The sequence below is a fragment of the Hippocampus zosterae genome, chromosome 15 (assembly GCF_025434085.1).
Source record: "Hippocampus zosterae strain Florida chromosome 15, ASM2543408v3, whole genome shotgun sequence".
Lineage (NCBI taxonomy): Eukaryota > Metazoa > Chordata > Actinopteri > Syngnathiformes > Syngnathidae > Hippocampus > Hippocampus zosterae.
The window spans coordinates 15,582,204-15,704,099 of record NC_067465.1 but is presented as its reverse complement, the minus strand read 5'-3'; the positions used below and the strand labels follow the sequence as shown (position 1 = coordinate 15,704,099).

Sequence of the window (121,896 nt, the reverse complement as noted above, 5' to 3'; positions counted from 1 at the left end):
AAGGGGGCGAGGCGGTTGGCCAGGGCTGGGCCAAAGTGTTGAATGTACAGTTTGTTTGAGGGGCTGAGAAAATATGTCACCTCGTGAGTCGTGGTTTTAACTCCGGCGTTCGAGAGCGGAAGCCAATGAGCGGCTGCTACCTGCCTCCTCTGCCTTCCTCCCCGCTTCCCTCCTCGTCCTCCCCTTTTCCATGCCCACAAAGTATCGTCACTCACGAGTGCCGAGCGAGACTTGCAAGCGAGCAAGACTGCCTGACACGTCTGGAGCTAGAAACTTACTTTTATTCGTCCGCGTTTTTCTTTTTTGGGGGGGCTCGTTGTCTCTTTTTCTTTCTTTTCTCTGTTTTTAGGCGGAGATAAGTTGAGACTTCTCTTTCGAGAGGATTGTTATACATTCTGCCACACGTGGAGGACGCGATGACGCCTCGCAAATTGAAGCGTTAAAGTGGTAATTATAGAGAAAAGTGTTGTTGTTTTTAGCAATGGGGAACCAAGCCGGCACCACCGACGGTGACCACCTTGAGTGACACCACATCCAACAGCACCCCCACTCCCTCCACCGACCTGGCACTATTGTTAATTTGACTCTACGTTTCTTTTGGAAGACGTGGCTGGAATAAAGCGTCATGGCTCCAAGTCTGTGGGGGATTTTTTTTCTAAAAACGACCTAAAAATACAGCGTCGGTTTTTCTCTTCTCCCTACAAAGACTCATTTGAACTTCCCACCGCAGAAGGCAGAGCGACATAAATAGTGCTGACATGTGGATGTAATTTCACGAGAAAGAGAGGGAAGGGGGGTTTGAAAGACACACATGCAAAAAAAAAAGTGTGTGTATGGGGTGGGGGTGAATAAAGTGAGCACTGCTGAGCCTATAAGCGTTCAGATGATAGGAAATTAAAAGACCGACTGGATTACAGAGCATAAACAGCATCAGTCGGCAGATGGAGAAAAAAACCCAAACCCAGCACACACTCCACTTTGAAGCGTAGATTAAATAATTCAAATCCAAGCATCATCAGCATCTTTTGGAAGAACCCGGCAAGGACTCCGTGGAAGAAGTGACTGCAGCAGCTCAGTGATGGGCTCCACTGCGCTGCTCCACAATCTGGATTTGCTTCTCATCTCTCTGCTCTGCACTTTCTGCCTGGTAAGAACAAATCCCCCCAACCCCTTATACGCTGACAGGCAATCTACTTGGTCGAATAATGTGATGTTGATGTCGCCTGCCAGGGCTGCTTTCACTTGATGCACATCCCTGACAGATGGAAAACATCTCGGGGTGAGGGACAGCAAGAGTGCAAAATACTAACTGGACACTTAATTAGGGATAGCCTTCATTAGGAGCAAAAGATAAATTTGGTCACATCATGTGGTTGTTTCTCATATTGTAAACCTCTCGCGCCGTTCTACAACCTAAACATTAGTGCAGTTTAAAAAGACTGCAAAACTTGAAACGCAATGGTAAACCGGGAATGCATGGTTGCACGTTTGTGTGCCGTGAGACGAAGAGATCCTCAGGTTTGCTGCGGAGAATCATTCAATTTAAACAACTTAATTGATCCCCAAATATAATCTTCTATCGTTGTTCGTCAATCTTTGGAAGCCGGGACCTGTATAAAAATTATATGCTCTTTCAATTATAGACTGTGGAAGGCAGAATGAATTTGTGTATCCACCTGTTGCCATTCGTACAACACAGTCAGAAACACAAATTGGGTTGCATGGTATACCGGCAGTCGGCCTTGAGCGAGTTGGAACATTTTAATAGCGTCTGATTATTTTTTTCAGTCTTCTTCCCATGTGTTTTTTTTTATACAGATCAATTAATTGATCTGTATTACATTTATCCTTAAATATGTTGGTGTTCTCGGTTGGTTTATGCTAAAATAAAAGCAAATATTATTGAAAAAGAAACACCAAAAATAAAGACAACAATATTCTAGCAAGTTTAGACCACAGGGTCCCCCCCCCCCCCCACCCCTCAATGTTGCGATTTTTTTTCAAGGTCCTTTTTCTCATGCATTTATTATTTTTGTTTTAACAAATATCTTCTTAAGCACCGGTGTATCACTGGGCGTCCCGGAGATAAGAACGCAATTATTTCCGAGAGGTTGTTAGTTAGCTGAATTGTTGTTAATTGTTATTACCGCTGAAAATTTGAAGTTTGCGAGCGCAAGGTTTGCACCTTTACTTTCCATTTTGTCACAGCTTTCCTCCTTCATTGATTCTGACCTGACTGTGTTATTGCTCTCTGTCATCAAGGGTAAAACTGGAAAGGTTAACCAATTTTTACAATTGTAGACCTATCGCCCTGGCCAGCACCAATGTCACAATTGATAAAATCTACTGATAAACATTTTGGCTTGAAGGCAATGATGGGCAAAGATGTGAATTGAGGCACGAAAAGAGATCATTCCAAAATACAAGAGACAAAATTCATTCCTTTTGATGTTTTTCTTAGCATTGGACAGAAAGCTTCTGATGCAACTGAAAGGTGTTCCCAAATACATTGTGTGCTTGATAAACGATATCAGTTTAAGTGGGGGCATTGTGTGTCTGCCCCCTTTAGTATCAGGCTGGGGTTGGAATTCTGTCCCCAATTGCATTCAACCTGTATATGGACTCTCCACAATGCTGAGATCATGAAAACCGTTTGCCCGGCTGGAAATTTGGTCGTGCATCACACACAGTCCTAGCACTAACGACATCAACGGCAGCTTTTTCGCATATGTGCCGGCTACTGTATATGCTAAGCACGATGGCATCAAGTACGACTATGCGACTGAGAGCGTGCTTATCATCTGTAGGAATAAGGAGGAAAAGCACATGAACTCTCCTGATTTCTAATGGTCAAATGCAGTGCTGAATGTGTCATTGATCAAGTGGAATATTTTGGCCATATCATCACTGCCAGCCAGGCAGAAGATGATGGTATTACAGAATGTTGTATGCTCAGGCCAATCCACAGATATACAAGTTTGGTTCATGCACTGCTCATGTGGAGTTGACTCTGTTGAAATCTTCTTGTCCACCTGTGTGGACAGCCTGCCGGTGGGCATCTTTACAAAAGAGCCAGCATGCATTGCCTGCAGGTGCGACTGAGATGTTTATCTATGCGTCAGTGAACACTTTGCAATGGACAGGTTTATGTCTAGGCCAGAAGGGAAAGTCTTAAAATGAAATCTGAATGTCATTCACAGACATTGGATTTATTTAGTGCATTCCCATGCCGTTCAAACACTGCACTGCTATGCATGTCTTTTCAGTGTGCAACTTTTTGATTTTTCTTTGAGTCTGACTTTTTAAAATGGACCCTGAGTCCTTAATCTAAATTGAATTGAATTGAATATAATTGCCATTTGAGGTCATGAAGAGAAATAGATGTACGCTGTAGTGTGGTGGCGAAGAAAAGAAGACGAAAAGGTGTCACTTGCCAAAAATAGGAAGTGAACTGGAAGTCTGCCTTACACAAACCACGCCGTCCTAAACACACTCCTCAACTTTTTAATTCCATGGAGGAATTACAGTATGCCAACAAGCGCCACAGGATGCAGTTTTGTTTTGTAACTTACGTGGAGACAGAGGAGGAGCAGGGAGAAGTTGATGATAGATAGGTAGGGCCTGACTGCTATGGATTTTTTGAGGCCGATGCCGATGGCAGTTTTAAGCAGGAAAAAAAATACTGATTACGAATTAATCAGGGCGGCCCGGTAGACCAGTGGTTAGCACATCAGCTTCACAGTGCAGAGGTTCGATTCCAGCTCTGGCCTCCCTTTGTGGAGTTTGCATGTTCTCCCCCGGGCCTGCGTGGGGTTTCTCCGGGTGCTCCGGTTTCCTCCCACATTCCAAAAACATGCGTGGCAGGCTGATTGAACACTCTAAATTGTTCCTAGGTGTGAGTGTGAGTGCGAATGGTTGTTCGTTTCTGTGTGCCCTGCGATTGGCTGGCAACCGATTCAGGGTGTCCCCCGCCTACTGCCCGAAGACAGCTGGGATAGGCTCCAGCACCCCCCGCGACCCTAGTGAGGATCAAGCGGCTCGGAAGATGAATGAATAATTAATCGTTCTGTCACAAAATAAGGACAATTCGTCATATTAGGCACCGATCAATCGCTCAGGTCCATCCATCCATCCATCCATCCATTTTCCGATCCGCTTTACCCTAACAAGGGTCGCGGGGGGTGCTGGATGCTATCCAAGCCGTCTTTGGGCAGTAGGCGGGGGGGACACCCTGAACCGGTTGCCTCTCAATCGCAGGGCACACAGAGATGAACAACCAACACTCACACCTAGGAACAATTTAGATTGTTCACTCAGCCTGCCATGCATGTTTTTGGAATGTAGGAGGAAACTGGAGTATCCAGAGAAAACCCACGCAGGCTCCACACAAGAAGCCCGGAGCTGGAATTGACCCCTGCACCTCTGTGTTGTGAGGTCGACGCACAAACCACTGGACTACAGGGCCGCCCCAATTAATCGTACGATTAATTTTAAAAAGTACATCGATCGGCTAACGCATAAGGATTTTTGTTTTTTCCCCCAATGCATTTCAATGGGAGTCAATTATATGCGGGTCTTCATTATTTCTGTGCCAGCCTGGTCTACATTCCTGCCGAATAATCGATCCAGCCCCAATGATCGGCAGAGTTGGCATCAGAATGATTTTTGGATTTGGTGGCCTGAGTGGTCTTCCTTCTTCTTCTTCTGTGCTGCGGTGCTTCATGGTGGCCAGTGAGCTGATGAAGTAGTCTTCCTCTTGTTCTCATCGTAGATGAGTGTTGCAGATGCGCGTATCTAGCGGTGCAACTCAGTATGGGTTGCGGCAGAAAGGGGAACTACATTACTGTTGAGTATGATGTGGCGCACATGATAAAAGCAAGGTATTTTATGAACATTTTTGACAGTTATAGACATGAGTCAGCTTTTATTCATTTTTACATATGCTTGTCACTCTGGGACCTCATGTATTGTGAGTTTTGGGATCCATCAAAGTTGATTCCAAACTTTTCTAAATGCTTGTGTGGTTGCTGCAACCCGGTAGAGATGCAAAGATGTGCTCAAGCCCAATGTGAAGGCTCAGAACTGGCCCTCACGTTGTTGAAATGGCAGAAAGCCTGCCGCCACCGCTGCGCCGCAACTGCGCCGAGTACGTGTCTTCTGTGTGTCTTGGCCAAGGCTGTTATGCATTCAGCAGGCAATTTGCCGGCTTTTTAAGATCACCGCCGCTTCCCGGCCATGTGCTCCATCGGTGTCGACGTTGCAGCTGACACAATTAAAGCCAACGTCACTGATGTGTACCTGCGTTTAGCTCGCGCTGTTTGCTCAGGCTTCTTCCCTGAGTTTTTCCTTTTCCTGAGCCGTGACCGACAAAAATGAGAAAAAGAGAGACGTGGACGCATAGGATGCCAAAGCAAAGAGTGGAAAGTCTGCGTCTGTGTTTGTAGAAAGTACACAAAGCTTTCTCAATTTCGACGCGCTGCTTCCCAAATAGTTCGAGCCTCTCCTAATGGTTCTTTTCTCAACGATGCTTTGACATGTCACCATGTCCCTGTTGTCGATTCTAAATGGATGTTGTTCTCCACCCTGAATTATTTTGTCCGCATCTCAAACTTTGCTGACTAAAAGAGCAAAGAAGGCTGACACGTTGACGAAAAAGTCAAAAATCTGGCCGGTTGTTGGATTAGGACCGTATGACGGGGACGACGCATAGTGCTCGTGTTGGAAGCAAGGAGTTGTGATGACATTGAACTTTGCCACCGCTCATGCCACATTAGTAGGACATGATTGCGATGGGATGCAGAGCTTCAAGCATTATTCTAATTGGCATGTTGCTTGACCTGTCCAGTAATGAAGATGAATACGTCAAGACATTACGGCAGGACAATAGATAAAATGCGCTCTGGCAGATGTGCCGAGGTGGCTAAAACAACACTTGGCAAGGTATCTTTTTAATACGTTCAGACTGGTGATACGGTTAATACATGGCATGTGTTGACCGTAAAGTAGAACGGTCGTTTTACGGCAAGAATATAAAGATTTTCAAGTCAAAGAATATATTATTGATTTTTGAAATCATAAAATGATAATATGCTGGCAAACATATTTTATGGGAATAAAAGGGCAAGACCAAGAGGAGGAGGAACATACATTGCAAAAAAAGAGTGATGCGGAAAATATCATAGTTGTATAAGTGTGCCAATTACATAAAAAAGTAATCAAATCAAAATAAGAGTCCATATATATATATATATATATATATATATAGGTATGAAGTTATTTTATCAGAAAAAACACAATTTCAAAGTCGTTTATTTAATGGTAGTTTTATGAGAAACAAACAAAACATTTTTTTTAGAAGGATACAATTTCAATATGTGGCGAAAAAATACGTAATAACTTGAAATTTTGCTGGCCTGTGAAAACATTCCGTAACTTGGAATGGGAACAAAAGTGTCCTTTTAGAAGAACACAGTCTTGTAGTTCTGAGAGTAAAATAGTAGTTACAAATTATTATAATTTGGAAAATTGTAATGTTACTCGGGGCAAACCAATTAACCAAGAAAAATAATTAGTAAGTAAGAAAATCCATAGTTGGAAGACAATTTAGTCGGAATAAAGTGAAAAATTCAACATCATAGAAGTACGAGTGGGATCATCAATCTTTCATCAACAACTGATTGATTATCGAATGAATCCACAACTCTTTTGATAATTTATTCATTTTTTATGAACCCATATCACAAATCCTTGCAATTTCAGTCAATATCACATTTCTGGAGTCCCCAATGAAAGCGGGGTGATTATCTTTGCATTTTGGCATTTTTTGGCAGACTTGTTGAAGAAAGGGATGGACATTTTTTTGATTGATTGATTTTTTTAAAAATCCGATTTGTCGTGTAATTGAAAAAATAAGCTCAACATAATATAATCGATTCATTGAAATATTTGCCAGGAGAAGTGAGAGGTTACTTTTATTATTATTAATAATATTATTATTATTATTACTTTCGCTCACAGTTTTTCCCCCCTAGTATGCAAAGAGACCAGGTGGGCCACAGTAATCAAAGATTCAGTGCACATTTCCATTTTCCTCGTGACCTTGATCTTGAGTCGCTCTTATCACGGCGCCCCTTCAGCAGAACACAACGCCGCCAGCTCCAAATGGAGCCTTTTTTTTTTTTTTTCAAACCGGACTTTCATCGTACCACGCAAATGCCAATTCACTTGACGTATCGACTCCCTTCTGATCCCCGCAAAGAAGCCTGTCAGAATTTGTTGCCTCCATTTAGAGCACATCACATGCATGTCAACTGTGAGATTAGGTGATGGGGAACACACCATGTCGGAAAAGCTTCTGGAGCTGTGAGCAGGGCCCTCATGGTTATTTTACCGCAGGAAACTTGAAGCGGTTCGGCAGTGACGGCATGTATCTGTATCTGTATCTTCTCTTAAGAGTTTTGACTGAAACCGCTGGACTAAAATTTACCCCAAAAAACATATAATTTGCTGTGCCGGACTGTAAAGATGTGGAATTAAAGCCACAGCGTGTAAGGCTGTAAGGGCCTTTTACTCTGTGGACAGTAAACGCTAAACATGGCCAAGTGTGATTCTTACTTTGACAGGAGATGATGTTGTTGGCACATTTGATTGACCCCCCCCTTGGCCAACCAAGTAATCGGCCAGTACAGTAAATATTCCCAACCCCGTAATTCTATGGAAAGGAATATCCTTCACCCGGAATAAAAACCTATGCATTAACATTTTGACTACGATATTACACGTTACCAGAACTTGCGTAAGCGGAAATTCCACTACCCGTAACCCGGATGCAGGTGTAATGCCGCGGGAGCTTAAATACACGCAACGGCCACCCGATGCGACGGAAAAGACAACGCTAAAAAAAGTTTTCACTTCGCGTTTTTCGATCATCAGATTCTAAACGACGACGTGTAAGCGACTTTCTATTGCCGTGCGTTTTACTGTCATTGCGAAAGATTTTAACTTTATTCACTTACGTCGTGTAGATCATCGCATCGAAACGTAGAAGAACCTTAACAACTGGAGCGAGTGAAATGCATCCGTTTGAGCGAGGTTGGACACAAAGTTAAAAAGATCCAGTAGACACTTGGAGTCGGAAAGACGCAAATCTACGAAACTTTAAACAACAAGGCATCGATTCAACTCCTGATGACAAGCCACCATCCAGCAAGGAAGCAATGCAAATGGCAACAGAAATCCTTTAGTATGCACAAGAATGACCAGACATCAGTGATCAACGGGACAGTTGCTTGCGACTAGCAAGAAAATTGTATGACACGCAGGCAAACATTGTCATAAACTAAAGAATGCATCCAACAAAACAATACAAAATACACATTTTTTTCCCAAGACAGAAAAAAATAAACATTAAAATACTATACGTATTTTACTCTTGTGATTTTTTGGGGATACACCTGTATTGCAGTTTTTGTTATATAAACAGTTTTTGGACAGTATTTTTGTATTTTATTGATTCTGCAGCTGCACACCTGTTGGTCATTTGGTAATTAGTTGTATAAAAGGACTCCTGCCCAAACACTCGGTGTCGGGTCATTGTTGCTATTGCTACTGTCGTGCTTTGTTGGTTGCTGTTGCCTCTTGCTACTTTCATGTTTGTTTCAGTCATGTTTAGTTCATTGTTATGTTTTAGCTTCAGTCCTGTTTTGGTCATGTTTTTGTTATTGAGAGTTTTTAGTTTCTGCCATGGTTTTTGTTTGTTATTTTGGACTTTGTTTAGGATTTAGTTTCACTAAAGTAACTATTCAAATACGTAGTGATGGGTCCATGAGGCCTCATGAGGCGTGTCGACACACTGACACACTGTGTTGATACTGTGTCACTGACCACTGCCACCTGTTGGACCTTCAAGATCCCTGCAGCCAACCCACTTAACAGACTGAACTGACTGATATATTTATTTGTATATTGAACATGTAAACATACAATTTGGTAATAAATTGGCAAAAAGTGAAGGTAAGATATAAAAAAAGGAAAAGAAAATAGTCATCATCACAAAAATGTGTTCAAAGGAGTAGAAAGAAGTAAAAAACCTACTCCGAGTCCTACCCCTTCTTATATATGAATTGATCATTTTTCAAAATAGGAAAGAAAGTCTACATATCAACAAATGCTTTTACCCTTATGTATGCTGTACTTATACATTTTTACAACTTTAGGTTTATATATACAGTACAATACTCATTGGAGCACATGTATATGTCGATTTTCTCATATTCATAATGGATGCTACATTTCATTAATATATTAAATCTCATCAATGTATTTCTGATGTATTGCTATATTTCATGAGTGTATCGAATTTATCAGCTTAATTTTGATTTGTGTAGTTGTCTTGTACGACTCTCGAATTCATTTTTAATCTCAGCAAGAGAGTTACTCGTTTTACTGGTCCGTTTCAGAATCATTCCACAGATTTACACCTATTACAGATACACTCCTTTGCGTGATGTTTGCTCGTGTTTTGGATTTTTTTGTATAGGTTAGTACCCCTTAAATTATGACAACTTTCTCGAATTTTAAAAAGCTTCTGGATGTTTTGGCAAAGGAGGTTGTTGTGTGCTTTGTACATTAATTGAAGTCAACCAGGTCATGAGGTTTCATTGTTTAATTTGATAAACAGTGGATTTGTGGGTTCCGTCTATTTGGAGCCAGTGATTGTTCTGATTTGTATTGCTTTGTATTGTAGTTTTAAAACAGTTTTACTGGCATTTCCCCATATTTCCACACAATAGGTCAAATATGGAAGTAATAAAAGTATAATGTGTACAAGGATCTCTTATTCAGCACATCCTTAGTTTTTGGGAGGATCCCTATGGTTTGGGATATTTTTCTTTTATTTATTATGTAGCTGCATCTACAACTGTTCCAAGACATTTTCATAAGGTCATTCATCGATTTGATAATGAAGTGTATACAATATCATTCACATCCATGCATTTATTTTGCAACATTCAATTTGTTCAAATAATGTGAAGATCATTTGAATGAGGATGCTTGTGGGCTTTGACTTCACAATTTTTTATTGAGAAAAATAAGATGCGCCAATGTTTTAAACTTCAGCCTGTTGCGTCTTTTACAAGCAATTTCTCCTGCTGTGGAGAACACACGCTCACAAGGGACGGATGAGGCTGGCGTACAAAGGAACTCCTTTGCGAGGTGGGAGAAGTTTGGGAAAGAAGTGTGTTGGTCCTTCCAGTACAGCTGCTTCCTGGAACCTTGATTGTCAAACATGGAGTGGAGAGTCAACCAATAATAATTACTGATTGTCAATTAATCATCAACATAGCAACCGTGAAAAGATGAGTGAACGTTTGTATACCTGGCGTAATACTGGGTGTATCGCGAACTTCATTCTCATGCTTGGCCCGATAAAGCCTAAGCATGGTGGAGGTGCTTCTGTTGGTGTATGACAATTCGACTTGGCAAATTCGACATTTCACCTGTAATGAAATGTGAATAAGAAGTAACTAAGAGTTACCTTGAAATGTATTCGGATTAGAATGGTACAACACATGTCAATGATCTGAGAGGCACTCGGCGACAGAAGGCGGTTTGAATAAATAAATAAATAATACCTTATTCTCCAGGACATCAAAATGGTCCCACACGCCGGATGATTTGCGTCTCTGCTCCATAATCGGCAAGGAAGGCAAGGCAGGAACACGAAGTCTGCACTGACACGAACTTCGACAAGCGAGAGTGAGTGAGGTCTGGCTTGTTTCGGCAGGTGGCATTGTGTCGCCAAACGCACTTCCTTATAAACACTGTGCGGCGGGCTTTTGCTGCGTCAACGCCCTCTGCACTGAGTCGATGCCCCCTGGACTAAGTGGCGCAGCCTGGACTGTGCCAAGCAGCCGATGCAGTCTAAACTGCACCGGTGCAGTTCACGTGTCAATTAGCAGCGTGGACTGTGACAACGCAGCCGATGTGTCAATTAGCAGCCTGGACTGTGTCAACGCAGCCGGTGTGTCAATTAGAAGCCTGGACTGTGTCAATGCAGCCGATGCAGTTCACGTGTCAATCACGTGACGTAATGAAGCAGCACATGCATCGACACATGGTTTGCTCTGTGAGCCCGGCGCATGTGTCAATGCATCGGTGTCGCTGGACCCATCACTACAAATACGCCCTGCTCCTCTCTCCTGCCTGCTTTTGTGGGGTCCACCATGCAGCGTGATAACTTGCAGGTTCATAAAGGACATGTACCATGCTCATTTCTCAAATGAGGAATTTCTGTTATCAGGACAAATTGGACAGCACAAACACGAGTCCGTACTAGAGAATATTTACTGTATTTAAAATGTAAAATCATCAGATTCCTTCCTTATTTAATTTATTTTGTAACACATTAACAAAATTCAAGCTGCACATGTGTCAACATGCCTTTAAATGTGTCACAAAAACAAAAACCTAAAGATATATGACCTGACCGATTGATTGGCCAGTTGCAGAGGTGCCAAATGTTACGTATTGTCCATATTTTGTTTCAGATACTGTTGATAAATACTGTTGGCTTGACTTGACGAGAACTCACTGACCACAAATTTCTTGCACCCTGAATGCCCATTGTTCAGTATGTTTTAAAAATGATCCTGTGTCGGGCCAGTGCACATTTCAGAAATGGATGTAATGAAATGGAAAAAAAAAAACCCTGCATGCTCACCGACATCACGTCAAAAATCATCGCCCCCATTATGGCGACTAAGCCACACTTTTGAGTAGTATCGTTATCACCAATTGAGGATGGGGAGAAAGACAGGGAAGCCATGCTAATTGCTGAGCTATCATGACGGACTTATGAAACGCCGAAAGAAGTGATTGGTACACTGGAAGCGTGTAATAGCAGAGAGCAAGCAATTTAGAGCAGCAAAAGAAATTCAGTAGTGTCTGGAGACAAAATTATACACAATAAGGGCACACAGCTACAATGACAGAAAATGAATTATTATGTCACAACATACATCAGATGGAAGGACAGGCCTCGAGGGTTAGAAGTATATTCATGTAATAACTATTTTGATATGATCAATTATAAGATAACCTTTATGAGTTAGTTCCCCCAGGAATCTGCGTAGAAAAAGTTTCTGTGGAGGGCAAATCTTAATTACACAGCTTGAAAATAGATTTTCTGCAGCCATTAAAAAATGACCTGAAATTACTTATTGACTTATAAAGTAAATTAATGTACAATGCTTTATCATAACATCCTTCCATCCTTTCATTTTCCAACCCGATTATTATCCTCCCAAGGGTTGCGGGGGTGCTGGAGCCTCTTCCAGCTGTCTTCAGGCACTCGGTAGGGGACACCCTGAACCAGTTGCCAGCCAAACGTAGGGCACACAGAGACGAACAACCATTCGCACTCACTCACACCTCAGGCCAATTTGGAGTGTTCCATTAAGCTGCCATGCATGTTTTTGGAATGTGGGAGGAAACCGGAGTACCCGTGTAAAACCCACGAGGGCACGGGGAAAACACACAAACGCCACACAGTAAGGCCGGAGCCACAATCAATCCCTGCACCTCTGCACTGTGAGGCCGACGTGCTAACCAGTCGAAACCGAGACGCTTCATCTAAACATTATCAGGAATCCATTTTGAAAAGTACCAGTATATATATTTTAAAAAAACATTTAAATGACATAGCTTTTACAAGATGTCTGGTTGACTGAGTGTCGCCGGTTATCTTCAGTCATCAGTCAACATGTTTATGTGATATTCAGCAGGATCAGTGACGATGCGTCTCACAGAGGTGACCTGTTGGCGGAGGGTAAAACCTTTCAACAAAATGTAATTCTGTCAAGTACACACTTGATCTTTGAGGATTTTTCGGCTAATGTCGCTGCCATCACGATAAGCATGATAGCGTGGCCAATTGACTTTCTTGAAACCCGACCACTGCATCGCTTGGATTTCTGAGGCGTTTGTTGAGTTATTAGAGCAGTCTTGAGTTTCACTGGTGTGCAGTGGCTGTGTTTAGCTCAGGAAAGGGGCTTGTTTTCTTGACTTAGTTTGACCCTCTCGCTTGCTCCCCCCAACCTTTTCATCTGAAAACGGCTACTTTGCCGGTTGTACACCTCCTCCAATAGATGTATATCCTTAGCAATGGTGACATCAACCTAAGCGTGCCCATATTACAGGGATGGAGGATTACAGGAATACAGCCCATTGAGTGTTTGCCTTAGGAAGTGTCCTCACACATTTCTTACAATTTAGTGAGTCAAGTACCCTGCCCTCTAAAATGCGTTATTTTTTTTCTTTTGTACCGATTTAAAAATCGGTTAATTGATTCAGTGTAAATGAATATTGAAGCACATCAAGACATTCCTCAAATTCTTGCTAAGTTTGCAGTAGCATCGTTTCATTCATGGTGACATCAGGTCATTGATGTCCCGCATCTTTGGATACGTATGCACATGTTCTGAACAACGAGATGGCCAAACCATTGGCCTGTCGTCTCTTCCAATACATCGCACTGGAAATGTTTGGCTGAAGAATTGGAAAAATGTGATTACGAATTTTGATAACCAAAATCTGATGAACACAAATCGCATTTTTAAACTGTAAACACACTTTGGGAACTCGGTATTTGTCTCCTTTAAAAGTTTTAACCACATGTCACGAAATTCTGAACAGTGTCGTTAATGCTTGCGCTAATGTTAACTAAATACAACGCAGCTACTGTTATCCTCGTGTATAAGAAATAGTTAACCTGCTGGGACCAAGCCGTGCCGCGAATCGCGAACAACAGCAACTAATTGAGTTCAGAACAGTGATGACATCTCAGATTTTTAAACATTTTTGGATTCAGGGAGAACAGGCTTAGTAGGTGTTTTTAATATCGGGTCGCACAGATAAACACTTATCTCTGTTTGTAACTGCTTTCCGACACTTTAACAAAGCACAGCGACGCTTCTATCTTCTCAGGAAGGTGAGGAATTTTTCAAGTCATTTAAAGGATTTTCAATGTCCATTCTCAGCTTCAAAGTCACATCCTGATACGACTTCCTGACTAGCAAAGGGAAAGCAAAACGTGCGCATCACAGAGCAAACTGGCTGAATAATTGTTCTTAATTCCAGCTGTAATCACACCCCACAAGACTTGACGAGTTGCAAATGAACCCTTTCAGGGACAGCGGTTACTACAGTGGACAGCTTATTATGTTATCAGGTTACAGGGTGCATGAAATGGTTATGTAACCTGATCTTTTCCTGCTGCTCCTTTTTTCTATCAATGAGTGTCTGTCTGTCGATCAGCCCTCAAAAACGTGAGTTTAGGGCCTACTTAATTTTTTAAAAAACAAGCAAAGCAGACAAACTTCTTGTCGGAAATGTTATTATAATATGTACTGTACTGTGTGTACCATTGATGGTTTGGACTGTCGCGTTAAAGCTGACCCGTTTGACTGGGTGTCAAGTTGGTATATGTGGCATACTGTCCACTGTACTCGGGCCTTGCATTATTACAGATGCGGGCGCAGTGACTGATTGCCTCTCCTGTTTGGTTTATTTATATGAGACCTTGTGTCAATGTTGTGCTGCGGCCCTCCGGGTGGGCGGCGATATGCTTGGAATCCCAGAGTAGGCTCCTTCCAGTCCACATGAAAATTGTCAGATGTGCCAGTGCGATTGTGCGTATCCGCCGGGCCCGACCACCGCTGTTTCTCCAGGAATAGAGTTTCAAATCGACAGAATTCTTCAGGGCCCTTCCCCATTCTTTACTATCATCACCATCATCAGCAACTCAAAAGACATTCTGATTGCATTCGGGTTAATTACAAGCTGCAGTTGATTGCAGTTGATCTCAAAGCTTATCGCAGGTAAGCCAGCAGCACGTCGCGTGCTGCTGGCGAGCACGCGACGTGACAGTACCCCCCCCTCAATGGACGCCTCCCGGCGGACTACCCGGTTTGGACGGATGAATTTAAATCTGTTGTGCATGCTCTCGTACATATACGTTCTGTTGTGTATCTGTGTTGGCTGTCTCCCTGAAAAGCACCGGTATCAAGGGCCCTGGGCCAAGGGGCCAGATTTGGCCTACCGTGGCATTTTATATGGACGTCAAAAGCAAATCATATGTGTCAACTGCTCTACCAAAATGTCAAATTGTCATATGAAATTTTGCTGTAATTTTGTTATAATGTTGTACTCTTACTTGAACAATAATTGAACAAAAAATGGTTGACTTGAGTGATTTCAAAAGTAATCATCTATTATTTTGTCGTGTACAAGTAATAGTACGAGAAGATCATTAAACATTCATTCATTTTCACTGTCCTAACGGCCCTCCAAGGGAAGACGTAACTCCAAAGTGGCCTGCGACACAAATGAGTTTAACACCTGCTGGAAGGCCATAGCCTAATGCAGGGGTCTCAAACTCAGGCCCTAGAGGGCTGCTGTCCTGCATGTTTTCGAAGTCTCCCTGTTGCAACACACCTGATTCAAATGAACAGGTTCAATGTCAGGCTTCCGCAGAGCTTGCTGATGATCTGATCATTTGAATCAGGTGTGTTGCAACAGGGAGACGTGGAAAACATGCAGGGCAGCGGCCCTCCAGGACTGGAGTTTGAGACCTCTGGCCTAATGTGTGACATCAAAAGCGAGATTTAGTTTGCATGTGAGGGACTGGGTGTGAGTTGTGGCTGACAGCAGCTCCTTGCATATGTTTAACCTAACTGGTAGTTAATGCTTGCACACGGGTGCATCCCAATAAAATTGCGGGATCCATGGTGGCCGGAGAATTCTGTCACGTTGAGCCCGAGGCGATGAGAAATCGCCTCGTGCACAACAGAAAAAAACGAGGTGGATCCCCGGAGAAGCAGACAACGAAAAGATCTTGTGAGAACAAAGGGGTTTTAATAAAGAACAAAAGGAGCCCGAACAGGGCGAGGAACTACCGCGATAACAATTTGATCACAATATGAAGTACGCGAAGATTGAGGCCGTAAGGCAATAGGGCAGCGAGAAATTGTCAAACGACGAGAATAGCAAATAGAGAGCAATGGCACGGTGAGGAATTCTCCGGCAGTGAGATGACTGCCGGAGTCGCCTAATAAAGGCACGTAATCAGCCCGAAATAACGGGCAGGTGTGCCGAACAGGCGGCGGGAGAACCCGCCACCTGCTGGCGAGCACGCGACGTGACAGTACCCCCCCCTCAATGGACGCCTCCCGGCGGACTACCCGGTTTGGACGGATGAGCAGTGTGGAAGTCGCGCAGAAGGGACGGGTCAAGGATCCAGGAGCGAGGCACCCATTGCCGCTCCTCCGGCCCGTAGCCCTCCCAATCGACCAGGTACTGGAAGCCCTTGCCCCTGCGCCGAGAGTCCAGGATGGCACGAACCGTGTACACCGGGTCCCCGTCGACCACCCGCGGGGGCGGCGGCGGAGCGGGAGGGGGCGCCAAGGCGCTGGAAGACACAGGCTTGAGCAGGGAGACGTGGAACACGGGGTGGACCTTCATGGAGGCCGGCAGCCGGAGCCTGACCGCGACGGGGCTGATGACGGCCTCGACCTCGAACGGGCCAGCGAACCGGGGCCCCAGTTTGGCAGACGAGCCGGCCAGGCGAAGATCCCTTGCAGCCAGCCACACCTTCTCTCCCACCGCATATGAGGGCGCCGGGCGCCGACGACGATCAGCGATCCGCCGGTTCCGGGACGCAGTGCGGGACAACGCAGCCCGGGCCTCCCTCCACACGTGATGGGCCCGCTTAAGGTGGTGCTGCACGGAGGGGACCTCCACCTGCCCCTCCTGGGACGGGAACAGCGGTGGCTGGTAACCGTAGGCTGTCATGAACGGCGATCTGCCTGTAGCGGAGGAAACGAGAGTGTTGTGGGCATATTCCACCCAGGGCAGGTGGTCGGCCCAGGATGCCGGACGGTGGAGACAAACACAGCGGAGGGCTGCCCCCAGATCCTGGTTGGCGCGCTCAGCCTGTCCATTGGACTGAGGGTGGTACCCCGAGGTCAGGCTGGCCGTAGCTCCGAGGGACCGGCAGAACCGCTTCCAGACGCGGGACACAAACTGGGGCCCCCGATCTGACACGATGTCCGCCGGAATGCCGTGGAGACGGAAGACGTGCTGGATGAGGAGGTTGGCGGTCTCCAGCGCCGACGGCAACCTGGACAAGGGCACAAAGTGAGCGGCCTTGGAGAAGCGGTCCACGATCGTGAGCACGACCGTCCGGCCCCGGGAAGGCGGTAGGCCCGTGACGAAGTCCACAGCGATGTGAGACCATGGGCGAGGAGGAATGGGCAGCGGCTGGAGCAGTCCCGCCGGAGGTTGATGCGACGACTTGCCGCAGGCGCAGGAGGTGCAGGCCTTGACGAACTCCGTCGCGTCGCGGCGGAGCTCCGGCCACCAGAAACGCTGGGCGACGAGCTGCACAGTCCGGTTCACCCCGGGATGACACGCCACCTTGGATGCGTGTCCCCACTGCAGGACCTCCGAACGGAGGGCAGGAGGCACGAACAGCCTCCCTGCTGGGCACCCCGCCGGCACCTGCACCCCCACCAGGGCGGACAGGATCCGCTGCTCAATCTCCCACTGGACGGCCCCCACTATGCACTGGGTCGGGAGGACGGTCTCCGGGGAACGGTCCCTCCCCGCAGGTTCGTGGAGCCGGGAAAAGGCGTCAGGCTTAGTGTTCTTAGATCCGGGGGAGTAGGTGAGAACGAAGTCGAACCTGGTGAGGAAGAGTTAAGTCTCTTCGCGGAGCGGAGATAGGCGAGGTTCTTATGGTCCGTGTACACGGTAAAAGGTTCCTTAGCCCCCTCGAGCCAGTGCCGCCACTCCTGTAAGGCGGTGACCACAGCCAACAGTTCCCGGTTGCCCACGTCGTAGTTCGACTCGGCGGCACTGAGTCGACGGGAGAAGAAGGCGCAGGGGTGCAGCTTCTGGTCGACTGGGGAGCGTTGGGACAGCACCGCACCCACCCCTGAATCCGAGGCGTCCACCTCTACGATGAAAGGGCGGTCAGGGTCAGGATGTTGCAGAACCGGGGGACTAGTGAACGCCGCCTTAAGACGAGCGAACGCCGCATCCGCGGCAGGGTCCCACTTAAAAGGGATCTTGGTCGAAGTAAGGCGGGTTAGGGGAAGCGCCATCTGGCTGTAACCACGGATGAAACGCCTATAGAAGTTGGCGAACCCCAAGAAGCGCTGCAGTTCCTTACGGTTGGACGGGACCGGCCATTCAGTGACCGCACGCGTCTTAATGGGGTCCGCCCGTAGCTTGCCCTGTTCTATAATGAACCCCAGGAAGGAGATGGCGGGAACATGGAACTCACACTTTTCTGCCTTGACGAAGAGCCGGTTCTCGAGCAAACGTTGTAGCACCAGCCGAACATGTTGCCGGTGCTCATGCAGAGAACGAGAAAAAATTAAAATGTCGTCAAGATAAACGAAACAGAAGATGTTGATCATGTCCCGGAGCACGTCATTAATGAGGTTCTGGAAGACGGCAGGTGCGTTTGTGAGGCCAAAAGGCATGACGAGATATTCGAAATGGCCCAGGGGGGTCTTAAACGCGGTTTTCCACTCGTCGCCCTCTCGGATGCGAACCAAGTGGTAAGCGCTGCGTAAGTCTAATTTTGAGAATATTGTGGCTGATTGTAATGGAGCGAAGGCGGAGTCCAACAAGGGTAGCGGGTATCGATTTTTAATTGTAATTTCATTTAATCCACGATAGTCTACGCAGGGTCGTAGGGACTTATCCTTCCTAACGGTGAGCGTGATGGTCTGATGAGACCTGCAGCGAGCGAGCTGTTGATATACTCCGTTAACGCCTCACGCTCGGGATGGGATACCTGATACAGACGCGAGGTTGGCAACGGAGCGCCCGCCTGCAGGTCTATCGCGCAATCGTAGGGGCGGTGTGGGGGCAAGGAGCGCGCGCGATCCTCGCTAAAGACCTCCCTAAGGTCCCGATAGCACTCCGGCACTCCGTCAAGGCAGATCTCCTCGGGGGGCGTGACGCGTTCGTGCCTACCGACGGCTGACTGCAGGCAGTGCTGGTAACAATAAGGGCTCCAGCTATCGATAGCGGGGCGCGCCCATGAGATCACCGGGTTATGCGTCTGAAGCCAGGGTAAACCGAGGATGATCGGGGCGTTCCGGGACCGCATAACATAAAAACGGCGATGCTCAATATGATTACCGGATAACGAAAGCTTTAACGGCTCCGTTCGATGCGTTACCACCGCCAGGAGGCGCCCATCCAGATCACGCACCCGCTTCGCCACCACCAACTCCTCTAAAAAGCACCCTAGTTCGGACGCGAGATTAGTGTCCATTAAACAGTCATCTGCTCCCGAATCCACCAGGGCCCGAACCCGTCTTGACCGGGAACCGCCGAATACCTCCGCCTCGAGCTCGAGTCTATTGGGGTGTCCTGGTCGCTTGTCTACTCGCCTAGGCTCGGGGGGCGACGCGCGGGGCCGTGACTCACAGTACTCGGGAGGAGCGTGGAAAGACGATCCCGGATAGCTGGTTGCGGCGCGGGGGGATGGTTGGGCGCCGTTTGTTGTAGCATGGTCGCGATGACGGCGCCTTCCTTCCTCCGCACCACCGTCCTTGCCGCCCAGCTGCATCGGCTCGTCCGTGGTTGCTGTCTCCCGGCCCCGGGAGTGATCACCGAACCCACGATGTTCCTCACGGTACGTGGTGCGGCGGGACGGATACCGATCACCTCCACGCTCCCGGCCTCGCTCCCTCAGGCGATTGTCCATAAGGAGGGCGAGGTCGATCAGCTCCTCCAAATCGGTGCTGTGGTCGCGGGTCGCCATCTCGTCCTTGAGTAATGAGTTCAGGCCACGGCGAAACAGTCCACACAGGGCCCGATCGGCGTACCCGCTCTGCGCGGCCAGGATCCGGAACTCGATGGAGTAGTCAGCGACCGACCGCCCTCCCTGCTGCAGGGCGAGCAGCCGACCCTCCGCCTCTCTGCCCCGCACGGGATGGTGGAACACTCGACGGAAGGCTGCCACGAAGTCAGGATAGGAGGTGCGGAGATTCGGTTTAGCGTCACTGGTCGCGATAGCCCACGACGCCGCCGGACCTGTTAAAAGACTCATGACATAAGCCACCTTGGCGGCGTCAGTAGCGTAGGCGGACGGCTGTTGGTCAAATATTAGCGAGCAATTGTGTAGGAAGTGTCCACACTGCCCGTGCTCACCCCCGTAACGAGGGGGATGTGGAAGCGAGGGCTCCCTCGACATAGTAGGGTACGAGGAGGGAGCCTCCGGGGTGGTAGGACGAAGCCCGGAAGGTGGTCTTCGTTCCTCCACCCGAATAAGGCGAGGTTCGAGATCATCGAACCGATGAGCCAGCATGGAGACCGCGCCGTTGAGTTCCGTAAGGGCTTGGCTGTGCTGACTCATTTGCCGCTCTTGTCGAGCAAGAGCGGACAAGATCTTTTCGGCGTCTGCGGGATCCATGGTGGCCGGAGAATTCTGTCACGTTGAGCCCGAGGCGATGAGAAATCGCCTCGTGCACAACAGAAAAAAACGAGGTGGATCCCCGGAGAAGCAGACAACGAAAAGATCTTGTGAGAACAAAGGGGTTTTAATAAAGAACAAAAGGAGCCCGAACAGGGAAAACGGTAACAGAAAGCGCTGGTCAAATAAGGACCAGGAAAAAATAGGGAAGACAACCGAAAACGCTCGCGAAACGATAAAGGGCGAGGAACTACCGAGATAACAATTTGATCACAATATGAAGTACGCGAAGATTGAGGCCGTAAGGCGAGAAATTGTCAAACGACGAGAATAGCAAATAGAGAGCAATGGCACGGTGAGGAATTCTCCGGCAGTGAGATGACTGCCGGAGTCGCCTAATAAAGGCACGTAATCAGCCCGAAATAACGGGCAGGTGTGCCGAACAGGCGGCGGGAGAACCCGCCACCTGCTGGCGAGCACGCGACGTGACAAAAATACACTAGCATACAAAAGGTATTGGTGCAAGGTACAAGTGGATCTCATATACACACACAGAGTTTTTTTTTAACAATAATGTTGATTTTTATAGCTTGCAGTGACCACACTCTCTTAATGAATTAGAACCAATCAAATCATTTTTATGATTGAGTCGGAGTTTGCCTTCTGAAAAGTATTTTCCCATGTGCTCAGTGTGTCATGTTTGTTTCACTGTTTGAATTGAACTTGTGACATAAACTTTGAACGATGGACTGAGATGCACCTGTATAATTGTCCGTCCATGTGTATTTGTCTTGTATAATGGCGCCACTTCATTTCACATTTAATTTCTGTTCATTAGCACATAAATGAAAATTGTGGGTACACTTCTGTTAAAAGAATGCTCACTGAAATGTCACTTGAAACTGTTTAAAGTAATTAGCTTGTCAAAATCAGGCCTTCACCAACCTGGCCTGGAAAAAATAATAATAGAGCCTCAATTAATTTTTCCGTTTGTTGCGGTGTTTGTTATGTTTATTTTTGAGGGTGCGCTTTTTTGGCTTCCGTTCCTTTCGGGGGTTCATTGTGAAAGACGGAATTCTTTTTTTTTGGGTGGGGGGAGGGCTGTGAACCAGCTTTTGGATCCTTCCATCGCACTGTCATCAGCAAAAATTCAAGACATGCTGCGCCGATTGCGGCAAAGCAGCCGCAGAACATAACCAAGCATCCTCCATGTCTCACATGAGCTACACAGTTTTTGTTGTTTTTTTTCTGTATGATAAAAACATATAGCTGGTGGGACTTGCTCGAAAACTCGAGCTTTGCCTCATTTGCCAGAAGGAGCTGTGTCGCTCGTCATTCTGCATTTTGGCAAGTTCAAGTAACTTTCATGACCGTTCTGGCCTTTTCTTTCTTTGACAGAATGATACCAACAATTTTGCCGACATGTATGCATAGTATAGAATAGTATCTCATCATCTCTCCTTGTGAGACTATTGAAGGCATATTCTATTCTATTCTGACACAGCTCAATTTAAGCGGAAGGCACATGGTTAACAGAGTAAACCAAAGACAAGATGGCTCCATTACACCCAGAAAAGAGCATCTTAGAATTGATCCATAGCCAGGCAACCAAAAAGAAAGAAAAGATGCATGTCATGCAGCACAATTAAACAGCGGAAACAGCACGGAAATCCGATATATCGGAATCAGGGCTCTTCCACGTGTGACTAAAAAAATCTGACATGCATCGGATGTCTGCTAATGCGAGTGCATTGTTAGTCGAGCAAATTATTGGCAGGCGGCACCCGGTGGAGTTAGCCGCAAGTTAGCTTCCATTTAAATCAGAATCTGCCTGGCCAACTCAATGTGTGCGCACTTAATATTTGCATTCTCAATCCATCCATTTGTTATACCGCTTATCCTGACAAGGGTGATGGGAGCTGGATCCTAATCCAGTTGATTGACACAGCCTTATTAGAGATACCCTGGGTCACTTGAAATGTACATGAAAATGTCCCGTATATCCCGTATATAAATCCGAATTGACCACTTCGACCTGCAGTGTAAACCCAGCCTTTCAATCTTCCCTTCGATTGATCCAAATGACCCACATGCTTGGGTTAGGGTTACGCGGGACCCAGGTGAGTCTTGCATTTATTTCCTTGGTAAAGGTTAAATTCAGCAACCTCTTCCGATGTGTTAGGGTGGAAGAAGCGTTTTCATGATGAGAGATCAATTTGAAAGAGACGACTGACTTCACGTTGAATAGAAATATAACCTGGAGAGGTGACAAGAGATCCAAATTAAGAATGGTTATGGAATGGTTGTGGCCTATACTCTATGTACTGTAGTTGTTGTACCTTCTTTGGATCACGATTACATAGATTACAGCGCGTGCATGTAGTTCAGGATACAAACTCTCACAACTAACACAACAGCTGATGTCATACCTGCGGGATATTAGACGGAGTTGCTCCGCTAGCACCAACGTACAAGTGTTTACAGTTTCGTGGAGCTGAGCGTCCAAAACATAACCTTGGGTGGTTGGGGTGATCTACTTAAGAAAAGATAAGATAAGAAAAACCTTTTAGTCTCACAATGGAGAAATTCCCAATTCACAGCAGCAAAGTTATGAAAGTAAGAAGTAGAACAACAAAATATAGGAGCTGCTGGAAAGGCAGCCACTCTCGCGGCGCCATTTTGAAGTCAAAATAACAAAAATAACACAAGACAACACATAGGAGACAGACAGTCGTTCAATCTTCACCAATTTTCTGCATACACTTCGTTGTCTGAAGCAGTTCTAGATGAAAGAGGAGAGGATCAAAGTGTCCTTTCTCCAGTGGATCAGAGACGTCATGCTGAAAATGTGCACACGTCTGCTACAAGCTAAGTTTTGAAAGCAAACACAAAGCTGTAGCATCCATTGACGAAAAGAGATTAGTTCACTTCTCCTGTCCCACGTAATCCGCTTCAAACTCCAAGCCGCGACTCGCAGCTCCAAATCCGCTTCGGCACTCCGCGCCAACGCTCCTTTCTTCTCATCGTTGGCTCCTCAAGACCTCCATCCATCCAGCCGCAGACCGTTCAACAGCACCGATCTCTCGGCTGAACAAAGCGGGGCTGTGAAAAATGCTGCCCATTACAGGCGCAAGACACTAGCGCCCCGGGACTGTCCAGCAACGACAGTCAAATGGCGCTGACATTCCTCCCAGTCATGGTATACCCATGCTGCCGAGAAGGCGCAACCACCAAGCACAGAGTCTCCTCCTTGATGAATGTCGTGGCCAAAAAATGCTGAAAAAGGTCCACATCAAGTCCACACGACGTAACAACAAACACAAAGTGACAAAAGAAACACAAGAACAACAAAAAAAGCAAGGCTCTTGAGAGCACTTGCTGACGGCTGCCTACTCGGGCGCCATCTTGACTTCTTGCTGCTTCACCAAGATTTTAAGACATTGTCTGATCATGTTGAAGAGTTGAAGATGAAGATTCAGACAGGGATGGAAGCATAAATTCGAGAAGCATGTAGCACTTGTTTACTTGCTGCTCAGTCAGTCTCTCGCATGAGTATTTAATCCCCTGAATGTACATGTGCTAATCCTCTACATGTCACATTTTACATAATCATCTTGACAATCACAACAGATCACAAGCACACAAAGAAGACTAATTGAGATGTTCTCTTTGAATGTACCGTGTTTGCAACGCCTCCCTCTTCCGTTCCTCAAGAAGTTATTTGTGATCTTTGCCATTTAATTTGCCCTTTGATCCCTGCAAGACATCATGGGAATTATTGTACATGCTATGTGTGTTAGCCAGCTACCCCACCCCCCTTCCTCACCATTCCCGGCCCCAACCCGAGCACGAGCACGCTCCACAATACTGCTTGGGGGCCGAAAGATGCCACATAACATTACGCACAAATGAATGCCATGTTGAAGGTTGGGGAGGGGGGGGGGGGTATAAGGAGAAAGTTATGTTTTCATTGAATATAAAACTATTAATCACGATTTATATATTAGCCTTGCTACCAGCTATTCTGATGACCACGTACCTAATTAGCAACATTTTCCACACACGCTAAGTTGGTTGATTTTGACATTCCCCCACCCCTTCATTGCTCTTGTTCGTCACCAGATTTAATTATTGGTTCCCCCGAGAGCACTTCAATCAATGTGATTGCTACTTGACTTTTGGCGGATTCTTTTTCATTAAGCAAAATCGAAGGCAGGAGTATTGTACCATTGTCCATAATTAGCCCACTGTTAATTGTACCGAACGATTTTTTGTTGTTGTTGTGCTGATTGCACTCACCTTGAAGTAGAGCTAAGATCGGTCCTGAAAAATCGAGCCTGACCCGACCCGGCCCGACCCCGATCACTTAGCTTGATTTGCAAGCCTGAGCCCGAAGCAAACCCGACATTTCATATTTTATTTGTGAGGAGGAGGAGGGGTGATTTCTGATAACAAAGCCTGTCTTTTGGAACAAAATCTAAGTTAAACAAGACTGTATAAACATTTACATCTTTTATATTTCTGTTTCTGAAGAGGTTACATTAACCGACAATTTTCTATCATTGACGGATTTTTTTTAAGAGTGGACAGGGAAAATTTTAAGGTCGTCCATCATTTTGACGGGTTGAAAATTGGGCCGTAAACCACCGCAGCTGTACTTCCTTAAGAATCTAGCGCGGCACTAAAAGAGAGAGAAGGTTTTGCGAACCACGGTCTCTCGTGGCCAAAACCATTGACGGCCTCGAAAAAAAAAAAAGCCAGCGAGAGAGAAGCCCGACCTGACCCCAACCCGAAGCAATGATTGACATTTTAAGGCCCGACCAGGTCGGGCCCGGGCGACCTGATCTTACCTCTACCTTGTAGACTCACACTGTCAGTATTTGACCGGAAGAAAAATTAATAATGAACAAGATATTTTACCCACAACCTAAAAGGAGTTCCTCAATGTCTTCAAAAAACGGGACTAGCTTACTTCAAAAAACATGTCACATCCGTGCTTCCAACAACACCGCAGCTCTGCTTAGCGTGGGTGTAGAAATTCTGCTCCCGTGACCTCAAGGGAGGGAGCGATGTTTTTTTTTTTTTTTTTTTTTTTAGTCCTTGAGACTGAGTTTTAAAAATCAAGTGCTAACTGTGAAGTGCACACAAGTAAAAGACAGTAAAAGCATGGATAATAATAATTGTATTTTCACTCATTCAGGCAGTACTTCAACTTACTCTTGCGGACGTGTGTATTGTCACTGAACATTTATGTCGATCATGTGAATGTGCTTCTCTGTTGCTAATGCTTGTGTGTACTTCCAACACTGAAACTCTGCTTAACGTGTGTCTTTGACACGGGAAGGTTTCCGTATAGTTCATCTGCCACTTCAAAACAGCAGATCTTCACCCAGCCTGGTCGCTAATTCACAGGCAGAGAAACTTTGAGGCTAAGAAAGTTATTCCCTTTGGTTTTGACCACCTGTTGGGTCACGGTTAGGCACAATTTAGAATGGCTCAATTACAAACATTTTCTGACATGGTCGACTCATAAAATATGTACTTGATTGATTGTATGATTTGCAACTTGAAGGGTGGAAAGATACTCCAGAATCCAAAGTCTGTGTAAATAAGCAACGAAAGAGTCAGTCTATTCTTAAAATGTATCCGTTGTAAAAAGACCCATATGTTAATGCGTAATATTCCAGTGTGTTAAAGCAGATGTCGGTGCTTATGATGCTCCACTATGGCATCCTTCTGAGTTTAACACAGTGATATCTGAATGAGAAGGATCCAACCTGTCCCAGCACCTCCAATCTCCTGCAGGCACCTCATTACGATGTTGATACTGAGATCAAGAGCTGGTTCTGCAAATGAAGACTCTTTTATTTTATTTTATTTTTTATCTCTTCCCTTGTTTTAGCCCCACACGGAAACATGGAAAAGCTGAGCATATTATCCAGCAAGTCCAATTTATCATTCGACAGACCTTTTTTTTTTTTAATACCCACGGAGAGCTTTCAGGTATCTTCAAGCGACCAGTTTTTCCATGCAGCTGTGTGTATTTTACTGAAAGTCTCATTGAAAAATGCATGAGTGCATTTGGAAAATTCCTGCCGTCCACCTTAGTAATCATTGTGACGCCCCACATTCTCGGACCTCACTCGTCTGGCAACTAAGTCAAAGCAGTTTAATAGGACTTAGGTTGATCGGCCCATTTGAGGTTGATATTCAAATGAAAACATTGAGGGAAAAAAATAGTTTATTCAGAAAACGGGCAGGTAGAGGCAGCTTGGCGGGATTTTAATGAGATTTTTGTCAAGGTGAGGTGTTAAACAGATCTTGAAATTAACGCGACACTAAATCTATTGCATTAAATATGGTTTCTGATGGAATTCCATTCTTATGGTGGTGGCAACCCTAATTTGTACAAAGTGTAAATTCCAGCATGCCGTAGCTCATCCCTAAACTGTGCTATAGCAGAAGTAAAGTCGCAGTTATCGTACATTTGTACGAAAAAACACTTTTCTGACATAAATCTCAAACAGTGACAGTGTGAAGATTGACAGGGCAGAGCATGCCTTCTTCACAGCAATCAAATATTGCAATGCCTGCCTCAGTGGATGTGTTCTAACTGCTTTTAAAAATGGTTCCGGGTCTGCAATTTGGTCTTACAGACTGCAAGGCTACTGTAGTTTTGAGTTTTGTGTGACCTAAATATCGAAATTGGTGGAAAGAGCAGAACTGGGTTACCATTTGAATGAATTAATGTGGTGTGAGTGCAAATGGTTGTGCGTCTCTGTGTCCCTTGTGACTGCATCTTTTCCCCTGGTCAAGGGAGTTATAATCCAGTTTGGTCTGAGAAAATAAATCAAATGTAAACTGATGTCGCATTATAGTAGATTTCAATTTAAATTGCAACAACAACAAAAAACTATTGGGACATAAAAGCAGTAATAATCTGCTAAAATGGAAATCCCAAAGCAGGAGCTAACTGGAGTTTTAAGTTTTAATTTGACCAATCACCACTAGATAGAAGACCTCCACTCATGCTGGCTCTTATAATGCCTTGTACTACCCCATGAGTCGACCTAATATTGTTTTGCGGATTTGGAATCACATGCATGACAAACATAGTACTGTACCTCAGTCATCATAAAATTTCGAAGGAGTTGATTTTGGTGGTAAAGGTATACAAAATGAGCTCTTGCAGTTAATGTTAATGTCTGGTCCAGCAGTTTTGTGCTATCCTTGAATGGCCATTTTGAAACAGAAGAGGCCTTTCTGCTGGAAAGCAAAATCATTCCCCTCACTCCTGACCATCAACAGAATAAACTGGATGGATGTTTTAATAACTGGACAACAATTATGTATTTTTTTTAGGATTTCCTACTAGTCTCACAAAACCAAATTGTAACACATAACAATGAGAATGAAACCCCCACGATGGCCGGAAGCGGTAGTACTTCCCTCAAGTTCAATTCTCTCTCTCTTATGAGTCAGTACAGTACATGCAGGTGAAGAGCTCCACATCTAAATTGCGAGTGACACATCGCACCCCCACTTTCTGTTGCACTCAGCTGGATCCTCCCAGCACATCCTTAATAACTCTTCTAGGGCAAATTGCTTCAATGAAGCGCGATGGAGCCGCGTGCCAGCTTTTGGGGGAGACTATTTGCATATACAGTATATAATATATATATATCAAACAGAACAGGATCTCTTGTTGGATAGTAGTGCACACTGTATAGAACGGTACATCCCAAAACGCAGCTGGTCGACATCCTGATCCGGATCCAATGAAGCCTGGCAAATAAAAAGCCTGCCAGGAAAAGTGTTTAAGGGAAGGAGAAACATTTTTATTTATCCGTTTTTGGCGATCTCCAACTTTTGATTCGTCCCCCGTTGCCCAATCTGTCAGCAAGGATGTGCGATTTTTAAGGTAAATAGCTGCATGTAGCCTGCCTTTCCTGGCCAGCTCTCCAAATTGCACTTTGTCACATGCAAGGTACATATGTCTATAAAAACATCAATAAAATATTTACTTAGGTCCCTGTAAAGCACCTCTATTACGGGAATACAGTCAAATGTTTGTTTTATGTGCTTGTTTTGGTCATTTGCCATTCTTTACACCATAGGCTAACAGCGACTTCCTTGTTGTTGGCATGAATTCAACACGGGGTCTCAGCCGGGGGGAGGGGGTGGATTTTTAATTTTGTGGTACCTCCACAAAATAAGCGGAAACATGCTATCTAGGTCCAATCTTGTTTTTAATGGCCAGTTGATGATCTTGGCGGGAGAGGGGGGGATGGGGGCGCACACGGGGAATATGTTACTCGGACGCATGGCACCGCTTGAACTGTTTCCGGGATATTATGAAGCGTGCGAGTCAGTGCCACTCCTCTACAACGCTGCAATTTACATTTGAGGATAAAAACCACAAGCTGCAAAAAAAGACTGGTTGTCCTTTGGAAACGCTCGCAGACCGCATTCTGACTTAAAGCGCCGTTTAGCTCCTAATTATACCCTCCGCCGCTCGCCAGACTACAGCCCAATCCCAGATGGAAACAATGTGTGCGCACCAGGCCGCTGCAGCTGGAGTACTTTGTCAGATGAAAAAGAAGGAAGGACAATTCCGATGTTATATAAGTGACTTAAAACAGCAATGTATGGGTCAAGCGTTGGGAATTGAAACGCCACTAATGGTTATGCAACAGTCATGTTATCCTGATGGACCCGCTCACAGTCGGGCCACGCACGAGGTCACAGTTAACAGTCACGTAAATTTAGTTGTGCATGAGTGATTATGCACATATATGTGGATTACGAAAATCTTCGCCTTTAAATATCCGACATTTAAAACTCACGTAACAAACACTGTGGTTGTGTTAACTGTAAATGATGCTGATAAGGATCCTCCAAACTAAAAATAATACCTGTACATGCAAGACATGTTGATGTAAGTGCCAAAAATGTCAATTTTGAACATATTTTCAGTTTTGTTTTGTTTTTTAATGACGATAAAAGGACACATGAGAAATAATGCAGTATTTACGCTTTGAGCCATTTCCCTGGGTGCCCAAAAAAAGATTACGATAAACTGATCAGGCACCCATCTTTGTTTGCACTCAACTATCCTTACAAGGCTGGCAGGTGACCTGGACTTTTGGTGAGAGGCAGGGCACATCCTGGACTGGTCGCCATCCAATAACAGGGCATTTATAGTTCATCCATCCTGCTCATGTTGACTTCTATGAATAATAATAATATGATAATAATATGAATAATCTTAAGTCGGTGGGTATGCTGTAACTTCCCATTTTCTTTCCACCAAGTCTTGACGATCTGTTCTTTTGTTCTTCTATTTCGCGATGTGCTAAGGTGGGAGCAATGTGAGTTGCTCTTTTTTCTCCCCATCTCTCATTACATGTTTTTTCCCCCCTTCTTATTGAAGAAATCAGGCAGCTGTCTGGCGACCCATCAGTTCCCATTCCTGCTCCCACACTCCCACTCCGTTTTAGGTTTCTTTTTCTTGTTTATCTTGGACGAGTTCAAATTGTGAAATGAATTTTATTCATTCTAAACATGCACTTCCATTCATTCAATTAATGAATCCAACGTTCATGTTTTTGGAATTTTTGAGGGAGCAAGTAATCACGGAAAACCCTCACAAACATGTGGGGAGCATAGAGTGGAGTGGTTAGCGCGCCACAGCCTCACGGTGCAGTGTTTGATTTCGGGACCTGGCCTTCCTGTGTGGAGTTTGCATGTTCTCTCCGTGCCTGTGTGGGTTTTCGCCGGGTACTCGGATTTCCTTCCACATTGCAAAAACAGGCATGGCAGGTTGATTGGGCACTCAAAATTGTCCCTCGGTGTGACTGTGAGGGTGGATCGTTGTTCATCTATTTGTGCCCTGCGATCGGCTGGTAACAAGTTCAGGGTGTCCCCAGCCTACTGCCCCAAGACAGCTGGGTTAGGTTCCAGCATGCTATGCGACCCTTGTGAGGATAAGCGGATCAGAAAATGGATGGATGGATGGAATCCTGAACCTCGGAAGGTGGACATGCTAATAACTCAGCCACCATGCTGCCGGTGTTTATTTTTCCCTTCTTTTTTTTTTTTAAAACGTTTCCAAATGATTGGCCTGAATTATTTTTCTGACTCATGACGCAAGACTGGACTTATTTCATTGTGATTTATCGCCTATTCTTGTTTCATTTTGATCCTTTTGGATGTTTTGTTTCATGTTCAGTTATGAAAATGGAGGGCACAAGGCGCCAGCTTTCGCCTCTCGTATTCACGGTGGGGAAGTTCAGGAAATGACTTTGGTCAACCGCAAGTTGCTCGAGGAGGACGCATATGTATTAAAAATGCGCAGCCGTCTCCAATCAGGACTCTCAAGCGTCCTAGCATTCCCCTCTTGAACAGAAGATTTTCTTACTTTGCGTTCAAATAAAATCTTATTAGTGGCACTAGGTTTATTTTTGAAAATAATTTCTGTGTTCCGTTACCAAACGTTCCAACTGCAGTGCCCCCTGTCCAGGATGGCGTGTCTAGTATACAGTAGTAATACTCAGAGATCCTAAATACACTTCTCTCAATATTGGTCTTACAGAGCGCGGAAATTTAAGTCATCAAGCCACAGTTTGCGCACGCGGAGAAATAGCAACTTGCGGTTTGCTCAAGTGGAGTTTGTATTCTTGCGAGCGGTTGATGAAAAAACATGTATTGACACGGCGCATTTTCATTTTGGCTTGCTCTGAAATACAGAGAAAGAATGCTGTGTTTTGAAATGAAATACGGTAAATAAGAATGTGGATGTTTCTCCGCTCCCCCCGCGCCAATGACCGTGTTGACTCTGGCGCTATGGACGCTCGCCAGCAGCAAGAAGACTGAGCAGAAAATAATCAGGGGCCGCACTTATTACCCAGCATCCTCTTCTCCAACGGCTACATGATATGCGGTTCAAAGCAGTTTTAACTCAAAACTCAGAGTTCACAGCGTATGCCTGTGACACAGTCATTTTTGTGCTCAGGGCATTGAATCGATCACAACTGGACTCTTTGAAAATGTTCATTTGTCATCCGAGCGGGCTTCATCATTTCATTGCACCAGACCGGCGCAGGGCTTAGCTAAGCCTTGTTGTATGAATTGATGAAGCCCGCTCAGATGAGAGGTGAAACAACTTCAAAGACAACCACAACCACCCCCGGGTGCGATCGATCCCATGCCCTGAGAATGCACGGTATCCAGCAGTTTAGAAAACTCTTCCAGATGTCCATCCATCCACTTTCCATTTTATACACTGAAAATGTAAAGCACATTGTGACTTTTGGTAGCCCTTAATGTGGCACCCTGAGTTGAAATTAATGACACGCCGCTTGCAAGCACCCCAAGTGTAACACGTGTCTCTTTGTGACAGTTAAAAAAATGGGCGCCGCTAAAAAATTGCAGAGGTTCCCTTAGCATGCTTGGCCGATCCCATGCAATTTATCAAGTCCAGTGTGCAATTACATCCGGCCCACAGAAACAATTGATAAATAGTGTGGAACTGACCTGGGAAGCGAGTGTAAAAAATAGGTTGTCTTTGCTCTTGTCAAGGAGAACTACCGTATTGGCCCGAATATAAAACGGTGTTTTTTGCATTGATATAAGACAAAAAAGTGTGGGTCGTCTTGTATTTGGGGTCTAGACATTATACCCATTCACGACGCTAGATGGCACCATATATAATTGAAGCGAATTCTGAACTTGACTCCCCAGGCCAAAGTGAATCCCTGTCACGAAGAATAAAAATGAAAATAGCGGTAGCACAAAGAAGAAAAATAAAAAATAGCGGTAAGAAAGAAAGAAGAAAATAATAGAAGAGATAACAGAAAATGGAGATACGTAGTGACAATCTGGAGAAAAGTGGGTCGAAGATCGGCCAGGTTAACCGGCAGCTGAGAAGTTATGATGTGATTTACATTTCAAAAACCAGAAGCCATTCATTTATGAATGTGATTGCACTTTAGTTCACATATTTAAATGTTCAGATATTAAGATTTGAATCAGGCAAAATAACATGCTTTTTTCTCAAATATATTGTTACAATCATTTGTTTCAGATGTGCTGGAATTATTTTCCATATAAAAAATCATTTGGTGTTCAAAAAGTCTTTTTTCAAACTTGAATCTTGAAAAAGAGGGGGTCGTCTTATAATCAGGGCCGTCTTAGATTCGGACCACATGGTACTTCTTTAGCACAATTGTCCAATTAATCTAAAAATTAAATGAGCTGGCATTGTTTTCAAATTCGCTACCAGCAAAAAGTAGCACGTATTTAACTGGATTTGACCCAAAAAGAAGAAGAAAGAAACCACTCAAACAATTACACATCCGTACAAACAACAGTAAAGCATGGTGGGGAAACGTTTCCTCATCAGATTTCCTAACACGCTGCAATGTCTTTTTTTTTCTGGCCTGGAGTAAAGCACTGACAAAACCCAAACTCCAAATCCAACATTGCGGCACAACAGCTGCTGGTTCCCAGCAATCAGTCTACCGCTTCTTCTGCACGCGGCTCCAATGCTGAGAAACTTTGCTTGCACATCTGTGTTAGCAGCTGTTTGCTGTGATGAGAATGAACAAAACATCCCAAATAAGTCATCTGACTGACGAAAATCTGCAGTCGGTGCTGAGAATCTGGAACCAGTTGCCAATAAAAGATGCCAAGTCCTGACCTCTGACAATCAGTGCGAAGTTGGATGATTAATTTCACACTCCCTATTTTTTTTTATATTTTAAGTTACGAAACTTCTCAACAGGAAAATATTGCCTCTTGTTACAAAAGAAATTTCAAGATACGAAAGGTAAAAATACAAGGGGGCTTGCTACTCGCAGCTCAGAGTTTCCTGAACGCAACATAGTTAGAGCTGCTCTGCCATTGGCTATTACCGAGCATCATCCTGGCATCCCTTTGGCTAAGAGGGACCTCTACCATATGTGTCGATGTGTGTTGATAAATGGATAGCTCTGTGTCTATGCAACATCCTTGTCATTCCCCCCTCGGGCTATGAGGTGCTTCGATAGTTTTACGTAAATACGAATCACCCAGAAAAAATGTTGACCAGTCAGGCGATAGCTCACTCTGCCTTTCTGACATTTCTGAAGGACTGTTAAAAGACAACAAAAGCAGGCGTCCTTTCCTCAGTTCTTGACAAAATGCCAGGCAAAAACCACTTCTGAGGGAGAACATGAACTAAAGAGGGCAAATAACGATAAGGACGCAGTTGAAAGTTGAGTCTCATTTTTATTCTTTACTGTCTTTCTTTATTTGTTACATTATGCACAACTCTCATTTATTGTGCAATAATCTAATTGTAACATGTATTGATTATTATAACATATTTCGATGCATTTTTAATCTTGGGGCTTGGGACATAAGAGGGCATTTACATGGAAAATGTGTCACTACTTACAACATTTTCTAGTTAAATTTCTTCCAGAACCAATTAATTTCATAAGTAGAAGTGCCACTGCAACTGTTATAAATTGACAGCGCACCTGTGGCATACCGCTGTTGCTGGTTGATTCTATTTATTTATTTATTTTTGACTGGCACAGATGGCCAAGACTTTTCTCTGCCCATTCCGAGTAATAGAAACAAAAAAGACAAAAACAATGCAGCATTTCACGTCAATGACGCTCCAAAAGTTAACATGCCTGAGTAGGTCCTGCTGTTTTGCTTCGTAAGTGAGCTAAACAGTGTTAAAATCTTTCAGAACCGTCACTGTTCGTGAACTGAGGTCAAGCACCTTCCTTTATGGATGATGCAGAGAAGCAGAATCCGATCTCTTCTGCTGCAGTTTCGTGAAATTAGTGAAGCGCAGTGGCAAATTACACACCCGCAGAGCTGTTTCGATGTAAATGTGAAGTGAGACAAGAGGAAATCCATACCGATGATGCTTGCGCACGCATCCAGAAACGCAAGAGCTCATTTGTTTCCATTCAAAATGTCAGAAAGTCATCAATGCAGTGATGAACTGTTAAATCTGCACACTTTGCCTTTGGCCCTCCACTGAAGCACGCCGACCTTTGCCATGGGTGAAAATAGAGAGAGCATGTCTCGAGGGCTCTCCGGTGGAATATTCGACTTGTATATTGACTCGCCTGAGCACAGTCAACAGGTAGTATCTATCCTTGTTCGACTGCGGTTGAATGTTATTCCGCATGTGGTTATTTACAGTGGGAAGCCATGAGCATCTCCATTCTGCGTTGGGTATTCAGCAGCGGTAGCAGACTGGATAGCTTTATTTCCAGGCTGAAAATAGCAAAGCTGGCGGTTCGCACTGACGTATTGTGGGTTTTCTGTGCGCCGCAGGAGTCTACGGCAGGCCTCACAAAATTAGGCGGCGGCTTTTACGTGCATTCAGGTGCACAACGGGAATCAAGACATGCACAATTCCCAAGTAATAATCCTCCAATGAGCCAAAGTAATGAACTCAAGTACAAACATAGTACAAGGACCGTGTTGCTAAGGCAAAAGTAAACAATCCTAACTTTGACCTGCGTGAAACGGAACAGTCTTTCCGCAAATAGTGGCAGAGTTGTGTTCTGACTCAACTGTAAATGGTGAATAAGACTTTTTGGAATCATATTCTATTCGATTATGATCCGTCGACATTCCCATTACAAAGACATAGCTTACAAATTATTTTATTTAGAGGGAAAAAAATGGCGCTCTGTCTGGATTCAAAAATACAATTTTACTCTCAATGTCAAAATGTGTGTGTTTCCATTTGTGTATTTACAGTATACTTTATGTACTGTATGTGCATTGTATTTGTAACTTTAAATAGTTTTCTGAGTTAAACAAATAAAAGAGTGAATGAAATGTCGCTACGGTGGGCCAGTGGTTGACTGGTTAATGCGGCGGCCTCACAGTGCACAGGTGCAGGGTTCAATTGCGGCTCCGGCCGCCGCATGTCCTGTGTGGGTTTTCTACGGGTACTCCAGTTTATTCCCACATTCCAAAAACATGCGTGACAGGTTAATGGAACACTTAAAATTAGGGGTGCCCGACCTTTTTTGACCCAAGATCGACTTTTCAAGCAGCTGACCTCCCACGATCGACCCGCTACGACACGTGTACAAATACACACACGCATGCCATGATGAGCAACAGTCATAACGGCCCAGAACATGAATGAAACAGAAAAATCAAGTCGATACAAGAGCGTGTGCGTCGGTAAAAAGGAATCAGTGCCTACCTTCGTCGAGACCTGACGCAGTCGTTTACGACACACTTAGGTAGCGTCTTCAGTGCAACAATATCGAAGTTCATGTTTATCGTTTTAAAATTTTCTCCTGGCACTTCAGATTCCCATTCTTTGTAAGTGCCATTGGTCAACTGTACATGAAACAAGCTTTGAATAATGAAAATAAAAAAGATATTTGGCAACAACTCTAATCGCTAGCTGCAATTTTGCAAACTGTTGACCGCAAACAACTTCCGGTGATGTCGGTCACGCGCCGCCGTCGGTTAAAGGTGACCTGCTTTTTTATGTTCTTTTTAAAATACTTTTGGGGTGAAAGTGAGAGGATGCTTCGTGTGCAGTGTGCATTAACACAAAGATATACTGTAGAATATTATTAACACGCACACAGACAATGTTTTATTGATTAAAAAAAAAAATCTATTTTCTCCTAAACCCCCCTGTGATTGAATTGGGACCAGTTCGCAGGCTCCCGGTCGATTGCGATCGACTGTTTGGGCATCCCTGCTCTAAATTGTCCCGAGTTGTGAGTGTGAGCGGGAATGGTTGTTCATCTTTGTGTGCCCTGCAATTGGCTGGCAACCAGTTCAGGGTGTCCCCCGCCTACTGCCCGAAGACGGCAGGGATAGACTCCAGCACATGCCATGACCCTTGTGAGGATAAGCGGATCAGAAAATGGATGGATGGATGGATGAATCAAATGTCCCCAACCACAGGTGTACTTCATATTTCGGTTACTTCATATGACATCAACATGGGAGTGCTTACTGACGGTGCGTTCTTAATTTTTGAACCGATTCTGTATGTTTGTGTGCACTTTGTTACCTGCTGTTTGGTTTGTTTTTCTTCAATCAACTCGGGGGCAAAACTCATTTCTCATTACAATGTAAATATGTACACTGCAGAAGCGCCGAGCAATGAAATTGATTTTTCGTCACAAGAACTCACGGAGTCAAAGAAAATTGATTCCTGAAGTAAGTGCATTTGTCCGACGGTACGAGTATTCTCCGTCATTCAAACTGAACGAGAAAAAAAAAATCATAATTTGAAGAGACACTATTGGCAAATGTACAAGGCTCTGATTCATTCTCCACAGGACCTGGTTGTGATTGTTGAGCTTATTTAATGATTTGTGCTGCAACATCCCAAGTGGCGCTAAAGTCACCTTAGAAGTATGCTGGAAGAGATGAAGCGTCATCAAAAGCAATTCAGTGTCACGCAGTCCAATGCTTTGTCGCGTAAATCTTTATTCTTCCCATGGAGCGCATTGTTGTTGTTAAGGACTCGGATAAACCGAGTTTGGGAGGGGGATCCAAAAAACGTAGACAGAAACAAGGTCTCCGACGTGAAGACAATTTAATGTATTAATCGCACCGAAAATAAGTCGAGAACATAAAGCGCTGGTCCACAATGAGGACCAGGAGATAAATCCAAACGAATAACAAAAGGTGCTTGCACAAAAGAGCAAGAAAGGAAAGTAAAGCCCGCAAACAATGAACGAAAAACAATGTAACACTTAGTACACGCACAAAAGCCAGACCATCAAAATAAAACAGTACTTACACAAACCTTGGTACCGAGAACTATACGCGAAATCACGACGAGGTCAAAAGCCACTAAGTCAAGGAACAGTGAAGATAGCAATGCCAATAAACAACACTCCCACAACAGGTGTAGGACGTTGGTGTCCTTAAATAGTGCCTCTATTGATTAACGATTGCCAGCAGGTGTGCTAGGAAGACCGCTCATGCCACCTGCTGGCCAGACCGCAAAACCGAAACGTGACAGTTGTAGCCTCTGTTTTTGTATGTTGCTGCTCTGTGTGCGTCGAAGTAACGGTTGTTTGAAGCTTGATAATTATTGTAACCTCTGTGTTAATTTCCTGGAGCCTGTTCAAGGTGTTTTGTTGGACGCAATTATATGTTTTAGTTGAACATGCCTGTGTTTTGATCCGCATTGTTAAAGTCTCTTGTCAGTTTTTCAGTAAGGTCAAATTCCGAGCGACAAACTGCTTGTCCTCAAATTTGGAGAACAGTGTGAGCGGGAGCTTCTTTTCGTTTCCCGAAGTGATGTTTTACACTCCTTTCCCCTTTTCTGCTAGTGAGAGAGTAAGAATAGGTACAATGGAGTTCTTAAAATGTGTCTTTTCATAATTTGAAACCGTTTGGGATGGGTAGAACTAATCCATCCATCGATCCAGTTTCTAATTCGCTCATTATCCTCGCGGGGCATGCTGAAGCCTATCCCAGCTGACTTCGGGCAGTAGGCAGGGGACATCCTGAACCGCTTGCCAGCCAATCACAGGGCACACATAGACGAACAACCATTTGCACTCACAATCACACCTCGGGACAATTTTGAGTGTTCAATCAGCCTGTCATGCATGATTTTGGAATGTGGGAGGAAATTGTAGTACGGTACCCAAAGAAAATCCATGCAGTCACGGGCAGAACATGCAAACTGCACACAGGAACCCCGGAGGCCGGAATAGAACCCTGCACCTCTGCACCCATGAGGGGGACGAGCAAACAAGTCGACCACTGGGCCGCATGGGTAGAACTATTTCATTTTTGTACTTATGATTATTTTTTATATTGGTCTTTCACATGTATTTCCCATCTTCTGTCATGGGTGGATCTGCAACGTATGCCCACGCAATAAACTGAGATGATTATATTAAATCTGCTCATTCATGCGACACACTCTCTTTGGCAGATATTCAATACATGTCCAATTTGTATGCACATCTTCACGAGGTCTCATTCTAATGGAATTTTTTTCAATTGCAAGCATTTGTGTGTGTGTGTGTGTGTGTGTGTACCGTCATGATGCATATCCAAACAGTACAGATTTTGTCACTTGATATGTCAACGTGTAGAGTTCATTTCAATGTTTTCCATGTACATTGTTCTTATCGCACTGCGTTAAAATTGACTACCGGTAGTTGCTTTTATGTGGTGTTGGCCTGAAAACAGATCTCATGGGCAAACGGAGAGTTTGTCTACAGACCCATTAAAGATGACATGTTTCCTCTGATAAAAAAAAAGGAAAAAAAATCACTTAGAGCGAGTGTGTCATCCTCAAACCTCACAGACATAAAATCGAGTTTTTGTCCCTTGTCATATGTGATTATAGGTCACGTCCATCCATGGATATGACCGCAAGACTGAAAGCCGAGTCTTTCATATTTTTTTCTCCTCGGATTAAAAAAATAAAATTTAAAAAATAAAGCTTTGATGTATGTGGTCAAACGTGAATTGAATCTTTTATCCAGGCCACACGCTACAATCCACTCTGCTATATAAATTCATGTGAGAAACATCCTGTTAGATTCTTTCACAACTCTTTGGTGATATAACTCTTAAGAGTGCACATTTTGCATCCAGTCGATGGTGCGCTGATGGAAAAAAAAAGACAAAACCAGTTGTTTCATCTTACAGTGAATTAACAGAAATGTTTCTATATACTGTATATAAAATCATTCCAGTAACGTGTTCACACTGTTATTTTCTGCATTGCGTATGTCTGCTCCAACTTGCCATGGAAACAGCATAGTATGTGTGTGTGTGAATTCTCCCAAGCAACAAGAAATGAGGGTTCACTGTACGTGACTGTGTGTGTGTGTGTGTGTGTGTGTGTGTGTGTGTGTGTGTGTGTGTGTGTGTGTGTGTGTGTGTGTGTGTGTGTGTGTGTGTGTGATGCTACTTGTTGCTTGGGAGAATTCACACACACACACACACACACACACACACACACACACACACACGCACACACACACACACACACACACACACAAAATCAGTAAAAATGGTGACTTGTGGGTTTTTGCTAAAAACTTCACAGGCACATTCAGGGCAGCCCTCTGATGCTTTTTATACATTATTCTTATGGGGACCTGCTTTTTTGTCCCCATAAGAAAAATGGTCCCCAAGACGTGACTGTGTTTCCAATTTTATGTCCCCTCAAAACATGGAAACGAGTGCACACACACACACACACACACACACACACACACACACACACACACACACACACACAATGCTGTAAATGGGAATTTCTCCATTGTGAGACAAATAAAGATTTTCTTATCTTAAATACCAGCAAGAAATTGACGGGCTGTTCGGTCACTATACCACCGATGTCAGAGTTTGGTTCGCATTGCCGGCAGTAAGTCGGAATCGTTTCCAGTGGGAGTAGGACTCCGCCAAGGCTGCCCTTTGTCGCCGATTCTGTTCATAACCTTTATGGACAGAATTTCTAGGCACAGCCAAAGCGTTGAGGGGGTCCGTTTTGGGGGCCTCAGTATTGCATCCCTGCTTTTTGCAGATGATGTGGTGCTGCTGGCTCCTTCAAGCAGGGCTCTCCAACTCTCACTGGAGCATTTCGCAGCCGAGTGTGAAGCAGTTGGGATGAGGATCAGCACCTACAAATCTGAAACCATGGTCCTCAGTCGGAAAAGGGTGGAGTGCCCTCTCCGGGTCGGGGAGTAGATCTTGCCCCAAGTGGAGTTCAAGTATCTTGGGGTCTTGTTCACGAGTGGGGGCAGGAGGGATCGGGAGATCGACATGCGGATCGGTGCAGCGTCTGCTGTGATGCGGATGTTGTATCGGTCTGTCGTGGTGAAGAAGGAGCTGAGCCAAAGGGCGAAGCTCACAATTTACCGGTCAATCTACGTCCCAACCCTCATCTATGGTCATGAGCTATGGGTCGTGACGGAAAGAACGAGATCCCGGATACAAGCGGCCGAAATGAGTTTTCTCCGCAGGGTGTCCGGGCTCTCCCTTAGAGATAAGGTGAGAAGCTCAGTCATCCGGGAGGGGCTCAGAGCCCTTCCGCTTCTCCTCCACATCGAGAGGAGCCAGATAAGGTGGCTTGGGCATCTGATTCGGATGCCTCCTGAGCGCCTCCCTGGTGAGGTGTTCCGGGCATGTCCCACCGGGAGGAGACCCTGAGGAAGACCCAGGACACGCTGGAGAGACTGTCACCCAGCTGGCCTGGGAACGTCTCGGGATCCCCGGGGAGAGCTGGAAGAAGTAGCTCGGGAGAGGGAAGTCTGGGCTTCCCTGCTAAAGCTGCTGCCCCCGCGACCCGGCCCCGGATAAGCGGTAGATGATGGATGGATGGACCACCAAGAAATCATATCCATGCAAATCTGTCAAGTTGCTCCTGTTCGCCAGCTTTTGTCATCGTCCCTTTGCCACTACGTTAGAATTAAAATGAACTTTCGCCATAAGCAGGGAAGGGCGTGGCATATTCTTGCAAGAAGGCACAACAACCATACGGCAAAAGCATCCGACCGTGGTGTCTTCTTATTCTCATAACTATGCTACGTGACAAGCATTGTTTTCTCTAATCCCAATTTGATGGTTTTGTCTGTCTGTGTCAGATTGTCTCAATCAAATAGGAGCTACGCATCGCCCCAGCCAAAAACTCAACAATTTAATCAGTCGCTAATCAGTATTGCCATTCACTGCCAGCCTTTTTTTGTAAGTGCCATTGGAGAGCATTTTCACTTTTCAAGACACGCAGACAATTTGTGTTGTATGACAAAAGAGCAGACTTTTCTTTTTCTACCTTTTTTTTCCTGTTCTTTTGTAATTAGCCAGAGAACAAATTTCAGAGGCAATTTTTTTTTCGATTGATGCCAGTGCATCGAATCAAATCACATCTTTCCGCTTTAAAATAGTATACCCAGATACATATTCAATCAACTTTTATTGGATAACAACATCTTAGAAGAAAATGATACATACACGGAACTGACAGGTTAATTAAAATGTATATAAATTGACACTTCAAAAAAAATCACTTCGAGTGTGACCAAAGTTTGGTTTCAAAAAAGGAATTTTTTTTTCCGAAGAAAAAGCAGCGTAAATGAGCTTTTTGCGAAAAGCAAAACATAGTTTTGCTTTGGTAATGCCTCAAACAATAAATTTTTTTAAAATGGCTCAAGTTGAACGTCAGTGGCTGTTTTACATGGCATTGCTCATTCACTCCATAACTGCGACTACTCAACCTTTCTGACTTCCAGCATTTCGCTCCCTAATTTGTTACATGACAAGCAGAGGGATGTTAACCAAATGTTTTATTGCCCCGTCGTATTATCACATACACACAACATATTGGATTACCTCGTTTTGAAATGAAAAGTCTAGGATAATAGTTCAACTTTTATCTGTAACTGTTATTAGTTACTGCAACAAGGACAACAAAAATTCTCACAAAATGTCAACGTTATTTATGACACATGGCACAGAAATGTTAGCAAGCATCATGGAAGTTGACACACACGGTTTACTTTAGCAGGCCATATAAAAGGGTGTAGCGAGCCGGAACTGGCCCCCAGGCCTTGAGTTTAACACCTGTTATCTGAATCTTCTTTCCAGAGCAATCTACAGGGATCTGATAGTCATTCGTTGTGGTTGAGAAATTTCATAGGCAAGCTGAGTGACACCATCTTCCACACGCTACTTGTGGAAGTAAAAAGTTGGATTGATGACTTGATTTAGCCTTTGTGGAGTCCCATGACCGGGATGACTTAGAAGCTATACACCCATGAAGAAAACACACAATTTTAAAAGCAATTGGTGTTATTTTTATTGGTATTCTGAAGCAGGTATCTTCAAGTATGCTATTAGGCTCTACGCTATATGTGAGCTCTAAGACTGTACACCGATTGTCTGTGCATATGTTTTTCATCCCACTGTCTGCAAACAATGGCTCCTATGCCTATGATGTGTTGTTCTTGAAGTGAGTGTTTCCCAACCTTTAGTGCGTCAAGACACACATTTCACATTTAAAAAAAAGGTTATGGCATGCCACTCTGCAAAATGATGAACAAAATGTCGATACGAATACACCTTTAAAGTTAGGAGGGGCCCAAAGGGCCCTCCGTCATCTGTCAAAACAAATCACTGATGCACGTCGTCATGTGTGAACATGTTCTGCATCTTTTAAAAGCTGAGTTTCTGGAGATTTGAATGGTACCCTACATGTTACAACTGTCAAATTTGAACTGAAGCTTGGGGAGACTTAAGCTTTGATCCTGTCGTGTTTTCAAGTCTAAATCAACATTCTAAATCCATTTTCAAGGCGGATATTGGGAAAAGAAATGAGACGGACATAAGATTCGCCTTTTTCTTCTGTTTTCAAACATCCATAGTTCAGTGACGGGAGGACTTTCACAAATTCTTACTCTAATATTCATAATGTGACATTTTGAATATTTCAAAAAGTGACCAAAACTATGCTGAAACTACAAATGGTTCAAGAATATCTAAAAATTGACTTTGTGTGCACCTTTCCACATGCATTTTCGACAAAGTTGCCCTCGGTTTAAGGGGTTCATTATGTACTTTCTGTATTCTAGTGGAAGAGCAGTTGATAGTTCTGCCTTTTAGGATGCGTAGTTGGCATAGATTAATATACTGTCTGTGTGTGTGTGTGAAATATATGTATTTTGTAAATAAATGATAAGGGTGGACCAAAAACACAATTTGTGTCGGAATTTTTTTTTTTTTTTTATTGATGCCAGTGCATCGAATCAAATCAAATCTTTCTGCTTTAAAATAGTATACCCAGATACATATTCAATCAACTTTTATTGGATAACAATATCTTAATATCTTAGAAGGAAATGATACAGACACGGAACTGACAGGTTAATTACGGTAAAATGTATAAAAAATTGACAATTAAAAATAGTCATTGCGTCATATCCCTCTCCAACTGAGCCGCACCATATTGAATTGAATCAAATCAAATAGAATCCTTTCACTTTGACGTCAAACCGTCCTTCAATTATTTTCCACTACACATATCAAAAAGCGAATAAAATTGTCTTTTGTGGAGAGAATTGACAGATTATTTCCTGCGGCACACCTAATCATCTTTCACGGCACACTAATGTGCCACGGGACACTGGTTGGTAATCACTGCTTTAAATTAATACATATATTTTTTCCCTTACAGGCCCATGCAGATGATGTACTCACCAAAGAGGAGCAGATAGCGCTGCTGTTCAAAGCCAAGCGCAAGTGCGAAGGCCTCGTCAAATCGAGGCAAGGCAAGCTTCCTGGTGAGTAGCAAAGCCGCTCTCGCGCACGCTGGCAAGTTTACATTCAAGCAGCCAAGTCCTAAATTTCAAAGTATCACTTTATCAGGTGAACAGTACATAAATGGAAGGTGATGTTGATGTGTCGCTTTGTTCACCAAAAAATGAACGATAAATGGAATTGGCTGGAGTGATTGTCATGATCTGCAGCCTGCTTTCTGCCTCCCCGCCCGCTTCCTCGTCCGTATCACCTGCTCCCTGATTGCTTCACCCTCACCTGTTTCTCATTCCTAATCAAGCCCTCTATATATTCCCCTCATCTGACTTGTTTCATTACCAGTTTATTAATTCCCTTCAGGTCATGTTCCAGCATTTTCTTTTGTAGTCATTGTGTGACTGAACCTTTTTTCTTCTTGTTCGCCCTTGACCCTATTTTCTGCCTCATGACTGTTGTACCTCTGCCTCATCATTTTGTCTCTCACGTGTACCGACCGTCGCCTGGATTAAACGTTTTTTTGCCTTGAGCACGTCTGAGTTGTGCATTCCAAACCACCTGTACCGTGTATTCTTGACGGTACGAACAGGCCATGACGGACTCAGCCGACTCTGACGCGGTTGGCCAAGCCCTCCAGGCTCATGGACATCGGTTAGTGAAACAACACGGGCAAATTGCTACTCTGGGTGCTGATCCTGGAGAACTGGCTGTTTGCCAGGTCTCTGATGACATCTTTGGGCTCAGAGCTTCGTGAACTAGCCGTGGCTAGCATAAATGTGATGCCACCAAGATTTCAATTAATCTTGATTTGAATGTGATTAAGGTGCTTATTATGTTAACTCGCAAGCGATAAATGTTCTTGCAATTTCTTTTTCTTTTTAGAAAAGTGCAACATCTATAGTTTCTTGATTTTAGAAAATGAAGAAAGAAAAGTGCAACAGAATATAAACTTTTGTGCTCTGAAAATACCAGTGGCATTTCTTTGTTTATGCTGCATTAACATTCACATTTGTGTGTCCTGGTTCCAATGGGCGTGACATAGTACCGACAAGCATATCACTCGCGATGACGTCCGCTAGCCAGAGGCTGAGCAGCTCTGTGGTTGTTTGCAGAGTTGATGTGCCGAGTGCGAGCGGGAGATATACTTCCTGTCCGTGATCAAATATGGTCCATTTTAGAATGTTTTTTTACCCTTTTGCTGGATGTTCCAGGATGCACTCGCATATCTGATGCTCTCCAATATAATCCAGTCATGTAGTGGAGAAATTACACGGCTTTTCAAAGGATAATAATAATGATAAGGATAGCGACTTTCAAAGAACCCAAAGCTGCCTACCTGGGTCAATCAAATCAACAAAAATCTTCTGACCGGGAAGATCAGGAATAAATTGGAGAAGCCATCCATCATGTCTCTATCAGTCTATTTATCTGTGCGGATATAATACGTGCCAAACATATTTTATTAGATGTCCTGCCACATGCAAACTCTTTGAATTTCAGGCCATTATTATGTTTGCAATCAATTCAACTATGTTCCTGTTTCCATGAGAGTGATTTCCTGTGGCCCCATTGACTCAGAAAATGTTCTGTCACAATCTCCTGCCATGCTGAACGAAATGTGTTAATGTTTTTTTTTGGGAGGGGATGTTGCAGCTAAATGGTTTTATTGGTCTAACTGAACTTGGCCATGGCGGGTGCTTCCAGCTGAACGGAGGCTAAAAGGGCTGCAAGGGTGAAAACATGTGACATGTCCAAAGTGTGCTGTCGGCTTTTTTGGCTGCAGAAGGCAATAAGGCAGACTGGGGGACTTTGGGAGCCAAAGGCAGCAGTCAGGGGACGACTGCCGGCTGCTTCAAATCAATAGCGTATTAATCCAAAGAAGCCATGTTAAAATATTTTGTATGTGCAAAATGTAAATTTCGCGCTTCGCTGTTTCATTAAGAGCCAAACAACTACCAACAATGAGACAACACTGTAATGTTTAATAGCTATGTCATTTGATTTGTTTTGTTTTGTTGTTCTGTCCTGGGATCCCTCCTCTTCATTATCTACCTCAGGGGTGCCCAAACTTTTTGGACCTCAGATCGACTTTTCGATCAACCAAGCTCCCAGGTTCGCCCCTTACCGTGCACTCGCATGCATGCCATGATGCGAAACAGCCTGACAGGGAGGCATGCGATGCACCTTTGCAGCCTGTTAACTATCTAGCTAACCGAGCGCTAACAACTTCCGGTGACGTGGATCACGCGCCACCGTAGGTTAATGATTTACCTGCTTTATTTTATTTATAAATTTATTTTTTGTGTGAAAATGACACTCATAGGATGATTAGGGTGCAGTGTACATTAACCCCAAAAATATATTACTAACATGTACAAAGACACACAAATGATTGTTTTGTTTTGTTTTTTTCTCCTCTACACCCCTCAGACACACTTGGGACCTGTCCTAGATCTACCGGTTGATCAGGATCGCCGCAATGGGCACCCCTGATCAACCTCCTCCCCATTGGCAATATTTTCCATAAATTTGGTATACATTTTGACTGCTTCGCAGATGACACCCAGCTTTACCTCTCCAACAAACCCGACGCCTCCCTCCCACCCTCCTCCTTTTTCTTCTTCAGCCCGGATCATCACTAGAACCCCCTCCTTTCATCACATCACCCTCATCCTCCAACAGCTCCACTGGCACCCTGTCAAACTGAGAATCAACTTCAAAATACTCCTCTATACATTTAAAGCCATCCATAACATTGCCCCCCACCCCCACCCACCTGTCTGACCTTCTTCACATTTCCATTCCCTCTCATTCCCTCAGGTCCTCACCGTCTCTTCACCTCTGTGTACCCTCTGCTTGTCTCAGAACGATGGGGTGCAGAGCTTTCAGCCGCTCTGCCCCCAAACTCTGGAACTCACTCCCACCCAACATCCGAAATATTGATTCTCTTCCCACATATCGCATACTCAATTTATATTAATCTCTTCTTTGATTATTTTTAAGTTGATGTGGTTTTATTGTTTTTGTTTTGATTGTAAGGTGTCCTTGAGTGTTTTGAAAGGCGCTTATAAATAAAATGTATTATTATTGTTAATTCGGCTAGCGCTAGCTTTTTTACATGTGTGTTATTTTTCCAGATGATGTGATTTTTTAATGGTTTTTGCTCTCATGCTACACTACTTAGAGTTTACGATGTTTGACCTGACAATGCGCCAGTCAATGTAGGCCCCTCCCCCTCCATAAAACGCTGACTAACAGGATTTACCCTTGTTTGTAATTGTTATAATGACGATAATAAGACTAATAATTGTGATACCTCCTCAATGGCTGTTTGGCATCTGAAAAGATTGGCGGCCTCGGTCATGTTTGTAACGCATTTTATTGCGTTCTTCTGAGTTACTAAGTACTCGGTTCATTGGACCAAATAACTTAAAATGCTGAAATGACAGCAATACGGCTGTTTTTAGCATCTCATCATTTATTTCTGTGGCTACTGCCTTTGGTGGCTTGGAGTTCCATCAATCTCAGGCTTTCCTTTCTTTGGGGGTAAAGTACTTTCCTAATTTTTGTTCTAACATTTAGTTATTGTTTAATTTCTGTAAGGCATGCATTGTTCTTCAATACCCTTGTGCTCACACTATGCGGTTCGGTTATCGCGGCTTCATTCTATCACAAGCTCTTCATTTGCAACTGGAACTTCATTTATTGTGGATTATCTTATTTTTCTTCCTTTCTGAGTCTGACTCGTTTAAAAAAAAATGTAGATTTTTTTTTTGTTTTGGGGGGGGTTGTTTTACAAAAACCAAGACCATGAAGATGATGGCTCATTACTGCCAAAATCTCCCTTCTCTCATAATATAAGATATCCTTTATTTGTCCCACACTGGGGAAATTTACAGCCTCCAGCAGCAAGAATGTGGGTAGAAAGAAGAAAGAAGAAAAAACAAACACCGTTCAGTGCAATATAAATACAAAATGGATAAATTGCAGTGCTATTTACAATTGTTTTTCACATCACACACATCACATCATTTAATTATTATGTAGTTTATATCGACTGTAATTCCACTGTTGACCATAGGATAGGCAGAATTTTTGTACAGCATCTATCGCCAACTTCCTCACAATATTATGATAATTATGGTATTGTGAGGTTCATAACATGATGATATTGTATCTTGACATATTATATTGTGACATATAGGATATTGGTACATCCTGATAAACAGTGGAAGCATTCATCTTCCGAACCGCTTCATACTCACTCGGGTCGCGGCGAGCGCTGGAGCCCATCCCAGCAGCCTTCGGGCAGTAGGCGGGGGACACCCCGAATCGGTTGCCAGCCAATCACAGGGCACACATAGACGAACAACCATTCGCGCTCACAATCACACCTCTGGACAATTTCGAGCGTTCAATCAGCCTGTCATGCATGATTTTGGAATGTGGGAGGAAACCGGAGGACCCGGAGAAAACTCACACAGGCCCAGGGAGAACATGCAAACATAGGGAGGCGGGATTATTTGTATGTTTAGCGATGTCTGAGAAACATTGAAATCCAGCAGAAACGCAACCGCATTGTGCTTTTCTGTCCACTTGATTGTTTGGAAGGATATTTGGGATTATCACAGCCAAACCGATATTATGAGCCTGCTTCATTCCAAGTGAATTGCGGTCATAGTGATTGAAGCCATGTAAATCAAACATACCATTAAAAGTGTTTGCTTCCAGGATATGGACACAAAAGGTTTTGTTCCCCTCGCTGTGGTGTTTGTGTGGTAGGTTTGAGCAATATCCAAGAATCTCCAATGAGAAAATGTGAAAATATAAATGCAGGCGCCAAACAGCTCTCATTATGATAATAACATGTTTGTTCTCCAAGTGTATTTAAGAGCCACTGCAATGAGAGAGAGAGAGAGAGAGAGAGTGTGTGTGTGTGTGTTGCTTATCCGAACATCAGCCTGCTTAATCCGTCGTGACAGGTCAGTTTGACTGCGAGGCTTAGTGTCACACTTCAGCAGCACATTTGGACTGTTTCCGCATTTATTTAAACAAAACCAGCAGGCTTTTTTTTCTTGAAGTATTATTTCACTGCATCACATCAATGATTCTACTCATTTACTGTGTTTGCTTTGCTGTGACCAGACAACACAGATGCTGGGGAAGAAAAAATACACTCAACTCTGCTCCACAGCAGGTTGCAGGTTTGCGGTCCCCCTATTTCGCAGATAACTCTATTTTGGTCTGTGGTTTATGTCGACTGTAATTTCACTGTTGACCATGGGATGGCGGTGCAATTTTTGAATTTGAAAGAAAAATAATGAAACCAAGTTTTTTTAGCCTATTCTAACTTTTCTTGGAAATGCTTGAATATCTTCCATTGTAATCTGCTTTGTACGCCTCCAGAAGTGACGGATGCCGGTACAGTTTAAAATCTTTGGGCATGATTACTGAGGTATATTGTGTGGGAAAAAAAATATTAATTTAGATGAATTGGGAATGCTTAATTTTTTTATTTTTTTTAAACTGCAAACACGACGAGGTTTGGATACACTGTTGCATTACTTGTACAATATTTTATCCATTGCTCTTGTTCTTCCTTTGTATATCACATATGTGTTTGCATTCCCAAAAGTCCAATAAATGCCATAAGTAAATGCCGGTACTTAAATAGTATATTTATGTATTGTGGATTTCACTTATTGTGTCTGGAACGTTACCCTCCCTGGTCAGTTGTGGGGTCGGGGTTTTTCGGGGAGGAGGGGGGGCTAATGTGCATGAGAAATTGTAAGTTAGTCGTAAATATTGCGCAGCCTACTCCTAGTGGTCACATTGATTGAATGAGTGGAACATTGCTGGAGTTGCCTTCCATTGGGATACTCACATGCCGATCCACGGGTCGCTGTTCACTGACCTCTTTTGCTTATTCAGTCTTAACAGTGAACGAAGCCGTGATTAATATTTTACCTGATTAATGAAACATACGTACCTTATGCAGTTGTCTTTATGTGGATGGGTAAGCACGCAGTGCATGTTCCCATTTCTGCTTGATTACAGGCAGCTCCCTGTCATGGCCCCATTACGGAGCTCCACTGTTGCGCTTCTAACAGGCAAATCCCGTTGCTGGTTTACAAAGTCGCATCAGCAAACACTTTCTGGCTGAGTTTTTTTTTTTTTTTTTAATGTCATGTGAATGGGGCATTTAAAATAAGATAGTATGGAGATATGCAGCAAAACTGCAAGAGCCAATACATCACAAGGTCACCTTTTATGCGCCGGATTTAGCATTTATGCGAAATCCAGCGCATTTACACTGTTTATTCCTGCGTTGATTAATGTGCACTGTCCCAATGAGATCAATAAATAAATAAATTTACATTTTGACCTGTGTAAGAAACTCATTGAGAGTACACGCTTTAATTCACCTGAGAGACTTGTTACATGTTTAGCTCGGTGGTGCTGTCTTGGTTATTTGAGTTCAAAGGGGCTCAGCAGTTGATTTACGATTATTATTATTATTATTTTTTTTTTTGGTCAGACGGGGAAAAGGGACTGTTTGATGGAAACATTGGCTCAGTCGTAATCTCAGAATGTTATGAAAATCAAGCCCCCGATGGCAGTTTCACTGAGCACCAATGAAATTCAGTAGACCCGAGAAGACCCGCTAAAAAGTCTCATGAAGCCATGCTTAAAAACACGCAGACATTTTGGAATTTCAAGTTCTGGGAGCCATGTAAAGGTCATTTGTACCAAGATATACTGTACATACGTTGTATATTGAGATATATTAGAGTGGATTTTTTTCAGTTTGTGGATTGTTATTTGCTTTGACTTAGTGAAAATAATAAAAGGACTGTGACAACAAAGTTTTTTTCAAAGTCTCAGCTGTCCTATTTCGTCATTTACACACAGACATGACGGTAGTACTTGGTGTTGCCAACTTGATTACCTGATAAGTGACTTTGCCAACCATCTAACCAATATGTGGTTGTTTTTTTTGTAGTCTGTCTCTTTTTTTCCTTTGTAACCATACAATGTGAAGTGCGTGAAGAAGTCCAATGAAAACTTCTCGATGATCCGTGTCAGTGTTTACAGTGAAGTGGTGGCAAAGTGTCAGACATTTTGGAGTGCTTTTAGTAACTCTGACCAAAGTTATGTGGTGTTTTGTTGCTATGTGGTGTGCCCTTGAATGTGCACAACGCCCAGAGGATCATGGATGGCGAGTGTGCAGTTTCTCTGCCCCGCCTCCCCTACACTTTTTTTGGATGGGGAACTTTTTCTGTATTTTTCCTACCTGAACCACCCGCCGCGGCGCTTTCAATGTCTAGACAGCTATTTTGAGGAACAAAAGATTTTGGGACTCAAGTGGCCATCACACACGTAATCCCCCTCCCAAGATTAGTTTATATTCTAATGCATTAGCTACATGATAGGTTCTCTACGTGAGCAAACCACACTCATACACCCCGAAATGGGAACAAAATTCCACGACATTGCTGGAACAGAATTGAACAGTCAATAACAGAAATGAAATTAAATCACAGATTGCCCACACAAATTAATTTACCTAGCAGATGCGAGTATAAAGAGCATGCAGAATATATTATACAGTTATTCTCCCATGGCTTCATTCCACAATCCCCAAAAAACAAACAAACAAACAAAAACTCAACAACAACAAAAAATGCAAATGAGTGTTAATGGGTATTTGTCATAATGAGCCATAATTTGGCTGGTGATCACTCCAGTGTACCTGCAAGTCGAAAAGGGACAAGCATGACAGAAAATGAGTGGTTAGACAAAAGTTACACTTAAATAAAGGAGAAGTGATATTGTAACATAGCTTTTTTCACCACATTACCATCTACATCAGGGATAGAGAACTCTGGTTCCTCGAGAGCCATATCCTGCTTGTTTTAGATTCCTCCCTACTCCAATACACTTGATTCAAACAATCAGCTTATCAGGAAGCTCTATAGAAGCCTTAAACTATCATGATTAATTGAATCAGGTGTGTTGGAGTAGGGAGTGCTCTAAAGGAGGCAGGAAATCCTGACCCCTGATCTACATGAACTGTCGGCATTTGTTACTCCATTTTCTGGAGCGTTTGTTAGGGTTGCGGGTCTTTGAACAGTGAGGCAAATGTTTCAACTACTGCTGCACAAAAGTTCCATCAGACTGCTTTAATGCCATTACAGATTTGGTAAGGGAAGGGAAAAAAATCCATTCCACATTATATAAACTTTCTTTCTTGCTCTCTGTGTTCATTTGTACTTAAAATACACGAAATTGCCAGACAAGCTTCTCATTGAGGGGAAGCACTGAGGCTGGCACTGGGAGAAGTGGGGGAGGACAGTGTGGAGGGATGTGGGACTGATGGCCCAGACCTCACTTTGGGTAAAAAATAGCTGGAGCTTGTGGTCTGTGCATAGAATAACATCATTGGGAAAAACGTGGAGCAGCTGTTTTGACATCTCCGGGGTCCAAATTAAAATCACGCCGTGGGTGTTGGATCCATTTGCATCACTAATACCAGACTTCCCCTATAGTCTCGTCTTTGTTTGCGTTGTGGTCATGTCTCTCTCTCTCTCTCTCTATTTCTCTCTTTCTGTCTCTCTCTCTCTCTTTATATATATGTATGTATACATATATTTTTTCGGGGGGGGGGGCATCGGGGTCTATAGTTGTGTAGGTGGTCCTATAATGAGAGTGCAGGATGTGTGGTCAGGGGGTGGATTCTCATCATAAATCTGGGCTTTCATTTTGTAACAAGGGGGGAAGAAATACCACGTCGTCCACGCCCCCCCACCCCCCTCTTCTTTTGATTGCAGGAACTTAATGGATGGACTGCAGGGAAAGCATAGTTTTGGTTTTATCCTAAGCTAGTTATTAGTGGTCAAAGTCAAACAGATGTTTTCAATAATGACACAACGTATATGCCAAACTGTACCCCAGAAATTTGGGGTGGGGTGGACGGTGCTGGGAGAACGTTGTTGTCAGAGGCTTGTGGTCCGCCAGGCTGCTGACAGTCAACTTATGGGCCTGTGGCACTAGACATGTATTCAGTTTCTTTTTCTTTCTTTTTCTTGTTTTTTTTTTTTTCAACCAGAGCAGCAACACCCCCGCGGTGTTCTGTTCATCGTAATACATTTTGAAAAATGGGTTGGGTTTTATGACTTATGACTTGTATTTCGTTTTTTTATTTGTAAACAGGCGTCATGAATTATTTTCAATGCATAACTAAAGACAAATTTAAAGACGTTTGGAATCATGGTGGATACAATACGCAGTACTTAAATTTAACATTAGTGTTATTACAATAATTCTTATTATTATTATTATTATTATTATTGTGTTATCAAAAACTTTAAGCTTAAAATCTTGCATTTAATAATTGGAGTATTTTATTTTCTTCATCGGTCTGAATGCATTTTACAAATTAAAAATTTTAATTGTTAAAAAATGTCATAAATAAATTCTCTCTCTCTCTCTCTAATATACAGTATATATATGTATATGTCCCCCGCCTACTGCCCAAAGACGGCTAGGATAGGCTCCAGCAACCCCCGCGACCCTAGTGAGGATCAAGCGGTTCGGAAGATGAATGAATGAATATATATTATATATATATATATATATATATATATAATTATTACTTTTTTTTAAATAGTTTTTTTTAAATAGTTGTTACAAATTAATTTTACAAATCTAAATTTTTAATGTTGGAAAAATAACTACATGCATTTTAATGTTTAAGTCATTTTTTCATGACTCAGACTGTCATTCATTTTAAACATAAAAAAATACAAATCATATCTTCCATTTTTAATAATCAAATAAATATATGGATTCACAGAATTTTTGGTCAATATTTTTGTCATATTTTTAGATTTGATGTAAATAATTTTTTGGGCGGGATGGAGACATTTCTTAAAAGTTATTTTTCAATTTGCAAGACTGCGACTGTCTGCTGTAATCATACAGCCCCATACAGCTTGTGTTCCCACAATTGTCGTGAAAAGTTTGAAGAAGAAAAAAAATCATTCCAATTTGGGGGTGGAGGGGGTGGGGTGTACCACACTGTCCTTAACCTCATTTGGGTTAGGTTTGGCCGTTGACTTTGGGCAAGAGTCACGTCGCGGCTAATGTATGCCACCCTATTTACAATGAAGATCTGTCTGTTGGGACCACTCAGCCTGCTTGGAATGCCATGATTGTATAAGTCTTAATTGCATTACAATGGATGGAAGATGGACAACAATGTGTGCTCTCTGCGTGACCCATGGTGCCATAAATGGTTGCTTATTTACACACTAAAGTACATTCATGTGCCCCACTTTTTTTTTCTTTTATAAAAGGCAATTTTTCACATGAATTCACAAGCTATCGAAAACGTGATGCTATATTACTCTGCTGCTGTCTCCATAGATGGTTACTGCTCACCAGAATGGGATGGAATTGTGTGTTGGCCTGAAGGGGCTTCAGGAAAGCTTGTGTCCACCTCATGTCCGGATTACATCTACGACTTCAACCACAGAGGTAAATGTGACCCTGCAAGCCATTTGCAGCCTCGAGTCGATTTTGCTCAACATGCCTCAGATGTTTTCAAAATAATGTAATGTAATGTAGGCCACTATTGTTCAGATTGAAAAGCTTTCATATTAATGACAGTAAGCCCTAACTGTTTTCCAAGCTGACCGCAGCGTGGGGGAGAAAAAATCTTAACACACGCCCACCGTACAGGACGATCCTTCGATAAAATCCTTTGCTGACTTTGATTGCAGGGGGGGGGGGGTGCTCAAATGATCAAATTAGACTCATCAAGGCTTTAGTCAGACCTTGTTTACACCCACCCTTGTGTTTTGTCGTGTTGATTACAGAAGATATTTCCCACAACAGTGTAAAAAAGAACAACAAGTTAATTAAGGCTTTTGTGCATGCTCTACAGGACGAACCTACCGCAGATGCAGCAGTAATGGGACGTGGGAGATCTCCGCGGCCAATAACAAGACGTGGGCCAATTACAGCGAATGTGCAAAATTCCTCTATCATTACAACCAGAACCAGGAGAAGGTAAGGCTTACACTGGACCGTGCCCTTTGACAATTGTTCTGGGCCGGGCTTTCGGGAATCCCTACATCATGGGTGTCAAACTCAGGTCCTGGAGGGCCGCTGCCCTGGATGTTTTCCAAGTCTCCCTGTTGCAACACGCCTGATTCAAATGAACAGGTTCAATGTCAGGCTTTCGCAGAGCTTGCTGATGATCTGATCATTTGAACCAGGTGTGTTGCAACAGGGAGACTTGGAAAACATGCAGGGCAGCAGCCCTCCAGGACCTGAGTTTGACACCTATGCCCTACATATACTCAATATATGCCCTATATCATGGGTTTGCCATTTTATAGTGCTGTTCCAATGTGTAGGACAAGTTCTGCCACGTATTGATGCCCCACCTCTGCACCTGCTTAGCTTTGCCCGCCGTACTGCCATGAACATTTTGTCAAGCAGTACAAAGGGGGGATGTGCTGCTGAATAAATTGTTGTTGTGTCTTTGTTTTTGTTGTTTAATTAAAAAAAAATTAACAGTCACTATTCTTAAACGTCATTGTTCAAAATGCACTTACAATGAAGTGGCATAACCGGGTGCCTTATTTATGTTCTGCGGGGGTTGTCGGTGTCTGCCAAATGTAACGATTATGATGACCTTTAATCTAACGGAGATACTTTAAAAATCAAGTAATAGTGAAGTAACTAAGTCACACTTTCAAGCAAGTCATCAGTCACCAATAAAGTACAGTGGTACCTCTATTTACAAAATTAATTGGTTCTGGAAGAAATTTCTTCGTAAGAAAATTTTGTAAGTAGAGACGCGCTTTTCATTTGAATGCCCTCATCCGTTCCAAGCCCCCCAAAATTCAGACATAAATGTTTTATGATGCATAAAAATGTTTCCAAATATGAAACAAATACAAGTCAAGTCAACAGTATTTATAGAGCACTTTCAAACAGCTGCATACAAAGTGCTGTACATGGAGCGATTTAACATGCACAATAAACAGTAAGACAAATCGGTAATAAAGGCGGTAGAAAGCACCAAACAGTAAAATCAAGAACAAATCTAAGTCATGCTGAGTCGAACGCCAAAGAATACAAGTGAGTTTTAAGGAGGGCTTTGAAGATGGGCAGCGAGGAGGAATACATGTTACAATTACATTCTTGCACAATAAATGAGAGTTGTGCACAATATAAAAAACAGAATAAAGAATAAAAACGACGCTCACTTAACTTTTAACTGAGTCCATCGTTTGTTTGCCCTCTTTAGTTCATGTTCTCTCTCAGAAGTAGTTTTTGCCTGGCGTTTTGTGAAGAACTGATCCAAGGATGTTTGCTTTTGTCGGCTTTTAACAATCTTTCGAAAATGTCCAACTCAAACATCAGCATAAAACTCATTTTCTAGGTGATTCACATTTACGTAAAATTATCGGAACACTTCATGGCCTAAGGGGCGAATGACGAGGATGCTGCATAGACACACATCTATCCATCCACACATTTAGAAACATACGGTAGAAGTCCCTCTTAGCCAATGGGATGCCAGGATGATCAGAAATAGCCAATGGCAGAGCAGCTATAAGTAGGTTGCATTCAGGAAACTCGGGGCTGCGATCAGCAGACCATACCGTATTTTTACCTTTCGTATCTTGAAATTTCTTTCTGAACAAGAGGCAATATTTTCCTGTTGAGGCGTTTCGGAACTTGAAACTTTCGTATGAAGAGACAATTGTAAATAGAGGTACCACTGTAACTAGGTAAGTTAGTTGTTCAAAGTAACTGTGGCGGCAGGGATGAGAACAGAGCTGCTAGTCAAGAGAGCTAGAGTTTGAGCTAGAAAATATCATCTGACACTAAACCATAACAAAATATTCATTCAGATTATGTACAATGTTTGCATACTTGCTGATGACGGCAGGGAGCTCAGAAGTTCAATGTGTCACTGAATTGATATGCTGACAAAATGGAAAAATAATCAGAACCATTTCCAGAAACATGTAATGAACCGTGTGTCCATTTCCTGAATGGTTGCTGACATGGTGTGATTATGAGGAAATCACGACTCTCATGGCAATTAGTGGCATGTTGCAAACGCTAGTCAAGAGACACAATGGTCATGACTAAAATGAGGAGACCTGAGTGCTCAGTGTTTGATGTTTGTCTAACCATCCGCAGCAGAGTGCCTTTTGAGGTGCAGTTGGCGCAGTGTATTTGGCGTTCAACCCCTTTTTATTTGAGTGTTTCTTTCATCCCAGCGATGTAGCGCCGTTCAGGCAACTGATTGAGATTAGATGTATATAATGAGATTTACAACACCGACTCGCGGTTGACGTTCCGTTTCATGTTGCTCCTGCTTGTGTGACAGGCTACAATTTGGACTTTCACTTTCATGCTTATCCAAAAGCCTTTTTATGAACCTTTTTTTTTCTACTTCCGTTCCAATGTAAGATCTGCAAAGGCGGTGAGGGGTCTCATCTCACAAATTCATTTTGCTTGCCAAGCTTCAAGCAGATTTGATTGATTATGGAGGCTTGAGAATATAACTCAATCTGTCAGCAAAGTTGGACAAGATAGAGGTGGCAGGGGACTGGCTTGGTGTTTTGTTTCTTTTTTTCATATTCTTCTTCCTTGTAAATGACCGCGAGATCAGAGTGAAAATATCACTGGTGTTATCAGAAGCAGAAAACTTTCAATTTTCTCCTGACAGGCAGAGCAGCTCCTCATTGATTGATGAGAATGTTATTCTTGTGTTAATGTTCAACTGTTAACAGCGCCAGTGATGTTGGTCATTTACCAGTCACTCAGCTCCAGGTACCTGAACCTTGCCCCATATTCCGAAAACATGCTTTTTGGGTTAATTGAAGACCCTCATTGCCCATGAATGAAAATCGCTATTTGACTTCAAGTGCCCCATGATTGGCTTGCGACCAGTACCGGATGTTCCCCAACTCTCGTCCAAACTCAGCTCGGACCAGCTCCAGTCCAACTGTGACTGTAATGAGGACGGAAGTGCTAAATAAAATGAATGGATGTTCAAATGTTTTCTTAGATGTTTTTCTCAGACAATGAACGTCAACTCTTCAGATGCAAAGTCTTTGAATCCAACACACTCCACATTATTATCCAAGGTTGTCCTTGAACTTGATATTCTTATTCTTGGAGCAAGAGAAGGAGAAGGTGTTTGGTCAGCCTTTGACAGGGTCGAGTTGAGCGATGAAGAATTTTGTGTTTTATGACATATGCCATAAAACTTTAAAGCTGCAATTAAATTGCCTGCCTGACTCCTTCTGCATGGCAAAAACTCAAATGTCTTTAAAGTCAACCATCTGTCTAGTACACTGGTTGCAGATCTAAGAGTTTTGCAAGACACGTGTGGTCAGTCAGACAATTATTTACCTTGACTTGCCAGCACAAACACGCGATACAAGCACTATATGGTAGCAAGTGACTGAAGTCACTTCACAACATGCAGCAGATAACATGAGCAAATTCTGCATTTTTCCAAAAAAAATAGTTTCTGTACTCTTTTTGCCATTCTCAGCCAAAAGTACCTCATCAAACAAAGACCCATTGTTTTTAAAAAATTAGATTGCCATTCCTATCTTAACACTAGCATACAACTGAAAACACCATAGGCTTACGGGTTAACCATTAGCATCTGTGTAATGCTGCTGTCACACAAAAAGTGTATCATGCAGACAGTAAAACAATACTGTTTTCACATGCATACACATTATCGTTATCCTCTGCAAAGAGCAACTATTGTTACTGCTGTGCGAAGAAGCTGAAGGAGGGACTGATTCTCGAGAACACAGGGTTTTTCTTGGCTCAAATTGTACCACCCTGACCATGCATGTATTCTGTAAATAAAACAGACTCACTTTCTTTTTCAGGAAGAAGAAGATCCACCACATTTTATGTGGCATTAACATTAGCCATAAATAGGGCAGATAACTGAAAAACTGAGCTCGGATAATATCAGACAATCAAAAGCAATACGTCAAAATTAATCCAGTGAGTTTTTGGATGACGAAATATTTTCAAAGCGGAAGCATCTTCACAATCGGCCTCACTTTGCTGCTGCGTCAACGTACTCAAGGTGTCTTTGTACCTGCAATTAAAATGAAGTGTCTGATAATACTTGCCCGTGGTTGTCCAAAAGGCACCATTCAAAATGGGATCGGCAGTGCTACGCGAATATGTGGAGAAAAAAAAGGGCTGTCTGCAGGTTATTAACTGGCCTGCCCATGCATTTCATGTGCCCCCTTTATGGCTGGACTCTGGTGACAGGTCTGGCTCTGCTGTTAGCCTCTCTCCCATGGCGTCATGCACGGATGCTTTTTTTTTTTTTTTTTCCTGGCTGCGGTGGGGGTGGACTAGTGAAATGCAATGACGGAAGCACTTTAAAAGCACAAGGGCGGAACGAGGACACTGGTTGATTATTATATGAATAAGGACGGAGGGATGATGGCCAAAGGGTATCCAGGTCACGGACAGGGGATGGAAGACAGACCAGCAAAATAGGGTAAAGTGCCCATCTCTGCTTGGATGGGAAAAAAAGCAATATTGACCTGTTTGTACCATTTGCCAGGGAAAGTCAAGACATCGATAGCACCAACTAGCAGGGAAAAAAAAGACGATTTGATCTGTTTCTTCTTCGGTAGTTGCTTCAGGTCTTTCCAGTGCACTGCTGTTGATATAGCGCGGACATCGATGTTTGGCTGCAGGCGGCACAAAATTAGCTGGAAGCACCTGCCACTCAATTTTAAACGCAGGACAACCCCTGATACAGTATATTGGTACGTCTATCTTACTTTACCGGAGGTAGCCAAAACAGAATGGAGCAGCAATTGCAGGAGATCGCGTGGAAAAAATTGTTTAATTATATTGTCTTTAATTTAATAATTTTTTTAATCAATGTTTTACAATTCATTTACATTTCAATGTGGAAAGATGATTTGTATTACGAGAAGTTGCAGTGGATTAAACTATTTCCTCAAGGCACCACTGGACATGGACACACGTGCCATCATGAAGGTCTCTCGCCTGTGCATAATTCAGCCCAATCACATCATTCCTGTTTGAATACTTCCACAAATGTCATCGACATCGTCCGTGTGTGAGAATCCACCGTGAAGTTCAGTGTTAAATGAACAATCACCGTAACCTATTTTGAACTCATCTTCAAGCCAGATGTGACCAAAAGACACTCATTTGTGTTTGCATTGGTGTTAACTGTGGTCTCATGCGGTGTTGCTATTGTTCTAACCAATGGAATTCTTCCAACAGGATGTCTTTCACCGTCTGTACCTCATCTACACCGTGGGCTACTCCGTCTCGCTGGGATCGCTCATAGTGGCTGTGCTCATCTTGGGATATTTCCGGTGGGTCCCTGCTGTCTGTCGCTGTCTCTTTCATCAGCTTCATCCCTTGGAGACTTTTTTTCTTGTGAGACAGTGGAAGCAACTAGAGGTGAAACAAAAACAAGAAGTCCGAATGTCACAACACGGGTTGATGTGATGAGTTTTTAATAATAGAAAACTGCAGGACAATATACATGACAGCTTGATCATAAAATCAGATATTTTCCACATTACACTGGTACCTCTACTTACGAACGTCTCTTCATCCGAAATTTTCAAGTTACGAAACGCCTCAACAGGAAAATATTGCCTCTTGTTACGAAAGAAATCTCAAGATGTGAAAAGTAAAAATACAGTATGGGCTGTTAGTCATATCTTCGAGCTTCCTGAACGCAACATAATTATAGCTGCTCTGTCATTGGCTATTGTTGCGCATCCTCCTGGCATTCCATTGGCTAAGAGTTACATCTACTGGATGTGTCTATTTGTCGAGATAGATAAATAGATAGATATGTTTCTATGCAGTGTCCTCGTCATTCGCCCCTCGGGCCATGAGGCGCTCCGAGAGTTTTACATCAACGTGAATAACCCAGAAAAAGTGTTCAGCGGTCGGGCGATCGCTCACTATGCTGTTTGCCTTGGACAATCACGTAGGATTGTTAAAAGCCGACAAAACCAAACGTCGTTGGATCAGTTCTTTACAAAGCTCCAGGCAAAAACCTCTTAAGAGAGAGAACATGAAGTGAAGAGGGCAAACAAAATGATGACGACCCAGTTAAAAGTTAAATGAGTGTCATTTTAATTTTTTATTCTTTGTTTTTTACATTATGAACAACTCTCATTTATTTTGCAATCATCTAATTGTAACATGTATTTGTTACATATTTTGATGCATTTTTATGCTAGAAATAATTTTTGTCAGAATTTTGGGGGACTTGGAACAGATTCGGTCATTGACATGGAAAATGCGTCTCCACTTACAAAATGTTCTCGTTAAGAAATTTCTTCCAGAACCAATTGACTTCATATGTAGGGGTACCACTGTACAAGCAGAGGTGGCAAAAGACCATCACGGCTTACCCGTTTTCGGGGTTTGGCCATGTGACGTTCGCATGCTGACCCCTTCGCCACTGTAATGTCCTTTTCAGTTCATGACAATACAAGGCACGATGACCGTCCACTGAGATCGATAAAAGCAAGTGAATTTTTCTACTGAAATCATGTTCCAGAAATACTATTATTAACCAGAATACCCTGTTTGGACTAAGAACAGAAGTAAAGAACTTTTTGACTTGACTTCCCCCATTATGTAAAAGTATAGATAGAGTACGTGTACAAAGTATACACCTAAGGTCAAGACTGAAATGAATTGAAATTACATGGAAGCATGTGAGGTGGCACCGTGTTTGAGTGGTTAGCGCGTCGACCTGACAGTGCAGAGGTATGGGGTTCGATTCCAGCTCCAGCCTTCCTGTGTGGAGTTTGCAGTGTTCCCCCAGTGCAGCGTTTGCTCTGGGTGCTTCGGTTTCCTCCCACATTCCAAAAAAATGCATGGCAGGCTGATTGAACACTCAAGATTGTCCATCGGTGTGATTGTTAACACGGATGGTTGTTCGTCTCTGTGTGCCCTGCGATACCCCGCCTTCTGCCCAAAGACAGCTGGGATCGGCTCCAGCACGCCCCGCGACCCCTTTGAGGATGAAGTGGATCAGAGGATGGATGGTTGGATGGATGGATGGATGGATGGATGGAGGGAAGCATGTGGTTCATTAAAAAAAATCTTTTGAGGACATGGAGAGGGATGTATTCTTCTGAATCTGTTGCCAGCATCATTAAAGCTCCTCGGTTCACATTCCTCTATCTCACAGCTAGTGTTTATTTTTCTTTTTACAAAAAAAATGTCGCAAAATCAATTTTCCTGGAAAATGTTGTTCCACAAACCGCAACACATCAAAAATTATTGCTAAATTTTAAAAAACAGAATGCATTACTAATATTTACAAAAAGGACAAAGAGGGGAATCGGGGTTAAGGATTTTTGTGTTCATTTAAAGACAAGAAAGTGGTCAACACGTTTTCAATGAGCTTGGCTTCAATTGTTTGACTCCGTACATTTGTGTCACCTGTGCACTTGGCGTAGCATTGCCATTCACACTTCAAGACCAAGTATTTTCATGTGGAATTCTTAATGAATCCATCAAATGTAGTCGGGGAAACCTGCAGTAAAAACACATTTTCTTTACTACAGCTTCAGAGTAAAATAAACGCACAGATGATGACGATAAGAAACTCTTGCATGGTCTCATTCAACCTACCGATGTTTTTCATGGCCTGTCCGCGCAGTTTTTGGGGTGAGGTGGGCAACAGGAAGTGTCAGGAATCGACACTCTATTTACTAATGTTTCCACACAAGCCGTCAGAAGGCTTCAGAATCGCTCCCCATTGGCACAAGGCAATATGTTCGGGGCCAAATGAGTTTAATAAGTTATCCCAAGGGCCCTTCTGACATTCTGGCTACGCTGTTCCAAAAGCAGTCCAGCCACGTCTCACCTCAAACACGTCAGCTCGGAGACACCGGCGCTCCCCGAATGTTTTCCCAAGCAGGAACAGGAGTTATTTCATATTAATGTGTGGGTTTATCACCAGGGAAATGTGGGATAGATTAGTTGTCGTCCACTGCTTCCGATCAATAGGAAGCTTTGTCAAATCTTTAGCGCCTTAAAGGTCAACTGTGAAGCAATTTTAAAACGTCCCAAATCAAAGGTTTTTTATGTCAAAAGTGAAGTAATTAAACAAAATACATTAAATAAAGCATGGACAAAAACGACAAAAATTAAACTTAAATTTGACAAAGTAATAGTTTTCCCGAAGTAATATCCTGACGAGTGACAAACCCGGAAGTGTAAGATAACAATAGACTGTCTCTCTATGGAAAGTCTACAGACAGTCAGAAATCACTTTGAAAAGGGACATTTTAAATTTATCCAGGTGTTGGAAGAGTTGGAGGAAGAGCAGGGTTTTAGCAAGACGTATATTGAACCATACATGTACGAGCGAGATGCTCATGATGTGGAGAATGTTGTGCCGGACACGGAGTGGAAATGAGACCCATACGGATTGGAAGAACGGTAAACTAGATAGGCTGTGGTTATGAGCCTAATGTTATTGTTTGCAATTCGATGATGTGCCGTGCTGTAATTTATACATGGGATTACGTACTTGGTCCATGCATTCCCGCGAGCACTGAGAGCACACGTGATAGTGGGTTGATGTCCTACATTGTCATTGCTACGGTAGTTCTGTTGCGTGTTGGCTAATCCGCACATTATATTGGCGTTATTGTTAGTTGCAAACCATAACAGAAGATTCCATCCGTGTACTCGTATAGTTTGATATTACATCCACGTACATGCATAATACTTGGAATCAAATGTTTTCATAAACAACAGCCAGAGTTTTTAATTTTGCCAATCCCGAAAGCAGAGATCTTCGAAATGCATGTAAGAGCTGCAGGTGTAAAATGTTAAAGAAAACAACAGAAAAACTAAAAATTTGGTTGACCAAGTTTACTTCACTCTTGATCTTTAGATGGGAAAAGAATATTTGATTGTATTGGGATTAGCAATACAGTATTGACACTGGTTGGCACAGAGTTCGACTTGTTCGCATGTCGCTTCACGGTTCGCGGTTTGCATGTTCTACCCATGCCTGCGTGGATTTTCTACTCGCGCTATGGCTTCCCACATTCCAAAAACATGTGTGGTGGCACTCTATATTGTCCCTGGTTGCGATTGTGTGCGCGAATGGTTGTTCGTCTGTGTGGCCTGCGATTGCCCAAAGACAACTGGGATAGGCTCCAGTATGCCCGCGACCCTTAAGAGGATGAGTGGATCAAATAAGGGATATGTGAATGGATATTGACACCGTAGTTTATCTGGGCGCATAGTTACAATGATGTACAACCTCTCCACACTGGCAATGTGTTTGTGGGCAAATTCAATTAATCTTACTTGCAATTGTGTTGTTATTGCCCCGAAATGTAACATTGTGTTTGATTTCAATCAAAGAAATTAAGATTTGATGAAACTCAAAAAGCCTATTTAAGCCTGGACAACCCAAGAACCTTTTTCTTCTTTGGAAAATGATGAATTGTACATTAAATGACTGCTATATGTTCACTGAACACCAAAATATATGTTTTTTGAAATATTCAATGCTTTAATCGTAATTTAGGATTAGGGCCAAATCTGACCCTTTGGGGTGGATTTAAGGGTAGCATTTGAGTAGCAAAATTTATAGGGGTCAAATTTGACTCTGTGGGTTCTCCAGGGTTAAATATATTTTCAAGTCAAAATTGAACTGGTCTTATATTTACACTCGCATCATATTCTCGTGTGGGCAGCGCCCCTGCGTTTCCATGTAATCATGTTTGAACTCAGAATAGCACTGAGATTAGCCAACATTCCCTGAAAGGAATTCTTCAGTAAAACCTCGTGTGTAATGTCTGACCATCGGATAGCAGATGTACAGTGTGTATATATATATATACTGTATATTTTTAATCAACCCTGGTTTGAAGCCTTATTGTCAGGAATTTGCTCAGTTTATCACTAAGAACGATCACCCCCTAACAGCCACCATTTTGTTTGTTGTCAGACGTCTGCACTGCACCAGAAACTACATCCACATGCATCTCTTCGTGTCCTACATGCTGCGAGCTGTGAGCATCTTCGTCAAGGACGTTGTGCTCTACTCAGGATCTGCCCTGGAAGATGTGCAACGTGTCACGGTGGAGGAACTCAAGTCGATCACAGAGGCTCCCCCATCCAACAAAGCACATTTTGTAAGTGCAAAGCGAATGCGGTCTCGTCAGAATTATTGGCGGGAAAAAAATGCTTCACTAAATATAAATGTCCCGGTTCTTTGACCTTATCGTGACCAAGACTGCTGACCCAATTTGAACTCCATTGCTAAGCAAAACAGCAGCACCTACAAAGGCATGCAAATTGGCATCCCCTATATGGCAGAAGGGCTCGAGGCTTACATGTTTTTGTTGTTGTTTTGAGTCGCTATTCATCAGCACTGTACAGTACACGTGTTTCAAGAGAGCTGCGAAGCATTGAGCCTCTGTAGGAGGAAGTGGTGTGAGTCTCTTTTTGCAGTGTCCCACCTTGGCTTTTCCAGGGTCGGAGCAAATAAATAGTGATTTTTATTTATTTATTTATTTTTGGGCCGAAGGCCAAGCATTTACTCGAGGCTGGCACTGCTTGACTCCCCCCGGCTCCCCTCCACCCCACTCCTCTTGCCCTCATCTCCCCTCCTCCCTCCTGTCCAAAGCTACACTTTAAACTGTGTGCTTTTCATGCATGCGTGAATATGCAAGCTAATAATCTGCCTAATGCCTTCAGTAGATTTGCTCCTTCACAAAAAAGGTATTCAGCCTGAAACTTGTATGAGTGTCTTTAAACCCTCGTTATTTTTCGTACATCAAAAAGAATATGTTGTGTCAGAGTGACTCGAGAGCCTCACAGCAGAGTTGAAACCAAGATAAGGAATAGAAGTCGTGATAGCTTTGAATGCAAGAATAACAGTCGTTTGAGCATTAATATGACAATGCTCAAGCAATATACTCTCCGACAATACAACAATAGCTGTTGCTTTCTTTGTCATTTGTAGAAGTTAAGTTCATCAGTTATGATTCTTCTCAAAGCTTAGAGTGAACCCTTGCATATTCTCAGTTGGGTATTTGCAAATTTCAACTGGTCGCAGAGTTTCGGAGGAGCCGATCTTCCACTATTTGCTGAAAAACTTCCTCGATTGCCTTTTACAAGCATAGGCCAAAGCTTGACAAAGACACATCTTGTGCCATCTTGGAGTCAACGAAGTTGAACTGAGCATCTGGAGCTTCATTTAGACGGAAGTAGTTCTTGGCTGCAAAATTGTGGCATCTATAGCCAACCATAAACAGTGTTAAAGTCCATTCAATAAAGTGGAAAATGACCGACAGATTCACTGTGTGAAATATATTGTGATCCTCCCCCCCCCCCCGAATCTTCCCCTCATACAGTTTCAATAATTATAGCTAAAAGCGAATGAAAACCCCAAATACACCATCTGCAGAAATTACATTAGCCCATAAGATGATTTTTACTACAGACATTGAAGAGCAATTGCCATTGTGAAATTAGTGTCTGATGTTGTGGTATCTTAAGGAGAGTAGAACGCACAGAATTATTTGTGTTCTTCAGATTGGAATCAGGCCTCTACCAAATGTGGATAAAAATATGAAGTGTCTTACACTTCATTTGTCGACATATACCGATTGGGGAAGAAATAAATCAAATGTGGGCATGACATAAATTGGCATTGAACACTTGCAGTGTAAATGTAACGTGGTTTTCATATTCTTCTGTACACAGGTATCCCCAGTACAGTTTTTCACACATGACATAATCAATACGGTAGCCTCTAACATGATGCCAGACACAAAAAAAAAAGAGAGAGAGAGCCATCAGTAATCAGCGCCGAGTGGCCTCGAACAACACGCCGTGGTGACAACAAGCTGCGAGGGGAAGGTCAACTGGAGCAGAATCAATGGCTGACCAAGTCAGCTCTCCTGAGGCCTTCGCTCATTCTGTCGTTACAACTGCACATCATGTGAAATCAGTGGATCACACTTTTCAAATCATGTCCGAGCAAACACAATGGCATTTGTGATCTCGCTGTTCGGCTATGTGGTTGAATCTAGGTGTGTTTCTGCACTCTCACAAAGACTAGGATACTTGCTCATATTCGGCCGTCTGCAAATTCGAGCCACAATTTAATAACATTGTATTATTCCTCTCAAAAATGCATCTCATTATTCTCTCTGTAAAGTTGGATTGTCAGATTGTGTGCGGTCCATTTGTGTCCCCGTGCATGTTTTTCTATGTCAGGGTGTGTATCTGCCCTCATTCAAGGAGGTTCAGGTCACACCTTTGCACAAAAACACCTTCGCTAAAGTCACTGGGAAAGATCTGGGTATCTATGGCCCGATCGTGTTACCTGGCTCTTTCGGTAATGCAAAAGAAAGGGTCCCATTTCATCCGGGCCTTGGTATCTTCAGGGAATGACGGCTTTAATCCTATCCAGCCTCACCACCTCAACGGCTTACCTGTTGTGAGTGCAAGCACGTTTGTTTGACTGCCGGTCAGTATGTTAATTCGTAGCGTACTTCCTGCTTCGTGGAGTATGCCACAAGACCTTTCAATATGACCTTTTAATGTAGTCTACTGTGAACTGCTGAAGCTGGTCAAGAAAGAGAAAGAACAAACACAAGGGCCATCACTCAGTAGGGGTCATCTTGCATCATGTCAACGCAAGGCCTCACACAGCAGCCCAAATGGTGCAGACCAGTGGTCACCAACATGGTGCCCGCGGGCACCAGGTAGCCCGTGAAGACCACTTGAGTAGCCCGCCAGTGCCTGGACATTGTGATTTGCTAGTAGAAATTATGATTTAAAAATGCAAACATTGGCAGTACTGTGAGACATTTCGAAACACGATCAAAGTCTGACAATTTAAATCATCAAGTATTAAAAATAACACATCCTCATATTATTGAAGGTATTTTGGACAAATATGTTATTTCAGACGTGTATCAATTTGGTAGCCCTTCACACAATCGGTACACATGAAGTTGCTCTCACCCTCAAAAATGTTGGTGACACCTGGTGCAGACCATCAACGAGCTGGACATGGAACTACTGCCTCATCCCCCCTTCCAGCCCAGAATTTGCCCCCTTCAGACTTTCACCTGTTTGGTCCCTTAGAAGCGCTCACGATAGGCTGCAAGTTTGAAAGTGACAAAGTCAAAAGTGTTGTGAGCAAGTGGCTGAGACATCAGTCCAAAGATTTTTACTTTGAGGGAAAGGGGAAGCTTGTGCACAGATGGGAAAAGTGTGTGACAGTGCTGGGAGAGACTACATTGAAAAAATAAAAATAAAAAAGTAAGCTGCGATCTGTATTAGTTCTTTTACTGAAAAATGCACCTTATTTATTGAATGACCCTCTTATATGTGTGCAGTATGTATACTGAATACGGTATAGGTTTATCCATATTGACTGTACATATGTTTATTTGTGTATATGTTTATCGACATCTACATACATTCAAGTTTACTCACCCTTGATTTAGTCGCACGTTCGTGTGAAAAGGAACTGATGCCATCTACTTGGATTCCTGTTTCTCAATGTGCAGATTGGCTGCAAGGCGGCCGTGACCCTCTTCATGTACTTTCTGGCAACCAATTACTTCTGGATCCTGGTAGAGGGTCTGTACCTCCACAGTCTTATCTTCATGACCTTCTTCTCGGACCGGAAATATCTTTGGGGCTTCACGATGATTGGATGGGGTGAGTTGAAGTGATTAACCAAAGTGTCATGATTCGATCTGGGAATGTCGCAGAAAGTAATTTGGGCTGCCTTCGATACGGGCTTCATAGCACCTGCATTGTACACACTGTGCATAGTACTGGCATAAGCACAGCGCATACAATGTGGATGCCGCGTTCGCCCATCTTCGTCGAGGACGACAAATGGTCGGGTCTCCAGATGGAGGGCTTGTCATTCCTAATGTGAATATTTGATTTTGCAGGTGTGCCAGCCATGTTTGTGAGCGTTTGGGCGACAGTGAGGGCTACATTTGCGGACACAGAGTGAGTGCAGATTGCTTTTTCGGATTACATTATTTATGTAGCTACTTTGACCGACGAGGACCGCCGTTCAGTTTGTCAGAGCTGCCTTCACCTCACTGAAATGAAAAAAAATGGAACAGTTAAATGTGAGCCTCCAAATGAAACCTCAGTTTACGCACAAATTGGTTTCGGAACAATTTTTGGGGGAAAATATTGCCTGTGTTCACAAACTATCTGACAGGCATGAGATCGAGGTGACAACAAACAATTTGGATTCAATATGGTCAGATGCGGCGGTCCGGTGATCAAGTCGTTAGCGCATCCGCCTCACAGTGCAGAGGTCGTGGGTTCAATCCCAACTCCCGGTTTCCTCCCACATTCCAAAAACATGCGTGACAGGGTAATAGAACACTCTAAATTGTCCCCAAGTGTGAGTGTGACTGTGGTTGGTTGTTCATCTCTGTGTGCCCTGCGATTGGTTAGCAACCAGTTCAGTCTCCCACCGACTGTCCAAAGACAGCTGGGATAGGCTGCAGCACCCCCGCAGCCCTTGTGAGGATTTAGCGGTTCAGAAAATGGATGGATGGATCGATGTTAAAATGACTTTAGTGCCCGTTTTCTTTTCTCAAGACAGAATCTTTTTCATAATCCGAACCCTCTCACCATTACCCCGAACCTAACCCTAACCCTAATCCATATCCAAACCCTAACCTGAAACAAAACCCAAACTTGAACTCTTCCACAAATGCTAACCCAAATGCTAACCCCAGCCCTTACCTTTACTGTAACCCCCCCAAACCCTAAACCTAACCCCTAGCTTTGTTTTTGTTTTTTGTTTTCTCATGATAACCCTTACGAAAAGCTAGTAGTACTTTGTACTTGAGTTTAAGTATATAAAATGTCCTTTTCATACATAATTAGAACACATGAGGTTTATAAAGTATACTATCTCAGCTCAACACAACGCAGCTCTGTTTATAGAGCCCTTTTAAAACAAGTGCCGCTGACAAGTAAACTGAAATGAACTTGTTTTAATGGTGTGTTTTCAGAGATGGAGAAGATCCACTTGGAGGCAGTGGAATGTCACTTGTCTTGGATCACGTTGTTTAGCGAAGACTAATCCCAGTTTTGTTGTTTATCTTGCGGCAGGTGCTGGGACTTAAGTGCGGGCAATTTGAAATGGATTTATCAAGTGCCTATACTTGCGGCTGTCGTGGTGAGTTTACACTTTCTAATGGATGTGGCCTCCCCCCCAACCTGCTGTGAAGAAAATGATGGCACCGGCTCCTGGGGAATCAGAGCCGTCATTACAGCCCTCTCGTTATGTGTTTACCTTCTTTGGCAGGTCAATTTTGTCTTATTTTTAAACATCATCAGAGTCCTAGCAACCAAACTGCGTGAGACCAATGCTGGAAGGTGTGACACGAGGCAGCAGTACAGGTACGTGATGATTTTATCTATTTTTAAACCTTCCGGATAAGTAGCTGCACTTGATTGCAGCCCTGCTCGGATATCTTTGAACAATTTGTGACATGTACAGCATTCTTTAAGAAAAAATTAAGTGATCAGCAAGGTTGTCACGGCTCACGAAAAATAGCAAAATCAGTTTTGCTTACAATTTCGATCCATTTTCTGATCCTCACAAGGGTAGCGGGGCATGCTGGAGCAAAATAAAAAAAATAAAAAATTTAAAAAAAGAGAAAATTGACAAAATACCTGTCTCTGCCCCCACAAAAAACAACAACAAATGTCAGGGGAAAAAAACCAACAGACTCCCTTTTATGGAGTGTGATGGTGGCTGGACGTTTGCTGCCACTGTCTAGTAGCGCTTTTTTGTTGTTATTATTGTTTGTCAAATAAATCCAGTCTCAAGAAACAGTAAACCAATCCCTTTAATTGTCTTATTCACAAGCCACATTTCAGACATGCATGTACATACACTGGGCCTCTCATCTCCATGGCAACATGCTCCAAAAAGACAACAGCAAGACATGTTTTACACTTCCACAAACCTTTGACTGCATATACTTGTTGGCTGTCAAACACAATCATTTGAATTCATACAATCAGAGCAGTGGACTATATTATATTAATTCTATTCATATTGATTCATATTCATATTCTTTCTACCTACATTCTTGCTGCTGGAGGTTGTAAATTTCCCCAGTGTGGGACAAATAAAGGATATCTTATCTTATCTTTGATCACAATAAAGTGCTCAAATACCATCCATTTCTCGAGATGTCTATTTTTCCTTTTTTAATTAGTAAAAGTCAATAGCTTTGGTATTTTAAAGAAAGATTTCGAGACAATTGATTTCACCTCTGACAAAGTCAAAAGCAGATTGCGTCTGAACAACAACAGTTGCTCATGCTGAATATGAAGAGGATTAAGATGGCTTTGTAATGTGTGGAAAATGGAAGACATTGTAGCTTAAAGAAGAAAAAGAAGAAATAAAAAAGGGAACGACCTGGCGTTCTCATTAAACTGTAGTCGGAAATCGTATTTTAAAAAATCACTTCAAAACATTGACTTGGACTACTTTTCATCTCCATCCATCCATCCATTATCCGATCCGCTTATCCTCACAAGTACAATACAATACAATACAATACATGCTGATTTATATAGCGCTTTCACAACAGCGGCAGCTGTAACAAAGCGCTTTACAGAACAGTTAACATAAAGTAAAATAATAAACACAACACATCACATAAAACACGGACAGTCATGCAGTTCTAACCACTTTTCCATCACACGCTTTGTTGTTTGAAGCAGTTTGAGATGAAAGAGGAGAGAATCAAAGTGTCCTTTAACCAGTGGATCAGAGACGTCATGCTCAAAATGTGCACACGTCGGCTACAAGCTAAGTTTCAAAGTCAACAAGAAGCTGTAGCATCCATTGACGAAAAAAGAGATTGGTTCACTTCTCCTGTCCCATGGAAATCCATTTCAATTCCAAGCGGCAACTCACGGTTCCAAATACGCATCGGCGCTCTTCGCCAACGCTCCTCTCTCCTCATCCTCAACTTCAGCGGCCATCCATCCAGCCGCACCAACGCCGACTGTCCAACAGCGCTGACATAGCCACTGAACAAATCGGGGTTGTGAAAAATGCTGCCCATTACTGGCGCAAAAAACACAAGCGCCCCAGGTCTGTCCAGCACCGACAGTCAATGGCGCCGACATTCCTCCCAATCAAAATCTGTGCTGGTACAGGCGTGCTGCCGAGAAGGCGCAACCACCAAGCACAGATACTGCTCCTTTGACGAATGTTGTGGCCAAAAAGCGCTGAAAACAGTCCATATCAGGTCCACACAATGAAACAACAAACAACATGTGACAAAACAAAAGACAAAAACAGCAAAAAAGAACAAAAAAGCAAGGCTCTTGAAGAGCACTTGCCGAGGGCTGCCTACTCGGGCGCCATCTTGGAAAAAAAAAAAAAGTGTTGGGGAGGGGGCGCTGGAGCCTATCCAAGGCGTCTTTGGGCAGTAGGCAGGGGGATACCCTGAACTGGTTGCCAGCCAATCGCAGGGCACACAGAGACGAACAACCATCCACACTCACAACCACACACACCTAGGGACAATTTAGAACAGGGGTGGGCAATTATTTTCCGGGGGGGGGGGGCGTGAGAAGCAGAAAATATTGTGGAGGGCCGGGACAAAAGTTAGAAATAGAAAATAAAGAAGATAGCACAATGTTTTTGTATGCCAGAAATAATGGAACATTCTCCTCCACCATCACACTCAGCACCGGTTCTCTTCAAGGATGTGTACTGAGCCCCCTGTTGTTCACGCTCTACATATTTGACTGCTCTCCGCCTCTTATTAGCGGTCCAGTTTGCGGAAAGTTTTTAACATGATAAAAATCAAACCATTCTAGGAAATGTTCATTTACTCGAGCCACAAGCAATTCAGTCTAAGCATGGAAATCGCCTGAATCGGACTGAGTAAGAATCGCTTCCTTGTTTTTCAAAGTCTCGTAGATTTGAGTCTTTCCGACTCCAGGTGTCTCCTGAATGTTTCGTACTTTATCCGCTTCGTTTAGTCAGATACATATGACCTTCCCTTCCATGGCCATTACTCTCTCCCTCTTTCTTCGTCTTCCCCTCCCTCCCTGTGCTCTGCAACTTGAATTAACTGCGCCACCTGGTGTTGACATACCTGTCATTACAAGTCCAAACGAAATGAATGCAATCAAACCTTAATTGTGCACTAATCTTCGGCGGGACGGATTAAAAAGACCAAGGGCCGTAGTTTGCCCACCACTGATTTAGAACATTCAATCAGCCTGCAATGCATGTTTTTTGGAATGTGGGAGGAAACCGGAGTACCTCGAGTGTCTGGAACCTGGATGCAATCCTCTATAAACAAGTAAAAACAAAATGGCGATGTTATTTACAATGCTTCATTGTTCTTGTTTTCCAACATTTGTTGTATCATTGCAGAAAGCTGCTGAAGTCCACGCTGGTGCTGATGCCGCTGTTTGGCGTTCACTACATCATATTCAACGCCATGCCCTATACGGAAGTGTCGGGCATCCCCTGGCAGATCCAGATGCACTATGAGATGCTCTTCAACTCCTTCCAGGTTCAATGCTCTCCACAAACGCTACCACTAAATGAAGCGCCGTGTAGCCAAAGCAAATGTGGTGATGTCAGAGCTCTTCTATATTCTTTCTGTTGCAGGGCTTCCTTGTCGCAATCATATACTGCTTTTGCAATGGGGAGGTGAGTCCTCCATCCAAACGTGAGAATATCGCCATGCCAAATCACCCTGAATGCCTCCAAATGCACCACATTGTGTTCAAAGGTGCAAGCAGAGATCAAGAAATCGTGGAGCCGTCGGACCCTGGCACTGGATTTCAAGCGAAAGGCGCGCAGCGGCAGCAACACGTACAGCTACGGCCCGATGGTGTCGCACACCAGCGTCACCAATGTGACCGCCCGGGCGCCGCACGGCCTCCACCTCACAACCCGGCTGGGACCGACGCCGGTCAACGGGCACCGCAACCTGCCGGGCTACATCAAGAACGGCTCCGTGTCCGAGTGCTCGGCACCGTCCTCGGGCCAGGAGATTCACGCCGAACCCGAGGAGCTTTGCGCCGCGCCGGCGGAGCAGCCACCGCCGCCGCAGCCGTGCGAGGAGGCCGAGGAAGAGAAGCCCTCGCCCGTGTTCGTGGTGGAGGAAGAGCGTGAGACGGTCATGTGACCCGCTCCGTAAAAAGGGGTGTCCCCAAATTTTGTGGCCGAGACACTTTGAGCTGCCACGCTGAATGTGCAACAGTCTTAAAACAGGCTGTCTTTTAAAATGGATTTTATTTCTTTGCATCCACTGCCATCTTTTCAAGTTTTTTTTTCTTTTTACATTATATGCTTTTTTTTTCTTTTGGTCACATACATCAGACTGAAGTTGCCAGGAAAAGCCTTAATCAATCTCATGGCCAGGTTTGGAGATGGAGAAAGAAGTTGCGTTGAAAAAAAAAAAATCTGTGTTAACAGGAAGCCACTCAGGTAATTCATGTACACTTTTGATTTTTCAACTTTTTTTCAGGCATTTAACAACTCTATCTACAAAATGAACCGTTTCCCACATTCCACGCAGTTTAAATGAATGTATCCAGTGTTTGTGGATGTTTTGTTTGTATTTGGCATCACTGGAGACTGCGTTGTTCATATGTGTTGCAAATAGACATTTCGATCAAGCTGATCCTGTGCTATATATGCTGCTTTCATGATGTACATACAAGTCAAAATGTTTACAAATGCCATTCAAATTGTGAGCTAATGTCGTTATTGCAAAGAAGTGTTTTGTGTGTGTGTGTGTGTGTATGTGTGTATATGTAGTTTCTGTTGTAGTTTGTAATATTTGACATATGTGCAGTATATAGTACAAACCTAAACGGCAGCATTTTTAAATTCCTCAATTCATACTTAAACCAGGGTGATGTTTTTTTTTAGAGATCTATTTTTTTTTTACATTACGTTGTTCTGGTGGTTAGCAAGTCTGCCTCACAGTATTGTCTTAGAACTCCAGCCTTCCTGCGTGGAGTTTGCAGCTTATATCCAACACACATGTTAGCTTGAGTGAGGACTTAAAATTGTTCATAGATAAAAGTTTTTGTTTGATTATATCACTGGTGTCCAACTCACGGCCCGGGTGCCAGACTTGGCCCACCACATCATTTTACGTGGCCCGTGAAAGCAAATCAAACATGTCAACTTCCATGAGTCTTGCTAAAATCTGGACCAAAATTTCAACTTCTCACTTCTAATAAATAAGAGAGGTATTATAAGCGTTTTCTTGTCACCAAACCACTCATTGCCTAACTGATACAGTAGTCGAATAAACTGTTCTTCCTGACTTCCTTATATAGTTTCAGTGATACCGGCCATCCAAGGGAAATGGTAACTTAAATGTGGACCGCGACAAAAAATAGTTTGACACCTCTGGTCTATATGTGTACCCCACCTCTCAATGCAAGTCATTTGCAATAAGCTCCAGCTCACCCATGGCCTCATGTGGACCAGCACTGCCGAAAATTGATTGGTGGGTTTACAGTCACCAAAACATTTCGTTTTTAACAGCAAAACAAGCTCACAAGCGAACGCTCCGTCTTTCCTGGCAGTTTTCGTCCTCACAGTTTTTGTACAGTCCAGACGACGCTTGAGCTTTTTGCCTCAGAAGAGCATTTCTGAGCAGCATGTCTTCACCTTCAGGGGAGTTAAAATAAGATGCAAATGCAACGTGAGCATTAGTGAACATCAGGAGGTAAACATTCGGCTCTCAACAGAATTTAGTGGCATTTGGTGCATTCATTAAAAAAAGGAATGGGATGCAATTATAATGGAACTTCTAACTTGGAGCACAAACCAAAAGATGACCACCCATTTGGTCATGTTTGATAATTTGCTTTAAACTTCACAAAGTCCAAAGATATCAAACCAATAACTTTCAAGCCATATTTTCACCTAAAGTTTTGGCTGCACACTGAAATGTACCAGGAGGTGTGTTCCACACTTAAGGCGTATATCTTAGGAAAAGTTCAACTTGATTTATACAACGGTGTTTGGCATTTCCCATCCATTTTTCCCCCTCATATTTTGGTTGAATTCAGAAACGAGGCATATTTTTCACATGTTGGTTGAATACCAAAATGTAGGACTTAAATACATTTTGGTTGGGCTTCAAATTGTAAAACCTCAGTCAGGGTGTAATGTTTGTGAAAATGTTGGTTGCACACTGAAATGTTCCAATTTGAAAGAGTGTCTTTCACTGTGATTTTTTTTTTTTTTTTTGGTAACTCCAGAGAGACACTCAATTGTAGTGGCTTATTTTGCAGTAAAGTTTGGTTGAACTCAAGAGACTAAGCTCATGAAAAAACATGTTGTACACAATGTACGACTTGAGGGGTGTATTTTTGTCACATATTTGCATTGAACTCTGAAATGTCTCAAAACACTTTCAGGACGTAGGACTTTAAACGTTTCGCTGTTATTTATAACTGATATGATTTGGTATTAAATGGCTCGAAATAAATCATTTTCATGGAGATGAAAAGTGGCAAGCCCAGTGATCCAGTGGCTAGCGCATTGACCTCACAGTGCAGAGGTACCGGTTTAATTCCGGCTCTGGCCTCCCCGTTTGGAGTTTGCATGTTCTCCCCGTGCCTGTGTGGGTTTTCTCCGGGTACTCCACTTTCCTCCCACATTCCAAAAACATGCGTGGCAGGCTGATAGAACAGTCTAAATTATCCCGCGGTGTGAATGTGAACACGGATAGTTGTTCGTCTGTGTTGTGCCCTGCGATTGGGAGGCAACCGGTTCAGGGTGTCCCCCGCTTAATGCCTGAAGATGGCTCGGATGGGTTCCCGCCACCCCCCCCTCCCCCGCCACCCTTGTAAAGATAAGCGGATCGGAAAATGGATGGATGGAAATGAAAAGTAGTCCAAGTCAATGTTTTGAAGTGATTTTGTTTAAATACAATTTCCGACTACAGTTTTATGAGAACGTCACGTCGTTCCCTTCTTTTTCTTCTTCTTTAAGCTACAATGTCTTCCATTTTCCACACATTACAAAGCCATCTTAATCCTCTTCATATTCAGCATGAGCTACTGTTGTTGTTGTTCAGACGCAATCTGCTTTTCACTTTGTCAGCGGTGAAATCAATTGCCTAGAAATCTTTCTTTAAAATACCACAGCTATGGACTAATTAAAAAATTAAAATAGACATCTATAGAATAGGATGGTATTTGAGCACTTTATTGCTATCGATATTAATAGAAATAAAACAATACAGTCCTCTGCTCTGATTGTATCATGTCAAATGATTATATTTGGCGGCCAACAAGTATATGGAGTCAAAAGGTTATGGAAGTGTAAAACATGTCTTGTTGTTGTCATTTTGGAGCCTGTTGCCATGGAGATGAGAGGCCCAGTGTATATACTGTACATGCATGTCTTAAATGTGGCTTGTGATTAAGACAATAAAAGGTATTGGTGTACTGTTTCTTGAGACTGGATTTACAGTATTTGACAAACAAAAACAACAACAAAAAGCGCAACTAGACAGTGGCAGCAAATGTCCAGCCACCATCACACTCCATAAAAGGGAGTCTGTTGGTTTTTTCCCCTGACATTTGTTGTTTGTTTTTTGGGGGGGCGGGTGGTAACTTTGGGTCCTAATAAAGTAAGTGAAGTGAAAAATTCGAACAAGTTGAAATCTGAGAAAATGTCAGAGTTATACCTGGACGAGTGTAAACATAAGAACTCGACTCAGGGAAGATTGTTGGTGCAGCCGACGGTAGCTGATTTCCCAGAGGGAACGACGGCAGTTGCTCCGCAATCACACTTGGAAGTTCCTCGTGCTCCTCATCTGACTTTTATCATTTACATATGCAAAATACAAGAAAAACACTGCCCCCGATATTTGCATACCACGCCTCCAGTCCGGCCCCTCAATCGGAGATGTCATTAACTTTTGTCAAGCTTTGAACCACAGTCACTTTAACACCTTAATATCTGGTCTCCCAGGAATAACCAAGTCGTAGACTTCGTGGATGATAAATGTTCGCCTGGGCCGCGACCAGTTCCCAGACCGTCTTTTGATGTTCTCAAACACTTCATGCCTCACAAGCTGAGTCTAGCCTCCTTCTATGTGTTTGCACTCTTGTTGTAAACCGATCAACTGTGGATTTCAAAAAACCTTCCACCTGACACCTTTGCGCAAAGACAATTGGGGGCGCTAAATACACAAACCGTCGTGACAGACCCAAATTAAATGGAACTTTAAACATGATATCATTCTGTTCCTCTAACAGTAAATCATCAGCAAGATGGGTACATAGACTTCGCACTGCAGTGCAAGCATAATATGCTACGACACTGTTCGAAAATAAAGGCCCTGTTGAGGTCCATTTTTTTTTCTCCATGGTGCTATTTTTTTGTGATGTACCTAATGAGGACTGTTTTTCATCTCTCCCTTCTCAAACACGCCTGATTCAAATGATCAGCTCATCAGTTAGCTCTGCAGAAGCCTGATGACAATCCTGATCATCACCAACTGAGGAAGATGAAGGTGAGGAAGGCAGCAGGTCCGGACAAGATCAGTTCCTGCCTCCTCAGGACCTTCTCTGACCAGCTGTGTGACATTGTCCTGCACATGTTCATCCTGAGCCTGAAGCCGGGCAGAGTTCCACAATTGTGGAAACCTTCGTGCCTGGTCCCAGTGCCCAAGACCCCCCACCCGAAGAAGCTCAATAGCTACAGGTGGCGCTGACATCTCCCCTGATGAAGATGCTGAAGAGACTCGTCCTCGCCGACCTGCAACCGCTGGTGAGCTCGTCACTGTACCCGCTGCAGTTTGCCTACCAGCCCGGAATCAGCATGGAGAACACCATCATCTACCTCATCCACTCGGCGCTGTTACACCTAGAGAAGGCTGGGAGCACTGTGAGGATCATGTTCTTTGGTTTCGCCAGTGGCTTCAACACCATCCAGCCTAACCTACTGAGGGACAAACTGCAGCACGTTGGAGTGGATCACCACCTCATATCACGGATTACAGATTACCTCACAAATTGGCCACAGTACGTGAGGGCACAGAGCTGTGAGTCGGACAGGCTTCTCTGCAGCACCGGGGCACCGCAGGGGACTGTTCTGGCTCCATTCCTGTTCATTCTCTACACCTCGGACTTCAGACACATCACTCCAACCTTCCACCAGAAGTTCACCAATGACTCTGCAATTGTCGGCGTCATAACAGAGGGAGGCGATCAGGAGTACAAGGGACTGACGAAGGATTTTGTGGACTGGTGCCAGCAGAATCACCTCCAGATTAACCCCGGGAAAACCAAGGAGTCGGTTGTGGATTTCCGCAGGAAACAGTCCTCACCTGCGCCGATGAACATCCAGGGTACGGATATAGAGTGGGTGACCTCTGACAAGTACCTGGGTGTTCTCAACAATAAACTAGACTGGTCTACAAACACGGACGCTCTGATCAGGAAGGGACAGAGCTTTTCATACTCAGAAAAGTGAGGTATTTTGGGGTTCTCCTTAAGACCATCTACGACTCTGTAGTGGCTTCAGCCATTCATTAAGGCATAGTCTGCTGGTCAGGGAGCATCTCAGCCCGGGACAGAGTGGACCGACTGGTCAGGAGGGCCAACTCTGTCCTGGGCCAATCCCTGGACACTCTGGAGGAGGTGGGCAACACGAGGATGCTAGCAGCAATGATGGACAGACCCTCCCACTCCCTCCAGGCCACCCTGACAGCACTGGGCAGAGACTTTAGCCAGAGACTGATACACCTACGCTGCAAGAAGGAGAGGTCGCTTGTTCCTGCTGACTGCTGTCAGGCTATTGAATAGAGTAGACGCACCTGAAATCCTGGACTCACTCCTACTCACCCATTTTAAATATCACAGCCACCTTATGCTGATATCTTTTATATCTTATATTTATTATATTCTGTACTGTGTACAGTTCATTTTTTACAATTATTTTGTCCATGCAAATATTTCATGTTTTTCTCCTTTCTTCCCTCCAAATTTTGCCGCTGTAAATTGAGAATTTCTCCATTGTGAGACAAATAAAAGTTGTATTTTCTTATCTTAATTCGGCTGTGTTGGAAGGGGAAAACATCTAAAAACATGCTGGATAGTGGTTGCTTCAACATTCGTAGAATCCTGCGATCAAAATCCCGTGGGAAACGCGAGGCCAAACGTTGTTTCCGAGCATGACGCTAAGAACTGCGTTGACGTGATACGATCACGTCACGAGAAAAGTTCAACTCGCGTTCAGTTTGACCATCGTATTGTGCACATAAAGTCACTTGTGAGCTTTCTTGACACCTCCTTTATCTCCTCTGTCTCCCTTCTCCGTCGTTTTCCTCCCTTTTCCTTCGCCGCCTCCTTCCTTGCCGGGCGCCGCCGCCTTCTTCTGCGTCTTCTCGTCGCCTTTGGCACCCTTGGCTCCTTCCCTCCTCCCCTCCTTGCTCTTCCTTTCACCTCGATTGGCGTCCACTTTCCCCGAGACGGTGGCCACAGCCTCCGCATCTTCCTCCCGCTTTTCCTCTGCTTTGGCAGCTGTGTGGCGAGACAGGGACACAATAAAGATGCAGATACTTGTTTTGTGGGCTGAAATGAAGTCTGCTCAAGTAGGAAGCACGTGATGAAGTCCCATCTGTATCCTGTGTGTTTGAATGAGCTCCCTTTTTGTTTTTTGCGACCCAATGTGATCCTTTATAAGTGGAGGACAAAATGTCATTACGATACAAATAGCTATGTGACTAGGACAAGATCAGCCGAGTTAATGTTTTTGATGTTGCAATTCGGATAAAATAGTAAAAGTGTACCCAAAAAAAAAAGAAATAAACATAAGGAACCGGTCATTTTATTTGAAATCTGAGATGGACAACTTTGACGGTTTGACATGAGAGGTGTATTTTTCTTGCAATTTTTAAAATAAAATGGACAGCTGTCTGTCTGTCTGTCTGTCTGTCTATATATCTGTCACAAAATGTTTCAATAATATGGACATTTCCAAGCATATTCAACTAAATGTTTTTTTAAAAAAACAAAGAGCTTAGCTTTTGTTACTGTGGTACTGTTCTAGTTTTTAAGTGGCGGAGCTGGTGGAGCTCCCAAGTATATGACAGTAAGGAGGGTGCATCTTGTCCCTGCGTGTTCTCATGAGCACACTCCTTTTACTCCTGTGATTGGATCCTTTGAAGTGGAACATAAAAACTAACAGTCATTATTTCACAAGGTCACTTGAGATTATGTCAATGCGGTACTCATACAGATACCAACTGTGGGGAGGAAGACAAATCTGTTCAAGCACAAAAAATGTCAAAGTCCACAGAATCATTTTGTACATAATACCGGTAATAATAATTTTTCATTTAATAGATTTCAGTGACAATGCAGGGAAAATATAAAGACACACAGAGAGAGATAGAGATAGAGAGAGAGACAGATGGGAGAGAGAAAGAGTCCACAGTGGTCTGTTTTGTTCAGGATAAAGATGTAAATGTTTTGGAAGTAAACAGTTTACTGCAAATGTATCAAAAAGTCCCATTGACCTTTTTAAATATTAAATAAGAGCTCACTGGCAGTGGGGATCTGAAAGGAAATTTCAAGATCTTCTTTTGAATAATTCATCAGTCGCTATTTCTGTTTTTGGACACATTTCCTCCAAGCGAAGACTCCGATGAAGGCCCAGTGGATCGTTTTTTTTCTGTGGTCGCAATGTAAACATGACGGATGGAGCAGCTACACAAATAAACAAAAGGCTGACAAGCCCAAGGACAAATACTAAACAAATGTCAAAAGCTACCAGAAGGAATAAAAAGCTGACATCGGGGGCGGCATGGCTCAGTGGTAGAGTGTTTGTTTCTCAACCCTGAGGTTGGTGGCTTGATCCCCGGCAATTGCGGCCATGTCAAAGTGTCCTTGAGCAAAATACTGAACCCCCAGTTGCTCCTGATGCTGCATCATCACTAAGTTACTAAGGTAACAGTGTAAAGTGCTTTGAGTACCCGAGGGAGAAAAGCGCTATATAACTTTTAGTTTACTGTTACTTTAGTGCCATTCCAAATTCGAGTGTCATGAATGGTGCTGATTTTCATTTTATTCTGTGTCTCACCCCCCATCGGAAGAATCTAATGAGAAAATGAAAGTGGTGAAGTACAAGTGGAGAAGACATGTCAGTCCTGATTTGTCATATTGTCATGCTCTGCTTTTAACCTTGCACTCAACAGAGTCAAGAGACACCCTTTGCTAAAAAAAAAAAACATTTGGAAAAGGGCAGTATTGATCATATTGAGCAGACCAATAAGAGGAGAGTGTGAAGAACTGGTTTTATTTTTAAGTGCAGCAACACTCGATGACAGCATGCATCGCCAAGTTATCATGTTTCACTTTGCTCTCACATTCTCTTCGTGACGCTAACACTAGCTAAACGTGTGCATCTACTCACGTATAATTACAATAATTGCATCTCGCAAATGCCAGTACTAAATAATACATCAAACTAACCCTTGCTGCCGTCATGTTCATCATTTGGCAAGGACAGTGCTTTGACATTGTCTACATTGGACAATGATGACTGACACAAAGGGGGGCTCACTATTTGGCACGCCTTCATGAATTACAGACGAAAAGCAACTTGATTTGGTCACTTGAACTTGAACTACAATCAATGCCACCATAGAGCAGTTAGAGCCACGTGATTGCTTCCAGTCTGTAACTGTGGCCATGAGTCGGATAATATTGAAAGTATGTGATGCTCTTTAAAATATTGACTATGATGGTTAAAGTAGTATTATGAATGTAAAACACAAAAAAACAAATCTTATTTATGTGTTTATTCAGGAATCGATAATTGAGCTTTTGTTCCCATGACGAGCAGGGTACTCCGGTTTAACTCCCACATTCCAAAAACATGCATGATAGGCTGATTGGTCACTCTAAATTGTCCCTAGGTGTGGGTGTGGGCGTGCATGGTTGTTCGTCTCTGTGTGCCCTGCGATTGGCTGGCAACCAATTCGGGGTGCCCCCTGCCTACTGAATGAATGAGTTCCCTTAATGACAAGCATTGGATTCTATTTTCTCTCATCGAGCCAGCACTCCACTAAGTTGTCCAATTGTTGCTGTCAATTGATGTAATTTTGGACGGGACGAGGTAAAATTCTGAGCACCTCGCTCACAGATACATTCATGAAAATAGGCAGCCAACAAAAGACTTAGGAGGTGGTCTAACTATTTGTACGCAAACCATTACAATTTTCCATTATATGCCCCCTTAAGGTCTTTATAATCTATTCATCAACACTTCATTGGGTACACTTACTGTAACGTACTAGAATGAGTCAAATACATTAGGCTAACTTACTGGCAAAAGTAGTACATATAAATGTTGCAATTTAACACGGCTAATCACGTAGAACAAAAGCTAATTGCTTCCCACACACGGCCACAGAGGTGAGGACAAATTGAGATGGAAAAGAATTAAGAAGAAGAAGATGATGATCAGGCCGTCACCGGCAAAGAAAGCGAGGCCGGCTGCTCCTCAGAAAGGCCAACCAGGGAGCGCTGACTGTCAGTATGACTTTCGCTTTGGACTTGCTCAGAGAGTGTCTGGACGGTGGATGTCTCAGCAACCGCTGGAAACAACAGTCAACAGAATGGAGGGGGACACCAGTAGAAGGATCAAAGGAAAGGAATGGGAGGGCGACAGAAGTAAGAGAAGGGGGAAACTTACATCCTGGCACCTCTGTCAGCTCGTTAAGAGGCGGCACCGTCTCCAACGTGTTGGCATATTTCTTGGCGGCCTGTCGCTGGGCATGACGTGCTTCGATTTCCTTTTTGGTCCTTGGGATGCGACATTTAAAAATACAACACAGTGTGATCACTAGAGAGAGGAGGGGAATAAAAAAGATGAGTTTTGGGGTCAGTTGTCTGAGATTTGTTTCTTAATTGATTTAATGACCTTGAAAACAATTGCTGAAAATGTGAATGGACTGGGAACTAGACAGTATTGAAATGTGAAGCTATAGCATTCAGCGTGCAGTAGGCTAACTAGCTCGTCCTCGTCCTCGAAAACACAACTCTCCTGGATGCCACAGTTTACACAAGAACTCTTGTATCCTTATTTTAATTCCGAAGTCAGGACTTGACGTTGCAGACTAACCCACTGCCTCTCTGCCAGCACAGATTTGCCCCATAAGCCTGTTATCTTGCAAGCTAGCTACTGGCTAGCATCACTTGTCGAAGCCCCGCGGCGACTCGGTATTTTGTTTCCACTCACCAGTGGCGTGAAGCACTGTTTGGGACTCATCGCTTTAAAGTATAATTGAGGCAATCTTACAAGGATTACTGATTAAGGATTTTTGTTTCACTATTTAATATGGTGAGCATAAAAAAAGATCAGTCAAACAAACACATTTTATACATTCAATTAAAAAAAATAGCTGCTCGAAAAGGGTTTTGGCTAAAGCACCGCTTAACTTTGTCGCTCTACAAGCATATCTGAGAGGATTGCGGATGTCAATACATACTCACAACACACAACACTATGGTCGGAATGACAAGGTAGTAATTATTTCTTGAAAGAAGGTGAAGTCTGTATTCTGCTCATATTTAGTCATGCTGTATAACCTTCCCATGCCCACAGCGTAGCTTTGGCGTCCTTGTAACAATCATCTCCTAGAAATGGAATACTCTTGTATTATTCCTCTCTTCTTAGTTAGGTTTGATAGTTAAGGTGTTATTCCTCTCTGTTAGTTGTGTTTGTTCAGACACTTGAAAGAAACAATGTAGAATGCTGTTGAAGGTAATTCCTGCTCACTGGGTTTACAATCACCTTTAGTGCCCCTCAACCCCCACCACTTTTAGGGCCCCCCTCCACAGGACATGTTTAACATCAAAAGAGGAACTGTTATCTCAAGTATCTGTGTTCCTGCCATCATACCGAATGGTGGGTAGTGGTGGTCTGGTCTCACCTCACCACTCCCAACTTCTTCCCGCCACACCGGGTCAGATGACATGTCACTTTGTTTGTGGGATTTGCATGAGAGGGGTACCTCCCTGCCTCTCATTATCATATTGTCTCTATATAATCTCATGAATGTGTTTCTTTTACGCTTCCTGATTCAAATCTGGACCCCTCAGAAGCCCGAATCGATTCCTAAACCGCAGGAATTCATAAACCCCTTCGAAGGAACTGTTCATCGCCTCCAGCCTGTATTTGGAGTACCAACATTCTCCTCGTCCAAAATTCAATGAACACGCGGGGAAGAGGAGGCCACTCTTCCCCCAACAATGGCTAATGGCAGCAATAACACAATCTTTCCTTGAGGTCGCGTTCTGGCTGCAAAGGGAATCAAGAGCAGAATATGAAACACAGCTACACAACAACTAAATCGTAAGTTTTCCTCTAAAAACAGGTTATGCTATTCTTAGAATTCGAGTGGTGCAAATGTGTCATTTTGGGTCCAATTAGAACATTTTGTGCAGCAGGAGAGTGGCAAAATCATTAACACCTACAGTACGTATGACTTGTTTTAATAAATGGTCAGCACTGTTTGAGCTTGTGTTGGATCCAGGAGCGGCCTTGGAGCGTCATCACCTGGCTGGCACATGGTGTAAAAGAACCTCATGATGCCAACGCACTGCAAACGAATGTGTGAAAAACAACTTTCTGAAACTTACACTAAAAACATCATGAAATTGCAGGTTAAGCAATTCAATGGTTTTGCCACATTTTTCTGCTTTAGTTCCAGAGACATTGTGCTGCTCCTTCTGGTGTGCCTGCCTTGGCCACCCGGGGCCAGCATATTGGTCATGCCGTTACATGGAGACATCTCAGCTTCTCAGTAAACCAGCAGTAGCTGCAATGTTCTTTGCAGAAGATAAAGAATAGATGCCTGTCATTAGGTATTTTACCATTTGTTGCTGTATTCACATCCAGACACTCACAGACAAATCTTGGAATCTCTGGAATTTGGAAAACTATCCCAAATTCATAAAACTCAACTGCAGGCTTGCCACTCGTTACAATACAATAATAGAATACAGAATTGGATAAAATATATAAAAATACCCCGCAAGCCTCGTGAGGATTAGTGGATCAGAATGGATGCATGTAAAATTACGAGAGATGATTCTTTTCAACTGCAGTAAAATCTGCAGCTGTGTTACATGGAATGTTGCAAGGTATTAAATGATCCAAACTCTGAAGGTGTCTGTGAGTTCCAATTGGACAACTGAGTCCAGAGGTGAGTGAGTGGAAAGCTGGAGAAGATTGCGAGCAAGTGTTTGGTGAAGGAAGAAAAACTGCGCAGGTGGTCGTCCATTTTGGTCTGAAGCTGAATTTTTGGGCAAATTGCAGGAATCCTTCTCTGACAAATTGAGCCCCAACCAGAAGCAAGTATGCCGTCGTGGTGCAAGGGCACATTCATCACAGCTTGCAGATTATCAGTGTATGAGGGGCAGGGGACATGCTACTTACCGATAGCTAAAACAAACACAGCAAAGATGCCAATGACTTGCCATAAGCGCAGCCCCCAAAACACGACAGTCTCTGATGTGACGGGGTCTGGCTTTTTGGGGGGCTCTGTGGGTAAAAGCTGAGGCGGTGGGGAAAAGAAAAAACAAAATCCAAACATTATTAATAACCCACCCATCAAAGAAACTTTTTTGACACAAATATGTACTTATATGAGAATTGGGATTTCATTTGTGAGGTGGTGCGGTGATCCAGTGGTAAGCACGTCAACCTCACAGTGCAGAAGTCGTGGGTTTCGATTCCGACTTCGGCCTCCCTGTGTGGAGTTTGCATGTTCTCTCTGTGCCTATGTGGGTTTTCTCCGGGTGTCTCCGGTTTCCCTCCACATTCCAAAAACATGCATGGCAGGTTAATGGAACAATCTAAATTGTCCCTATCGGTATGCGTGGGAGCGTGGATCGAGCGTGGCTGTTCGATTGTGTGTCCCCTGCAAATGATGGCAACCCCGCGACCCTTGTGAGGATAAAGCGGAGTGGGAAAATGGATTTCATTTGTGTCACCGTTTTCTACCTTCGGAACTCCATCCATCCATCCATCCATCCAATTTCTGAACCGCTTTATCCACACACGGGTCGTATGTATATCAATACATATATACCGATACCATCCGTACCTTTGATATATAATAATAATAATAATACATTATAGAATTTTTATTCAACACAGTGCAGAAAGATTGTGAAGAAAGATGATTCCCGGACTGACACAAATAATGATTCATCTTACTGATGCTCAGCGGTGGCACAGTGAGTGAGATCCAAGGCCACTGGCAACCGTAGCACCCTAATTATCTTCAGATGTCCTTTTTTTTACTTTCCAGACTTACCATATGTAACAGTGGTGAATATAAAAAGCATTATTTGATGTTTTTTAATCAGTCGATGAAGTTTAGGTACAAATTGATGGATAGCGCAGCATAGCATCGATTACCCAATTAGATGTCAGGAGGCTGCTGTGGAAACTCTATACTTTAAGTTGCCAATAGATCAGAAAAGGATCACTTATTGCATTTGCTGCTGTCAATGATACATTTCTGCTCTTAGGTGGTGTGCTAGAAAACAGTAAACAACAAATATTACAGGTAGCAACAATTATTACATTATGAGACCATCAGATGTTGTAACTGCCATTACAAAACAGACTCACCTATATTTAGGTTATGTAATTCAGACATAATCCAAATTACAGTACACGGTACTGTACATATTACTTGACATGTTAAAATATAGATTAAGATTATGACATCTGACTATTATACATGAAGGATTTTCTGTCTCCAACCATTTCTTACACTCACGAACAATCACATAGCATAAAACCACGTTTTTTTCAATACAAAAACACCAAAATATTGCAATAAATAAAGTTATATTATTTGTATATAAATATATTTTTGTATTGTGTCATTCATTTTTTTTACATATTTAGTTTTCATTATATGTCTACCCTAATTGTATATATATATTCATTCATCTTCATCTTCCGTACCGCTTGATCCTCACTAGGGTCGCGGGGGGTGCTGGAGCCCATCCCAGCCTTCTCCGGGCAGAAGGCGGGGGACACCCTGAATCGGTTGCCAGCCAATCGCAGGGCACACATAGACGAACAACCATCCACGCTCACACTCACACCTAGGGACAATTTAGAGTGTTCAATCAGCCTGCCACGCATGTTTTTGGAATGTGGGAGGAAACCGGAGCACCCGGAGAAAACCCACGCAGGCCCGGGGAGAACATGCAAACTCCACACAGGGAGGCCGGAGCTGGAATCGAACCCGGTACCTCTGCACTGTGAAGCCGACGTGCTAACCACTGGACTACCGGGCCGCCTATATATATATATATATATATATATATATATATTTGGGGGAAAAAATATACCGGTATATCTATATACCTGTATATATGCTGTATATATATACTAGCTGGTTCGCCGCCCTCTGGGCGGCTCATCAACTAGTTCCTGCGGAAGGCTGGTAAGGTGGGCCTTTGGCCCACAAAAGTGTTGTTGCTTGGTTCAACTTTTTGTTCATCTTCATTGCTTATCGCGAAAATAAAGAGATGATTAGCTCTACTAAATAACTAACAATTTTATTGCAATGCTTGTGGGTAGACAACATTTTTTCGCTAAGATGCCCGCGCGATCGTAGTGAGCCACTGCCTGAGCGGCGCAGTGGCGGCGCAGTGGCGGCGCGCAGCGGCGCGGTGAAGTAGGTACGTTTTGAAAAGGGACAGACGGAAGGACATACCGCGTGCGGGACGACGCGCAATATATATATATATACGGGTGGCCCGGTGGTTCACAACAGAGGGTACGGCCTTCCTGTGCGGAGTTTGCATGTTCTCCCCGTGCCTGCGTGGGTTTTCTCCAGGTACTCCGGTTTCCTCCCACCTTCCAAAAATATGCATGGCAGGTTAATGGAACATTCTAAATGGTCCCTCGGTGTAATTGTGGGTACGAATGGTTCTTCGTCTATGTGTGCCCTGTGAGTGGCTGGCACCCAGTTCAGGATGTTCTCCGCCTACTGCCCGAAGACAGCTGTGTTAGGCTCCAGGCTAGGCTAGGCTCTGGCCGAGATTTCTGGTTCCATAAACTAGCCAAAGTTTCATTTCATTCGGACAAAACACTAAGAAACGGGGCCTAATTACAGTTGGGGCCTGTTTTTTTTTTTGGGTCACCCTGTATTTGTTGTGAACTTGAAAAGGTGTCGGGCCGCCTTCCCTCTTTGAGCGGCTCCATGCCTACACACATTCCTGCCTGATGCCTCAGGACAGGAGCAGCTCTTGCAGGTACCAAAATCCAAGTGCAAACTGAGAGGGAATGGAGCTTTTTTGGGTCATTTGTCCCAAACTATGGAATGAATTGTGTGGTCCACATTAGAGTTCTTCATTGTCCAGTTTTTGTCCAGTTAAAAACTTTTTTATTCCTTGTTGGTCAACACAACACAAAACTTGAGCCTTTATTTCAGTGTCTTGCTTGGTGGTATTGTTTATAATGGTGTTACTGTTTCATGATTTAGATTTCCATTTGATTGGTAAAATGAAGTGAAATGTCACTGTAATGTTTCTCTGATAAACAAATTGTACAAGCAACAGTCAATAAAAACTAGTGAGCAGATAGTACCTATGTAATGTTCTTAATAATATATTTTTTTAAAGTCCAGTAAAAGAATCAAATGTGTTGCATCAAAACTACTTTGACCTGCACAGTTTATCCCAAAATTTACTTCAGTTGATTAATTGCAGCTCATAACCAGCCACCACTGCTTAAAAGTGGCTGTCAAGTTTCACGGTGGGCAGAGTTCGACCTTGAAATGAACTCTTCAAATTAACTCCTGTGGTCAAAACAAATTCTATCACCGTCCCAGATGGCATCGCTGCAACAATGTAGAAGGAAGCATGTGAATGTAAAACTTGTGACTTTCTCTCACATTTTATTACACATCAATACCGATTTGAGGATGAGCCCTCAGTCAACAATGGATCTGGCAAGCAACTGAGTAAACACATTGACAGCAATAATCACAAGACTGCCGCAACAACATGTTTTTTTGGAGGAGGGTGATGATGAAGATGATAATGGTCATCTTACCTCAGGGTCCGGGATCTGTGACAGCACGCAGGACACGGAGTAGGACAGCAGCAGGAGGACCAGCACATCCCCGACCATCCTCGTCCCCTCCTTGCGTCCACTGCCCTCCTACTACCCTTGTCTCCCTCTCCCCCCCATCCTCTCCGGATGACTGCTCTGGAGTCAGAATACACCAGAACCGACCACACCGGCACCGCACGTCCCCTCTCCACCCCGCCACAGCCAACACCCACACACCCACCCAGGTGATTAATGGTCTCCCACCCTGGAACAGGAGTCTACTGCCTTTTTGTCTGCTCTGCCGCAGTGGTCCACATGAGGAAGCAAAGGCAGCCACTGTTGAGGCACATTAATTAATTAAGAGAGCTGGTGTGCTTTACAGCCAGCTCGTCCTGCAAGGGACACTGCACACACACACACACACACACACACACACACACACACGCACACACACACACACACGCACACACACGCACACACACACACACACACACACATATGTGTGTGTTGGGGGATGGGCAATACAGCCACAATGAGATGGAAAGTCAATGGCAGCAAGCATCCTGGTATTTATGATCTCGCAGGTCTGCAGAGGAATAAGCTAAACACGGCCTTTCTAATCGCAGTTAATGGATCATGTTTGAAAAAATATATATTTTCAAAAAAATCTGGCATTACTCATGTTTCATAAAGAGTAATATGATTCTGTTCGTTAATAATAAATTTGATGTTCTCTGGGGAAAAAAAAACAAGGGCAGAATATGAAACAGTGCAAAAAAACTATTCAGAATAGTTTACTTGCAACTCCGATTTAAAAATGTGACTACATTTGCTGATCACACAGTGGGTGGACGGGCACCTGTGGTCTCGATGATCACACCTACGGTGATCAGACCAGACCTCTTTCTGAGCAGGAAATCAACCGCATGGCAGACATCCCCTGAGACGGCGACTGGTGAGGTGGCTTTTGACCTGTGCCTGCCCTGCAGTGGCTTCAACGTTGGTGGAGGTGCCTGGGAAGCATGGGAAGACCCCACCCTCCACCTATTTTGATGATATTGGAGTCCCTAGAGGCATCCCAGATGATTATAAAACCCGCCATCAAATTACCGCAGAGTCTTTTCTTATGGGTGACCACAAATAAAAATGTTGATTTCATCAAATACCGTCATGACCAAATTCAAAGACTGGTGACTTTCAACTCCCATTTGGCAGTGGGTGTCCATGAGCAATTGTCAGCTACCTCTCTTATGGAGTTCCAAAATAGGCTCGTCCTCGATAGTATGTTAGCAGAAGAAGGTGGTGCCTGCTCTCGTATCAAAGGCCGCTGTTGCACGATCATCAGATGGAAAGATCACCAAAGCCATGGAAGGCTCGCGAGCCCATACATTCATCCATTTTCCGATCCGAGAAGATCAAAAGAGGATTAATGGGTTATGGAAAGACTGTTTAAGCGCAGATAATTAAAATTGTGTCATTTAATTCATGGTTTGGTTTATGCTTATACAAGAAAGATGAAGAGTGTCCAGTTTTGTGTGTAAAAAAAACGTACATTCACACTTGCTCAGCAAGTGTGTATGTACGTGTCAGGGGAGGAGGGGGGGGGGGGGAGTGTGAAAGGCAGGTAATGCCTGTTGAGAAGTTGCTGTGAATGAAGTGAATCAGCGACCGTAGGACCGGCTTGAGCTCGTCTAGTAATCATTCAAGGCTAATATTGACTTCGACGATGACCCAGAGCTCTGCTGGAGGCATTAGAATCCTCTGACAAGTGGAAAGAAATTGGTGAAGTTACTTTGTCGTTGATTAAGTCCTCCTTGCATAAAAAAAAGCATTAAAGAACCAGTAATTCTTAAACAGGGACATTTTATTCAGGTTGCATCAACATATAATAAAACATCATCAAACTTTAGTTCTATTCAAAGCGTGGATCAGACTGGCAACACTTTGTATTAATTCGTCCGCACGGAGTAGCTCTCACTTCCAACAAAATTGATGACCCTTGACCGATGGTAAAACGGCTTTCTTCTCAGTCCTGCCAAAGCTGGATTGAGCCAAAGATTGAGCATGTGCAGGTGATGTGAATTCATAAAGCAGTCGTCATGACTTGTGGCGGTCATATCCAAATATTAGCATTCATGCAGCATGCGTCCTGCAGCTTGGAAGACGTCCAGAGACACAAAGCACCTGAGGTGTCTGTGGCTCAGCTGGCATAAGACCTCAGCCAATTATTGTTGTCTATGTCTGTGTGTGAGAACTCCGCCTCACTCACGCACGCACGCACGCACAAGGAGCAACATGTGATGTGCAGCTGCTGTCGTGATATCATCTTCGTCATCATCATCATCACTGAGTCAGGCACACACAAAATACAGCACGGATTTCTGCACTGCTGCTATCACAGCCAATGAGTCAAACTTCCACGCATGGCATGCCCATTCACATCAATGCACACCATGCGAGGCGATCGTTTCAAATCGCACACAGTGTTTCAGTTCAAACTCAACGAGTGGAAGACAAGTGAATGATTGAAAGCACGTGACTTAGCGCAATGTCACCCGTTGAACTTGGGAGCTTCCGCAGCTCCTTTAAGCAAACATTGGGGAAAATGTCCGGACTTCTATGCTTTCGAACTTATTACATAGGTTCCCTCATCTTTTGGATTTATGGTTTGAACACAACAAACTTGAGCAGGACGTTACAAAGAAACTATTGGATCGGGGACTTCTCTACCAGCCCATCACTTCGCCGGATTTGCCAATTGCTTTACAACTGGAGAGGTGGTGTCGGAAGTGAGGGTGAGTACATGAAAGCAGGGAGAGCACAAAAGACAGGCTAAGCTATCCGCTAACCCAGATAGACCCGCAGTATCAACCTTTGTTTGCTCATCCAATGTTTGCTCACTGGACGAAATAAAAGGCAGTTGACAACTTCTGAGATCCGTGCAGCATAACAGAATCAAGGTTACCTAAGAAAATCCGGGAATCTGCAATCCAGCTAGCAGGGCAATCACACGATCAGACAGATGGCGTCTCAACTCGTGGCTAAGGGAGTGTACGGGTACTTCAGTGATGACTGCTGCTGGAGTGCAGCAGTTGTGTACAAACAGTGTCCTCCGCAAGTGGAGGTTATCGTTAAGTGCCAACCTTTCTACCTTTGCTGGCCTTTTACATCAATTCTGCTGATTGCAGGTTACACCCTAATTGCTAAAAGGAGCAGAGGAAGCGCTCTTTCAGCCGACACACCCGAGACGATTTTCACATCACAGCTGATGACTTCCAACCAGGTAGATCTAAAGGACTCAGAACCGTGAGGCAGATGTGATTAGCACTCTCTCACCAAGTCATTTCTTTTTATTTCTATGCTGGTGTGTCAAAACTTGCCCTTAAATAAAATCAGTTCTTGGCACAAAAAAAAAGGTTGTGGAGCGCTGCACTCTCGTGCTTCTCCTGGCACTTTTTTGTCCAATTACTGGAGGATTCTCATTAGAAGGAACCATGTATTGACTTTGCATTCAATGTAAATGATAGATGAATGGCGAGTAAAGTTCACAGACGCCTTTATACACCCACGGCTAACTTTAAACCTCGCATGGCCACGCTGTTTGCTTTAGCTTTCTGGACGCAGTCAGTCAGTCAATGGTCAGCAGGAAGCGTGGGTGCAGAACGAGGGAATACCTCAGAGAGGAGACGGCCGCAGAAAGGAGTCATTCAAAGCTGGAACGACAAATAGGTGAGGCTGTTTACGCACGCTGTGTTGATTTAACTGGGCTGTTTGGCTTGGTGGCTCCTTGGGCATCTTGGAATAAATCTGCAGCATGCCTGCGTAATCGGGCTTCATAAAACAATATCAAAACTGTTTTTGCTGGTTGGAGGTGAATGTCTTTTACTGGAATGTGATGAGATACGTTAGCGGCTCAGGTCACGGGCGCAAATTGAGATGCTCAGACAAATTTTTTATTTGGGCAAAATCGCTTCGATAACTTATCGCCACCGTGTACTGCACTCCAGTCGGACTTCTAACCAAAGTGTCCGGGAAAAATTTGTCTCTAAAACAGCGTGAAGCTTCAAATAGCCAACTGCTGTTGTATGTGACGTCACTCACAAAATGTACCGGTAGCTGAAATGACATTTGAGGAATCTGAGGTACACTGGAAAATCCAAATCTTTTCGTGCAACGACCCGCAAAGGAGGATGACGACCCATCCAGAGCCAGAGCAGTTTCAGACAGGGAGTTTCACAATTCATACTAGCTCGCTTGAGTTCACGGTTGTAGATATCCAATTTTACCCTTACCTGCACACCCGTGACCCTCTTGAAAAATGAGCGGTTCGGAAAATGGACGAATGGATGGCTAGGGTATAAATTTAATCCTTTCATGCACCCTGTAACCTGATAACATAATAAATTGTCCACTGTCCTAAACGCTGTCCCTGAAAGGGTTCAAATAGCTTCCCATCGCCTCCAACGATAGTCATATTGTATGTGGCCAAAAGTTCTAAAAATTGAATGGTCTTCAAATGTCACAGTCAGTGTTTATTGGAACAAGCATGAGAACACAAATGTCATGGTTCTCTTTGTGGCCAAAAGATGGCACTGTAGGTGCACACCGGTCACTCCACCCTGTGCCTCCCTGCCACCATCATGCAAAGCGTGACAGAATGACCGGACCAAACTGGACGCTGCAGGACCAGAGGCCTGGTCCCACAGCCACCCATTCCTGTTCCCGGCGAGGCAAGTGTTGGCGTCGCCCTCCGTTCCTGTTCCCCGGCGAGGCGAGGGTTGCCGTCGCCTTCCGTTGCCCGGCAAAGCAAGATTATGGATTACTTTGGGACGTCTGGGATCTGTCCCTTGAGGGAGGGGTACTGTTATGGTTGTTTGTGGCCAACAGGTGGCACTGTAGTAGCTGTTGCTGTGTGCACGTGTCATATTTTGTTTTCTGTCTTAGGCATTTGCTACTTTGATTTTTTGTGAGTTTGTTGGACTTTATTTGAGTGAGATTTTGAGTTAGTTTCTCCAGTGTATTCCTGTTTACATTTTGTTAAATACATCTTGGTCACTCCACCCTGCTCCTCCCTGCCTTTTTGCTTTTTGGGGTCCTCTGCACTACCATCATGCAAAACATGACAACAAATTGTTAAAATGGACGAAAATAGTGACCAAAAAGCAATCCTGCACAACATGGGATAAGCTGGGCTACTAGAAGAACATGCATGAACTCCACAAACAAAGGATGGGCGGATCAGAGGTTTGACCCTGGAACCTTAGAACAATCAGGCCAGCAACTGGACCAAAGATTTGTTTCTGTCCTGCCTGCTCAGTACAATCCACCCAACAGGAGCACCTGAGCCAAAATTTGAACTGTGGACCAACTAACTGTTTGACAGACGTGCCAACAGTCCTATTGGCAAAACGCTTTACCCATAAAGGTTCCAGTGTGAAACCTTGACAATACTTTGTAATAGCTGACCAGTGACTGATTTGTGGCACGTTGATTTATTTGACAGCATACGCCATCCTCCCAACAAAAACAAGTATTTAGTTAAACATTTTCCCTGGACCATGTCAACTATTTGCTCCATCAACATCTTTTCTGACGCACATTGCTACTCTCGATACATATTTGGCAAGGCACGCCAGCAGGACGCTCGCCGGTAAAGAAACATCGCGCTATCTCCGCTGGCAACAGTGAGTGATAACCTGCAGCCGAGCAAAGCGGGTTATGCACCGGGGGACGCTCGGCTTTCGACGCACAAACACAGGCCTCGTTTGTCACGCACAAGGGCCGGATTCATGGGGCGCCTTGACATTTTTGTCTTGCGGCCTCGTGAGGATAAGCGGGGAAGAGAACGGATGGATGGGCCTTTTCTCTCTCTCTCGCCACGTTCCGAAGCCGAACTGCCAATCTCCCACCGAGCCCTGGAAGAACCAGTGCGGTATTTTGAAGACGTGCACTAAATTGACCGTGCATGAGGGTGAAGAGGGGGGCGGTGGTTGCTGTTGAAATCCTTTTGGCAAGGTTGGAAGCAACCAACTTTGAATGTAGGGGGCACTGAGGCCAAGATGTAGATGCTCAACAGCAGGGGTGTTCAAACTGCGGCCCATCTGCAGCAAACTAAAAATAGTAGCGATGCTCCGATCTAGATACTGGTAGTCGGCACTCATAAAAGTGATACTACACACCATACATTTTCTGGAGAGAAATGAGCCGTGTGAAGATAGTTAACTGCAAATTATGCTCCGGCAAATGTATGATTAATACCGTCACCAGGTCGCAATGCAGGCACTGAATTTCAAGACTTCGCCTGCAAAACTGTAGTGCTGCCGACAAGGCTGAGACGGCACGGCGACCCTACGGGTTGTTTTCTGTGTTGCTTTTAACCATTTCATGCACACTGTAACCTGGTAACATGATAAGCTGTCCACCGTGGTAACCTCTGTCCCTGAAAGTGTTAATGTCACACTTTGGAGACGGAAACAAAACACTTTTTCCATGTTGAACTAATCTGCAGTTGTTTGGGTTGTGCGATGATCCAGGTAGCCGCATACATCACGGTTTTGGTTTGATGGCAGAAGGGCAGTGAAGTATGGCGGTAAGACATGACTTGACTTGAGATGGTTGCAACAGCCGCGACCTCTTTGTGGCAACTACAAATAATTTTATCATCTGAAATAGTGAAATAGTCCTTTCTGTCAGATTAAAATATTAAAACGTTAACCATGGGAGGAACATTTCTAGTGGGACACATGAGCCATCTCACGTTTTATAGAAAGCTGTGATAGAAGAGCTTTTCAAAAGCATACTGCACATACACACAAAAAAAAACCCCACAACAGTATCAGTAGTAGCTTGGTTTTACGGTGCTTAATAGATCAAAGATGAAGGTCAAGCAGTGCTTGCAACCTGTTTTTTTTTCTTTATGTGCCGACCAGAGAATGAAAGTTGGACACTCTCGCTTCACCTGAGCATGAGTGCCTAGCTTTGGAAGGAGCCTGGGAGTCTGAATCTGTGTTTTCTTGAATACACATTTGGGCTGCCGTTTGTAAAGGTTAGCCTCGCGACATTCAACGTGGCCTTTTGGGTTTAGAGGCAGCAAAGAGCAGACACAACGGCCAAACACTCTGATGGGTCATCACTCTTAGAGATACATAGTTCCTGAATTCTACTTTATTTTTTCAATGTATTTATTTACAACATTCTGGCAACCTTCACTTAAAATAACAAGGGTCCACAAAGTCATGTAAGGAATCATGACCTTCACAGATACAGCTCCTACATCTGCATGAATGTTTCCACAAGGCATTATTCAATGACAATTCAAAGCAAAATTACATATTTAAAAAAATACATTTCCTTACAGCGGGACTCAAAGTGTTGGTCAGACACTTTTATTTAGATTCCATGGTCTCTCCGTAACAATAAAAACTTGCGCATGATTTGTGTTTTGGAACTTTGGCGGTCAAATTCAGACTGCAATGAATTCTGGTTTGGATGATGCATGTCAGGTCATGTGTTTTCGCAGAGGGCACCCAAGGAAAGAACCATCACAGTCGACCTTCGTAGGGCTTCAAAACGGCATAAGAAGGGCACGGTCGAGTGGTGGAAGTAAAAGGAGTAAAAGACGAAGAGAAAGGGAGGGAGGGAGAGGAGCCTGTTACCGCCGGCTGCAGTTCGTCACATGTGGCATGAGAAGGTAAGAACGCGACCAGGAGCAGCAAGGCCAAGTTGCGCCAAGTCACAGAGCCTACAGGAAGCCGCGCTCGACTTGTCACATCACGTCAGTGTTAAAGCTGAGAGGTCACTGCCACCAAGCGATGCCCTCGGCGGTTCCCTTTTCCTCCAGCTCGACGACCAGCCGCCATCTCCAAAGCGACATTAGCATCTTCAGCACGCCCTTACTACGAATAGCTGAATAAGCACGACCCCCACTTACTCGTACCTGATACGTCAGGGCCTCGGTCGTGAAGAAGGATGTCAAGGTGGAAGGGGAAACAGGGAGTAAAACGCCACATCTCCATCTTACCACGCTCCAGCAATCCAATTACTCTCCTCGAACACCACTGTCACGCTGCTGCCCATGTTCTGCAAGCGAATACCTATTCGGGTTCCGCAAAATTTCACCCACGGACGAGTCCATAGAATGTCATTATAAGCGGTGGGACTCTTCATCTCAGTTGCTGTGGTTGGTCCACTGTTGTTCATAGCTGTTGCTCACGGAGGTTCTTCTGATGATGAAAATGTCTACAAATACCATGGCCCGTTGACAGCAAAGGCAGAACTGAGGAGAAAGACAAGAGGAGTTTAAGCCACCTCATTAGGTACACCTGAGTATAAAGGAGTACAAAGAACTAAAAGAACACACGCACTACAAGATAAACCCTTTCAGGCACCCTGTGACCTGATAACATGGTAAGATGCCCCCTGTAGTGACCGCTGTCCCTGAAAGGGTTTAAGCAAAAAGTTTTGACTTTTTCGAGATTCAAGTGATAGTATTCCAAGAAAAATTATGAAGTCATCTTTTAGGGAGAAAAAAAATTGCCAGCCTTCATTGAATTGCCTATTATTTTCAATTACAGTCAGAAAATTATGTATGTATATTTTTGACAAAGCAGTGTCATCATTTACATTAATAAGGCTGAATATGTGTTTAAAGGTGCACATTTTATGAGACTGATGTCAGAGTTTCAAGAGGAACCATATGTTGAAGAAAAACATTGAAGTAGAAGTCAAGAAGTTATTTGTTATTTGAGAATTTAGTCCGATTTTTGAAGGGAAAAACTCCAATATTTACAAGATTGGAGCTGTAGTAGAGAATATGTTTTCAACTTTAAATTGTTCATTTCCAAAATTTAAGTCATTAAAATATGTGGCTGAAATTATAGTATATGAAGATGCCCGATAATGCTAAACGTGCATTGTAGTTTTTAGATAAATTTGTTTCAAATAATAGCATGGAATAAAAGACAAGACACAAAAAAGCCTCACTAAAGAAATGATGCATGGAAACAAGATGCACCTGAGCTAGATTTATATCTCATAGCAAAAGGGCTGAAAATTATGCCCATGTGATAGTCATGTTTTTATTTGATTTAAAAACATATTTTAAAAAAACATAAAATTCCTGCAAATAGATAAATAAAAATTAGGGGTCCACCAATCAATTGGCTGGGATCTGGACTGCTACCGATTTTCTTAGTTTTTGGGGATCGGTGATCAGCCGATCCCAATAAAACTGATCTTGTCCGATTTCATCCCTTTCTTTTTTTTTTGGAAAAAAGTCTGTCAGTCTTCTTCTGCCATGAGACTACTTATAGGCTTTTCATTATTTTTGAGAGAAATACTTGATGTGAAGTTAAACCAACCTGTTTGCATTGTTTCAAAGATATTGTTCAATGAACAATAAAACACGTTTGGTTATGAAACTAAATTCGGGATTGTCGAAAATCAGGATCAGAAGGAAACTTGTGATTGGCGCACCACTGATTAAAATACATTCTATTCAATTTCCTTTATTTCACCAGATGTTTAAAAAATATTGAGGTAAAAAAATCAATGTTCTTACAGTGACTTGAGCAAAAGGGCCAAAATGATTACTTTTTCATTGTAGGGGCTATAAAAAACAAATTGCATATTTCTATTCCAAAGTAAGGAATACATTTAAAAGGGGGAAAAAAAAGATCTTGAAGCCATTTTAGAAGAGTGCTTGAAAAAGTTGCATTGCAGGGTACGTACCGTGGAGATGTTTTGTTGTCTGTAACGCCCTCTTCAGGAGAAAGTTTACTGATGTTGATGCTGGCCTGAGTTTGTACATCCTGTAAAAGTTGCAAACAGTGAACACCTCGGTCTCGATATTTTTTCTCATCTGGCTTGATATTTTTTGTCACCTTGAGTGAGAACTGCTGTATTTTTTCCTCTAACTCCTTGATGGTGTCCTCTTTGTCGGCGACCACTTGGTACAAGTTCTGGATGAGTGTGGTCTGCATGAAGAGTTCGCTGCTCAGCGGCGGGGCCGGGTTCGGCTGGGCCGGCGCGTTCTGCACCTCCAGTTGTTTGCTGAGCTGATTCAGCATCTCCTGCATCTGAGCCTTCTCCTTCTGCGGTGGAAAACAGACACATCACACTGAAGCAGTGTGATTATTCAAAAACTAGTGAAGCAATTACCTGCGCTGTACCGTTGAGACAGCTTTCACTTGGACATCATTTTATTTTATAACTTAGTTTTGATTTTATTTTAAAATGTAAAAACTCAGATACAACTTTTTTTAAACATAAGGAAAATGAACCATTTCAGGAACTGCGGTTACTACAGTGGACACATTATCATCTTATCAGGTTACAGGGTGCATGAAAGGGTTAAAAACCCAATCCCTTCCCCAAAAGGTTAAAGATACAAATAAATTTGGAGGGGGTAGGGGATGAGTTGATGTTAATTTAAGATTACAACTACATCACAACCTTTTAGTATAGGAACACATTACTATCCAACTAAAAGCATGTATCTTACTGGCAACCAGTTGAGGGTGCACCCTGCCTGCTGCCCGAAGACGACCGTCGTGAGGATAAGCACTTCAGATAAGGGAAGGGTGGATACATTACAAATCTTAATATTCAGTTTAATTTTGTTGTTGTTGGGATATCTTATATCCTTTATAAGATATCCTTTATTTCTTATCTTATCTTAATTCAATTCATTTTTAGATGTTGTTGTTGTTGTTGGACAGCACTTAAATGATGAACTATTCTGAGCATTATCCTTACAAATCAGCATGTATTGTATTGTATTTCTTTTTTAATACGCTCTGGGGCTTTCTTTTTCGAATTGCATGAGAGGCCGTACCAAAGGCTTTTGCGGGGCCTCTTAGTGCCCACGAGCCCCAAGCATGCCACCCCCGTGTTAATGCCTTACCAGCAGAGCTTCCACCAGCTCGTCGTCGTGTTTACTTTTAACCAATGCAGCGGATATCTGAGCAGCCTTTTCCTCAGACAGACATTTGATCCTAGCCCTGGAGGCTTCCAGTTTCTTTTTCATGTCTTCGTGTTCTTTCTGAAGAGCTTCATAGCTTGCAGATATTCTCTTGAGAAAATTTAAAAATATCAGGGCAGGGGTTTCACAAAGCAATAACACACTTGTATTGTTAACATACCTCAAATGCTTCCTTCTTCTCCTTCTCCATTGTGCGGATGAAGCTGATGTTTCTGCCCTGAGTTGAAGTTTTAGAAGGTTCCTCTTGCACGCTATGAGCGTTGGACCCTTGCGTCATCGCCTTCTTCAGCTGCTGCTCAAGGTCACGCACCTGTCACACACACACACACACACACACACACACACACACACACACACACACACACACACACACACACACTACACGGTTCAGATCGCCTTTGCCTCACCTGACTTCACACATTTTGTCTGTAGTCTTGGAATCATTTGTGTCATTTCTCTATCTAAAGAGTGGTACTGTGTAACTTGAGCATTTTCCCCGTTGAGACATGGGTCTGACAATGGTAAATATCGTACTTGTTCAATGGCAAATTCTGATGTGTGTGGTCAACACAGAGTTTGGCTAAGTCACAGACATCAGTGTAGGACTTTGTTAGTGGAGTCCAGACCAACAGAAAATCGGGACAAATTGGAGCATGCAGTATTTACTCTCTTAAAATCAATGGTCTGATTATCAGTTGTGTATAAAAATTATCCTGAGGGATTATCCTATAGTGTTTGGTGGGAATTTTCCATCTTCCCACTTTTCTGGAATGTAGCCCAAGGTACTGGACGAGCTAACAGTTAGCCTAGCTTCTTCCATTTTTTTTTCCTTCTGTGTATTGTTCAGCAGTCTTGATGCCCTGTGGGACAATGCTGCCTCTCACAGGTCAGTCTTAATACTGCGGCATAAAATGTTACGATTGTGTGTTGTGTTGTAAGGACATGCAAATCAAGTGTGGGTTTTCTCATATTTGATCATCAATCCATCCTTCCATCCTTCCATCCATCCATTTTGTAATCCGCTTATCCTCAAGAGGGCCACAGGGTGTGCTGGAGCCTATCCCGGCTGTCTTCAGGCAGTAGCCAGGGTATACCCTGAACTGGTTGCCAACCAGTCGCAGGCCACAAATCGACAAACAACCATTTGCGCATCATTTAAGATGTTTAAAATCATTTTGTATGTTCCACGCTTTACCCTTGATTGAAGAGCCAGTATCTGCTGCGCACGTCCTCGAAAGCTTCCCGCACAGCTTAGTAATTGCTGAATGTTGGCGTCTTCCCCAACCTCACTCACGAGAACCTGGAACAAAGTGATTAATGCCACATTAGGATGTTTGGCGATCACAATAGGTGAAATGTTTTGTACCTTCTGAGCCAATTTCAATTCTTGCTTCAGAAACTGAATTTGATTGCGATGCTCGATGACTTTGAGCTGGGCGGAAGATAATTTGTCCTTCAGAGACTTCATCGCCGGATTGTCCTGGTTTCACGGACAAAGCAATCAATCGGTCTAGTTAGGATGATATGATTACACAAAAAAAAAACAACAACAACAAGGTAGATTAGAATTGCTAGGTGTGTGTGTGTGTGTGTGTGTGTGTGTGTGTGTGTGTGTGTGTGTGTGTGTGTGTGTGCGTGCGTGTGTGTGTGTGTGTGTGTGTGTACGAATAATACATTATTCTTAGGAAATTCTTGGAAAAACATTTTCCCATTGAAAATATTAGAAAGACAAAATGGGTTTTATTTTTAAAAAAACAACGTATTGTGTAAAAAAAAATAAATCAGCTATAAAATTGTAAATAACATGCATTCATAAATACATATTAAAAAAGGTAAATAGAATACTTAAAATTACAAATACAAATTCTATTTTATATATGTTTACTGAAGTTCACATATGCACATGCGCACACACACACACACACACACACACACACACACATCTCTCTCTCTCTCTCTATATATATATCCATCCATCCATTTTCCGAACCGCTTGATCCTCACTAGGGTCGCGGGGGGTGCTGGAGCCTATCCCAGCCGTCTTCGGGCAGTAGGCGGGGGACACGCTGAATCGGTTGCCAGCCAATCAACGGGCACACAGAGACGAACAACCATCCACGCTCACACTCACACCTAAGGACAATTTTGAGTGTTCAATCAGCCTGCCACGCATGTTTTTGGAATGTGGGAGGATACCGGACCACCCGGAGAAAACCCACGCAGGCCTGGGGAGAACATGCAAACTCCACACAGAGAGGCCGGAGCTGGAGTCGAACCCGGTACCTCTGCACTGTGAAGCCGACGTGCTAACCACTGGACTACCGGGCTGCTGTAAAAATTAGTGTTACTGTAAAAATGCAAAAAGGACATTTAAAAAGACATGACAGTGGCATCATGGAAAAGTGACTGCGCGTTCAAAAGTGTTCAGGGTCAGAAAATGGATGGATGGATGGATATTATGACCTCAAGGGCATATACTCCAGAGTTCTCATTGTATATCAAGTCAAGTCAAGTCAACAGTATTTATAGAGCACTTTCAAACAGCCATCGCTGCATACAAAGTGCTGTACATGGAGCGATTTAACATACACAATAAACAGTAAGACGAAATGGTAATAAAGGCGGTAGAAAGCACCAAGCAGTAAAATCATGCTGAGTCGAACGCCAAAGAATACAAGTGTGTTTTGAGGAGGGCTTTAAAGATGGGCAGCGAGGAGGCTTGCCGAATGTTCAGTGGGAGGTCATTCCAGAGAGAGGGACCAGCAACAGAAAAGGTTCAATCCCCTCTGAGCCTCAATTTAGTTCTTGGTACTTCTAACAAAGACTGATCCAGAGACCTGAGGCGCCGGGCAGGTGTGTAGGGGCGGATGAGCTCAGAGAGGTAAGGTGGCGCGAGATTATTTAGAGATTTGAAAACAAAGAGGAGGATCTTGAAAATAACTCTAAAATGAATGGGGAGCCAATGAAGGGATGCCAGAGTAGGAGTTATATGCTCCCTCTTACGAGTACCAGTCAAGAGGAGAGCAGCTGCATTCTGGACCAGCTGAAGGCGCTTAATGGAGGACTGGCTGACTCCAAAGTACAGGGCATTACAGTAATCGAGCCGGGATGTGACAAAGGCATGGATTACTGTCTCAAAGTGTTCATGTGAGAGGAAAAGTTTTATTTTGGCCAGCTGTCTAAGGTGAAAGAAGCTGGATTTAACAACGGCACCAATTTGCCGATTGAGTTTGAAATCACTGTTCAGTTTAAGGCCCGAGTTTGAGACCGTTGATTTCAAATAAGGAGACAGGTTATGTATGGTTAGCACCCAAAGAAACTTACCCCATAGTCTTTCAATGAGTTTTGCCTCTGCATTGTGGCATCAGTCTTTTGTCCTGATAGCGAGAGCAGAGCAGCTTGCAGCTGGAGTAAGAAGTAGAGCAAAAATAAAATCAGAGTATTGACATAAATCCATTAAATGACATCAAGCCCAACCTGTTTATCAAGCTCCTTGATTCTATTGCTATTTTGTTTGGATTTAGACCTCTCTCGCTCTACTTCAGATGTCAACTCTCGGTTCTTCTTGGACAACGCCACAATCTTGACGGCGGCCACATCGCCTGCTATGCCCGTCGCACCTAAAATAACACATTTTGTTTTCAATTCAGATACAACATACTTAATTCAGAACAAACATACCTGCCAAGGCCAGCACTCGCTCATCATCCAGTTTCTTCTTCATGAGTTTGATTTCAATGTCCTTTTCAGTGAGCAGTTTTATCAGACAGTCGTTTTCATCCCTCATCTCTCTCAGTTGGTTCAACCAGCTCTCCTGCTGCTGTCTTATAGAAACACAATCATTGACAATGAAAAATGAACAGATTGAAATCACTGCTGTTGTTTTGTTTTGTTTTTCTCAGCATTATTGTGGATACTGTGACTGTGAATATGTAAATAAACATTTGTGTGGCCTGGCTCATCAATAAATTTTGGTATTTGTGACATTTAGAAAGAAAACATTAATCATCCATTAATTTTCTGATGTGCTTATCTTCACAAGGGTCTCAGGGCATGCTGTAGCCTATCCCAGCTGTCTTCAGGCCATAGGTGGGGGAGACCCTGAACCGGTTGCCAGCCAATCCCAGGGTACACATTGATAAACAACCATCTGCAGTAACACGGTCGGAGCCGGAATTGAACATTGCAGCTCTGCATCATGTGGCCGACGCGCTAACCAGTCGACCACGAGGCCGTCAATCAATCAATATAAGTTAATAATTGTGTTGAAAAATGTGTCAAATTTATGTTGAAGTTCTTGTAACTTTCCTGTGTGAAATTTGCATGTTCTCACATGCGGGTTAAATGAATTGATCACTCTAAATCAGGGGTGTCCAAACTTTTTGCCAAGGGGGCCAGATTTTATGTGGTAAAATGTCGGGGGGCCGACCGTGGCTGACATTCTTTACATTGAACAACAATATTGTTCAACAAATTTTAGTAAGCCAGTCTGTTTCACATTTCCATTTTTATTTTAATTTCAACAATCTTAAGAATTTCTTTTGGTTCATTTGAAACAGGAATTTGAAATATGACATATCAGTCAATATAAACACGGAGTGATGTCTTGTTAACTCGTGAGTGATGCCCTCTAGTGTCTAAATGCTATTACCTGTACTCATTTAGTGAATGCTATTACTCATTTAGCCACTAGAGGGAAGCAGTACTCTATGTAACATCACTCACCAGTCTACGAGACCTCAGTCAATGCAACACGTGTTCCATTACGCCCAACCTGCGGGCCAGACGGCACTGATTTTATGACGGGGGCCGAGGGCCGGATGAAATTCGACCGCGGGCCGGATCTGGCCCGCGGGCCGGACTTTGGACATGCCTGCTCTAAATTGTCCCAAAGTGTGATTGTGAGTGTGAATGGTAGTTGCTTGTCTATATGTGCCCTGCGATTGGCTGGCAACAATCATGCCCGCGACCCTTCTGAGAGTAGGGCGGTCGGGAAATGGATGGATGGGTGTTCTAATCTAAATTCTTGCTGTCTCCTGCAGATAATTGTAGTTATTGTCATTGTGAGAAAAAGCGAAATATATCGATAGCTTGATCATTCACTTATTAAATGTGTAAAAAGTTGTTCTGAAGTAAGTGTTTTTCCCCCTTCATAACATTAACTCTAAAAACTTTCCGTAGCTGGCAAATTAGCTGTTTTAACGCTAACACCGACAGACGAGATGAATGTAGTGTTATTTACGTTTGGAAAAAAAATAATTTTATTGGAAAAGTCATGTTAAACTCACTTTTCGTTCTCCCAGTAGGAAGTAGGATTTTGCATTGTGTCTTGCAGGAAAGTGTCCCAAATCGCTGTCCGTTTGTTATTTATAATTAAATTGTTTCCGGGGGAAAAGCGCCCAGTTGGATAGAGCAAGTGTTCATGGCCACTCCTAGTTCGCTTTCGTTGCGCGAAAAGGCATTACCGCTTACTCGCAGAAATGTCAGCCTTTGTTGCGCAAAAGCATTAGTATCACTGTCAGGAATGTTGCCCTTTGTTGCGTATTTGCGAAGGCCGGATGCCCTTTCTTGCGTAATTAGCAAAAGCTAAAAACCATGTGGCTACGTCATATATTTGGTCTAAACAAGTCCCTCCAGTCAGGTATTTTCAAGGAGCTTGAACGCCACAACCTTGCGCAAGAAACGAGCATTTCGCTCAGCTGTGTGCGTGTGTTATTACACATCCACTTACCTGCCAGCCGTCACATGTGCGCGTGTGGGTCAGCCATATTGGAGCGGTACAAATAGTCAGAGATATGAATAAACAGACCATTAAAAAACAGTTTCGCGTTCAACTGGCAAGAGTCAAGGTGAGGATAAATGTACATTTTCTACTTGATTTGAACATGCTATGAATGTACTGAAGCAAGGTGCATATTTTGCATTACAATAATCGCCGGTTACACTACGAAACAAAAATGTCATAAAAAGTATTGTTCATATTATGAATAGCAATGGAAGGGCACTTAATTGTTCTGCCTGTCATACTACGCCGCTGGCATAGATAGATGAACAAAGACGTTAATATATTTGAGCCATAGAAAGTGAAATTGGATGACTTTCCACACCACACTCATGTGCCATGGCAAAGTGGTTGGGAACCACTGCTCACTGTTTTATTTTCAATTTGCATTCTCAACTACCAAAACGCATACAGTACAGTATTGTCAGTAGTCTGTATTTTTTAAGTAATTAGAAGGGAAAAAATCAGCTTCTTGACACATGATAAAGCATTGTTTTACATCATTGTTTAAAGTTATTCATATTAACATATAGAAATGCAGTCCTACATTAGCATCTCATTTTACGTCGTTTAGAATATTTTTGAAAAGTTTACAATCGAGTATAACAATGGGATTCTTTTGAAATCACCTTTTTCTTAATCACTATTTTGACAGATCATCCGATTTGATTTGTCAGCAGTTGTCACTGACTGGAAAGCTGCTTAATTTTATCCTCTAATTGTTTAATGGTGTCTTCTTTGTCAGCGACCACTTGGTACAAGTTCTGGATGAGCATCTTCTGCGTGGAGAGCTCGCTGCTGAGCGATGATCTCGAGCTGGATTGGCTCGGTGTACTCTGCCTGGTGAGGTGGTTCAGCAGTTCCAGCAAGCGACTCTTCTCCTTCTACCACGGAAAGATCGAGACGACTAACATCTCAGCTCAACTCAACATGTTTATTTTCTTCTTACCAATATAGCGTCCACAAGCTCGTCGTCGTGTTTGCTCTTCAGCAGCATAGATGAAATCTGAGCTTTCAGGGTTTTTATGTCAGCAGACAGACATTTGTTCCTTGCTTTGGAAGCATCCAGCTCTTTCCTCACCTGGTCGCGGTCTCGCTGCAAGGATTCATAGCTGTCCGAGAGCCTCTGGAGAAGGATGGACATGTCAGTATATTTCCATTAAAATGTAATCACGACTTACCCACCTGAAAGGCCTCTCTCTTTTCCTTCTCAGCGTTGCGGCTGTAGCCGATGTAACGGCCCCGGCTTTTAAGAAAAATGCCCGATAGTCGTTCTTCGTCCATGTTCAACATGCTCAATGGAGGTGATCTCAGCTGCTGCTCCAGGTCCCGCACCTTGCGTGTCCGGGAAAGGGAACCCAAGGTCCACTTACTCATCATACGGGGTTTAATTTGTCCTAGTCTTGATTCCAGTTAAGTGACCATGCATGACCATGCAAAGTTTCCAATTTTGACATTGTAATTCACGTGAATTTTATTCAACAGTGCAAAATGATTTTTGTTAAAAACTGTTAAACTCATCAAAGAGGTCTGTGAACCAGAATGCTATGGAGGACTATAGGACTAGCTGATACATTAACAAAACAAAGATTTGTTGTTTCAATGTGTTTTCGAGTCAACTCTCACATATAATGTGAAACCATATTTCCTTCTTACCCTTGACTGAAGAGCCAGTATCTGCTGTGCACGTCCTCTAAAGCTTCCTGCACAACTCAGTAGCTGTGAAACGTTGACGTCTTCCCCGACCTCATTTATCAGAACCTGCAACAGATGACATGACAACAAATTAGGTTGTGTGCAAAATGTGTTTGGTAATCACATAAGATGGGGACGCTTTGCACCTTGTGAGCCATTTTTAGCTCCTGCTTAAGAAACTGAACTTGGTTGCGATGCTCTGTGACTTTGAGCTGGGCAGCAGATAATTTATCCTTCAGGGACTTCACCACTGGGTCGTCCTGTTTTGCGGACAAACGATCCGTTATTCTCATTCGGGTGACATGATTAACTTTCAGGAAATTACACGAATGTGCAGTAGAAGCTCTAAGGTGGAACACAACATATTTTCCTTTGGAAAGAAATGAAAAATTAAAATCCACTCTAGCCGACTCATGATGTGCAGGCAATGTTTTAAATAACATTTTGACATTCTTGAATGTTGCACTCTATTTAACATCATTTGAGTGAACTGAACCTCAGTGTCTTGAGATGAGCTTTGCTTCTGGCAATTGGCGTCAGTCTCTTGTCCTGGAGCTGAGCACACAGCAGCCTGTAGCTGTAGTAAGAAAAACGGAAATGAATGACTATTCAGACGCTGCGACGACATGAAACCATACAGAAGACTCACATCCTTCTCGAGCACTTTGATTCTATTGCTGTTTTGTTTGCATTTTGTCCTCTCTCGTTCCACTTCAGCAGTCAGTTCTCGGTTCTTTTTGGACAACTCCACAATCTTGACGGCAGCTGCATCACCTGTCATGCCGGACACACCTAAAAGGCCACAAGCGCCCAACCTTAATCGTGATCAATATGTTGAAGCCGAAATGATAAGGATGCACTGACTGTAATGATTGGGACTCATCTGTACTATTAAGCAGGCTCCAATACTGTGACCGCGATACTACTTTACCACCCTGGAGATAATAATAATAGAGATAATATTGAAGCTAAACACAGATGACAATACTTTGTTGACCAACAGCAAATTATGTTCCGTTAAGAAGTGGATGAAGTTCCGACGAAGGGCTATCCGGCAGGTACCAATGTTCTCAAGCCCTGTCGCCTGTTCCGCTCAACTCGGCTCTTGTCGAGCCAGCCACACTCACGTCATGAAGCCGTGGTAAAGAGAAGTAAAGGACATGGTGTGATGAAGTATCACTTCAGTTGTCCTGTCAGTTTGATTTTACAATTGAGGGTATTTTCAAGAAGCAGCTTTTTTTACTCTTTTAGTTAACACAGAGTTAACATGGCATCCATATTCCTACTTTTTTATTTATTTTATTGATTCTACGCTCTTCCTTTCATTTATGTACTCCTCGAACAGTGTCCTTCACTGTTCAGACTGAGACACCACAACACTGAAATCATTTGTCTAACAGGCTACATTTAAGTAAAACGTATGGCTACACTTCAAAAAACATGCAGTTGGGTGTTAAAACAACACTAATGATAAAGTGTGACAGTGTGGGACGAATAAAGGATATCTTATCTTAAAAAGTTACATATGAGTGGAACTGACGCCATGTTCAAGAAAAGTTTTTTTTTGAACATTTGATTGAAATAAAACATTTTCAGCACAATTGCAAGATCGAATAGCATTACCAAGCATCTGGTCTTTAGGAATCAATGAGTACTGTACTCAAATTTAAGTATTCGGCCCGAAAAAAAAACACATGAGGTAAATCGGTGGATCCTTATAACATTTTATTATCCACGTACCAGCCATGAGAAAGACCTTCTCTTTTTCCCATTTCTTCTTCATGTGTTTGTACTCAAATTCTTTTTCACTCAGCAATTTGAAGAGGCGACCATTGACATCCGTCAGCTCCCTCAGCTGGTCCAACAAACGCTGACGTTCATCCCGTTCAAGTCTACCGGAAGTTGAAAAAACAAAAAGCGAATTAATGCAAGGTAGCGACTGTTATCCTTTTAGACGTTCTCACCTGTCTAGAATGGTGTCTCCTGAAATGTTTTGGCTCACTAAGTCCATATGCTCATTGAGAAATGTATCCTTGGCTTTCATCTTGTCCACTTGCTCTTTTACATTTTCCTGAGGCTCAAGATTGTTCACTCCATTGCTATAGTCCATCTGTGATGCTTCTGTTAAAAGGGCACACAATACTGAATTGCGATATCACACAAACGTAGGGGGGATACATTATTTTTCCTATTTGCTGTGAAAAATATGTTGTGGACACTTGAATTAAATACTGCATGCAGGCTTTTCCTTATTTGAGAGAAACTTAATGTCTCTGTCATGTTGTTTACGATAAATCCTCAACTTAAGGCTCCCATATTGACAGTCATGTTGGCTTCCATGAAAATATCTATCCAACCCATTTTTATACCACTTTTCCTCATGAGCTGGTGCAAATATCAGCAGACTTTTGGCAAATGCCGGATTCACCGAAGGCTGGCCACATCTCAGTCACATAGAAACAACCACTCACATCTTTTGACAATGTCAAGTTTTAATGAACCTAACCTGCATCTTTTTTTTAAATGTATGGGAACAAGCCTGAGTATGCGGAGAAAACCATTGACCAAGGCCAAAGCTGAGATCTGATCTCAAAACTCCCACCACATTTTATATAATAAATCTAGAGTTGAATTTAAGCAACACCAGAATGGTCTTACCAGCCTCAATATTAAGTACACCAGAGTAATATATTGAATTTTGTTAAGGAATTATTCCGCTAGAAGTAGTAGTAGAACATTGTTGATGAATTTCATCTTGCTATGAGAACTATTGACACTAGTCTCTGTCCTGAACATTTGCTTGTACTTAAAACAAAGAGTGTAGGGTGAAGTTGGGGCCCTAATTCCCCTTGAGTGATTAACAGCCCCCTGGCTATCTTCTTTCCGCCTCCCACATCGTAAAAGTCCCTGAAGGCTGTCAAGTGCCTTCGAGGAGTAAACCTAGTCTCAAGGTTTGTGAACCAGCAGATATGGTCTGCACTTTGTCAAAATGCCAACATTGAACTTTGCTTGACTTTCTTTGTTTCAGATTTTTACATAAGGGGAAGGACTGACCGCCCCTAATTAACATAATTAACATACTATGCCTATATGTACGTGTGACTGAAGTTGCTCGGGGCTTCCTGATGAAATCTGAGACTCACAGGAGCCCGAATCGATTCGTGTTGCGTTGTGATAAACTGAAGAAAAGACTACGTGGTGTTGGGTCTTCTTCCACCTTATAGAGAGATAAAAGAATCTGTAACCAAGGAAGGGCCAAGAGCAAATTGACAGCTCCCATTCCTCAACAATTTCAATACATGAGATGCACAAAATTATTTGTAAATTACCATAATGTACAGTAATAATGTACAACCTGTACCAAAATATTCTCAACAACTTTTATGATGCGCTGGGGTTCTACACCATACTACAAAAAAATAGTAAAACGATCCCGAAACGTATTGTTAAATACCTCTAAAACTGTCGCGTATTATTAGACTGTACATTACAAGTATTCGGTTAGTTGTCACGTGATGTATTTCATAAACAACAGTGGCCACTATTAACACTGCGTGAAGGACAATGTTAGATCCCAAAAGCAACGTTTATATATGAAGTGGATTTATACAACTGGAGTATACAATTCACTTACCTTCCATTAGATTAAATATCGCCTTCCTTTACGACAGAGGCTATTTTGCATGGCTTTGTCGAAAAGAAGATTCCCCAAAGGATCGCCTGGACCGCGACTTCAGCATCCATGGCAACGACGCTGACTTGACGAGATCTCGCGAGAACGAAGAGCTGGACCACGCTTTAGCCAACCCGTGTTGCTAAGACCGACTTTGCAAACTTTTATGTAATAATTTACTTTTTTGAAACCCAGTCGACTTGCTATGTGGGTGTAAAAGTCTAGGGCGCTAGTCATCCAAATGGCAGCTGCGGCAGTTTTTATTACGTAATTTCCTCAATCACAGGCCGCACCGAGTCATGATTTTTTTAAATCTCATGTTTTCCCGTCAATCAAAAGCTACAGTGCCATAAAACACTGGTGTCAGTACAACTTGTCGAGAAAATGAAATCACAGCGAATAGCGTTCAAATATATTCCAGAGTCCATTATGACATACTGATCATTTATTTTTCAGTACCATGAAAACATACAAACACTGAAACTGCCTGAGCATACACAATACAAGACATCCTGATTTATATAGTGCTTTTACAACCGCTGCAGCTGTAACAAAGCACTTTACAAAACAGTTAACAGAAAGTAAAATAAAGATGACACATAACAAAAACACGGACAGTCGTGCAATCTTAACCACTTTTCCCTCATACGCTTTGTTGTTTGGAGCACATTGAAAATAGCTGTCACATAAGGCATTTCGGTGCAATATAGCACAACATGCTATATACTATAACTGTACTTACAGTGTACATTATGCTTACCGCTTCATTTGCCTCTCATGAAGCATCACTTGCAATGTAAATGGACCTGAGTCAACATAAATCACAATGCTGATTTTTTTTGATTTGGCAAAATATAAAAATACCAATCCCCGCATCAGTACATTAATGATGATGTATCGAAAAGACAAAACAAAATATTTTTCCCCCTATATAGTCATAGCCTATTTACATCCCATAAATATATTTTAACCAATTCAATGTCACTCCCACACCATTCAAAATCTAAACACAAACAATTAGCCTTAAATAATCAAGAATTATAACTGTAACCTGTGTGTTTATAAGCGGGTGATCGTTTCACATACAGTACTATTGTGTAGACAGGTTATCAAATCTAATATTAACTTGCACATAGATGCAATCGATCAGTACAAAATAAACCTTAATATGAGGTAATATTAAGGAAGGTTAAATAAAAGGCGTTGAGTCCATGTTCACTTGGATTGCGTGGGGTTCTGTTCTAGTCTTGGTTTGGCGAAGAAGTCCCTGTACATTGTATAAATGACACCTAGAGAAAAAAAAGTTATTTATTGTTCTGACATGTTAATATGGAAGCTGCCGCTGGAGTGGGGGACATTTTTCTCTATAAGAGGCCATTTGACAGCATGTCTGTTTTTATTTCTGTCTGTATACGTACCGACAGTCATGGCTCCTACCACGAAGCCTTGGGCGGCCACGCGCATGTGGATCAGGTGCACGGACATTTTGGTGTCCCCGCGACTTTTCAACTTCCACAGTCTGTAGCCGACGATGGCGAAGAAGCCAGCCATTCCTGCAGCAACCCCAAGGACGATGTTTTACAAATTTTCACTCATGTAGTCAACTGTACTGTATTACAGAAAATATCTACAGGATTGTGTTGTTTATTTAGTTGAGTGGACAGCCCACCTGGTGATTATCAGGGGAATGGCATAAAAGGAAATGGGGATCATTTTAAACCGGGACATTAAGTTGTAACAGTTTATTTTCCACAACCAAACAATAATAATGTAACACATACTGTAGAAAGCATACATTGACAACATATCGCAGTCAATAAGGATTTTGATTTGTATTTGAGATACAGTATAGCACTTATCTATTCAAGTCAATGGCACATGCGGCACTGAATCAGTTCATTGATGGTCGCTATTAATTGTGGAGTTAGATATCATATAGCCACATGTTTTCAGGTATCTTGTATAAGGCATTTTAAAAAATGTGTGGGGGTGGGGGGGCGCAACCCCCGTCCCCCAAGGTAATATAACTAATTGGATCTAATTTAGTGTACTGATAAATATTGGATTAAAACCTCCAACACTCGTTAAAAAGGTACATCTAGGTTACAGTCACTTTTTTCCTGGCCACTACTTCGCTTTGCAGGTACCACGTCTCAGACACGAGCTGGTATCAGTTCATGGGTAGAGGTTTTTCCACCCACCAAGAGGAAGCGCTTATGTGATGTGGTGTTTTTTTTTCTTCGAATCTTTCACTCTTTCATGTTGCTAAATAACATTATGTAAAACGGATGGATGGACTGATGGTTATTAGCAGAGGCAGCCATGTGCTTTGACGGAAGACACTTGAAGTTACATGGTCATGTATGGCACTTTGTTGCATAATCTAATCATGAAATAAATTAATTCTAAACAGGACCACATCAAAAACTATAATCTTATTGGTGGCATAGTCAATCAAAACGGAGCTTTATTACCTTGTCTCATGTTATTACCTTGTCTAAAAGTCATATCTGCAATGTTTGTCAAATGATGTAATCCCTGGAGCCAGGATATGCATACTCACCCACAGGAACAAATGGATTCTCTTTGGCTTTTCTCATAAATTTGGACTCGTTCTCCTCGTAGGCAGACATAACTGGACATAAGAACATTTACAACCCATAAGACTTTTGCTTGATTAGCCTTTTAGCTTAGCTCTACATGCTCACGAACAGTACAGAGGTTACATATGAAGGACAATGGGAAGTCACGCTATAAATGGACAAAATTTTAAGAAAATGTTTGAAAAGGTCATAAGAGTTGTTAGAAGCATCCAAGACACACGATTACCATTTTGATTATCGTACAGTTGAGTGTCGTACAATTAACAACAGATCTGTGATTATTTAGCGGTTACAGTTATCGATTTTTTCAAATGAGTCTTACCTGTGTACAAACCTTAACGTTCGTGAACTAAATATCAAGCTTTCGGAATCACCTAGTTTGCTCAACTCGTACGCACCAAGGAAAAGTACCCGGTCGACCGCTTTCGTAATGTTAAGTAGCAGCGCACGCATGTGTGACGTCACAGTTTGCGTGTACATGGTGCGCTCAAAGACAGGAGTAAAAATGGTAAACACCATGTTTAGCTTTTTTTTCCTTCTTAAAAACTGAAGTAAACGTTATTTAGGTGATATATAAAATATATTAGGTAGACATTAGATGGAATACCAATCTTAGAAAGACCGAATTTCAGACTGGGATATGAATTTATTATTACATCCTACAGTTGAACGCAGCATCACCTGTCCAATGTGCGCAAAAATCAAAGAAAGTCAATTTAACCAAGAGAATTCCTGTTCGTAGCTGGATCGTAAGATCGCGGTCCAGCCATTGTCGCATAATTAAAGAGCCAATACTATAAAATATATTGAATCAAGTTTTTCATGACTTGTACCTAGGTAGATGACGTGTTTTTGCTCTCACCTACTCAGAATATTTAAAAAAAAACGCAGACCTTTCACATTGTCACTGTTCAAACGAAAACGGAAGCAGGTGGGTATTAAAAATAGTTCCTGTTACTCTCTGTGCTGACGTATTATTGTGGGCTCGTCATTGGTGTGGTAACCACACGTTTCCGCAACGTGCCATCGCCGTATAATTGCATAACTCCTAAAACTACCACAAACCCAATTCCGATAAAGTTGAGACGTTGTCCATCCTTCAGCACATTTTCCAGGAGGGTCGTAGGCGTGCTAGACCCTATCCGCCGCATTCGGCCATTTGGCAGAGGACACCCCGAACTGGTTGCCAGACCACCGCAGGGCAAACATCGGAAAAACAAACGCACTCAAAATCATAATTGAGTGGTCAATTAACCGTGCATGTTGTTTAAATGTGTGAGGAACCCTGAGTACCCAGAGAAAACCCGCACATGCACGGGGAGAAAACGAGAAAGATGAAAACTAACAGGAAGGCCGGAATCGAAATCGAACCCGGCCCATCTGCACTGTGAGGCCGACGTTCTTCTAACCAGTTACCCAGTTGTGTACTCATATTTTGATTATTTCCACATTTGTACCTCTTATTTTGGTGTTGAAAAGAATTACATTTTCATTTCACGGAGATCCCGTATTCCCCACACATACTGTCACATTCTCCTCTACACGAAATTGATAAAATGACTTGATCTACCCGATTGAACCAAAAGTATCCGTCTTGGCGGAACAGCTTGGAGAATGCCTGTATTACGACATTCCTCCATCAGGTGGCGCCACACGATAAGCATAGTTAGCTGTTTGCAAAGTGGGCATCTGCAAAGATTCTCCATGGTAATCACGTTGTTGTAAGAATATGGTAAATTGCCGTGGAAACCCAAGAGAGAATAAGCTCATTCCTTAATTTGTTGCTGCTATAACCAGGCAGCATGCAGTGTCACTTTTTGGGTGAGGTGCATGAACATCGCTGCAAGGCTAACACAAGTTTTATGAAGATTTTTAAAGAGGACTCTTTATTAGGTACAAACAGTGTGTCACATTTAAGAGAAAATCTGTTTTTAAAAACCCGCCTTTGTTGAGATAGTGATCAGTAAAGCGCAACACTGTCAGTATTCATGTTGGTAAATGGCAAACCAACATCTGGTTCCTTTATTGGGAAAGTGATCAACAATGAGCAACATCATCAGTATTTAAGTTGGTGAATAGCAAACCAACATCTGGTTCGACTTGAGTGAGGGTCGAGCTGGATTTTTCCATCAGCTTGTAAATGCTGCCTTTGACAGCAACAGTTACAACTGAAGAATGGATTATGAGTCCAACTGAGAGCTAACGTGGTTCATAGTGTACATTCTGCTTGTAACTATCCATAAATGGAAGCCTGCTGAGTTCCGGGAAAACTGAAACCTATGGGAGGAGCCAAAACAGCATTTATACACAGCGTGTGGACCTTTACTCCAAAGCGTGCTTATTCCGTCAGCGGGATCAGTCATGGGAGAGCTTGTGCTGCCGATCCTTGTTGCACTTTTCACAGCACTGATGGGAGGATTGCATCTTCTAGGGGTGTTCAGACGGCGGAGGCCCGGAGAGCCCCCACTGGACAAGGGTCTTTTCCCGTGGCTTGGCCATGTCTTGGAGTTCCGCAGGAACACGGTGAAGTTCCTGCAGAGGATGCAGAGGAAGCATGGAGACGTGTTCACCATCCAGCTGGGCGGTTTCTACGTCACCTTCCTGCAGGACCCCTTGTCTTTCGGACCGTTTGTCAAGGAGAGCCGGGAGAAGCTGGACTTCAACAAGTTCGCCAAGCACCTGGTACACAGGGTCTTCGGCTACTGGTCGGCCAATAGCGAGCATCACATCCTGCAGCAGTCCAGCAACAAGTACCTGAAGGGGGACGGCTTGGAGGTCCTCACACAGTCCATGACGGCCAATCTTCAGAACTTGATGCTGCACAACCTCGGCAAAGAAGAGCCAGCGTGGACAGAAGACGGGCTCTTCATGTACTGCTACAATATCGTGTTCAGGGCGGGCTACCTGTCTCTATATGGTAACGTGTCCCCAAAGTGCAAGGACGGTGAAGAGAAGGCCAAAGAGAAAGACAGGGTGGAATCAGAGTCCTTGTTCTACAAGTTCCGTAAGTACGACCAGCTCTTCCCGAACCTGGCGTACGGTGTCCTGCCTCCCAAGAGGAGGCTGGAACTGCGAGGGCTCATGGACTACTTCTGGGATGTCCTGGCGGTGCGCAAGGTGAAGACCAAAGACAACATCAGCGGTTGGGTGTGGGACATGCAGCAAGTGCGGGAGGAGATGGGGATGGATGAGGCCATGATCGACAAGTACATGTTTCTCCTCCTGTGGGCCTCACAGGGCAACACGGGCCCATCTGCCTTCTGGCTGCTCCTCTACATCATGAAGCACCCGGAGGCCATGACGGCCGTCAAGGGTGAGGTCGACCGCATCGTCCGTGAGTCGGGCCAGGAAGTGAGGCGTGGCGGCCCATTACTGAACCTGACGCGCGAGATGTTGATGAAGACCACCATCATGGACAGCGCCGTGGAGGAGACCCTTAGACTCTGCGCCGCGCCCCTCCTCACCAGGGCTGTGCTCCAGGACATGACGCTGAAGATGGCTGACGGCAAGGAGTTCCTCATTCGCAAGGGGGACAGGATGGCGATTTTCCCTTACAGCGGCGTGCAAATGGACCCAGGAATCCACCCCGACCCGAATTCCTTCCAATACGACCGCTTCCTCAACCCCGACGGGAGCAAGAAGACGGAGTTTTACAAAGACGGCAAGAAGGTGAAGTACTACACCATGCCCTGGGGCGCCGGGGTGTCCATCTGCCCGGGGCGCTTCTTTGCTACTAACGAGCTCAAGCAGTTCATCTTCCTCATGCTGGTCTACTTTGAGTTTGAGCTTCTGGATCCTGAAATGGAGATCCCCGGAATAGACGTCCGGCGATGGGGCTTTGGAACCATGCAGCCCGACAGAGATGTACCCTTCCGATATAGACTCCGATATTAAACTCAGAGTTGAAGGAAGCAACATGAAGACTATTTAAAGGGCAGTGCAACCCCATTTACGGCCCATCATTCACACAATACTGTAGCTCTATAATCTTTTATTATGACATTTTTCAAGATATGACATAAGTAGCGTATTGAGAAGTATATACAGTAGGCCTGATTTACTACGATCCCAAACAGGCACCTGCTTGACAGACATAGCATTTAACCCTTTCATGCACCAATAATGATAACCTGTAACCTGGTAACATGATAGGCTGTCCACTGTCGTAACCGCTATCCCTGAAAGCGTTAAAGAAGCTAAATCAGCCAGCACAATTGGTCTCAGATTTGAAAAAAAAGAGCAATCACAAAATTCATCTACTTGCTCATAGTCCTCTCAGTTTTGTTTGATTGGGTGCAAACAGTTTTGCCCGTTGGTCAATCACAATCCTGGGCGCACCCAATGAGTTGATCACCGTGCACATCCATGTGTGTGTGCCATCAGGTTTGCACCCATTTTTGCATGCATATACTTTGAGTAAATCAGGCCCTAAGACTTTCCAATGAGAGTATCTGTGTGTTTAACTCTGACTTTGGAATGCTTTGGAAGACTTTGGAAGATGGGCCTTCCTTTTGGAAAATCCAAATGAAGACACCAAGCTGTGTAGGCAACGTTGTATACTGAATCATTATTTTCACCCTTCACAAAAACCACCCATCAAAGACAACGTTTGCACGTTTGTGAGCTGCTCTCATGTTCACTCTTTGAAATTCAGTGAGCTCATTACCAAATCTGATTGAACCGTTCAACTATTAAAGATCATTGTTTTGTTCATAAATGTAATCAAATAATTACACTTTGCCATCGTGCTCAAGAAATAATCATTTATGTACATTTTTTTCCCCCTTGGGGTTAAAGTGCTTCTAGTCAAACAAATAAAGATTGTGTTGAGTGATGGTCATTTTTGTCATGGGCCACATTGTCGTCAATTTTCCTCTGAGGGTCATTCTGATTCTGATTCCATATAAATGTTTAATGACCTCCTCATATGACATATTTAGTACACAATTAATGGATAACTCGTTTTGAAATCAAAAGTGAAGGATAGTAGTTTTTGTTACTGTAATAACGCAACCAGAAATAACTTGCAATATCTCAACATTATTATTTATATGTGACAATTCCAAATTTTTGTACAGATTTTAGCATGCATCGTGGAAGTTGACCTGCTTGATTTGCTTTCGCGGGCCACATGAAATAATGCAATGGGCCACATCTGGCCCACGGGCCTCGACATTGACACCGGTGGTCTAATACGTTTGTTCAGCACTCTGTGAACAGTGAAACGAATATATATCTACGTACAGTGTCACCAATGTTTCATCGCTATATACCTAAGAAAAAAATGCCTCAGGTTATGTAACAACTGCGATGTCTGGCTTTGCTGATGGCCGATGTGAATAACATTCTTTTTGTAATCACATTATTCCTGTTTGTAAAGAGTCCAGCAGCTTGAATTGGCTGTATTTTAAGTACACAAATACATGGATGGAAGTGAAGGTCACATTGGATGAAAATCAAAGTCCACAAAGACGTGGAACCCTCTCGGCACCCACAGAGCTGCGAAGGCGTGCTTTGTGATGAAAAGCATGTGTGCACAAGCATGCTCCACCTCCTTGACGCAGTTGTTTTGGAATAATGTTTAAAATGACCATGGAATCATGTATTTATTTAAAAAAAAAGTCGGAGTTATCCCAGTTGTAATCATATATTGATTTATTGTTTAGAATTGAAACTAGTATGTTGAGCAGCGTTATCTTTTTTTGCCCGTTTGTTTTTGGGGTACATTCTTTGATCGCCAGGATGTGTGAATCAAGTGTATGCTTTGCTCATAAAAATGAATGTAGGAAAAAAATGCTATGTGCTTGTGTTTTATTGCAGCGGTTGATGATTCTGTGACCATTTCAACAAATATGATCCGATACCAACTGATAGTTCATGTTTCTGTATGCTCTACTTTTTTTCCCCCAAATAAAAACCCACAATGCACTTTGATGAGTCATTTCACATTTATATAAGCAATACCCAGTGGAATTTTGCCATACACCATGTCCAAACGGGTTGGAAAAAGAAAAGTTCACATGCAATGTACATTAAAGACTCTGCCTCCATCTGCAGTAGATGAAGACCAGATGTTCTTCCGTACGTGCTTGAACACATCGGGGACATTTTTTACTGTTTTGAATCACCGCCTAATGTAATTGTGTTCAAATTTCCATCTTGGAAGAAAAGAAAATCGTAGATGGAGGCCCTTAGTCCGAATCAGAATAGAGGTACTTGATGCGTAGGTACTTTTTTCTAACAGTGGGGCTTTTTTAAAGTTTCAACACAACACTGGTCGTCTTCCATTGAGACCAATTCTCTTGGGAATTATTTGTTCCTGAGTCCAAAGTGTCTCCATACTCCTTGTATAGACCACGTTTTAAGATTCAGAACTGCCACATAGATACAAAATGAAACCAACCACTAATGTTAAAAAAAATATTCCAAAGATAACACATTGGAGACCACTGTGCTTTGTGAAAAGGCACAGAGAAACTGACTCATATGCACAACAGTGGTCAAAGAAGAGCCAATCAAAGTCTTTTGTTGTTCAAAACGCACAACACCAGAGAGTGTTGAACAAGATGGACATCATTTCATATCACAAAAAAGTCATTTTTTTTACACCTATGTTTGTCCTTAAAATTTCATGAAATGGCCATTTTTGTCTACTCTTCTCTCCTTTTTGCAAAGTGCAAATTGTAACTTAAAGCACTTCAAGTACCACTCATGTTTGCCTAATATTTACACAAACCAAGAGGGAAATAATAATATAACGATAAATCAGACAACTACGGAAGAGGATTAGGGCCAATGAAGAAAAAAAAACATGGTTAGAATTCTCACTTTAAAGTCAGAATTCTGAAAATAAAGTCATATTCTGAGATAAAAGTGAGAATCTTGCCGACCTTGTTTTTTTTTTCTTCATTGACCCTAATCCTTTTCCGTAGTTTTCCCCTATCAATGACTTCATGTGAGGAGCAACTCTCTAATTTTGAGGAGCAAATTTTTAGATTTATTTATTTATTCATTTATTTGCACATTCATTGTGGAGAACTGAAGCAAGAGTTTTATTCAACAATAAAAATACAAGCTTTTCCTCCCTGCTGATGCATGCCACAACAAAACATTCATTTCCGGGTTTGGTC

The 121,896-nt window shown here is 43.2% G+C and overlaps 6 protein-coding genes and 1 long non-coding RNA gene across 11 annotated transcripts in view; 3 read left to right on the top strand and 4 right to left on the bottom strand.

The window, feature by feature from the left end:
- The first annotated feature begins 298 nt into the window (after positions 1-298).
- pth1r (parathyroid hormone 1 receptor) lies at positions 299-77,379 on the top strand. The gene is made up of 13 exons (XM_052088486.1): positions 299-1,147; positions 43,701-43,806; positions 54,206-54,316; positions 54,726-54,850; positions 60,119-60,213; positions 64,848-65,034; positions 68,431-68,584; positions 68,827-68,887; positions 70,016-70,082; positions 70,212-70,306; positions 73,320-73,461; positions 73,560-73,601; positions 73,684-77,379. Exons 1-13 carry the CDS (start codon positions 1,079-1,081, stop codon positions 74,080-74,082), a joined length of 1,653 nt encoding a protein of 550 aa, XP_051944446.1. The 5' UTR covers positions 299-1,078; the 3' UTR covers positions 74,083-77,379.
- A 2,684-nt stretch (positions 77,380-80,063) lies between these two features.
- tmie (transmembrane inner ear) lies at positions 80,064-90,519 on the bottom strand. Its single transcript, XM_052088605.1, has 4 exons — positions 90,033-90,519; positions 86,385-86,502; positions 83,637-83,786; positions 80,064-80,458 (listed from the first exon to the last, which is right to left on the bottom strand). The coding sequence occupies exons 1-4, from the start codon at positions 90,108-90,110 to the stop codon at positions 80,202-80,204; spliced, it is 603 nt and encodes a 200-aa protein (XP_051944565.1). The 5' UTR covers positions 90,111-90,519; the 3' UTR covers positions 80,064-80,201.
- Positions 90,520-97,545: 7,026 nt separating this feature from the next.
- LOC127616727 (coiled-coil domain-containing protein 13-like) lies at positions 97,546-106,471 on the bottom strand. Its single transcript, XM_052088524.1, has 11 exons — positions 106,302-106,471; positions 104,695-104,837; positions 104,491-104,633; positions 104,338-104,418; positions 102,380-102,493; positions 102,209-102,313; positions 101,174-101,323; positions 100,936-101,103; positions 99,914-100,123; positions 99,762-99,841; positions 97,546-98,307 (listed from the first exon to the last, which is right to left on the bottom strand). The coding sequence occupies exons 1-11, from the start codon at positions 106,334-106,336 to the stop codon at positions 98,271-98,273; spliced, it is 1,266 nt and encodes a 421-aa protein (XP_051944484.1). The 5' UTR covers positions 106,337-106,471; the 3' UTR covers positions 97,546-98,270.
- Positions 106,472-106,569: 98 nt separating this feature from the next.
- LOC127616793 (uncharacterized) lies at positions 106,570-110,386 on the top strand. Of its 2 annotated transcripts, none has more exons than XR_007967178.1 (4): positions 106,570-106,862; positions 107,541-107,939; positions 108,010-108,158; positions 110,304-110,386. It is a non-coding gene; the product is annotated as an uncharacterized LOC127616793 (long non-coding RNA). The 2 variants fall into 2 exon arrangements; XR_007967177.1 differs by having other exon boundaries at positions 108,010-108,207; positions 110,304-110,383.
- Positions 107,078-112,444, bottom strand: LOC127616718 (coiled-coil domain-containing protein 13-like). Of its 2 annotated transcripts, XM_052088512.1 has the most exons (10): positions 112,125-112,444; positions 110,455-110,611; positions 110,231-110,382; positions 109,140-109,282; positions 108,987-109,067; positions 108,637-108,750; positions 108,452-108,556; positions 107,981-108,130; positions 107,745-107,921; positions 107,078-107,679 (listed from the first exon to the last, which is right to left on the bottom strand). In XM_052088512.1, exons 1-10 carry the CDS (start codon positions 112,129-112,131, stop codon positions 107,479-107,481), a joined length of 1,287 nt encoding a protein of 428 aa, XP_051944472.1. In that variant the 5' UTR covers positions 112,132-112,444; the 3' UTR covers positions 107,078-107,478. The 2 variants fall into 2 exon arrangements, with proteins under 2 accessions (XP_051944472.1, XP_051944471.1); XM_052088511.1 differs by having other exon boundaries at positions 108,987-109,282.
- Positions 112,445-112,590: 146 nt separating this feature from the next.
- higd1a (HIG1 hypoxia inducible domain family, member 1A) overlaps positions 112,591-121,896 on the bottom strand; it is a 177,782-nt gene continuing 168,476 nt past the window's right edge. For all 3 annotated transcript variants that reach the window (XM_052088602.1, XM_052088600.1, XM_052088601.1), the window contains exons 2-4: positions 114,727-114,796; positions 113,582-113,716; positions 112,591-113,452 (exon numbers count right to left, since the gene is read on the bottom strand). In XM_052088602.1, coding sequence (XP_051944562.1) covers positions 113,379-113,452; positions 113,582-113,716; positions 114,727-114,796 — 279 coding nt within the window. In that variant the 3' untranslated portion in view covers positions 112,591-113,378. The remainder of the gene's footprint in view (positions 113,453-113,581; positions 113,717-114,726; positions 114,797-121,896) is intronic.
- On the top strand, positions 116,896-120,694 carry LOC127616710 (5-beta-cholestane-3-alpha,7-alpha-diol 12-alpha-hydroxylase-like). Its single transcript, XM_052088500.1, has one exon. It carries the CDS (start codon positions 117,128-117,130, stop codon positions 118,658-118,660), a length of 1,533 nt encoding a protein of 510 aa, XP_051944460.1. The 5' UTR covers positions 116,896-117,127; the 3' UTR covers positions 118,661-120,694.

Bases quoted from the DNA above. Each gene is read 5' to 3' on its own strand.
- pth1r (XM_052088486.1), top strand. From the start codon at position 1,079: ATGGGCTCCACTGCGCTGCTCCACAATCTGGATTTGCTTCTCATCTCT. The intron at 70,083-70,211 runs GTGAGTTTACAC...CTTCTTTGGCAG, and splicing joins CTATACTTGCGGCTGTCGTG to GTCAATTTTGTCTTATTTTT. The intron at 73,602-73,683 runs GTGAGTCCTCCA...TTGTGTTCAAAG, and splicing joins ACTGCTTTTGCAATGGGGAG to GTGCAAGCAGAGATCAAGAA.
- LOC127616718 (XM_052088511.1), bottom strand. The intron at 108,751-108,986 runs GTTCAGTTCACT...TCCGCAAAACAG, and splicing joins GCTCATCTCAAGACACTGAG to GACGACCCAGTGGTGAAGTC. The intron at 108,557-108,636 runs GTGCAAAGCGTC...CATCTGTTGCAG, and splicing joins AGCTAAAAATGGCTCACAAG to GTTCTGATAAATGAGGTCGG.
- tmie (XM_052088605.1), bottom strand. From the start codon at position 90,110: ATGGTCGGGGATGTGCTGGTCCTCCTGCTGCTGTCCTACTCCGTGTCC. The intron at 86,503-90,032 runs GTAAGATGACCA...CCACCGCCTCAG, and splicing joins CACAGATCCCGGACCCTGAG to CTTTTACCCACAGAGCCCCC. The intron at 83,787-86,384 runs GTAAGTAGCATG...TCCTCTCTCTAG, and splicing joins TGTGTTTGTTTTAGCTATCG to TGATCACACTGTGTTGTATT.
- LOC127616727 (XM_052088524.1), bottom strand. From the start codon at position 106,336: ATGCAAAATCCTACTTCCTACTGGGAGAACGAAAA. The intron at 104,419-104,490 runs GTTGGGCTTGAT...TTCTTACTCCAG, and splicing joins TCAAGGAGCTTGATAAACAG to CTGCAAGCTGCTCTGCTCTC. The intron at 99,842-99,913 runs GTGACAAAAAAT...CAACTTTTACAG, and splicing joins TACAGCAGTTCTCACTCAAG to GATGTACAAACTCAGGCCAG.
- LOC127616710 (XM_052088500.1), top strand. From the start codon at position 117,128: ATGGGAGAGCTTGTGCTGCCGATCCTTGTTGCACTTTTCACAGCACTG.